The following is a 144,179-nucleotide window of genomic DNA, read 5'->3' as shown; positions in this document are numbered from 1 at the left end:
ATAAAACTATTTTAATATATAGTGAAGGGATTAGGTTGTATTACTGCTTTAGGTGGATACACATCATAATTTTGTTTGTTTGATGAAAGGCTTAAGGATTTGGAAGAAGGGAATCCTTCAATTCCAAGTTGTTAATGATTTGCTTCCTAAAACACCATGACAGTTATTAATCATTCAGATAAAGGTTGGACTTTCTTTATGCATTATTGCATCTTTTGGATTAGATGATCATTAATTTCCATGATTACAAAAATAAACAATTCACTTCTTAAATTGAGTCATCATCCACTTAGGGGTTTCATTTGTCCATCCACGTAGTGCTAGGATTTAGATTCATGAAACTTAAAAAAATTAAAAAAATATTAAAACTCAATTGAATTAAGAAAATATAGAGATCAAAGGTAAATTACAAAATTACATAGGAATTAAATTAATAATTAAGCTAAAAGTCATCTCTCTTTTTATTCTAGATAATTTTTTTTCTAAATTGTCAATTTGTTTATTATCTATAGAATTCTCTCTTAAAGTAATTTTTTATCTTTTATTCTCAAAGTTGATTACATGTTTTTTTTTCAAGTTTCGTCAAATGCTTTTTTTTTCACATTAGAAAATTCAAATCTCAATTTCATCTAATCGAATAGTCAAAAAAAATTATTATTTTCACTCATTTTTTATATTTTATTTATTATTTATTTTTTCACATGAAAAAAATTTAATTTTTAATTTTAAGTATACAAAACCTTTAAAATTCTCATTGGATATATTTATACGGTTTCTTGATAGTTGTTATTGAATGAGAAGAAAATATATAATATTTTATAATATAATATTTTTTTACTATAAATATGTTAATAGAAATTATTTAATTAATTTTTAGAACAATAAGAGAGAGTACATGCACATGTTAAAATATTCAGGTTCAATAAAACTAATATTTTCTTAATATAAAAATAAAATTAATTTTTATTCATCGTCGTCCTTTACCTAAAGAGAAATAAAGTGTCATTTAGTAAAAGAATACTTATTTTGGAGTAGTCTATTCTACCCCTTCCTTCCAAAAAAATTTATGTTAACTTAATAATTTTATTATAAAATAAAGCTAATAATAGAGATAATGAGAGAAAAAATAATAGAGTACAACTTTTATGTTTGTCTTATTACTTATAGGAAAAGTCTTATCTATAAATACACACACATGGTAACTAGAGATGGCAAATAAACCCGTGCCCGTGGGTATCACCCGAACCCGTCCCCGTTTTGACGGAGAATTCCCGCTTTGACTGGGTATGGATATGGGTATGGGTAATACTCGAAATTTTCAACTTGGGATGGGGATATATATATACCCGCCCAAATACTCGTCCCCGCTTAAATTACTAAACTATTTATAATTTATTAAATAATCTAAAAAATATATATAAATAAATAATATATTTACACATAAAATATAATATAATATAATATAATATAATATAATATAGTATATATACATATAAATAAAATATACTTATATATATATATATTTACACATATACATGTAATATAATATAATATAATATAATATAATATAATATAATATAATATACATATAATATATATACATAATAATATAATATAATATATATAATATATACGTATAAAACAAATTAATCATTTAACTAGTGAGATATTTTATAAACAAATTTATAACATGACAAATTTATAAAAATTTAAAAGAAATATATATATATATATATATATATATATAAAAGCATAAAATATCTACGTATATACATATAATATATATACATAATAATATAATATATATTATTATATTTATATTATTATATAATATAATATAATATATACTTAAAATAAATATATATCTATAAAAATATATATATATATATATATATATATATATATATAAACATAAGATATCCACACATATAATATATATACATAGTAATAATAATATAATATATAATATAATATAATATATAAATAATTATATATATATATATATATATATAAACATAAGATATCCACACATATAATATATATACATAGTAATATAATATATAATATAATATATATATATATATATATATATATATATATATAACATATTTCTCATTCTCTTTGTTTTTTGTTATACACTTTGTTTACTCTCTCAATTGTCTGGTTTGTTTTTCAAGATTTAGTTTTGAAGGTAATTTTTCTTCTTCTTATTATATAATTTTTACTCTCTGTACATGGTTATGTTCAAATAGGTGTTCCTCAATTTCATTCTATGAAATAATTTTTAGGTTACATATTTGATTATCTTTATTTATTTATTTATTTTCATGAAAATGTTTCACTCTTATTTTGTAGCTCTTCTTTTTGTTACTTTGGTTATACACTTTTTTACTCTCTTTTAATTGTTTGGCTTGTTCTTTAAGGTTTAAGCAGATCTTCAAGGTACTTTTCCTTTTATCATAATCTTAATTATACATTTTTTTTTCCGTTATGTTATGTTCAAATGGATATTCTCAAATTTGGGTCACACATTTAATTATCTTTACTCCTTTATGATAATTTTATTTATTATTTATTTTTTGTTTCATGATAATGTTTAATTATTTACTATAGAGGCTTTGATATGTACAAGAAGTTGGATATGGAACTCAAACCATCTAGGTAAGTTACTCAAATTTATTAATATTTTTTGTTAGTATTTTTTGTGAATTCTCATCTAATATTCTACATTTGGTGTTTGTAGGTGTTAAAAAATTAAAAGGAAAAGATGTTCTCATGAGTGAAAATGAATCTGATGAAGAAGGTACATTATATTCTAGTAATTAAAATTTTCAATTTCAATTATTATATCATATCTAATTTTTCATTTTTTTTCTATGTGTAGGTGGATCGAATGCAAATGAAACCACTGATCATTTGTAAAATTAATAAATATTTTGGTTATTATAAAATTTTAGTAATGTGTAATTTTTTAGCTTTTATATAATTATTTGAATTTTATTTAGTTGTTATTTGATACTTTAATTTGAGATTTATACTATTATAATATTTTTCTTAATATTTGACATCATGAAAATCAAAAAGAGTATGTTATTTTAATATTGAATATTTTGATAGTATCATGATTCCGTTGGTGTGATTTTTAAATTTTTTTATAAAAAATATTTAATTGATATATGGAACAATAAAAAAATGGGTATGGGTATGGGTATAAGAAAATACCCGTTACCCGGTGGGGATGGGGATGGGTCAAAAGTTGTATACCCGTTGGGTTTGGGGATGGGGATGGGGATGAATTTTTATTATGGGGATGGGGATGGGATCATGATACCCGTACCCGCCCCGCCCCGTTGCCATCCCTAATGGTAACTCATAAAGGATACAAATCAAATAGTTAATAACATATGAGTATTAATCATATCAATCATATGAGTAACTGTATTAAAATAATGGACGACCATTAATTCATAACACACCTCCTTGTGTGTCCGTTGATAAGAGAATGTGACTCGTTAAAACCTTACTAGGAAAATCCTTTAGGATAAAAATCTAGTGAAGGAAAAATATTACATCATTTTATACAATATTGTTCTTTACATCTTTTATTTCTCCCCCTCATGCAAACTTACATCATTAAGATGACAGAGTCCAATCTTGTGAACCAATTGCTCAAAAATTCTCATTGCAAAGACTTTGTAAATAAATCAGCTAGATTTTCACATGAAAGAATATTTTGGATCTCTAAATCATCCTTTCACAGCAAATGCAATATTATGTAAAGTATAATTAGCAAGATACATTAGTGCTCTTATAACACTAAAATATGGTACTTTTGGATAAAAAAGATCTTCATCATTTTCTTGAGGTTTAAGAAGAGTCTTTATCAACATCTAACGACCTCACAACTATTAGAGTACATAATAGATGTGACTTGTCCATTTAGAACATTTTACGCACCTTAATCATATAAGTCTCTTGATGTATAAAAACACTTTTATTTAAATACTCGATTTCTAATCTTAAACAAAACTTTGCTCTTCAAAGATCCTTCTTCTCAAATTCTTTCTTTAAACAATCAATTGCATTTGTGAGCTCATTAGGAGTTCCAACGATGTTTATGTCATCTACATAAACATCAATTATGACAAATTCACTTTTCGAATCTTTTCATATTAATACAAGGACAAATATGATCATTTTTGTACCCTTTCTTTAACAAGTACTCAATAAGACGGTTATACCATACACGTCTTGAATGCTTTAATCAATAAAAGGACTTGTTCAATTTTATTGAATAACCCTCTTTAGAATTTGCCTTGTTGGGCAAATAAAATCCTCTAGGGATTTTCGTATAAATATCATTCTCAAGATAACCGTACAAATAGGTTGTAACATCATCCATTAGATATAAATGCAAACCTTGTTGTACAACTAAGATAATCAAATATTGCAACGTTGTTGCATCCAATACTAATGAATATGTCTTTTCACAAATCAATATCGGATTTTGTGAAAAACCTTGAGTAACCAATTGTGCTTTGTATCTAACAATTTCATCATTCTTAATTTGTTTTTGCGCAAAAATCCATATGTACCCAATAGGTTTCAAACCCTCAGGTATGTGAATTATAGGTCTAAAAACCTTTCGTTTAGCAAGCAAATCTAATTATGTTTATTTGCATATTTTCATTTTGGTCAATCATTTCTTTGTCGAAAATCTTCAATGATCATTGCTTATTGATTCTCATTGTCATTCATCGTTATATTATATGTAAAAGTTTCGTCAATGTTGACTTTATTTTGATTCCATATTATATGATTCATGACATAATTTATTGAGATCTCATCATTTTGAACAATTTTAGGTACCTAAGGTTCTTCTAGAAACAAATCATTAATTATGTCAAATGAATCTGTTGGGATTTCCACCTTTTCGATTAGGTCATCTTGCATTTTAGCTCCCTTTCTCATTCAAGAGTTTTTATCTTGTAAACCAATAGGCCTACCACGCTTAAAAGGTGTCTTTAAAACTAACAGGTCTACCATGCTTCAGCCATGTTATGAATTAATATCAATTATCCTCAGAGCATTAGTACCTGGTATTAGTTACCCTTTTTCTGTCAGTAAAACATAAGGTAATTGATTGACTAATTTTGTAAATGAATTATTTTTTGAACTTCTATTTCACATTTTTTCTGTACGAGGATCAAGTAGAGATAATGATAATTCATTCCAACCACTATCTTTTTCCAATTGTTTTCTTTCTCCCTTAGTGTTGGAAAAACTTATTCATCAAAGTGACAATCGAAAAATCCAACTATAAATAAGTTTCTTGTTGGTAGTTCAAGATATTTTATTATTAAGGGAGAATCATATCCAATATACATTCTCAATTGGCTTTGAAGACCCATCATAGTCCCTTTTGGTAGGGAAATTATATACACAACACCCAAAAGTTCTTACATGAGAATATTAGGTCATTGACCAAAAACCAACTACATAATAGAGTATTTGTGATAACTTGTTGGTTTGATGCGAATCAATAATGCAACATGCAAAATTGTATATCCCCAAGTAGTCATTAGAAGATTAACTCTCATAAGTAATAGTCTTGCAACCAATTTTAGATATTTTAGTAATGATTTCGCAAGTCTATTTTGAGTATGAACATGTGCTACTGAATACTCAACTTCAATTCATATTGATATACAATACTCATGAAAAGCATGACATGTAATTTCACTAGTATTATCAAAACAAATTTTCTTAATCGGATAATTTGGGAAGTGAGCTCTTAATTGTACTAATAACTTTACAAATACATGATTGCAATTTGATAATAAACAAATATGTGATCATCTAGTTGATGCTTCAATTAAAACCATGAAATATATAAATGATCACATGGTGGGTGTATCAGACCACAAATATCACCTTGTATTTATTCTGAAAATGAGATTGACTCATTTCTAATTTATGGTGATGGTCTTATTATCAACTTTTGTGAACGTATAATACATGAGAACTCATTGGTCTGAAGAAGTTTTTTGACTCTTAAGTGGGTGTCCATACGAATTTCTCAACTTTTTTTTCCGCATCATATTAACTGATCATGCCAAACAAGGAATTTATTCTGATTCATAAACTTCTGGTTTACCATGAGATGGATTTTAATTGTACTAATATATGTGTAGTACAAATCATCCAACTGATCATGTCAAACAAGACATTCATTTTGATTCGTAAACTCCTAGTTTACCATGACATGCATCTCAATTGTCCTAATATATGTGTAAACCATAAGAGAAGTTTGATACTTTCTCCAATATACATATTTTTTTTCAACTCAATCATAGAGATATAAAGATATTTTATATCTTTTACATTGTTTGTCTCAATATGATATCCATTTAGACAAATGTCCTTGAAACTTAATAAGTTTCTATTCAACTTCTTAGTAGAAGTATAATAGCTCTTTCAGGCCCTTCAAATATATTTGTACTACTATAAATGATACTAACATTGATATCCCGCATTACCAAACAAGAGAAAAATTTATTACTCTTGAGAATTATAAAAGTTGTTGCACTATAATAAGACACATAGTCCCTTTTGGTAGGGAAATTATATACACAACACCCAAAAGTTCTTACATGAGAATATTAGGTCATTGACCAAAAACCAACTACATAATAGAGTATTTGTGATAACTTGTTGGTTTGATGCGAATCAATAATGCAACATGCAAAATTGTATATCCCCAAGTAGCCATTAGAAGATTAGCTCTCATAAGTAATGGTCTTACAACCAATTTTAGATATTTTAGTAATGATTTCGCAAGTCTATTTTGAGTATGAACATGTGCTACTGAATACTCAACTTCAATTCATATTGATATACAATACTCATGAAAAGCATGACATGTAATTTCACTAGTATTATCAAAACAAATTTTCTTAATCGGATAATTTGGGAAGTGAGCTCTTAATTATACTAATAACTTTACAAATACATGATTGCAATTTGATAATAAACAAATATGTGATCATCTAGTTGATGCTTCAATTAAAACCATGAAATATATAAATGATCACATGGTGGGTGTATCAGACCACAAATATCACCTTGTATTTATTCTGAAAATGAGATTGACTCATTTCTAATTTATGGTGATGGTCTTATTATCAACTTTTGTGAACGTATAATACATGAGAACTCATTGGTCTGAAGAAGTTTTTTGACTCTTAAGTGGGTGTCCATACGAATTTCTCAACTTTTTTTTCTGCATCATATTAACTAATCATGCCAAACAAGGAATTTATTCTGATTCATAAACTTCTAGTTTACCATGAGATGGATTTTAATTGTACTAATATATGTGTAGTACAAATCATCCAACTGATCATGTCAAACAAGACATTCATTTTGATTCGTAAACTCCTAGTTTACCATGAAATGCATATCAATTGTCCTAATATATGTGTAAACCATAAGAGAAGTTTGATACTCTCTCCAATATACATATTTTTTTTCAACTCAATCATAGAGATATAAAGATATTTTATATCTTTTTCATTGTTTGTTTCAATATGATATCCATTTAGACAAATGTCCTTGAAACTTAATAAGTTTCTATTCAACTTCTTAGTAGAAGTATAATAGCTCTTTCAGGCCCTTCAAATATATTTGTAGTACTATAAATGATACTAACATTGATATCTCGCATTACCAAACAAGAGAAAAATTTATTACTCTTGAGAATTGTATAAGTTGTTGCACTATCAATAAGACACATATCCTCATCATTGATGTTAGTGCCAACATTCATTCTTCATATAAACATAAATATCAATAGTAGAAAATATTGATATCAACAACAGAGCTCTTCCTTGCTCACGCATGCAAACCAGAAAAGCAGTACCAAACAACATTTTAACCATTTCCAAGCAACCACAACAATGAGCAAACATCATAAACATGTTTTAAAACTGGAAAAACATGCAATAATCATAAAAAAATTTAAACCCTAGCTTCCCTTACCTCGAAACTGAGAACTAACTCAAGAGATCCTTAAAAGAGAAGCACTAGGACGTGGAATAAATTTAAGAAGCTGTAAAACAAACCATAAGAGACAAGAATGGGACCACGAATGAGACTCACGTGGAACTAAAGCTACCAAATAGATAAGAACGAAGGGATAGAGTTTTAGAGCTCAACTTACGTGATGAAAGATGGTTTACACTAACTAGAAGGGGGACTTTGCAGCTGCCCTAACACAGCTCTTACTTCAGCACTAAGAGGAAGAGTGAGAATTGTTTTTAGTGAATGAGACATAATGGGAAGCATATGGGCAATTGAGGGGATCCTGAAAAATAAGATGGGATGCCCTTAAGCCTTTTTACCAAAGTTGGCCCAACCCTTTAACACAGGAAATGAGATCTATCTTACCTAAAAATACATCTCGTTACTCATCAAGTATATATAAAAAATTACTCACAAGTTTTTTTATCTCACAAATATATATATATATATATATATATATTAGATTTTAAATAAAATTATTAAAAAATTAATCCTTTTAAAAATAATTTTAATTTAATAAGCTTAAATAAGAAATAAAAATATATGAAGTGAAATTTTAAAAAATTATTCAATAATTAATATTTTTTCACTAATAATTTTATTTAATAATTTGAATTTAAAAATATAAAAATAAAATTCATTAGTAATTATTATCCACAAAAATATATTAAAAAAATAATTATTATCTATCCTATCAGCAAATAAGTAATTAAATATGTATACTCATTATCTTGTATTTATTAAAGATATTATTTAGTATTCATCATGGATTTTATTTTAAGATATTCATCACTATGAAGTTTTTTGTTGGTCCTAATTATTATTAAGAGATTACTGATTAACTTACTTTCAACCCAACTTAAATCAATTTAATTTACAAATTAAATAAATTGGATTCAATTTAATCCACATTTAAAAAAAATAAATAAATTACTTTCAACCCAAATCTATTTAAACACGTGAAAAACAAACTAACTTACCAATTTGAACCTGTTTAGACATCTTTATCTCACCTTAAAAATAAGTATAAATTGTTATTTTAAAATAAAAAATAAAAAAATGATGCTTACAGGTGGTGCAAGAAAATTCCAATTTTCAAGAAATTCAGAAGGAAGACATACTGCATCCGTACTTTGAACAGAGGAATTCGAATTTTTGGAAGACCGTTGCAAAAAGCTTCTTTTGTTTATGGGGTCAGAGAGGAGAGGGTCATTACATTATTTTTCTTTTATTATTCATCTTATTATTATTATTATTATTGGAGAGACAAGTTTTGTATTTCCAACAACTATGGTTTCTTTTTATGTGATTGGCGTGATTAAAGGAAATGAAGAGCTATAACCTTTCATTTTTGTTTTGGTTACCAAAAACTATTTGTCATAGTTATTTGGTTCCTATGGACAGTGTCTTCTTTTCACGGCACGGACATGCTTGCTACTTCAAATTATGTGTCTTTTTCGTCTCATTCATTTTCACAACCACCATCACGCAAAGTCAAACATGTCGAGTTTGGTAAGCTAATATTCAACTATTCTTTTGCTTAATTAAAACAAACAAAAAATAAATAAAACAGAAGAGACACCACTTTCTTCACGTGTCTTGAAAAAATGTAGCATTAAAATAAAAGTAATAAAAAAATCTGTCTTTCTTTACATTACACTTGTTTTCAATATATAAATAATTGGTTTAAGAATTTTTGTTTTCGAGTGATGGCAGAATGCAAAGAAATGGTTGATTTCTAGTTTTTCTTTTTTCTTTTCTTTTACTTTCAATATAAATAAAACTTTATAAACCAAATATAAAGGTTAGTTTAATTTGTTTCGAAAGTTTGTAACATTTTTGTTTAAAAGGTATTTTAGGTGATTAAAATACTTAAGTTGAAGATTTTTAGCTCGTTTTTTATAACAAGATTATTCTTATGTGATCTAAATGAGTAAAATATGAAAAATTAATATTTACATTAAACAAATGGCTATGTCTTTATATTCTTTCATGTTGTTTATTATAAAAGAAAGTTTCATTTAAAATAGTAAGCATTAAATGGAAAAATAGATGTAACTCGACAAATTAGGCTATTTTATTTACAATGTTTCATAATAGTTGTTTTTAACTTGCAAACCTTAAAACCTCTTAATTATACTCTTTCGTATTATATCTTATAAAAGAACGTTTTATTTAAAATAGTAAACGCTTAAAGAAAAACAGATAAATTCAACATAGTTAAGTTATTTCGTTTAAAATGTTTCATAATATATGTTTTAACTTTAAACACTTACCATATCTAACTTATACTCTATCCTATAAATTATGTAAATTATAATATATTACAAAAGAAAGTTTCATTTAAAATAGTAAACATTTAACAAAAATCAGATGCAACTTAACAAAATTATGCTATTTCATTTAAAATGTTTTGTAACAAATATTTTAACTTGAAAAACATAAAACGTCTTAGTTTCATAATCTTTTTAATGATGACAAAGTCTAATATGAAAGTCTCATTTTCTTCTTTTAAAATTTACCACATTAAAATATACTTAAACTTTAATCTTGTGTTAGGATAAGAAACTTAAAAATTCTAAAAAATTGAAAGGTACGGTATTTGAATTACTTACAATTGAAATATCTTCATTTCTTAAATAATTTGTTTGCATGGAATAATTGAAATATTTTGAATTTCAATTTTCTTATTCAGATAAAACAAATTAATTTCTCTTTTAATGCAACATGTTATTTTAAAAATATCTAATTCCACCTTTACATCAGACTGATTCAACTCAACTTAAGCCGATTCGTTTTGACTTTCTACCCAAGTCAACTCGTCTAGATCCTCACCCGTGATCGACTTTGTTCATCCTTCGCCTCGAGCTGAATTGACTTGACCTTTGGTGTAAAGGTTGAGTTAAGCCGATATGAGGCAAAGGGTCAAGCTAAGTTAACTAGGATTGAAGGTCGAGTCAAGTCGACTTGACCTGAAGGTCTAACTGAGTCGCTCTAGCCAAAGGTCAATACTAGTCGGTCATGACCAAAGGTCGAGACTAGTCGACCTTAGCTAGAGGTTGAGACTCGTCGACTTTAGTCGAAGGTTGATAAGAGTCAACCATGACTGAAGGTTGAGACAAGTTGGTCTTGACAAAAGATGAAAACGATTCAACCATCAAGATGAGTTGGACTCAGACAAAATTTGACCTAAGTAGGTTCGAGCTAAAGGTTGTACCAAGTCATTCAGACTGGAAGGTCGAGCCATGTCAATCTAGGTTGAAGGTTGAGTCTAGACGGCCAAAGCTGAAGGGTCAAACTGAGTTGACTTGGGTGGAAAGATAAGCTGAGTTAGCCTGACTGAAGGTCAAGACTAGTTAGCGCAGGCCAAAGGTTGAGACAAGTTGGCATTATTCGAAAGTCAAGTTAAGTCGAGACGAGTCAACCCTAGTTGAAGTTTGAGATGATTTGAAATTAGTTGATGGTCGAGTCAAGTAGGCCAAAGATTGAGCTAGTAGAGCCAAGTCACCTAAGGTAAAGGTCTAAGTTAACTAGGCTGAATTGAAGAGTCAAGTTGAGTTGACCAAACAAAAAGTCAAGACGAGTCGTTCCTGACCATAGATAGAAACGAGTCGGCTTTGGCTAAAAGTTAAGTCAAATCAGATCGACTTATAATCGAGCCAAATCAACCCGAACTTGATGTTGAGATGATTTGATCGGAGCTAAAGGTTGACAGTATGAGTCGACTTTGTGGACCTATGAACTTTTTTTCATCCTGACCAATGAAAATTTCACAACTTGTGAAATTTTAATTTCTTTCTTTTTTAAGTAATTTTCAAATTCTATTATTTTAGTTATTTGAGACATCTCCTTAAAATTTTTCAATTTTAATTTCTTTTTAATTTCCTCAAATTATTATACTTAAAAAAAATAAATTTCCTAATGTTTTATTCCAACACAACATTAGAGTACAAATACTCTTTCAATTATTACTTACATGTTCCCTTGAAGCAATATCATCGATCCACATAAAATACTTGATCCATATTTCAATCTCGTGAATAACAACATGACACTTATAAATTCTAAAGAAAAAAAATAGTGATATCGCTAATCAAAAAATTGATCAACTCATCTATTCCGGTCATACTTAATATCTTGTCCTTCAACTTTTGCAATTGCATTTTAATTTTTTTTATGATGGATCTTAAGTATTCAATTTCACAACCCTTTTAAAGATCCACACTTCAAAATAATTGAGAAGCAAAGAACCTCTAATATAATTCTAAAAGAGATTTATATGTTTAATAAGTTGGTTGAAAAGTTAAAAAGAAGCACAGAAATAACTCTTTTATTTAATTTGTTCTTTTTTTAACGAAGTATATTTATCTTTCTATTTTTATTTACACGATTTATCTTTCCCCACCATCACAGAAATAACAAATTATATAGTCTTAAAGTAGTAGTTTACACCATCATAGGCAAAATTATCAGAATTTATTCAAACAAAAATGACATTTAATATAATTCATTTATTTTATTGAAAAAAAAGTAGAAATATTTTACTACAATGTCGAGGTACGGTCACTCTTAAATTATTAATTTGAAAAACACATGTTTATAGAGTGCTAAAATCAGAACTCCACGCTTCAATTTATAGTGACCATAATACCACAACTGAAAATAAACCAAGATCACCAACGAAGTTCAATGAGATTCAATAGATACATGAATATTAAATACAAAAAAAAAAAAAACTGAAAAAGTGGAAATAACAAAATGGGTTGCAGTTTGAAAAATAGAGAATCCAAGGGAAAAAGGGCCAACTGGGCCAGGGCTGTGGAATGGAGACAAGGAGCGGAAGAATTTGAGTGATTGTCGACCCAACATGGATCATTATGGTGGGACCCATAAATCTCATACCTGTATCTTTGCATTACTCAGATTCATTTTCTACCTATATATATATATATAAAAGTTGTTATATAGCCCACTCAGATTCATTTAAGAATCTGAGACACACATTACTCCCTCCCTCCAAAACCCAATATTCAAATTTCAAAAAATAAAATAAAAAATTGTGGGACACTATTTTATTTGTATAAATTAATTATGAATTTCATTGGATATTTTGTTGTGCATCTTCTGCCATCTTCTTCTTGTTTTTCTACTTTCTGTGTCTCTGAGGACACATAGCTATTGCTATTGCTGCTACTAGTGTTTGTGTCATTGTTTGTGGTACCTATATATATATATATATATATATATATATATATATATATATATATATATATATATATATATATATATATATATATATATATATATATATATATATATATATATATTCAAATTTTCATTCTCAATCAACCCTCATAACTTTTTAATTTATCCTTGTTATAAGGGCTTTCTTTGTATTAAAAGAATAGGATATGGAAACGAAAGTGAAAAAGAAGACTGTTTAGGTTTTAAAAAAATAAGAACAAAAAATTAGAATGATCGTAATTCGTGTGATAGAAGATGTAAATTAATAGAAAAATTATAACAGTTATCTAAAAGATGTAAAATTATTTTGAGTGTTCTAACTCATAATAGAAAGTTAATTTCTTAGACTAAATTATGTTTTACCTTTCTTAACATTTTTTTTGTTTATAATAAATAATTTTACTTTTTATGCTTAAAGTGAAAAAAATACATCTAACCTAAGTATTTTAGGAAAATATTTGTATAAATTAAAAGTTTTTTTATAATATTTTTTAAATAAGCATAGTTAGATACACATGTGGATCTAAACCATTAATTTTGGGAGAGTCAAATTAATATTTTAAAATTTAAATATTTTTTCACTATAACAAAAATAAATATATAATATATAATTTAATTATAATTATAAAAGAAATCACATATATCTAATAAAATTTTCTTTGTACTTTTAAATTATTGAACACATCAATGATTAAGCCAAAACATACACTAGTAACAAAACATATGTTTCCTATTAGTTTTATTTTGAAATTTTTTCATAAGAAATACTTACACATTTTGTTATGAAAAATAATTTGAAAAAAAATTGATACCAATTTTTTAGTAAAATATTTAAGGTTTCACAAAAAAAACTTGTAAGAAATACTTGCAAATTTTATAAATGACATAAAAAATATTTTCTTGCAAAATTTTATAAAAAGATTACAAAAAAAAATCTATTGAAATATGAAGAATTCTAATAGTAATAAATTTTCGGTCATACTTTTTTGCAATGTGAATAATTATAATATGTATCTTCTATTTTATTTCACAATCTTGTTTAAAAAAAATCTTTTTTTTAAGTAAAATATTTTTTTATTCTTGTTAAAGATTGTTATAGTTCAAAGATGAATGATAAATTTTTTAAATTTGAATAATTAAGAATAAGCTTAAATGCCTTTTTGGTCCTCATTTTCGTAGTGTTTGTTGCGGATGATTCTCATTTTGACAGAATATTTAAAATGGTCCTCAATTTTACCGAATGTTTTAAATGATCCTCATTTTCGCAATTCGTATTTTATTTGGTCCTTTTCTGTAACGCCGTTTAAATCATTAACGGAGCATTGTACAAGTGGCACGGTTTGTATTAGGATATGTTACGTGTACTGTATAGGTGTGGTAATTAGATATTTGGAGATAAATAAGTGAGCTAGGGTTTTGGTAAGGAATGTTTGGGCAGTTGGTGAATTTTGGCAATCTTGTTCCTCCATTCTCAATTGGTGTTGCTGCAATCTTCTTCTTCTTCCTGCAATCCCATTATATAGGTATGTTACGGTGGTCCCAATCTTTCTTCCTTTACCTCTTGTTGTAATCGTTGGAGGCAACCGTGTTGTATCACTTCGTGCACTGTTGGTGGTTCAACGAGAAATGGATTAACCCCGATTTGTAGCTGCAGAGAGATGGCAACTTTAAGGATGGCAAGAACTCCAAAGAATATTTGTAGAAAATTTTTGGTACAATGTGTTTTTATTTTTGTGTTAATAATAAATTGGTTTTAATTTTTGGTTTATTGATTTACAAAGTGGTGGTTCCAATAATGTGGGTTGCAACTTTTTTCAAATGGTGGTGTTGATGAAAAGGATCTCATCATCATAACACAAATGAGGCAGATTAATGATTTGGAGAAGTCATTGAAGGTTGCTAAGAAGAGGTTGCAATTAGTAATAGGGTTCACTTGTGTTGTTATTGTATTATTCGTACTGTTATTGTGTGTAATCTTTTAAAGTCCAATCTGTTTTGTACGTACTATTGTTAAATGAAGAAATGAATTAGTTTGATTATGTTGATATTAGTCCCAACATGTTCAAAATGACATCTTAATCTGAGCGTTGAAGTAAGTGATATTGATCTAAGCTTGGGAAGAATTAAATTGATCTAAGTCTGGAAGAAGTTAAATTCATAACATTAATTTATCCTCATCAAAATGCACTACATCAATGATTGGTATGAAGTCCTCAGCATTGACATTGATGAAATTCATTGCTGCAATAGCATGGCAGCAAAGGATAGCAGTCAGAAGTCATTTCCTACAACTGCAATATTGAGCATCCACATTCACTGTGCTCCTAACAGCCTTCCACATGAGTATCTTTAATTTTTTTCCAGAGAATCTTTTTCTGAAATTTGCATATAGATGCCTCATGCAAAACCTGTGTTCAACCGTGGGTCATAGGTCCTGAATGGCAGGCACTAATCCCTGTGCAATGATAAGATTATTAGTACTTACAACATTAAACAAAAATTAATAAATTGAACATATATTAAACATATCTTTTGTTGGTTAGACATAAAGGTCATTGTCCCACACACGTCAATACCCCCAAGATCACCATTAAGCAATTTCAAGAACCATGTCCAAGTTTCTTTGTTTTCAACTTCCACAACCAATAACATACGTTAAGGGCAGTAATTGATCATTAGCATCTCTACCCACAACACTCAACAACTCACCTCCGTATTTTACTTTTAAAAAACAACCATCATGTAAGTAATTTAGAAACCATGCAGAACATCACAACAGTCGAAAGACAAACAAACCCCAAACTAGAATTACGAAAACCCTAACCCACGAGCAAACACAATCCAGAAAACCCACAACCCACTTACCTCATTGATGATGATTAACTGGAAAATTGAAATGAAGAGCGCAACTGCAATCCAATGATGAAATGACAAGTATTAGCTGCTTCCTCTGCAAATCCGAGCTCAAGAAAGATGAAGATGAAGAAATTTCCCTAATTGCAAAATTTTCCCTTAATTGAAAAATTAGTACACGTAACACAACTTAATACAAATAGTGCCACCTATACAATGCTCCGTTAATGATTTAAACGGCGTTACAGAAAAGGACCAAATAAAACACGAATTGCGAAAATGAGGACCATTTTAAATATTCGGTAAAAATGAGGACCATTTTAAACATTCTGCCAAAATGAGGATCATCCGCAACAAACACTACAAAAATGAGGACCAAAAAGGTATTTAAGCCATTAAGAATATTAACAATAAAATAGTAAAGTTAAAATTTTAAATTAATTTCCTATTAAACATGATATTAGCAATTTAGTTATGAAATTATTAATTAATAGTAAATGAATAAGTAAAATGATGATAATAAACATTTTAATTCTTTTTAAATTCATTAAATAATTAAATTTTACCTATAATTAAATTAATTTTTTAAAATATTATAAATATATTACAAATTTTAATTACTAACTTATAAAAAAATATTGGAAAGGGGACTATGTCCCTGGGGACCAACTAAGATCTGTCCCTGTTTACATATATACTTTCTATAATTGAAAGTTGAAAATTTAATATATATTTTACTAAAATATTTTTTAAATTTCAATATACTTTTCTATTGGATTTTTTAATTTTTAATATGTTAAATTGTAAAGGAAAGTACAAAATACTAATGAATGTATTTTCTTTTTATTGAAGAAATCCCCACTCTAAATCTAAAATTCACGTTCACAATTTTACTTTATTTTTGTTTTAAATTATACTTATATCTCTTATAAGTTTAATATCCTCTCCAAATCTTTTTTTTAATTACTTTATTTTTCTAGTTTTTAGAAGTTTGATTTTCTATTGCTTAGAACAGTGTTTAATTAAAGAGATTTTGTTTTTATCATTACATAAATTGTTTTAGTTATGCCTAAAAGTAAGTGTTCTATTTGTGTTGGATTCTAACTTTATTTGAAGAGAATATGAATAACAAGCATGCATTTATTTGTTAATTATTTTATGCTCTCACAACAACAAGTACCCGTAAACTCTTCTATGAAACATATGCTTCACATCTGCACAAAACATTTTGTTCTCAAATATATAGATTTATTTTTAGAAACATTTAAACAAAATAAAAAATTTTCAACTGAAGGTATTCCCAACTAATAATTTTTTTTTTAAATAGAAAATGAAGATAAGAAAATATTAAAATCATATTACAGGCCTTAACAACCCATTTTTAGTGCAAGGTTCCTTCCTAAACACATTCTTTTTATGGAACCAAATAGAGGTAACACCGCCAATTTCTGCAAAGTCTGATAATGGAATTAGATATATCATTAACAAAAATAAATAACAAATAACGCTCAAGATATTAAAAAATGTTTATATCACAAACATGCCGTTGATATAAAACCTATAATAATATGAACCTCTGGCAGAACATTGACTTTTATGTGAATATAATTAAGGTCAAACTTGTTGTTTTGTGATTTTTACACTAGTTTACTGCTTATAGTTCAATCGTGCAAGAACGAGATACATAAGTGCTTATAGAGAGAAGTGAAATGAATATACTCTAACCATTTGTGTCTAAAGACAAGACGCAGAGCAACCATGTGCAGAGGTGGCTAGAAGACAAACACGAAAACCATGAACAGATAAGCACTGACTTTGGTTATCGAAATTTCTTTTTCCCCCTTAATTAATCCTTCCTTGTAATGCAAATAATTTGAGTTGTTATCTTCTAACACAAGAAACAACAGAACTATGTCTGCAACTATTTAGCATATATCTACATATTAGATAATATAAAAGACTTTATTTAAAGGGATTGGATGATACGTGTTCATACTTTGATAATTGAACTCAAAAGTGTGAAAATTTCTGATATAATTAATCTGTTTATATATAATGGGAATCAGTCCCGAATTGTTCTTTCTTTGGCAAAATAATGGATGTTAATGCTTCAAAACGACTCAATCTAAATATTAAAACGCATATGTTGTGTTCTAAACTAAAAACTTTAAGATATATTCTGTCTGTATTTGCATTTCACTGTGACTCGTTTGATATATATGTTAAGGAACGTGCATAATTCAGAGAGTTATAACTATACAAGAAACTTAGAAAGGGTTGACCTGAGAAGATTATGACAAAAAGGAATACAATTATACAAGGCTGGCATGTTCTAACCACTACAGAATTGAAATTATTCTTTGGGTTTATATTCTATTAATTTCAAAACCGTGTCGTCACTGTTCATTGGTTGGTGCATGTTTGAATGAAACTATAGCTAATAACTATGCCCTATATGCATGCATATTGCGTCCAATGATTGAAGAGATCCATGCAATTATATTTGCACAAGGACACTGGCCAGTTATAACTAGAACTAATCTCTCCCACACAATTATAAAATATACATAATATATACTTTAGAAGGATAACTTATAAGGCCTATAAAATGGAGCAAGGTCCTTCTACCTAAGCATTCCATTTCTCAAGCTAATTAAAACTATATACTTACTATAAGAAGGGTTGCATTTGAATATGAAGATCGGAATTTTGCTATGTGTTGCACTTTTCATTGGGGTTTGTGAAGGAGGTAGTCTGAGAAAAAATTTCTACCGCGATTCCTGCCCTCAAGCCGAGGAAATCATTAAGAACCAAACACAACAACATGTGTTAGCTAATCCGAATTTGCCAGCCAAGTTGCTTAGATTGCATTTTCATGATTGTTTTGTCAGGGTATACAAACATATATCACTGTCAATTCCATTGTTTTACGTATTGATGTTTTCTTTTGAGGGATATTTGATACACAAATTTTATCGTGGCATATATTACAACATGCAAAAGTGCTAACAATGATCATGATGTGTATATAGCATAACATGGTTTCACTGCAAAACCAACATTTCAGGGTTGTGACGGGTCGGTTTTGTTGAACTCTACTGCGAATAACACGGCAGAGAGGGATGCTATTCCAAATCTTTCTTTGGCTGGCTTTGATGTCATAGATGCCATAAAAAGTGCAGTGGAAGAAAAATGTCCCAAAACTGTATCTTGTGCTGACATATTGGCATTGTCAGCAAGAGACGCTGTTTCTGTCCAAGTAAGCTAACTCTTCTTATGTCCCCTCTAATTCTACTACATACATGTTGAATTTGTTTCAACACACATATATTCTTATTATCAATTAGGTTATTACTTTCTTGCATGTTTTCCTGACATAAGTGGGAAAACCTATGTTTTCCTGACATATCAAAACATGTGTTTTCCTGACACTTTGCAGTTTAATAAACCTATGTGGGAAGTTCTCACTGGTAGAAGAGATGGCACGGTATCGATAAGTAACGAAGCCTTGGCAAATATCCCATCACCTTTCTTCAACCTCACCCAACTCAGACAGAGTTTTTCTAGCAAAGGTCTCACTTTGCACGATCTGGTTGTATTATCAGGTATGGTTCATAGACTTATTTGCCAATAAAAGCCAAAAAGCTTTTTTTTTTTTTTTCTGCATGGAGTTATGTACATAGTACACATTAATTAATTAACATATATATATATATATATATGATTTTCATATAGGGGCACACACAATTGGAGTTGGGCATTGCAACTTGTTCAGTAATAGGCTTTATAATTTCACTGGGAAAGGTGATCAAGACCCTTCTTTGAATGCGAGCTATGCTGCATTCTTGAAGAGCAAGTGCCAGAGTCTGAGTGACAGAACCACAACGGTGGAAATGGACCCTGGAAGCTCTACGACTTTCGATAGTGACTATTATCCTAACCTTCTCCAGAAGAAGGGTCTGTTCCAGTCAGATGCTGCACTTCTAACACTGGATCAGTCAGCAGATAAAGCTGGAGAGTTGGTGAAGGAAGAGAAGTTCTTCACAGAGTTTGCACAATCAATGAAGAGAATGGGAAACATTGAGGTCCTCACTGACTCTGCTGGACAAATACGGAACAAGTGTTCTGTTGTCAACTCATAAACAAGTTCAGCACCAGTTTATAGCTGTTTTGTGCTCTTAATTTCCTACATCTATATCATCTGCCAGTTGTTATTTTGAGTTGTCAAATGCTTTAGATGTGTTTTTAAACATAAAAGAACGTGTTTGAATGCTTTAAAAAATGACACATCATCTAATAATCAAAATATCATTGATCTTTTCTTATTTTCTTGCTGTTATAAATCTATTAGTGCCTTAAAAATATTAGTGCCTTTTAAGATTTAACAAAAACAAACTAACGAAGTAAGGAAATTCATACTAAATAGCTAATTTAAATAGTTATTTTTTTTTAATAAAAACAAATTCTTTACTAAAATATATTTCTTAGAGATTAACATAATAAATATTGAAAGTTTTTACTCAAGTAGTTTATCTTTTGGACAAAAGATAAATATTCTCTGCAGGAAATTAGCAATATATTGCATGATTTTAATAACATGAAATGAGATGTAACATGTGAGGAACACAAAAACTTCCTCTATATTATATATTTTGGTTAAATTATTATAATAAATTAAAGTGTACTTTAGACCAACTTATGTATAATAATGAAAAATTATACTATGTAAATATTAGTTGTCTCGATCTTTGATTAATTGGAAGGATCAAATAAATTCAAATTTTATATATATTTAATCATTATTAATAATATAATTAACAAAAGTACATGAGTTCCTCTCTAACTAAATAATTAAACCACTAATATCATACTCTATCAATAGATGAATAAAATAAATTTGTGTTGTTTTTATCTTCGGTATAATTTTTATTTTATCATTTTTATTCTTAATTAAAATACTTATTAAAAAATTAATAAAATAAACTACCAAAATCAAAAACACTTAATAAAACACACACCAACTATTTTTCCTTTTATATTCATAAAAAATTATTATAAAAAAATTCATACGATACAAAAAATATAATATTATAGAAATAATATTTCATCATCAAGTTAGATAAGAAAAAGTTACATTTTTTTCTTTACTAATGAAAAATAAAATATCAGACACGAAAACAAAAAATAATAATTTTTTGTTTAATTTTTTCTTTTCTTCGAAAACAAAACAAAAAGACAAAATAGAACATATGAGAGAGTGAAAAAAACTAAAACAAACACTAAATCTATAACAATATATAAAAAAGATTTTCTATTTTGTGTTCACATTTTATAATACCAATTTTATTCTTTACAATATAATTCTTTATTAAATTTTTTAAAATTAATGATTATTTTTACTTATTTTCTATAAAAAAATTATTTTTTTCTTTTTTTTATTCATCAACAATTAATTTCTCTATTCATTTCACTTTATTTTTAACAAATATAAATTTATTTTATATATTAATTTAATAACATTACTCTATTATCATCTATTAACATACAATCATTCATATATAAAAAATGTGTACACACAGGCATGATAGCACATGTGTGGACGCTAGTATCAAAAGGTAAAGTGAAAAAAAAAATATCTTAATAATTTTATTTTTTATTATATTTAATTTTATATTTTACTATTTATTAACATCAAATATCATGTTTTATAAAAGAAATATAAATTTATTTAATTTAATTTTTATTATAATATATAAAATTTAAAAAGTTTGGGAGGCCGGACTTTTGACTCCCATGATTTTTTCCGTCCATCAATATAAGATAAATGGATTTTATTTTGTTATAGGTAGTATAAAATTATAAAACTATAAACAATATTAATATAGTTATGCAATATATCGGCGGGAATAACAATAATTTTATAAGAATTATTATTTTTAATTACGGGAAAAATCAATTTCAAATAATAAAAACTCAAATAAAAGATATTTAAAAAAAATCTATTATGTATAATAATTTTAAAGTTTGTATTAGATATAGACTTATTTTTTATAAATATCATTATGAACGAGAAAAAAAATCATAGACTAAAATTAGTTTATATACAAGTTATTTTGTAGAATTTTTTTCATATCGTTTCTCTAAATTATTATTCTTAATATGTACACAAGTTATTAATTATAATTTAGGTTTAATTGTTCTTTTAGTTCTTTATTTTGGTCAAAAGTGTCAAATTAGTCCTATAATTTTTTTAAATTTTAATATGATCTTGATTTTTAAAAATTTGATACAATTTGGTAATTTTGGTAAAAAGCGAATCAATAATTTTTTATCAAAATTGGCACTATGATTATGTTAATTACATTAATAAAACAAATTATCATTATTAACAACTTTAATTTTGATGAAAAATCCATGATCCTTTTAAAAATATTTAACGAAAAGACCAAATTATATCAATTTTTAAAAAATCGAGACTAAATTGAGACTTGAAAAAACTGGAAGACCAATTTGACTTTTAAACAAAATGAGAGACTAAAAGAATAATTAAACCTATAATTTATAAAGAAATTCTTCTTATTTTCTTTCTATAAGAACACTTATAGAAAAACTTGTCCAAGTAGTGTCATACTGTATTTAACATTTTTGTCATTTTAGCCTATATTGTGATTGTACGTAAATATTTTTAATTTTGAATAAAATTAAAAATCTAAATAAGAGAGAAAAAAAATATGAAATTATTGATTAATATAATATTCAGATTGTTATAAATTTCTAGTATTTATACAAATAGTTTCATTTATATTATTACTCAATGGTTATATCAACAAATGTTTATCCAACGCCAAATATGCATATGATTTCGCGGACATGAAGACTAATAGTGTGTTTAGATCGCAGTTAAAAAACAAAAAAGTTTCTTTGAATTATACGAAAAAGTCTCGTTGAACTGAAAAATATTGTAACATTGCTTTAAAATCAACCAACATGATCCCTTAAAATCAACCAACGTGATTATATTGTAATATTGCTTTAAAAGAAAAATATCAAATGTTTGGTGTGACTTTATATGAATAAGTGTTGGGGTTCTGAAACGTGAAAACAAACAACACACCATAAAGCGTCTGTTTTTAATTCAAAAAGTTTGTTCACAAAAGCATTTGCGGACTTGATTTTACTTCGCCATTTCTCTTGCTTGCTAACGTTCAGAGGACATTAAGTGATCTAACATGAAAACTTAAAAACTAAGCCTCAAATAAAACAGGAAGCTGCATAACAAAAATAATTAGATAAACAATACCATAAAAGTCCTTCAAGATTCTTATTTGTTCTACTGAATGGATAGAGATAAAAAACATCAATAGGAACAGCTGGGTAAGAGGGTCACAAAGTTGATTCAGTCGTGTCCATGCCTATATTCACCCTACAATAACATTATAGCATATTTGAATCCAAAAACTGAATCAATTCTATGTTTCAGCATCCACATTCTTTCACTGCACTCGATACAAAATTTGAATGTGTATTTATGCCAATAGCTCGGTCGTTTCCACGTATAAAGTGAGCATTTTCAGGATATTCAAATTACATAGACACAAGAATGTCAGACAAATAATATCAAAATTAAACAGTAGGCTGCCTTAACACTTGAAAGAGCAAGTAGCAAGTAATGATGTCCAAGCTGTGCTGTTTTCCAACATAATCTCCCAAACCAGGATCAGATATACATGAAACATTAAACGCAATACCTAATTCCAAAATGTTCCCGCCTATGAAAGAACATAACACGAGAAAAATGCTTTAGGAAAATATCACTCGGGTTTACTAGAGTAAATGTATTATTTACACAGAACAAGAACAAAACAGACCAAGTGTAAGATGGATCCCCAAAAAAACTGAATAGTGTCCAGTTTTAAAATCTTACATTCATCAATGCTCTAGCTATATATATTAAAACTAGAATTATTAAATATAAAGACTAAGTGAGGGTTGAGACTAATTGGAGAGGATCCTACTCCGTGTAAGATTAACCAGTCTTGTTAAAGAACACACGGGGACATATTAACTCCAACCATCAGTACATTTTGCTTCAAATTGCAACAAAGTTGTAGATAAACATTTCTAGACATGGTTTTTCATGGGAAAACAACAGACAAATTGTAAGGGTAATTAAATACAACAAACCATTCACAAAATGTTAAATCGACAAACAAAGGCAAGCACCCCAAAAGCTTAAGACTCCCAGTTAGTGGCGTCAAGGGAAAATAAATGTAAGCAATCTTACCCCCAGCAAGCAGAGAACTGTCACCAAGATTTAAATCTGTAAACCTCTGGATCACTAAGCAGCAACCTTACCAAGGGTTCATCGGAAAGGTATATTTTTAAGAGCACACTTAGACTGAATTCAAAATAATGAACTATCATTGCCAAGTGCAGAATAATATCCCTCGAGACCTCAACCGTAGCAAACATATGAACTTCATAATGTTATACTAACATATACTCCTAAAAACAAATTTGCTGATCTTCTGGCAAAGGAGAAACTATTATTTAACAGTTTAAGAATATGGATGTTGATATTCCACACCATGTTAGTTCATGATGAGAGAGATGGAACTAAGTTCTAATGACAGCAAAAAATAAAAAGATAGAGGATTATACGATATAAGACATCACATTAAAACGGGGGCAGAGAAGAGTTAATCGATATGCTAAACATAAGCCATTTTGATATATGGGCAATGTTAATCTACAAATGCATACATGTAACAGACTTACGTTATGTCTCCTGCAGAAGAAGGAAATCCATGTACATCAAATCACCACTGACCCAGAAGATCACCAAATACTTTAGACAGGAGCTTTCAGCTGAACAATGGTTGGTTCAAGCGTAAAAATTTGCATGGCAAATACCAACCAAAATCAATATTTCAAAAGATAATATATGAATAGCTATGGGATAACAAATATTCTTTTGCATGGGCTGTATAGTATTACTTTATGTTTAAATGGTTTCAATTTCCTTTGCCTGGCTTGTAATCAGGGTCTGTGGTCATTAAGCCAGTAGCTTTGTTAAAATCAATAACACAAACAGAATAATAAAGTACCAAAATCAACTGTAAGAACTCATTACCTAACTCAGCAAATCTGAAAGCTAGAAAATAATTACTAATTAACGCTAACATTATATAGCAAAAAATAGAACCCAGCTTCAGATATCCCCTCCAATTAGACACAAAAAGATGACCACATAGACTTGAGCTTTCAACCACAAATTCAGGTTTGTATCTACGATATAATGCTGGAGGGCAATAGCTTCCAAAGAAGATAAGACCTAGAGATCAAACAAGAGAAGTAACAGCCAACAGTGTGTAGTTCTATAGCTATTGCAGCATCAGCATTCAAATATTCCTTCAGAAATCCTCCTATCATCACTCAGGCACAGCAGAGAAGTAAATACTAGACACTATTGAAGCCAGAAACTCGTAAGCCCGAAGGCTTAGATTCTCAATGTAAAGCTTTAAAACATCCCTTGCAGTATTTTCCATGCTTTAAAGTTTAATTTGAGTTGACTATGATAATTGCTAAATCATTGGATCAATCCATGTACATTATTTATAGCTAAATCATTGATCCACCTAGCTTGAAAACTTATCTGACTTCTAATTGAATATATAAAATAAATTTGTACTGTCAACTTAATGATTAAATAAAATCACCATGAGTTCATTACCAACTTGCCTTATTAAGTCTATCTAAACATTCATATGCATATGAGCAACCCTTTTAAGAAAGGAGTAATGCTTGCAAACTTAAGGAGCATAGCAAAGAAGCATTTTCACGACTCATTTGGCCAAATTTAGTAAATCGTTAACAAATTCGATGTACTGTAACCACCGCAGTTCAAGGTTCAATGATTTAATACAATAGCATGTTACATATTTATCTAACAGTAGGCTGCTAGAAAATTTGGATACCTGCACAAAAGAGCTCTAATTTAATAGCACTCAATCCAATTCTGGGATCCTATACCTTTTTGCTCAAGGAAGAATAGAAATATGAGAAACACAGCAATATTATGCACAATACACAGCCTACTAGAAGATACGCATGTTCCGAGGACCATCATACCAAACAAAATTATATAAATTAGATGATAGATGGAAATGCATGTTGAATCCCTTCAACACAGCTGGCAACAATTAAAACATTTCCTGATGCTTTCCAAGGATCAAATTTACCAACAAAATTCTAGAGAACCTGACATTGCTTGAACAAAATTTCCGGAATAAAGAATACATTCTTAAATAAAAAAAAGATAGACTAACAAAATCAGCTCATAGATGAGAAACCCAAAATTTCATCTTCCAGCAATCTTCAACAAAGGAGAAATTATACCCTGTATCTCTTGCAATGACTGTTGCACCCGAATCTCCTCATCAACAGACCTCTTGAGATTTCTCACATGACTCTTGAGGGCTTGAGAAGCTATAATATCATCCGCCCTCATTTCAAGAACTTTCTTAGACAATCCCATCAGCAAACTGGAATATCTAGGCATGGTACAATACTTATGCAAGAACACCATGAGGAGTTCCAGCTTCTCCACACCCAAGTTGGAGACACACTTGAGCAACTTCTTTCTAGCCACCAATTCCTCCATCACAGCCAACACATTCTCGGGGTTCTTACTCTCCAACACAGACACCAGAGCCTCAGCGTGCTCAAACTTATTCAACAATTTGTCATGCTCAGCCAACTTCACCTTCTTGGGCTTCATAACCAAGTAATCCCCTGCAGACGGTTTCTCTCCCTGCCCTCTGTGGAAATACCTAAAATGTGAAGGCCTCATCACACTCTTCTCGGTGCGCTCCACCGGCGCAACTCTCCAAAACGAACTGGACTCAATCTCCTTTTCCTGTTCCCTCTCCTTCACTTTCCTCTTGCTAGCATAGATCACCCCATTGGAGGTCCCAATGACTCGCGTAGAACAATCCGGCGAGAAACCAACAGACAAAAGAGGCGCAGGAAACCTCATAGAATGGGTAACCTTGAACGATCCATAATCAAACACCTTCAAGTAGCCATCCAATCCCACACTCATAATCCTAAACTGATTCGATTCCTCTCCAAAATCATTCCCAATTCTACCAACACATAACGAAGTCACCGTCTTGTTGTGACTCTCCATGGAGAACAAAAGCCTCCCACCACCTATCAAGTCCCACAGCTTAACGGAATTCCCACCCGCCGTCGCAACTATCCCTCCGGACGGCAGAAAAACAGCATCCTCCACGGGCGCTCCGTGGTTGACCTGCACCGACGACTTAGAATCCCTAACCCTAACATCCCAGAGCTTGACGACGTGGTCATAGGAACCGGTAATAAAGACATCAGAGTTAACAGGGGAGGAGTCTCCGCACCGGACATAGTCCTTGTGGCCGGTGAATTCTGCAACGGAAGTCTCCTCGGCAACGTCCCAGAACTTGACAAGGGCGTCATCCCCGGCGGAGATGAGGTGGAGCTTGTCGAGGACAGGGAAGTGCACGAAGCGGACGGGGCGGGTGTGGGAGCGGAGGCGGCGGAGGGCGGTGCGGGACTTGACATCAAAGACCTGGACGAGGCCGGAAAGGTCGGAGGCGGCGAGGAGAAGGGCGTCAGAGCGGAAGGAAGCGCAGGAGACGGCGTCGGAGAAGGAGGAGATCTTAGCGGTGGGGGAGAGGGTTTGGGAGCTGAAGAGCGTGAGGGTGGCGGAGTGGGCGGCGGCGAAGGAGTGAGGATGTGTGGGAGAGAAGGTGAGGGAAGGAACGGAGATGAGGTCAGGGATTTGGCGTGTCTTGAAGGAAGACCAATACTTGGATTCAGAGGTTTGCTTTGGATTTCTCGCTTTCGATTTCAGCTTCGGCTTCACTGGGAACCTCCTCTCAACTTTTCCTTCCTCCATTCTTCCACCTCGCAGCCAACTCGGGTTTAGGGTTTAAGACTGAGTCATACACGTCTTTTTGTTTCAAACCACCAAAACCAAAACAATTTTATCATTATATCATATAATATAATATAATATAATATAATACAAACACTAATTATTTATAAACTAAAATTTTAATATAATACATACACACTAATTATTTATAAATCAAACCCTTTGTTACACGAATTTTTAATAAATCCTTTGTCTAATTTTTTTATTCGATTAAACTAGTTTATTATTGTAAACAGTCAAAAGGTTCACCAATTTCTCTCCCTTATCTCCTACTCCATTATGCAAAATAATTTAATAAATTTGATTAACAATTAATAATATATGTATAGTTTATAATGATAAAAGTTATTTTTAACAAAATAGTGGCTATTATTTATAATTGTTAATATTCAATTTGGATTAATGAATATTATTGAAATTAATACAAAATATAGTTGAGTTATAATAATTATTATTATTTATTTTAAAATTACTAGGATAAACACATCACGTATTTTATTATTAAGACTAAATATGTTTTTTTATCTATCAAAATTGAAATTAGTCATTGTACCTTTCAATCATGCTAAGTGATTAAAAGAAAATAATAAAAATTCGTTACATCATGTCAATTATGTTTTTTGCAAATCTCTTGAAGTGAATACTAATTGATGTATGCATTTGTCTCTCTAAATACATCTGTTCAGTGGTATCTTCTCAAGCAAACATAACTTTAATAAAATTAGAATACTTGATGATTCATTAATTGATTAAATAATTTTATTTTTCCGTAACTTATATTGTGTGTAATTTTTGGTGAGTTTTTGGGAGAATGAGAATACTAAATTTTTTACATTTTTTTGTTAATGTTGTTCTTTTCTTTTCTTTTAATCTTAATGAAGTAATATAAAATACAAAATCCTGAAACAAAACTAAAAAACGCATTCTCTCACACTCAAAATTAGTAATGTCTTCAAGAAAAACATAGAAATACATGAATGAAGACAATTGCAATAAAAAAATAAATAAGGGAAAGAAAGAAGAAATTCCTGCAGCCGACAACTATCAGAAGAAAGAGCTTAATACCCAAATGAAGAGATTTGTTAAAGATGATTTCCTAAAAATTTCTAAACAAAAATTCATTGACAATAATCGATATTCAAAAGAAAAAGATAAAATAAAATAAGAGAATCATCCCAAATCAAAGCACACGAAGAAAAGACAATCAACGGCGATTATAAACATTTAAGGTTAAATTATTTTAGACACTCCCATTTTTGTAACGAAATATTAAGTAGGTTTTATTCTTTTTATTTGACTAAATTGGATTTTTATTTTGAAAAATATGTTGTAATTAGGTTCTTTCTGTTAGTAGTATATTAACGGTGTTAATTATGTATCACATGTCAGCACGTGTTTTTTTTATTTTTTTATTTTTATTTTTATAATTTTTAAAAATAAAAATTGTCATGTGTCAATTTGACGTTGTGTCAATTTTTATTTGTTATTTTGTCTCAATTTGGTCTCAACTTTTTTAAAAATTAATCAATTTCAGTCCCTATACCAAATTTAATTTTTATATAAATTTTACAATGGTATTTTTATTATAAGTGATATTTTTAATAAAATTAAGTTTATTTAAATGTGTATTTTGCATTAAATTTTATTTAAATGTCACCATGATATTTTATAACAAGATTAAGTTTTAATTTTACATTGAACTTTATTAAATATTGTTTCAAATATTTATATATCAATAATTTATAGATAAATGTTGGAGTTGGTTTAAAAATAACAACTTTATAAATTAAATTGTAAAATTTAAATAAATATATTTATTTTAAATTGTTATAAAATTGTTTTAAATTTTTACAATTAAATTTATAAATTTTTTATTTTTAAACCAACTCTAACATTTATCTATAAATTATAGATATATAAATATTTAAAACAAAATTTAAATAAAATTCAATGCAAAATATACATTTAAATAAACTTAATTTTGTTAAAAATTTCAATTATAATAAAAATATCATTGTAAAATTTATATAAAAATTAAATTTGGTATAGAGATGAAATTAATTCAGTTTAAAAAAATAATGACCAAATTGAGACACAATAACAAATATAAGCATTACATTGAAACTTTTCACATCCAATAGTGACATATGATATTGTCACTGCTACATTACATTATCGGTGTCACGTGGCACAGCGTCAAATTGACACGTGGCAATTTTTATTTATGTTTTAAAATTATAAAAAAATAAATAATTAAAGAAAATAAAAAAAAAAAACACGTGCTGACATGTGCACATAGTTAACACGGTTAGTGTACTACTAACGAAAGGACCTAATTGCAACGAATTTTCCAAAATAGAAACCCAATTGAGTCAAATAAAAATAAGGAAACCTACTTAAAATTTTGTTACAAAAATGGGAACCTTTGGAATGATTTAACCAATATTTAAACATAAAATTTCAATTCAATCTTAAAATTTTAAACATGAATGTTAAAATGTTTCCTAAATAAGTTCATTTATTAAATTAATCAATTGTTAGAAAAAATTTTGGTAATGAAATTTAGAAATTTAAATTAATGTTATTAGTATGAATTTAATATTGAAAGTAATAGTGTAATAGATGTATGATTTTGATCAATAAAAAATAATTAAAAAGTTGTATTTCGCATAATAATCAATCAAAAGCATCATTTTATGTCTTACCCTTCATTCTCCTTCTTCTCTTCTACTCAAGAATGCGATTTTTGGAATATATTGGTACAATTCTATTTTGATATTATAAAAGTGGTGTAAAATTTGAAAAAAAAATTGATCAAGTGTAAATCGTGGAAAGTTGAGACGATTTCATTGTAAAAAAGTCATATCGGTCAAAGACGACTTAACTTAAAATAAGTTGAAGTCTTACCAAATCAAAGAAATTTTCTTACAAAAATAAAATTTTTTATATAATCAAACGACTTTAATTAAGTTTCCTAAGTAAAGTTGTGCCATTATGACACAACTTCAGAGATGATCGTAAAATTAAAGAAGTCATATCTTTACCTAACGACTTTTATGTGCACATGAAGCAATTATGAAATTATATGAAGAAAACCCAAAAAGGAAAAGTATTAATCTATAACACTTTTTATATTAGAAAAAAAAAAGTAAAATAAAAAGGAACATAAAAATTGGTTAAACAATGATATGGCTTCTTTATTTTTGCAATCTTTACGAAAGTCTTGCCATAATGGTACGACTTTGTTTAGGAAACTTAATTAAAGTCATCTTGTTATATGACAATTTCCATTTTTACATGAACGTTTTTTTGTTTTTGCACGACTTCAACTCATTTTAAATGAAATTACCTTTGACTAATATGACTTTTTTATAATGAAGTTATTCCAATTTCCCACGACTTCTCTTTAATAAAAAAATTTCAAAATTTGCACCACTTTTATAATATCGTAATGGAATTGCACCAATACGATACACTTCTTGAGCAAACTTGCATGAACAGTTAAAGCTCAAGAGATGGAGCAATGATGGAAGAAAAGAGATTTATGAATAACGGCATTTGATAAACTAGAGACGTGGTGGAACTAAAATGCGAAAAGGTTGACAGGAGACTAGAGAAGAAAAAAATGTTATGTAGTGTTATGAATTATATAATCTGTAATATAAATTTTATAATAAATTTGAGATTGCATAAATCAAAAGATAAAATTTTATATTATTCCGAATTGTATAATAAAAGATACAAAGTTTACATTACATTTCGGATTGTAAAATTTAAAATACATTCAAATATAATTTAGAATATAAAAATAATATATATATATATATATATATATATATATATATATATATATTTGTTCCAAAATGCATAATTAGAAAGATTTACACATTTACAATCTGAAACTTAAATTGAAAAAAATGAGAAACATCATTTTTATTTATTTTATTAAATATATAAATGATATTTCTAAAACTAGGGGGTGGTACAAGAAATACAGGAAACAATAGCCCTTCAGGTGAAAACATGCACCTACATGCAAGTCCAAACACATAAGATGAAGAGGACAATCTTGTAGAGGCAGCTTGGTTTTGCACCTCCATATATTCTTCCTACACCCCCATATAAATAAAATTTCAGTTTAACCCTTCCGGTGTGTATAATTTAAAAACTTTTTTTTAAAACAAACTTTCAGATTACACAATCTAAAAATAAAAAATAATTTTTACATTGTACCAAAATTAGTCATGCTTTACTTACTGAAAATAAATTTTGACTTCCAAATTATATAATTCGAAAGTTAATAATTTTCAGAAAAAGTATAAAATGAAAGCAAAAATTACATGAGAATGTTGAAACAAAATGGAGGTGCAAGAAGAAACTTCTCTTTTTGAAAGGAATATTGCCTTTTTATTTTTTGTGGAGGCCTTTCCCTTTTAGTTTTTAGACCGGGGATACTTTTATAAACATCTGAAGCACCCACTTTGAAGCATGTGAAATACTAAAAATTCAGAGACTTGAGAAACGATTGATCCAAAGGTTATGAACATTTATATAAAGAGGAAAAAATATTTCTATATGATACAATATATACTAATCAACGGTATTCCCTCACTAAGTCATACATCCCATGTTGAAGGGGAGCTGACACTAACATCTCTTCCACTTTATCCATGTCCCAAGCCTTATAAACCCAATCTCCACAACACAATCATTCTCTAATTGGCTAACATAAAATAATGCACTCTCTCAAGCTATTTGCATGCTAATGAGAGTTTGCTTTTCTGCAACTACAGAAGAAATACAGTACAAACTATGTATTCAGTCAACAACGGCAAGTATACATATCAGAAAATTTGGTGGCAGGATATCAAGCGATAATGAGAAATCCCCAATGTGCACTATTTATTTCATGTCCTGAACTGTGTCTCATATATATGCTAGTGAACCACGGTCAAGGTCTGGTTGAGGTCTACCCCGAGTAGGAGTTGGTGGCCTCTGAATATTAAGCTCCTGACAAAAGCAATTATAACAAGTCCAGTTCAGTAAATTTTAAATATAATTTTGGAGAGAAAAAAAAAAAAAGATTTTCTACTGGATTTTATGTATTGGTCTTCTGCTGTGTTTGTTTTCAAAATACACTGAAGAACGCCGATTCTGAAATTTTAAAATATATTAAAACATTTTTAAGTATCAACATCAATGTATTTTTAATGTTCAGCAGAGGATAATACCAACAAATTCAGCAGAGAATCTGGACTCAGAAAATTACTGCATAAAGGGGCTCACCTGCATCCATGTCTCATCCATACCACGCTCAGGAGAAGTTTCAGGAGACTGAAGGGGAGGTGGTAAAGGATGAATTAATTTTGGAACCACAACCAAACCCCTGCCAACTACCAGTATAGCTCCCGCATTGTTTGCAGTTCCTAAACAACACACATCATTAGGATAGAAATGCTGTAAGATGCAAACTAGAAAGCACCTGAGAAATTATACTTACCACAATAGTTAGTAGCAGAAAAAAGGGTGATTAGTTGTCCCTGGGCAAATCGTTCAAAACCATCCATGACGCACTCATGGGCCCTTATAATGAGCTGTAATTTATTTTTCTTACAGAAGTCTGTGACGCGATCAGGCTGCATAAAATAAGAAAAGCAATAGGTCAGCTTCCCATTTAAATAGCAAGAACTTTGAGGCATACCCACCATTGCATGATATTCCTTTGTGAAAAAATATGATTTTTGAATTGGGTCCAAAACAATAGCTAATAATTCATAATACTTTTGCATATCAAATGGTGTCTTAATTACTAATATAAATGGAAAGTAATATTATAATTAGTTTCCAGAGATGCAACAAATCAATAGGCCCTAGGGCTAGGTAATCAAATGGTGGAAATTGAAATTCAAAAGAATAACGCTCAAAATACAACAAAGCTTCTGTTTATTGATTTTTGACAGATATAAATGGGGAGGGGGGAAGGGAAGATGAAACAATGGTTCTTCCAACACGGAATGTGGATGACATGCATAATAACAAGATAAATCATCAACTAGGACCACACCATTCATACAGTAGTTTGTAATCTTAGCTGTAAACATGAGGATACATGTTCATATATCATAACCTAAGGGAGGTGAGATTCGAAAATTGACCAATAGAAAGGTCCATTTACAATGAAAGATAACATATATATACTTACACCAAAAGTGACAAGCCCTGGGCCTCTGGCATTTGGTCTCAAACCCTCTACACTGTCATTTTCTGTGGGATCAGACCTACACAAACCCATAGAAATTGTAACAAAAACGGAACAGAAAAAGGTGACCCAAGGCACATCACGCCCAACAAGAGGGGTTGGGGGAGGGTAAACGTTCCCTTACTGGTGCATTAAGGATCACACTCAATGATAAGATTGGGAGGGGAGTTGCATATATAATAACAAGAAGCCAAATGACAAAAATAGATGGATAAACAAAGAGGTACCATAGAAGGTCCATTAAAATAATAGATCCTGCGTCCATTGTTATGGGTCTTTCAAGCTTCTCTATTTGTTCTACTGAATTGATAGACCTTCCAATGCCACCGTGCATACAGATAATTTTCTTTTCAATAAGAGCTGCTAACGGAAGATAATTAAAAAGTTGATTGAATCGTGTCCATGCCCATATACCATCATTTTCACCCTGCAAGAACGTAGTTAGTTGCAGAGTTAAATCAAAAGGTTGAATGAATACAAGTTGTTTATGTCTCTACCATTCTTTCAATGCACTCAATACGAAAACCAAATAATGCATTTATGTCAGCAGCTTCGTGATTTCCTCGTATCAAGTGAACATTCTCTGGATATTCAATCTACATAATAAGAAGAACGTCAGTAGTCAAATACAAACACAAAGAAAGAAAATACAATAATACAAGACAATGTAAAATTAAATGGTAGCCTGCCTTGAGAGCAAGTAGTAAGGTAATGGTTTCCAAGCTGTGTTGTCCTCGATCAACGTAATCCCCCAAAAACAGGTAGTCAATATAACTGAAACCTCGCACTGGTTAGCTAATTCCAAAATATTTGTACGAAAAAGCATAGCATGAGAAAAATGTCTTTGAAAAAATCTAACTTGGGTATTCACTAAAAGAAATGTATTATTAACACAGAACAAAACCAAAACAGAGAAGGTGCCAGATTAACCTATTCTTTTGAGCACATTTTAACTCCCAACCATCAGTTGGCACATTTTACTTCAAATCACAACAAATTGAAAGTATACATGTCTGAACATGGTTTTTGGACTTAAACAGTGCAGAGTAAAAGTAAATACAACAAACTATTAAGAAGAAAAAAAATCCACAAGCAAAGAAAGACAGCCCAAAGTTCAAGGCTCCCACTTAATGAGTGGGGCCACGGGAGAATAAATGTCAACAATCTTATCCCAATAAGCAGATAAATTGTACCAAGATTTGAAACCATGACCTCCACATAACAAAAAGCAACCTTACCAACACACAGGGTATGTTTTTAAGAGTTAATTTGTCTTAAACTGAATTCAAAAGAATTAACCACCGATAAAAGTGCAGAATATTATCCCTCAATACCACAACTGTAACTAACATATAAACTTCAAAAATAATTTACACACAATAACAAATACTCTTAAAAAAGAATGTGGTGATGTGCTTGCCAACCACAATCCATTATTTTAAAACTTAATATGGATGGTTGACCTTCACAATAAGCTAGTTCATTATCAGAATGATGGGGCTAAGTTTCAATGACTGCAAAGTAATAAGATCAGGGATTTCATGATAGATATCACAGGAAGTGGGCCAGAGAGTTGGTTTATACTGTATATATACTTTGCTATTTTGATACATGAGCAATGTCAATCTACCATGTATATTTGTAACAAACTTACGTGATGTCTCCTGCAGTAGAAGGAAATCCATATTCATCAAATAGCCGCATCAAATCACCAAACTGACCATGAAGATCACCAAATACTTTAACAGGAGCTTTAAGCTGAAGAACAGTTGGTTCATGCATAAATATTTGCTCGGCAGCATAGCAAAGTTCACCCACTTCATAAGAATCCAAGAAAAACCGCCTGTTAGCAGGAGCTTTCCAGTTGCGAGGCCTAAGCAGAGTTGAAATTATCTGGCAAGAAGACAGCGGAAATAAGAAATTGTCCTTTTTTTATTTTTTTTATCGGTGATAATAAGAGATTGTCTAATATAGCAATATGGTAATTAAGTGGGTAGACAATAGGCAATTTATGTCAAGCACTGATAATATAAACAAAGCAGAATAAAAAATCAAATAATTCTTACCTTTTTATGTAATCCCTGAGGAGATTTCTGCCTGGTGAACTTCTTTGTAGGATATGGCAAATCATTATTTATGGGAATCATGCGTCTGCTTTCATTTTCAAATTGATCTAGCGATAATTGCCTCACCATTCCACCCAGGTTACCAACAGCCTCCTTGGCAACTACAACCTGTAACAAACGTACATGATTTTGCATGCTTGAGAGGAACATTATCAGATTTAAACAAGGATTCCAAGCACATACAGCTCTAGGATGAAGGCGAACATCTCCCTCTGTGTCACTTCCATCTGAAACAGTTTCGGCAGCTTGTGAGTTCTCATCTGATGCAGATGTTTCTTCAGCAGGACTACTGGATATGGCCTGCACAGCTTGCCATACAGCAGTCGCCGCCTCAGCTTCAGCAGCTGATGCTTCCCTAAGTTTCTCCAAGGAATTCCTGTCCATGCTGATAAAATGAACACATATCAAGTTGTCATAAAACTGAAATAGTCTGGGCATAAAGACAGTGAAGTACAAGTGTCGAGCTTCTAAAGAAGGAAGCAACAAATGATATACCCGGAGCCACTAGATGAAAGAATGTCTGATCCACCATCCAACTTCGCGGTCGTTACATTATAATTTAAGTTAGATTGACTTGGTTTGGAGGTTGTAACAGATGAAGCTCTCTCAGCAGAATTAATGTCAGACTGCAATGGTGAATTTTCAGCAACTAAGAAATCATCTAGTAATATATCTGCACAGGATAACATGTTTCTATTAGTGTTGATAAAAAAGAAACAAAATTTTGATATATATAAGAAACATCAGTTTAAGACAAATAAATTGTAAAATGATCACAACACTTGCAGTCCATAATACAAATTGGAAAATATAGTAACACATTAGCTACTTCAATAGGCATTTTATTTGCTTCTGCCTAACTATTGATAACTGACAATTAATCAAGTCAAGGCATTATAATGCGTAGCCCAAATGTCAACAATGCAATCAGAATATTTCCAGAAAAATGGTATAAAAGAGCAAGTGAGAAACAACGACTAAAACATAATTATGGTGCAATATATTCAAAAGAAAACAATCATTTTTCAGCAAACCAGCACAAATGCATGACATGTGAAAACCTAGAGTTTGATGGCAAAATATAAGACCATAGACAAACTATTTTTCTTGCTATGATAATAATATGGAAATCAAAAATAGTTGTATACTAAAGTCATTGAACATAGACTAGAAACTCGGTTAAACAAATTTGCATCAATTTAATTACAGCCAAACAGGCAGGACTTAAAGTGACAAGAGGGTCCTACATATTTCTTGCTAAGAAAGCATAAAGAGCTAGAGTCCACAAATCAGCCAATAACCCTTAAAGGGATGATTGATGCCATTTAATTTTAAATATAATATATATATATATATATATATATATATATATATAATACGTATATTAGTACAAAATGCTTTGATGATGTTAGATTTCATCTTAAAATCAATGTTGTAAAATAGCCGTCATAATAACAGCACTATTGCGCTACAGAATTCCTTGGATCCACAATCACAACTGTGCTGCAGTTGTCTGGCACCAAAACGATTATTGTGGCCTCTATGGGTTTAATAGTTGCGGCTCATGATATGGTGTCACAATTTTTGAGAGATGGATGTGGGACTGCATAACTTTTTTCCCATACTCAGTCCCATTATATCACTCCCGCACTCCCTTAAAACCTTTTATACTTCTCCCATACATATACCTCTGTTCATGGCTTCATGCAAGGATAAAGGAAGGAGTCATCCACTCCTCTGTCAGCTTTTGTTCACCTCCCCGTGCAACCTCTAGTCATCTTTGGCAAGTCTCTAGCGAATAGAACATGAGTTAATATTATGTCAATATTTCTGTTTTCTATTAGCACACAACTCAATTTTTTATACATATATATATATATATATATATATATATATTTATATGTAACATAGGTGATATTTCCTTTTTAGTCCCTCTGTTTTTTAATTTGTTAAGTTTGGTCCCTCAATTATCAAAAGGTTCAGGTCATCATCTAATTGCCAAAATATATGCAGAGGTCTTTTCTGTCCTTTTTTTCACTATGATGTAAGCTTGGCATTGATTTGCCCTTTTTCCACAAGTATGCTAACATAACTCAGACAGAACAGACCAAAAATGCCACATTCCACATGTTTTGGCAATTGTAAGACCATATTCAAACTTGAACAAATTAAAAATAGAAAAACAAAACAAAATGGAGCAACCTAGAGAGCAATAATATCATATATTATAACCACTATTTGCCTGCAATGCTACACATGGCTTTCCACCATTTGAGCAAGAAGTGAAGTTTCCAAACATGTATATAAACCCCAGCCTAATAACTGAGACAGGAGGTAATGTGGGTTCTCCAACACTACCCCACAACTACCTACTACACCATGCGAAACACAAAAAAAGTTGACAAAGATCCCCTCCACGGACCACAGAAACTGTGGCTACGGATCATGGGCCCCACAAGAAATTGTAGATTCCACATAAATTCAATTGGCAATAAGTCAATTTGAACATGAGTATATGAACCATGCCGTAACAATTGAGGTGGGTGATGTGCGACTTTCCAAAACCCCACCCCCATAGCTGCCTGTTGGACCAAGCAATACATGACAAAAGATGACAAAGATCCCCTCCACAAACCATAGAAAAAATAGAGTTGGGTTGAAGGCTCTACTATTATATTAGATTCCCTCTTAAATCCATTTAGAGTTAAGGTATATAAACGGCTCCATAAGATTGGAGGTTAGCAGTGTGGGAGATCTACAACCCCCACTCCCCTCCATAGAAAATTAGTAGATCAATTGATACAACACACAAAAAATAACAGAGATACAATCAACAAACCATGTAAACAATGGATATAAGCTCCAATTGTCCTATTAAATTTCATTTTAAAATGAATTGGCATTAAGCACAGTTGGTTGCAGGTGTATAAAACACACCCTAATAACAGAGGCAAGTAATATGGGACTTCCAACAATGGCACCTTTGTTGTGTAATTCATAAAGGCTAAATACATTGTAATAAACACAAGAAAGGCCTATCTATCCTTGTGAGCTTCACTGTTTTTGTAATAAAGAAATTGAATACGCCTCATTCAGTTTCTCAAGTCTCAATAAACTCTCAGATCTACAATTACAACAGCATCTCTCATAATGCAAGTACTTAATTCTTACCTCCTCTTAGTCCACCATAGATAAATATATGAGTACTAACAGCTGCTGCTGCATGGCGACAACGACGCATAAGCTCCAAAGAAGGGTCATAATCATGACCTTTGTTTGGGCGTGAGGAGGACACAATGCCATTTCTGTCCAACCAAACCCCAGCAGCAGTGTCCAATACTGTCAAAGCAAGAAAAAGAAAACTTAAGCATGGAATAAAGGGGGGAAATGGCAAAAAAAAAAAAAACCGTGACAAGAAATATACAATAAAATAATTGGTAATAACATAGAAAAGCAAGCTACCTGCAATGGAAGCTTCGCCTTCCACTGACCGTCCACCCCTGAGAACACCTCCCGTAACATGTAATCGTGCACCAACAAAAACCTGATAAAATGTGACGCCACATACAATCAAAGAACAATCTTCGGAGCTGTTAGACTATCCAAATGATATCTCCATATATTACGTGATTCTATCAGAATATTTTGGCCTTCAAAGAAAGATTCTTATATGATTCTTATTAATTCCACATATATTAAAATAGGATTAGGAGTCTTCTACTAGAGCTTAGTACTTTATCTTTGCTATCACATCTTTCAGAACAATATTGATTTAATGTTGGTCAGAATAATCTCTTTTTTCCTCCTTATCTACCCAGATACAGAACATTTCAACCAAAAGAAATAGGTAAGTTGGTGAAGATCAATTGACATCATTTTCGAAGTAGAGGTAAATGGCTTAAAACTTTTATTTTAGGTATTGTGTACGAAAGATAACTTTCAAGTGGTTATGAAATATAAAGCTTAGTTATCAATACTGGGTGGTGACAGAGTAGTTGCCCCCGAAACCCCCATAGCTGGATGGTCACTATTAATTTTTCATATTTAAATTAAATAACTTATATTACATATGCATGAATGCTAACAATAAAAAAGTAACCATAATTGAAGTTAGTTATATTCATAACTAAAAATTAAAAGCCATAATTTTAAGGTAAAAATAAAGAAGTCAATAACAATTGTCTAGTAATAAAAAATGACAACAATAAAGGCCAGCATAAGGTTGCATATCTGAATAAAAGAATGAGAAAAGGAATATAAAACAAAACATAAAATCTTCTTTCATGTGAACAGAACAGAGCCCAAAGGATATGAATAGTGTAGAGACCAGAGAATGGTGCGCAAAAGTCTTGACAACGACAACTTCAGTAGAGCATCAAGCATTTGAACAAAGAAGTTGGAGAAGGAGTTTGGAGAGTTCAGAAATAAAATCTCTAACAAAAATGAGAAGCTATGTTTTAAATTAGGTTGGAAATTCTAAAATTTTCTAGAAGCTTCTAGAATGTTCTAGAACAAGGAGTTTAAATGTCATAAACTAATTCCAACAACTAGTAGTTTGATGTTGGTTCATGCATCTAACTACCTCATTATCACATGAGCCAAGGAAGTTGCAACTTCCTTAGATTCCTTGCATGTTGATTTTTTTGGCCAATTCATTTAATTGTTTGTTTTCGTTTCCCCTTTTACTTCATGAACACACCTTCTCATCCTATGCTACAAACAAAAGGCTCCTCTCATGTATTTGAAATAAATGAGAACTAGAGTTTTTGTGAGATTTTCAAGTGTCTTGAAAGTTTGGTAATCTTAGCTTAGCTTTGTATATTAAGGACTTTCTTCAAGTGGCAAATCAATAATGCACTTATCCTTTCAAGGTGATGTGTTCTTTATCCATCTTCTACCTTGTCCATTGGATCTTTTTTTACCTTTGTTTTTGTCCTTCCAAAGCTTGGCCAAGACACTACATGGCATTTCTTGGTTGAGTTGGTTCAAATCCTTCTTAGATTTAATAGATCTTATGAGTACTACATCAGTCCCATACGGTGTGGATTGGTTGGAAATTCCGCTACAATGCCATGAGCTGGCCGTAAATGCAGCTGGGATCTCTGAGTCAGATGGTTTGCATCAAAGAAAGAAGATACAGTTGTTTTTTAGCCTTCCAAACATGTGAGAGTGGGAAAATAGGGTGTGTTCTAATAAAATAAAGGGGGAGGGGAAAATCCCAAGATATCCCCCCTCTCGCAAACAGCACCAAACAACAATGTTTGAGGATCCTAAAGGGGGAATTTAGTCTCATGCAATAGCAATTGCAAGGCTGCGGTATCAACCATGATTCATGAAGCTCCATGCACAACAGCAAGCTGTAAAGCTCCACAAGGCCGCTATAGCACACCATTACTACTATGGTTTAAAGTGAGACCCCACAATGAAACTTGGAGCTTTTTAATCATTAGATCAAAGTAAGACCAATTCTTACCATCAGGGTATGGGGACATACATGTACACAATAAACTTTACTTCGAGAATAAGAGAAGCTTACCGTACATGAATAGTCAAGAATAAAGATTGACATTAAATCATTCAAAGTAATAATGTGAAAGAAACAAAGGAATCCTAGTGAAGGAAAAACATTATATAAGAAACTCACAGTAGACCAAATAAGAAATTTAAATAGGAATCTCTCACTTACCGCAGCATGTTGATACCTTGGTGAAGGGGAAACTCCAGGGGCAAGGGTCCATTCCCACTGGCCATTCCTATGCATGAGCAGTCCATAGGCATCTGCTAGTGGCTGCAAAAGATAAGTACAATATATACTATTACATTTCACTAAATAGGCGAGAAGAAGATTCAAAAGTCAGAACAAAACAATAACAAAGAAAACTTTTCTGCTTTCATATGACTATTTGTCACAGTACACTACAATTTTGCAATGCAAATGGAGTGTTGATAATTCAGGTATGATTGATTAGCACATTAAGTTTTCTAAAAGCAACAGAATTTGATTATCTGATTAAAACAATATGATCAATCATACAGCTCCAGAAGAGTCTCTTCCACCACAGAGTAAAAACATTCCATCTGAGCGGGCACTAGCAGTTGCATACCTATAAATTGAGGGAGAATAGAGAAAAGATTCAATACATCCATATGTGTAGAAACAATGCAGACAGTTAAGGCTTCTTTAGCAAGGACAACAGAAAGACTTACATTCTTGCAGAAGGTCTGTCACCTTCTGGATTCAATTTCTGCCACACATAAGGTTTTTGAGCAGTATCCAAAACCCAAGCATCAGATACAACTCTTTTCCCTGCCACATGGTATAAAAAATTAAACTATTTATCATGTAGCGCAACACAGCAACACAACAAGCTCATTCTATACTCAGACAGAAATAAGTAGCATATGAGTGCCAAAGGAAAACAACTTAAAGAAATATCCACTAGCAGTTCAGCTGCATTTATTTTCAAAATTTTGAATTAAAATAAGATGAAGTTATTATGTAATAAGAACTGGTAAAAGAGAGTCAAACTTTAAAACACCAATTATTAATAGATTATATTGTGACTTTTCTTAATTCTTTGCATACATTCAACCTATTGAAGTGTAGAAAACCTAGAAAAAGGAAATAATGCACAAGGCATTCACAATTGTGATTGGGTTCCCTTTGGGGAAGTTCCAAAACACAGTCCAGGTAAGCTTGTCTCGGGAAGTTTTCGCCCAAAACACGTTTTGAAGGTCCCAAATATGAAATTCAAATTACAGAAAGTCAAGCTCATCATCCATGTTATGCTCTATAATTTTGCCAATTCGATTGTTCCATCAATAAAGTCTATGCTTCATATCTTGTTTTGTTTTCAACAACTAAATATTCACCACAGTTTTATTAGAAAGATTTGAAAACAGACAACCCAGTATTGAATTTGTCTTACCATCATTTCCACTGACAGTTACTAGGTATCTCTGAGCAACCAAATCCATTACATGGCCATAACGAGGTCCAGGGCCTTGCCCTTGTACCACAACCCTACAATTAAATCAAAATCAATTGCAACATTGACAAATTGCGTGATTTTGTCAAAGTTCTAGAAGTAGGAAAAAATAAAAACGTATCTATTTACAACCAATATCACCTGTGCCATTTGTATTTATCGTTGGTCAAGTCAAGCACGTAGAGATCATCAGTAGAATGCCCAGCTGGTCCTATCCCACCCTACCCAAGTGGAACCAGTCAAACAAATGTTAAGATGGCTAGACTAGTCAAGAAGATGAATCTCAATCCCCTTTATTAATCCCAATTCTGACAATCACCTGAAAAACAACCATGGTACCAACTGCAGCAGCTGCATGAGCAGCTCTAGGAGAAGGCGGCTCCCCGGCTGGTTTAAGACTAAACACTCCCAGCATAAAATCATTACTTTAGTACCAATTCATCAATCATTAATCTAATTTAAAAAAGAAAACTGAAAAACACACAGATGAGCTGAATTCAGAAAAAAATTAAGAATTGTGAAATTGTGGAATCAACCCACCTAGTCCATTTTCTAGTTTGCACGTCATATGAATGAACCGTATTTGTGACTCCAGCTAACCCTGCAAGGGTAAAGCACGGAAATTCAGCCACCAAAATCGGAAAAGAAAGCAAATAGAGTGTTTATAAAGGAACTTACTAATGCCAGGAGCGGAGGAAGATCCTCCTTCAATGGCGGTGGCGCCGCCAAACAGGATCAAGCGGGGACCCTGCGTCTTGGTGGCAGCAACTGCAGTGAGGGTGTGCCCACAACGAGGACCAGGCGCGTCCTCGTCGGTATCCCAGAAAGTTTCCAAAGTTCTATAGGTAGAGGCAGGGTAGAGCCACGGTTTCGACCCCATCAATTTCTCAGAAATTTTAGAATCAGAGAGAAAAAGACAAGAACCCTAAGATTCAACAACTGTGGTGGTGGGCCCGGACTTCCTCCGGACCCCTTAAACCTTATAGTATAGTACAATAGAGTACACCCTCTTCCTCTCTTCTTGACCTGTGTAACTTTTCAGATCAGAAAATTGATTACAGGTAGATACAAGAGATTGTGAATTTGATTAATTGGAAACAGAGAGATTAGAATGAGGGTTTTGGTTTGGGGAGTAAAGGAGTTACAGAGCAGGAAGAGAGGTGATGGTAATTTATGTTATTCCAATTCCACACAAACATAAACACAAACACAAAGAAGGCCTTATGAAGGAATAAGGAGGGGAAGACACATGGCACAAGTCAAAATAAGGTTACAGGCTGTCATTTGTGAAATGGAAAGTGAATGTCAAAATGCTTGACCATGACACCCCAAACTTCCCCAATTGTGGATACATACCCATTTGTGTTTGTATTGTACTAATACTACTACTGACTCATCCTCTGACAAAGGATATGTTTTCTCATGGTTCAGACATGGAAGTTAGTTTCTTTCGGGTTTATCACATGATGCACTTTGCTTTAAGATATTTTTTCCTCATTATTTTAACTCCTTTTCATCTTGAAAAGGACTTGCATTGCAGCTTCAATGTCCTCTCCCTTGTTTCAGGAAAATTAGATTCTCTTTGATTAGTATTATGTTATTATTATTATTTTTCCTTTTTATTTTTTCTCCTTCTTTAGATTCTTCTGAAGTTCTATGACAATGATATATACACATCTTTATTTGATATACATCTGTTAAAATTTATTTTCCTTTTTGTTCTTATCTCTCCTTTTATCATATTATATATATCTTATAAATTAATAAGGTGTTGATAAATATATAGGGTCTACATCAATGATTTTCCGCTAGATGTGTTTTGCCCAAGTCTAGGAAGAATATTATATAATATATTATTAATGTAGAAGTAAAGTAGGATAAGTGTTTTTTTTCATATACGGTACATTATAACAAAAATTATTTTTTCTTAAAAAGTGCATTACTATTTAGTTTTATCAATTTGTTTTCATCGTCATTCCTGAAAATTTAAGTATAAATTTAAGTTTTATACGGGATAAAATTAAAAAAATTAAATATCAAACAATGATATTTATCTTTCAAAAAAATGTTTAGTTAAAATATAATTTGAATAGAAGTGTTTAACTCATGAACGGATTTTAGTACTAGGAGCAATATGATATTAAAGATTTATTACATGTGAAAAGTTTTATATTAACTTTTTTGAAATTTATTGTATGAGAACATTCTCAAATATAAAAATATTTAATAAGTAAAAGTATGGAATCAGAAAAACTTATTTAAAATGACTTTCATATAAAATACAACTACAAAACTATACAAAAAGAAATTAATATTAAATTATATATATTTTTGTTACATTAATAACAATAATTAAATAATAAATTTTAAATATATTATTTTAGTCATCAAAAAATTTTGATCAAAATCCATCACTAATATAAATATAACTTAATGTGATATTAATCGAGAAAATCATAATATCATTTAACATATGATAGTGTATCTATTATTCTACTTTCATCAAAATTTCTTGATATAATAAATAATGTGAGATTTGAAAGACGGTCAAATTACTTTTGTGGTGACATGATAATTTATATTTAAAAAAAGGAAATTATAATTTAATGTTAAAGATTTAAAATTTTACTTCTTTAAAAAGTAATCAAATTAGTTTTTTTTATGAAGTAAAATTTGCTTAGTATGTGTTCCTTGTAAGTGTCAAATTTCAACGACATTTTAAATCATTTATAATTTAAAAAAGTTACTCTAGTATATCCTTCATCCCGCAATTAAAATTGTATTTCTTTAAAAGTGTAATATTATGACTTTATAACATAATAGCCTTGGAACTTTCTACCAAGTATAATATCAATATTACCATTAGATTTGTAATTCCCATTTTTCTGTCTTAAGCTTAATGGGCCTAGCTCTAGTGAGTAAGGGAGGGCCTAAGGTTAGCCCATCAGCCTTTGTCCAAAGGCAGAAAAACCCCTCAGTTATGTTTTTCACTCATCCATTCTCTCTTTTTCCCTCTCTCACTAAAACGTTGTTCTAACTCTTGTTCTCCTGTGAACCAGAAGCTTTGTTTGGGCACAAGAACCTTTTTGGAGCTACTCGAACTCTTCCTCCGTGTAAGTTGAGCTCGAACCTCCTTTTCTCCTTTCTAACTCTGCTGCATTGGTTTTGTCTAGGGTTCATCTTCGTAACTAGAGATGGCAAATAAACCCGTACCCGTGGGTATCATCCGAACCCGTCCCCGTTTTGACGGGGAATCCCCGCTTTGACTGGGTATGGGTATGGGTATGGGTAATACCCGAAATTTTCAACTGGGGATGGGGATGGAGATATATATATATATATATACCCGCCCAAATACCCGTCCCCGCTTAAATTACTAAACTATTTATAATTTATTAAATAATCTAAAAAATATATATAAATAAATAATATATTTACACATATAATATAATATAATATAATATAGTATATATACATATAAATAAAATATACTTATTTATATATATATATATATATATATATATATATATATATATATATATATATATTTACACATATACATGTAATATAATATAATATATATAATATATACGTATAAAACAAATTAATCATTTAACTAGTGAAATCTTTTATAAACATATTTATAACATTACAAATTTACAAAAATTTAAAAGGAATATATATATATATATATATATATATATATATATAAACATAAAATATCTACACATATACATATAATATATATATATATATACATAATAATATAATATATATTATTATATAATATAATATATACTTAAAATAAATATATATCTATATATATATATATATATAAACATAAAATATCCACACATATAATATATATTCATAGTAATATAATATATAATATAATATAATATATATACATAATTATATATATATAAACATAAGATATCCACACATATAATATATATATATATAGTAATATAATATATAATATAATATAATATAATATATATACATAATTATATATATATATATATATAACATATTTCTCATTCTCTTTGTTTTTTGTTATACACTTTGTTTACTCTCTCAATTGTCTGGTTTGCTTTTCAAGATTTAATTTTGAAGGTAATTTTTCTTCTTCTTATTACATAATTTTTACTCTTTATACATGGTTATGTTCAAATAGGTGTTCCTCAATTTCATTTTATGGAATAATTTTTAGGTTACACATTTGATTATCTTTATTTATTTATTTATTTTCATGAAAATGTTTGACTCTTATTTTGTAGCTCTTCTTTTTGTTACTTTGGTTATACACTTTTTTTACTCTCTTTTAATTGTCTGGCTTGTTCTTTAAGGTTTAAGCAGATCTTCAAGGTACTTTTCCTTTTATCATAATCTTAATTATACATTTTTTTTTTCCGTTATGTTATGTTCAAATGGATATTCTCAAATTTGGATCACACATTTAATTATCTTTACTCCTTTATGATAATTTTATTTATTATTTATTTTTTGTTTCATGATAATGTTTGATTCTCAATTTTAAGTGCTCAATTGCATAAATCCTTAATTTAATTCAAGATCAAAAGATGAAGAATCTATGTTTAAATTTGAATTATTATTAATTTAATTTTGTTATTTGTGCTATTTCGTTTAAGTGGTATAATATAAATTTTTAATAGTATAAAAAATATTTGAAATATTTTTAAACTTGATTATTGGTTTTCCTTTTATATTTTGTTAAAAAAGAAATTAACCTTTTTACTTTGTTTATTTTTTTTTTGTTACCTATGTTAGTTTCTAGAGAAAATGAGCACAGGAGATCAAGATTTGCAGGTACCAAGTCCACCACAGTGTTCACAACAACCAACTCCTTTTCAAAGTTCCAATAATGACAGTCAATCTCCATTGAATCCATCTACGCAAACACCTTCAGAAGTTCATGATGAAATACATTCAACAACACAAGTAGAGCCTGAGAAAGGGAAGTTGAAAAGTGTTGTGTGGGAACACTTTGAAAAGATAAAAGTTGATGAAAAATACAAAGCTAAATGTAACTATTGCAAGAAACTGCTTGGAGGAGAAACAAAGAATGGAACAAAGCACTTGCACCATCATACAAACATATGTATTCAAAAGAAGGCTTTAGCAAAAGGAAAAGGGGGACAAAAAACACTTTTTTCTAAGATTTCAAGTGGCAAAAAGGAATTGGCTTGTGGAGCTTATAATGAAGAAAATGCCAAGAGGGAACTTGCTACAATGATTATATTGCATGAATATCCATTGTCAATAGTGGACCATATTGGTTTTATTAGATTCGTGACAACAATTCAACCATTATTTCAACTTCCTTCACGAAATACGATAAAGAAAGAGATACTCGACATCTATGAACATGAAAAACAAGTTGTTATGAAGTTGATAGATACAAATAAAGGAAGAATAGCAATTACATCGGATATGTGGACTGCAAGCGATCAAAAAAAAGGGTATATGTCTATCACAGCTCACTATATTGATGACAATTGGACATTGCAAAATATAATTTTGAGGTACACCTTTTTTAATTTATAAATTTTCCAGTAATTTTTTTTATGCACCTCTAGAAAGATTATATGTCTTACAAAATATTGCTTAATTTATAGGTTCATTTATGTTCCCGCACCTCACACAGCTGATCGACTTTGCAATGTATTAGTTGATTGTTTGTTCGATTGGAATATTGATACAAAATTGTCTACTATCACTTTGGACAACTGTAGCACAAATGATAGCATGATTGAAAAAATTAAGGATAAGTTGAAGTTGGACACACTCATTAAGAAAGGGTCTTTGCTTCATATGCGTTGTTCAGCACATATCCTTAATTTGATTGTGAAAGAAGGGTTAGCCGTCCTAAAAGAAGGGGTGGAAAAAATTCGAGAAAGTGTAGCATATTGGACAACAACTCCTAAAAGAATGGAAAAATTTGAGGAAACAGCTAGACAATTGCGAATTTCTTTCACTAAAAAGTTAAGTTTGGATTGCCCAACTAGATGGAATTCTACTTACAAGATGCTTGATATTGCCATATGTTATAAGGATGTGTTTGTTAGGTTAAAGCAACGTGAAGCTCAATACACTTCTTTGCCAACTGATATGCAGTGGGAATTTGCAAAGGATGTTTGTCGAAGGCTAAAATTGTTTAATGACATCACAGAAATCATTTCTGGCTCCAAATACCCAACTGCCAACATCTTTTTCCCAAAGATTTGTGAGATCAAGATTGCAATAAATGATTGGGTTAAATCTCCTGAGATAACCATTCAAAATATGGCAATACAAATGTTAAAGAAATTTGAAAGTTACTGGAGTGTTATTCATGATATATTGGCAATTGCTTCAGTTTTAGATCCAAGGTACAAGATGGACATGTTAGAATATTATTTTTATAAATTGTATGGTAATGATTTTGATCTGAAACTTAGTAGGATTCGTCAAATGTGCTATGATTTGGTTTTGGAATATCAATCAAAAAAGAATGAAACTTCTTCTTATAGAGCTACATTGTTGGAGTTGGGAAAGGATGTTGATAATGATGCAAATGAATTTTTAGAGTTTATGGCAAAAAAGAAAAAATCTAGAACTACAGTTATGAAAACAGAGTTGGATTATTACTTGGAAGAAGATAATTTGCCGGTTACACAAGAATTTGATATCCTATCATGGTGGAAAACAAATGGGTTAAAGTTTCCAACCATTCAAGCAATTGCAAGGGATGTTTTAGCTATTCCAATAACAACTGTAGCTTCTGAATCTGCTTTTAGTACTGGTGGTCAGATATTAACTTCTCACCGTAGTCGACTTCATCATATTACTATAGAGGCTTTGATGTGTACAAGAAGTTGGATATGGAACTCAAACCATCTAGGTAAGTTACTCAAATTTATTAATATTTTTTGTTAGTATTTTTTGTGAATTCTCATCTAATATTCTACATTTGGTGTTTGTAGGTGTTAAAAAATTAAAAGGAAAAGATGTTCTCATGAGTGAAAATGAATCTGATGAAGAAGGTACATTATATTCTAGTAATTAAAATTTTCAATTTCAATTATTATATCATATCTAATTTTTCATTTTTTTTTCTATGTGTAGGTGGATCGAATGCAAATGAAACCACTGATCATTTGTAAAATTAATAAATATTTTGGTTATTATAAAATTTTAGTAATGTGTAATTTTTTAGCTTTTATATAATTATTTGAATTTTATTTAGTTGTTATTTGATACTTTAATTTGAGATTTATACTATTATAATATTTTTCATAATATTTGACATCATGAAAATAAAAAAGAGTATGTTATTTTAATATTGAATATTTTGATAGTATCATGATTCCGTTGGTGTGATTTTTAAATTTTTTTTATAAAAATTATTTAATTGATATATGGAACAATAAAAAAATGGGTATGGGTATGGGTATAAGAAAATACCCGTTACCCGGTGGGGATGGGGATGGGTCAAAAGTTGTATACCCGTTGGGTTTGGGGATGGGGATGGGGATTAATTTTTATTATGGGGATGGGGATGGGATCATGATACCCGTACCCGCCCCGCCCCGTTGCCATCCCTATTCGTAACCCCTGTTTTCGTTCTAGTGTCCATATTTTCAGCTCATTAATTTGTTCCTAGAGTTGTGGTGCTCATTTGTTGGGTGCCTGTGTTGTTTGCTAGCATTTGTCCAGGTAAGGAAAGTTAGGATTTTCATGTTTTCTTTGTGTCTTCCTGTTTTTAGTTTTGTTTCATGTTTATAATGTTTGTGTGCAATTGTGGTTGCTTGGAAAACATTGAAATGTTGTTTGGTTTTGAATGTTCGGTTATTGCATGCGTGAACAATGGCGAGAACTGGTATTTTCGCCTAAGCGAGCATGTCTCGCCTAGGCGAGAATAGCAAAAGCTCGCCTTGGTTTCTACTCGAACTCTCGCTCAAGCGGCAAGCTTCCGTTTTAAGTGACGAGTCATCTCGCTCAAGCGAGAACACGTAGAAACCTGTGGTTTTCATTTTTGAACCCTCGCCTAGGCAAGATGGGCCCGCTTGAGCGAGAGAATCTTTTTCATATGAGCGAGGACCTCTAGCTTGGGCGACACTCATGTAAGAAACATTGTACTAGCTGAAATTGCCCTATGATTGTTTTATTTACGGTTCAAGCTCGAAGTATGTGACCATGCCTGTTTTGTATGCTTTAATGAGACTGAAATGGATGTGTTGGTATGAAATGAGACATGACTTGGTTGGTTGGTTGTGCATTGGCATGAGAATATAATGCTTGAGATGACATGTGGAATGTTGTTAGTAAAAGAGTTTCATGGGAAACTCTTGGTGATGGTGTGGTTAGTGTATACCTTGATATAGGAGATGTCTAGATAAAGGAAGGTATCCTGAACTCTAATAGTCGTTCACGCTCATATAAAGTATAATGATTTATGTGGTGAGAGTGGTAGGAGGTCCCAATCTTTGGCAGTATAATGGCCTTACATGATCATGGGATTAACCTTGGGGTGTGGTTGGGTGATAACCCCTTGTGTCTAGACTCTGCAGAGTTTAGAAACCAGCACATGTGCATACTTCCTTTAGAACTTTATATCAAGAGTATAATTTGGATAATTGAGTCAGAAGGTCTTGCATTTGTTTCTTATTACATGGTTTGGGTGCCTACTACTTGGTATGTTTATAACCTGATTTAATATTTACTTGCTTAATAACATGATAAAAATATTTTACTCTAGCTTACCCTTTTCGTTTGGTGTATGTTTCCTTATTTGACTTTTCCTTTTTGCAATAATCACCAAATTAATTGGTGTGAGCAAATGTGAAAACCCCTGGTGGTCGACAGGATGATGGGAATGCAGCAGTCTAGTGGTCCATGAGTTGGTTTTGGGCTCACTGATGAGTTCCTTTTGTTGCATTGTTACATTTTAAATTAATTGATCTGTGAGCAAATCTTATTTTGATTGTTGCTCTTTTTATGTTCTATTATTGACATTGTGTGTGCCTTAACTTCTCCTGTCATTATTTTATGGATGACTGTAATGGTTGATACATATACACTTTTGGTTGCGTGCTCTATTTTATTCATAATTATGCGATGTTTTATTTAATAGAATTATTCTATTTAAATAGGATGTCACAAGATTTAAAGTTAAAAGAAAAAAAATGCAAAATTTATACTATTTGTAAGTTAATTGATATTTATCATTTAGAATGTAGATAAACATTGAATATTATATTACTCATTTATAAATCTTTAACTATATCTCATGTATGTCATCGTGATAATATAACGAAGATCCTAAGTTTTAATAACACTCTACTTGTAGAAACATTATTACAAGTGTCACCCTAGAATATTCATCGATGGTAAAGATATAACAATCTGATGAGAAATATAACATAAAAGTAATTGCAACATGAAAGTAACAATGTATTATAGTCTATCTGTTAGATATCATATTTACAAAAAAGTAGTAATTCGTAATTCAAATAAGAGATACAAAAACAAGAGCAGAACTAATCATCGACAACAATAAAATTTTACAAAGTTGAAAGTTTTTTATAATTTATTCCAACGTATTTCAAATAAGAGATAAAAAAACAAACTAATTATTGACAAAAATAAAATTTTACTAGATTTACTATAATTTATTTCAAATTCTACAAGGAAACAATAACATACTCCCGATTAAAGATAAGATAATATAACTCATATGATCTTAATCTCTTATTGGATATGGTGTTATATGTAATTATGAAATGCATAACCATGATAAAGAAATCAAGGCCTTAGAAATTAATAAAACTTAGGACATCACAAATTTTCCTACTAACAAAATACCAATTGGATGCAAGTGGGTATAAGACAAAGTAAATGACTGAAGACAGTATAGAAAGGTACAAGGCAAGACTTGTAGCCAAAGACTACATCTAGTTGGAGAGCATTGATTATCTTGATACATTCTCATCAACAGCTAAACGAAAATTATAAGACTTCTCATTACCCTTGGTGTTGTTAAACAATGACATTCACATCAATTAGATGTTGACAGTGTCTTTCTTCATGGAGATCTTAATGAATAAGTATATATGATACCTCTTTCGAGCTTGAATAATATGAAAAACAATCAAGTTTGTAAGCTTACCAAATCTCTTTATGTTTTAAAACAAGCAAGTTGACAATGGTTTGTTAAACTATCATCTTCTCTTATCTCTAATAATTTTATTCGATCTAAATCTGACTATTATCTTTTACTAAGAAAACCAATACTACTTTTGTTGCTCCTTATGCATGTTCATGACATGTCCTTGTAGGGAGTTCTCTAGAAAAGATCGAGAAAGCTAAGATTTTTAAAAAGTAAACTAATATTTGTAAAATTAACATTTAAATATAAAATGTTTTAGATTTTAATATCTAAAATGCAATACAAATATTAAATATTTTAAATTTAAATGTGAATTTTACAAATGTTAATATATATTTTTAAAATTTTAATAATTATATTTTAATAATATTTAAATAATTATATTCTATTTAACAACTGAATCTAAGAATTATATTTAATTTATAATTAAATATTATAATTTATACTTGAATTTAAAAAATAACTAATAATAATGTCAATTATAAAAATTAAATGGTTCTATTTTAACAAAATTTGAGACTAAATTAAACAAAAATAACGAATATAAGGAATGAATTGAACAAAAATAACGAATATCGAGACTAAATTGAACAAAAAGAAATAATACAACCACAAATTGACATGTGGCATTAGTATTGACACGTGGACAATTTTTTTTTTAAATTAAAAAAATAAAATAAAATTGAAAAAATTGAAAAAAAAAACTAAAAAAAATAAAGGAATTGACACGTGGCATGTACTGTTCAAAAACGTTAATTATTTAAACACCTTTTGTGAAAATGACCAAATTGATCCTAATTTGATGAAAATGAGGACCTAATTGAACACAAAACGAAAATATAGACCAAATTAAATAAAAATAACAAAAATAGGAACCAAATGTATATTTAAGCCTATATATATTAAACATTTGCTAAATTCATATTTGGAAATGAAATATTTTCGGATCAATAATTTTGTAACTTTATTTTCAGAAAAAAAAAATTCATGTAAAGTCATTTAACTTTATATTTTGTTTTATATATATATATATATATATATATAGAGAGAGAGAGAGAGAGAGAGAGAAAGAGAGTGAGAGAGAGAGAGAAAAAGAAATAAAGTATATGAATAAAATAAAATAACATGTTCTTTTTGTAACATATATTTTATATTTATGATATATCTTATATCTCTCATATTTTTACAATTTTTACAAATTTTTAAAACTTAGAATATTCTATATTGTAATTATATGACCTATAATATTTCATATTGTAATATAACTCTTAAAATTTTACAAAGTCTACATCCCAATTAAATCTGTATCAAATTCTCAAGATCAAGATGTGGACGTAAGTGAATGTTTATTTTATATATATATATATATATATATATATATATATATATATATATATATATATAATTACTATAATAACCAATTGATTAACTTTGATATTTATGTTTCATTATTATTGTATTTTTAATGTATATTAAATAACTTATATAATTTTTCTAATATCATTTATATAAGAAAGTAAAATTTAGATTTAGTTTACCATACAAGATGCACACTACCTTATCACAAATGTCAAAATTATTTTCATAAGAACATTTAAAATTTATTTTGGTAAATCTTTTTTTTTTGTAAAAGTTAAACTAATTTTTATGTAATTAATATAGTTTAATTACTTATATAAAATCATTTTTTTATATAAACTAAAAGGTTAAAATACCTTTTTGTCCCCATTTTCGTCAACTTTTTTCAAATAGGTCCCAATTTTCGTGGGGTGCTCAAATAGGTCATAATTTTTGTCAATTTGGTTCAACTAGGTCCTAACTGGGTAACGCCGTTTAAATTGATAACGTTTTACTGTACAGTTGACTATTATTTGCTACGTGTCCAAATACTAATCCTACGTGTCAGTTTTTCTTTATGATCAGGTGATTAATTAGGTGGTTAAACACATTAAGGTTTTAATTAACAATATTTAACGAAAAAAAAGTAAAAGAAAGGAAAATAAAAAAGATATTTGAACGCAGATTAAAAAGTAAAAGGGGTTAAACGTGTCTAGGGGAAAGAAAGAAAAGCAAATTTGGGGATTTAGGTTACCTGTGCTCGAATTTGGGGGAAAGAAAGAAAAGCAATTTTGCTTCGTTTGGGTTGTGCAATTGTTACGGGATCATCATCAATTCATCGCAGATATCGAATCCAGGTTAGATTTTCTATTGCGTTAGAGCTTTCGCTTTCGTTTTTCGGTGATTGGTTGTTTGCGATTTTGGTTTTGCTCGTTTGCGATTGGGTTGGTGTGATTTTCGAAAGCGGTTCTGTTTGTTTTATTATGCGTTTGTGTTGTCATTGTCCTCAGAACTGTAGCTTCCCCACAATCACAAATGGGTCTTAAAGCTTGGGTGCGAGAAGAGGGAACACTACGCTGCACACAGTTATTACAATATGAAGAAGATGATTGGGTTCGAGACATAGCTGCAACAAAGCTTCAACGTTCCAAGCATGACCAAGTTCACACATGAGATGGCTTCTTCGACTTTTTATAAATCCTAACACTTTATTTTTTAAATTTTCATTATTTGCATTTAATTAAAAACTTAATGTGTTTAACCCACTAATTAACCACCTCATTGTAAAGAAACACAGACACGTAGGATTAGTATTTGGACACGTAGCAAAGAATAACCAACTGTACAGTGAAACGTTATCAATTTAAACGGCGTTACCCAATTAGGACCTAATTGAACCAAAGTAACAAAAATTAAGACCTATTTGAGCACCCCGCGAAAATTGGGACTTATTTGAAAAAAGTTGACGAAAATTGGGACCAAAAATGTATTTTAACCAAACTAAAACATATAGTTACTTTTACCAATAAAATAAATAAAATAAAACATGTTATTTTATCAATTTTTATATAAACTAAAACACATAGTTACTTTTACCTAAAAAAGTAAAAAATAAAACATGTTATTTTATCAATTGCTTGATGTAAAGAAATTGTTTAAAACATAAATGGTTAGAATTTTAATTTTACCAACTTGCAGTGGGTGCAAGGCTAATACTATTTTTTAATTAAACATCATCATAATATTATATGATTAAATTTTGTCTCACTGATTTTAAAAAAATAAACATATTTACCATATTTATTAATATTCGAATTAGGTAATTAATAATATTAATTTATATTATTATAAATAAATTTATCATAATTTCTTGTTATTATTCTAAATAAATATCACATAAATTTTATTATTTTTATATATAATAAAATATATTGTTATAAATATTCGATAAATTTTTATTTCAATAAAACTGCCGCACCGGTCAAAAACCAGTAGAAATAAGGGTCTGTTAGTTGTATAATGTTAAAATAAGAAGAGGAATTCGTTTTTGTATTTTTCTGTTTTCTTCTACCTATCTATTTTCTTCCAACAGTAAGTAGTGGTAATAAAATAAGAAAAATGTATATATCTAGAAATTCGTTAAGTAAAAAATAATAATGTTTGACCTACGCAAACCTAGTTATTGCTTTTTCTTGAATAATGTTATAGTATCTACAAATTTTCGTATTAGGTTGATAAACTATTAACAAAAATGTAAATATATTATAACCCCATTTACAATACAATAGCAATACTGGTAAAAATCGACACAACTTCAGAAAAATGTATGTATAGCAATACTGGTAAAAAAAAGCAAGATAATTAATTTACTACGACCTTAACAATAATTTATTTAGAGAACTATCTTACCCAAACTAAGCAAAATATTATATCACATTTTTATAAACTTACTTCACATGTTTAAAAATAAATTAATATTTTATCAAGAATATCCTACAGTTGTTGTCTATAAGTAAGCATTTAATAGATGAGTTCCTTAAATTGTGGATCTTCCTTAATCAGTAACTATTAATAATATCTTAAATTAGTATTTATATCATCATTCAAAATTGATGGCAAAAAGCTTCGATGAAAGTGATTTGTATCCAAAAAGGAAATAGAAAATTATGTAGTGCCTATATTTAGAAAATATCATTGGCTTTCAAATAAACTTTTATAGAAGCAATTTTGATAACTTGCATGGCCTCACATTAATTGAAATTTTTAAGGGAAAGTTCATGAATTACAAAATAAGTTAATATTTTTCAGATTTTTATATTTAAATATTTTGTTGTTGAAAATTTAAATATAAATATAAGTCTTACATCGATTAAAAAAAGATAAAATTGACTATTATATAAAATAAAAATCCTTAAATTTATTGTTTTCAAATTTTGTGTTAAAATCCATGTAATTCCTTTTATACATAAGTCGGAGTCATATCTCATTAATATTATATATCTTCATGATATTTTTTCAAAAAATCTATCATTTTATAAATTATTTTTTCTAGAATTAACATAAATAACAGAGAGATCTAATCCAAATACAAAAATCAACACTACCTTTAACAAAAACTTACAAATTTATAGACAATGATTTATGAATAAATTTATAAATCTTTATCAACTTAAATTTATTACTTTTACTCAATATAAAAGAGTTAAACTCACTTAAATTATCAACAAATACAAGATTCACTATAGTCAAATGAACTCTGTGATTCGGTCAAATTCAATCACAAGGAAAACTAAATAAAGTTGTTGGAAAAAGCAAAACCTAAAGAAAAGTAACATTTATAAGTATTGACTATGTAACAATGAAAAGTTGTTTTACTTGAATAGGTCATATGTTGTTTTAGTATGTCCTTTGAATAGGGACAAAGCAAATTTTAGTTCTTGGCATTTGATCGTTATTTATTCTTTTTTTTTTATTCCCATGACTTGTTTTACAATCTTTGGACTTAAGCATTTCATACTCAACAATGCTATAAAGTTGAATAAAAATATTCTGAAAATATGAATAAATAATTTTAAAAAGTGGTTTTTGGGGATAACTTAATAAGAAGCCCACGTCAAAATGATTAATATGCCCATCTGTCTCTTTCATTAGAGGAGAATAAATGAATTGGTGGCGACATTTATGATCAATAAGAGAACTCTAGAAAATCTGAGTGTCAATTTTTTATTTAAGGTAGAAAACTAATTTGAAAATTATGTGATTTTGTGGAAGTTCTGTGCGCAGTCATGTGTAGAAATTATGAGATACAAGATTAACTTTATACGCAAGTTTTATTTTAGTAGAATCATTATTTTTTTATATTCTGTATTAATTATAGTATTATTTCTCTAACTTTTTGTATTTGAATTTTTTTAATATTTTAATTTTAATGTCTAAAATAACAATTTTATTAATATAGTTTTTGTAAGAATCAATTTTCTGACTATTAAATGAGAAAATTTGAAATGAATAAGAAACGGTATAATAATTTGGTTAAGTTTTGAAAAGTTATAAAGAGAAAAATAAAGAGGTAACTTTATATTTCTTAAAAGTTTTTATTTATCTAAATTTTTATTCTGACATCTAAGTTTTCTGGATTTTTTTTTTCGGATTCTTTTTTTTCTTTCAGAATTCACAAATGGAAACTGAATCAATTTTGGTTAATTTTAACTCATTTATTTTTATCCACAATATTGTTGTTAAAATTATATAAGTGGAGAGTTCAATTTACAACTTCTTCTATCTTCCTTTCTAACCCACTAAGTTAATTTTATAATTTTTAAGTGTCAAGGGGAATTATTTAAATATTTTTAAATTGCACAATTGAAAAAATGTAATGATTTAGAAAAATGAATTTTTGATTTTATTTTATTTTAGTTTGAGTTGTTTATCTTGGTTGAATGTTTGATGATTAAGTTATGTCTTAAAAATTGTTGTTCTTTGTTGCTTGAAGTTGTTTTTAAAAATTTACATATTGAATTTGATATCGGATGTAATAATAACTTATTTTGAAAAAATTAAAATGAATTTTGGTGGTGTTATATATATATATATATATATATATATATATATATATATAGAGAGAGAGAGAGAGAGAGAGAGAGAGAGAGAGAGAGAGAGAGAGAGAGAGAGAGAGAGAGAGAGAGAGAGAGAGAGAGAGAGAGAGAGAGAGAGAGAGAGAGAGAGAGAGAGAGAGAGAGAGAGAGAGAGAGAGAGAGAGAGAGAGAGAGAGAGAAAGAGAGAGAGAGAGAGAGATGTAGAGAGAGGAAAAAAGAATATGTGAATAAAATAAAATAATAAGTTTCTCCTATCACATATCTCTTGTTTTCACAATCCTCGCCGGTCGAGATTAGGTCGAGATGAGGCTGGGATGAGGTTGAGATGAGGCGGGGATGAAGTCGAGATTAGGTCCAGATTCTCTCCAAAGTCTTGGCTAGTTTGAACCATTTCTCCATTTAACAAGGTGATGCTCCCCTCTTTATATTTGACCTTTGTTCGACTTGATTTCAACCTCCTCTAAATTCGTGGAAGAAATGAGTCTTAATAGGTTGACGTGATCTCGATCTTTGTTGTTTCTCATAGTCGTTGCCTAGGAAATGTGAGGTGACTTTCATGATGTAGTAAATAATTAGACCTAGGTCAAATACGTAAGTCATCCAGACTCCGAGTACGCCAAAGAGGTACAATTTAAAATATATATATATATATATATATATATATATATATATATATATATTGTTAAAAATATTTTAATATAATTTTAAAAATAAATAATTAAAATAAAAATTCTATTGTTACTCATGTTTTTATAGACCTTTAATTTATGGGTTAATGTTTTTTATGGCTAACGGCTATATTCTTATTACTATTTACTTATTTGTCTTCCTTTACTACCTATAAATACCACCTAGGTGCATGAGGAAAGACACAACAACAGGGACAACAAACACTAGAGTTTTTCTCCAAAAGTGTTCTTCTTTTCTTATCTATATTATCTTTAAGACAGTGGTGTTCATAAGGTTCGGAGATCCTTCGCTGCACTCGATCGATCTGACGGGTTGTTGTATCTTGAGAGAGAAACGCATATGATTTGAAACACATATGAGTGTGTATTTGTTTAGCCCTGTGCAGTAGGGGAGTTTTCTCTCTAAGGATAGCGCTATGCGTGCCTCAACCTAAGATATTTCTACTCCTTACCTTTTATCTTTTATTTATTATTGTTATTATAATTGTTGATCTTTGATTAATATTAATTGATTTATATTATGTCTTAGTATTATTATTGATTTAATAATTATTATTATTATTATATCATTTTATATTTTTATTATTATTAGTGTTATTTGAGTAATCATTTTCTAACATTCTTAGAGAGAATTTTTTTTTTGTTATTTCTATTTTTGATTACTCATCTGCATTCATTTCTAAAATTAAAAACAATATAGAGTTGAAGATTGAAAACACATTTTGTGAACTAATGTGTTTCTTATGGTTATAATTAAATCAGTTTCAACTAAGCCTAAAAATTGAGGTGTATAATTGTTTCTATTTATATTGGTAACAATAAATGAAATTATGGATAAATGAAATTCCTTCTCATTGAACAATTTTTTGTGATGTCTAAAACTAATGTTTATGTTGTTATATTATTTTATGCTTTAATATTGTCTATTCTTACCATCGATAAAGATGTTATATATCATGTTATATATTGAGAAATTTTGGTTAGATACCATTCAAATTATAAAATTTTGAGGTACAAAATTAATTAAATAGAGAAGTGATGATACATGTCTTTATAAATGAGTGTTTTTATGTGAAATTCATGGTATTATTCATTAAGTAACATTTTCATATAGTGTTAATCTAATGATGCAGCGAAAGAAAGAAACAAAAAAATGTTCTGATATGGTAAATGTTATTCTACAAGTCTAGCTTGTCTTTGCCTATAAAATCATATAGGGTGAAACTTTATATTCAGCTTACCATATTTTGAACACAAAATATTGTGATAAAACTTGTTATGAGTTATGAAAGAAAAAAGAACCACATTAAAAATATTTCAAAGTGTGGAGGTGTCTTGTAAAAGAATATACCTTTTAATGAGAAAAAATCTTTGGTTATTTATTCTGATCAATTTCTTGAGATTATTGAATGATATATATTAATGTAAATTGGATATTGATTCTGGTGGCACAATATCAACTATTGGTTATGGTTATGTTTTAACATTGGATGAAGGTGTCCTATCATGGAAATATGTTTAAAAGTTGTTGTTATGTCATGATCTACTGTGCAAGCATAAATTGTTCTTTTTTCCAATGCATCCTGACAATCAAATTATTATATTTAAAGTTTTTAGTAAAAATGTCAATGAAATTGAAAAATTGACATATGAGAATGAGAGACAAATATATTAGAAACTTAATTACTCATGATATTATCTCTTTTGACTTTGTCAGGTTAGAAAGAAATGTTGCAGATCTGCTTATCAAAAGGTTGATGCATCAACAACAAATATTTGAGTCGTCGAGGGGAATGAGATTATAGCCCATAAATTAGTTGCAACAATGGACACTCATCTCCACATGAATGGCGATCCCATGGAATGGAGTTCAATGGGTAACAACAAAGTTGTTGTTGACTAAAGTACACCAAATAATTTGATTAAATTTTATGTCTCATTTCTATGGCGAGGTGTACTATAAATTGTGGCAATAATAAGGTTGAGGTATGTGCATTAATATGCTTATTTTATAAAATACCTTTTAATAAACCCAATGGTTGAGGTATGTGCATTATTATGCTAGTTTTATAAAATACCTCTTAATAAACCCAATGACAATTATTGTAGGGGTGTGAGTCACAAACCACCCTTTGAGGGTTTACCTAGTGAGTGTGATGGTGGGGCCGCCATTGTGAGACATGGGCAAGTCTCTAAGTGACACTCATGAAACAAGATACATGCACAAGGCTGTAACGTGCACCCACTGATTAGAACCTATAATGAACACTGATATTGTATGTATTATTTACTAAAACCCGGCCATAGGGGATGTAGGTCAAGACAATCAAGTCTCTACATTTTCTCGGGTGAAAGTTTATAAGAACTAGGTGTAAGGGTCAGACCCGGAAGGTTCCTTACACTAAACTACAATATTTTGTTTAAAAAGATAATATATTTTTTATTTTATTTTATTTTTTAAATTATGTGGGGATTGTTAGAAATATTTTAATATAATTTAAAAAATAAATAATTAAAATAAAAATTCTACTGTTACTCATGTTTTTATAGACCTTTAATTTATGGGTTAATGTTTTTTATGGCTAACAACTATATTCTTATTACTATTTACTTCTTTGTCTCCCTTTACTACCTATAAATACCACCTAGGTGCATGAGGAAAGACACAACAACAGGGACAACAAACACTAGAGTTTTTCTCCAAAAGTGTTCTTCTTTTCTTATCTATATTATTTTTAAGGCAGTGGTGTTCATAAGGTTCGGAGATCCTTCGCTGCACTCGATCGATCTGACGAGTTGTTGTATCTTGAAAGAGAAACGCATATGATTTGAAACACATATGAGTGTGTATTTGTTTAGCCCTGTGCAGTAGGAGCATTTTCTCTCTAAAGATAACACTATGCGTGCCTCAACCTAGGATATTTCTACTCCTTACCTTTTATCTTTTATTTATTATTGTTATTATAATTGTTGATCTTTGATTAATATTAATTGATTTATATATATGTCTTAGTATTATTATTGATTTAATAATTATTATTATATCATTTTATATTTTTATTAGTACTAGTGTTATTTGAGTAATATATATATATATATATATATATATATATATATATATATATATATATATATATATATATATATATATATATATATATATATATTTTGTTAAAATACGATTTATAAAACATTACAAAAATATATAAGAGTGAACTAATTATTAAAGATGTAATAATCAATATATTATTAATATATGTATAATAATTTAAGTCTACCCAAAATTATTAATTTTATCAATCATGGATATATAATTATTGACTTTTTATTCATATGACAAAGTAATTTCCTATAAATGTCATTGGATAGTAGTAACTGGTATGATATGATATTGACTTTTACCACCAAATACTTTTGTTCATATGACTTATTATTTATATATAGAATTTAGAAACTCGGTGAAATCCTTAACTTATCACACAATACATGAACAACTTGGTAGTACCTCCCTAGTTACTACATGTTTATTAGTTAGAATGATGTCACTTTTGTCATTATTTACCAACATTACAACATGTTAAATCTACTACATAATGCACATTTAATTTAAAGCAACTAATTTAAAGAAAGAGGAATAACACTTTAGATGTGAGTATGTTGCTTAGGTAACAACTCACATTACTTGAGCGATAAAGTTTTCTCTTAAAGATACAATATATTGTTTGAACTTTATTTGAGTGCTTGAGTGATACATTTATGGAAAACAAAATTGAGTAATCCTCTACCTCACTTAAGGGATTAACCAACATTTGATTACTCAAGTTTCTCATGGAGAGAGAATCAATACTTAATCTATGTGTGCATCAGGTCACTGAGTCCCAAAATCTACACACAAACTCTGTTTTTTCATTATTCGAGTGACCAATCTCATTTCAGTAACGAGAGTTCAAAAGGAAAGAAAATTGTTGTAGTGTATCTTTTGCTAAGATTTGAAGCTTGAGTAGGGAGCTTATTGCTCAGATGAAAGTAAACCCTAATAAAAAGTTGGACCAAATAATATAACTTTCTTAGTTAATGAAGCTTGTAAAACTCTAGTATACTCGCACGCAGTATGAGTAGAAAAAGAATAAAATATTTAAAGTAAAAAAAATATATATAGAAATTAGTGAAGTGTAACGGCAAGCCATTTAAGAACTCGATAACCTTTTACAAGCTTCATACTCGGCTGTGTGGCTAATGTGCCCAATGAAACGAAAATCTTAAGAAGTTGCTCAAACCATAGAAGGCTTATTCGGCAATGTGATATGAAAATGATACGGTGAAATGAAAATGTAATCAACACTTCATTTAACACAAAATCTTCTGGTCTAAATACTCAACCCAAATCTACATTGCTTCTCCAAATACACTTACCAAAATAAACATAAATGAATGATATTAGATTATCAATTTCGTTTATCGTTATTGTTGAATTGGATTTGTACAGTTTTTTTTCTCACATCTCATATATCATTTCATCAAGAAGCAATCACCAAGGACATTCCACACTACACATTATATATACAGAAAACAGAGATTTGGATTCAGTGATACATTAGTGTGTTAGATTTAGAAGGAAGAGAAACCTGATTTTGAAAAGAGTCGAACAAGTTAAGAGGGTGAGCAGCAAGATAGGGAAAGGACTTGAGATGTGATTGAGAAGCACCGTGAGCGATGAAGAAGAGTGCAAGTTGCAAATGCCCTGCCTCTGCAGCACAATGCAAGGGAGTGTAGCCAGCATCATCCACAGTATCAACCTCAGCACCGTGTTCAAGCAGCACCTTCACGCTCTTTATTCGACCCTTGAACGCAGCCCAATGCAGTGGGCTCCACCCGTTCTGGTCCCTCCCGTTCACACTCGCCCCTTCCCCCAAACACCTCTTCACGCCCTGAACATCGTCGACCCTCGCCGCACGCATCAGCGCGTCGCCCAACCCCAGCAAATCCACCAAACGCCGGCGCGCGTGGGACTCTTCACTCTCCGCCGCAACACACAACGCCGTTCTCCCCTCCCTGTCCTTCACGCACTTCACGTTTGAGCATTCTAACAAACACTCCACGGCCTTCACGTGTCCCTTCCACGCCGCGTAATGGAGCGGGGTCCTCCCCTTATAGTCCACGCGATTAGGGTTTCCTCCCATCGAGACGCAGAACTCGATAACCCTCACGTGCCCCTCCCTCGCCGCCACGTGAATCGGAGTCCTCCCCTCCGAGTCCACCGAATCCACCTCCAACTCCTCGTCGCAACGCTCCAACAGAAACTCCATCACGTCGATTCGGTCCGTCGCCGCGGCCTCGTGCAGAACTGACTCCTCGATCTTGCAACCCGAAGCTTCCAGAAGCTTCACCACGTCGAGGCTCCCGGACCTGATTGCCGGTGGCATGAGGGACTCTGTCGTCGCGGTGGCGTCCGCGCCGGCGTCAAGCAAGTAGGCGACGGCGTCTGCGCTGCCGTTTTCGACGGCGGGTTTGAGCAGTCCCGTGAGCTGCGATCTCGTGCACGCGGATATGGCTTTGGTGAAGAGGTTGTGGGATTGGGGTTTATGGGAGATGAGGTATTCGGCGACGTGGGGTCCGACTAGGGAGATGGTTAAGACGGCGTCGCGGAAGACGTGGGGGCCGGGTTTGGAGAAGAGGCGGCGGAGATGGTCGACGGTGGCCTTTCCGGTGGGGAGCATGGTGGCTCGGACGGTGATGGCATCGGGAGGATCGGAAAGAGGGGGTTGGTCGGAGGTGTGGGAGAGGTGAAGGGTGTATGATGCAGAAGAGAGTGGTGGAATTGTGGAAAAGTGTTTGTTGATGGAGAATAGAGATGGGTTTGTGGTGGTTAGAGACACTGCCACTGACATGGTGTGCATGAGATTCGTTAGCTTGAAGGAGGAGCTGCACTTTTGTCCCTTTAAGAACATCACCTCGACTTCCTTTGCTTCTGCTTTCACTAGCCTGTCCATCTTCAATCTGGTTGATTGATGGATTGATTCTGACTTTGAACTTTAAAGGATGCTTGCTTGAACGAAGGTGATTGATTCTTTCGCTGTCTATTTAGTCTATGTTTTTTGGAATTAATTACTAGACACTGATCTGTTAATTAATATATGTGTGGCATGCTTGTTGGTTGGGGTGTGACCGTGACAGGGAAGGAGGGAGACGTTGACCATGACTGCTTGAAACAATGGAGAAGGGTGGAATAGTACTGCGGCGCTTTTGAATGTGTTGAAGCATTTTTAGCCACGACTCGAGACTCAAGAATGCTATTCTTATTCAATTGCATAAGACGCGGACAATAGTTGCCTGATTTGAAGAATTTGCCAGTAAGTTCATCTATTCTGGTTAAAATATTTATTTTTTAATGAAAAATTCAATTTCAATAAAAATTTAGATCGGAAATATTTTTAGGAAAAGCCTCCGATCGAGTTAGTTAGTGATTATGAGTAGGTCTATGAGGATCATCGGTTTGAGTTTGAACGAGTCATTCAATATCATCGTTGCTGTGTTTAAACGGGTAACTTAATATCATTGTCCGCGTACTTTTGCGAACTAGATACACTTTTAATACATTGTTTCTTATCAAACTGGACCACTAAGATAGATAGTGGCCCTCGGATAGATAGGGTGTCAGGCAACCTGCTTTAGAAACCAAGCATATCCAATGTGCGGGATCTACTACCTAAAAACTTTGTTAGAACAATAATGGTCTCATCATCTATAAATGAATATATTAGAATTGATTTGGGTTGTTTGTTACTCAATAATTCAAATGATCGAGTACTAGACAAACAACCAAAAGTCAGTATTCAAGTGTGTTTATTTACTGCCAAGTATATTTTCTATTATTTAACCTTATTATGGAGGCCCTAAAGCCTGTAAATCTTCTGCACGAGGATTTTCTTTTGGTCTTTGTCAACTAATCAAAGCTTATTGTCAAGGAGTCTACGAGTTTGCAAAGGAGACTTCGTCTTTGCATACCTCGATTGCAGTGACGCATTTCCTTCTGAGAAGAACACAACTCATTATGAATGCTATGTTTTGGAGTCCCCCAATAATTTTGAACTTGAACATTTTAGAGCCAATTGTTGGATAGGTAAAACTTTTCCTACTTCTGCAAATTCAAACAATGAGGAATCAAACTAGTGCCACTCCGTTGGAGGATGATGGCGAGACTTCCACCTTGCAGCGAGTCATGTCAGCCATGAATGACCTACGACAATTTAACGAAAAAAAGACAAAAAAAGAGCAGAGGCAACCTGACAAGCAGAAGAAGCACTCCTTAGGGAAGCGTAGGAGTCTCGCCTCCATGTAAAAGAAGCTTTGGAGGCTCATGAGCAACTGATCACATCTTCGTAAGATGCTAAAAAAGGCAAGGCGGGGACATCAGTGTTCTGGTGAAGAAAGAAATCGCATCTAGTCTTTACACTCCTATGACAACCCCACATTAATACTCTGATCCAAATATTTGAGGGAAATATTGGCTTGAAACTATGGACATCAGGTTGTCTAATTCGAGTAATCCAAAATTGTCATTAACTATGACATCTACCATTTTTACTGTTGAGGGAAGAATCAATAAAGTCAACTAAGCTTGCCTTGATTGATTTTCACCTCAGCATAGACTAAGTAACAAACACTACAAACTAAAAGTGACAAATTGACATATATCTCTACCTATATATAAAGAGGATTCTCCTCTTTTGTATACACAATTCATATTCTTATTTTACCTTTTATAATATAATTATTGTTAATCGTCTTTTTAAGAATAATCGCAATTTTAAAATTTGTTGAATAAAATTGTCATTTTTTTTCTTTTTTGTTTCTTCATCATATTTGTCAAGATATATATAACTTTGATGACAAATAAAATTTTACTTTACATATTAACTTAATCAATTTACAAATATTAATAACTTAAGTTATAATACAAATACTTAAAAATTGCTGACACACAGTTGCGACAACACCTGTGTTTCCACTAGTAATAATTAATGAAGACTAAGAAGACCTAGAGTTATATCAGACCTCATGGTCCCTACAACTTTTGCCTTTGCAATTCAATAGATGGTTATCATGAACATTGCGGACTTGATTCACGATTTGAAAGTTGTCCCATGTGTACGACAGACAAGCTACTAACTCAGGCAAATTCATGGTGTGACTCGGAACCCTAACACTTATTAACAAGTTAATTTTGTAGGATTGAGTTAGGTTTAAAGATCACTTTTTAACATGGTATCAAAGCCATGTATGTTTATTCTAGCGAAGTTTGTTGTTTGTTGGAAATATTGTTCTACCGATTGTCGGACCATTATCTGACCACCCATTAATGTTTAGTCCCAACTCAAGATGTATATATATGCCTTGAACATAAGGGAGTGTGTTGGAAGTCTCATATGAACTAGTGATAAGGTTAATTTGCAATATTTAAGTAGGTGCAAACTTGATCTTATAAGCCAGTTTAATAAGGTTGAGTTAGACTTAAAATCTACTTAACAAATCCCTTAAATTTTCAGATTTGGGTATCAAAATGGCTTGTCGTACAAAGTGTAAAGACCAAAAGCTATTTCTTAGTTCACCAAAACACTTACACCTCTGCGTTGGACTTTTGAGATCTGCAATAGCTTTACAACAATTATCAAAGGAAACTTAGACCTAAAGGCAATCTGACAAAGAAAATGATGAAACTTTTTAATTGAGTTGTTACCAAATTTAGATTTCTCTAATGTCTAATTGTTCCTAGAGTATTATGTGAGTATTGAAATTCCAAGAAGGAGGGGAGGTTAGGCTGATTGAATTGGCTAATTAAAAACTTAGGTAACTTTTGAAACCTTAAAACACCTTTAACTTGAATCAGATCAACCACGAAATGAGGATGCAAAAGCTACTGGATTGCACACTTTTAATCGATCAAAAATAGGGACAGTCGGCTAATTTCATTAAACAGTTAACAGTGCTTAGTAAATCAACATATCAAAACATCAAATCAGTCGACTGAAAAACTAGGAAATTTGCAGAAATTTGAATTTGCAGTTTAAACCAAAAAGAGCATGAAAGACTTATCAAGATTGATTCAAATGAGTAATACAAATATGAGTCAAGCTTCAGATCATGCTAGAACACACAAGAACAATTACAAGATGGTTCAATTCAAATTTCTTGAAACTTTAAAGTACAAAGCAAGAGAGAAGAGTTAGAGGCAAGCACAAGAACACAAGATTTTTATACTAGTTCACTCAAATTTGAGCTACATCCAGTTTGTCAAGGCAACCTAAGCCTAACTTGTAGTATTTCAAAAGATTTACAAAATCCACAAGATTACACTTTCAAAATATACAAAAATACAACCTAAGACCCTTGAATCCCACAAGTATCAATACAAGTACAGCAAGACCACCCTTGCATACCTGGAAAACCACCAGGAACTACCCAGAAACTTGAGAAAGACCAAACCTGGATGAAATCTCTCCTTAGCCAACCAAATCTTTTTCTTCAAGTTCCAAAACTAAGCAAAATTGCTCCAAAAAAAGATCCAAGATCAATCTCTAATGGCTGCACTTCTCTATGATCAAAAGAGAGTTTTCCACATAATATCCAATGATTTCACGGTCAAAATGGTAAGTCTTACCCCTCGCTCGAGAAAAACAAAACTTATAGTCAATCTGTTAACAAATTCAACAGGTTGATTTTTCATTCAATTGTTGATTTCACATTACGTGAAATCAGTCGATTAAAAAATAAATCAACTGATAGAATACGTAAGTCATTCAACAGATTAAAAGAAACCATTTAACTAGTTGAAAAACAATTCAAAAGATTAAAAGACACCAATAAGACCCTATACATCTATAGAATGGTAAATGGTCTACACTATGAGCACCAATCTTCAAGCTTGTTTTCTTCATGAGTAATCTAGATATAGCACACACACGAGGCTTGAACAACACGTGAAACATCAAATCTTCACAGCATCATCAATTTAATCATGTCTCCAACATGTTCCAATGCAATGAATTTATGTATCTTCATCAAATCTTCAAACACCAAATCATCAAGATCATTTGTGCTAACTATCCTAATATATTTTAGGAATTTAAAAAAGGAGTACAATGCATATTATATGTCTAATAAAATAGCAACTATGAAGGCATTCTTTCATTTTGATACTAATGTCAAAGTGGACATTACATAAATCAAGCTCAATAATACGATGGATCTTAGGTTTTCAACAAACACTCACTAAGACAACTATAATGTTCGTTTTGCGCAGAAGACAATGTCCTGACCTGAAAACCTTGTGTGAATACGACAGAATCTTGATGTGGTTTTAGATGAACACTCTTGGCTACGTGTTGTTGAGTTAGCTTCTAGTGGGAGTCCACAATACTTTATATATATGAGTGAGAACACAAGAAACATAGACATCCCTACAACACAACGACAACTTCGATGACAAGGAGGAGGTGTTCAAACAAATTGAAAGGATTTGGGTGTTCCTAGGATGGACTTTTAGAGACAAAATATGGAAATGTTTGTCGAAGTAGAAATTGATAAAAGAAACAAGTAGCAACCCTTTGGTAGAAGTGAAGTAATCTCTTTCTCCGCAAAAGTTTGAGCCTCATTATGGTGTTGTTTCTTGTGCCTTAAACCTCTCCAAGCATTACAAAATATTTGCGAATCATAGTTTGTCATATGTACATGTGTAAAACCATCTGCAGTGAACAATGTGACATTTCCTTACCCATCACGCCACAACTAATGACCTTGTGTCCCGTTACAATGAATGTTCTAGAACTAGTCTCCCACCATTTCGCTCCCTTAGACAAGTTTGGACTAGGTTAGTTGGAGCTTATCCAGTCTTCTCGTCACATTTTCTCGAGACTGAGGGTTGTTTACCCTTAGGAAAACTCTTATAGACAAATTCCAACTAGGTAGTCAAATTCAATCACTTTGTTACCTAGGCTCTAGATTGAGGGTTTGTGAACCCTCTGGAAAACCCTCTGGCAAATTGTGACTAGGTTAGTCGACACTTGTCGATTATAAGTCAATCTTTCAGGCTCATTGATTGTCTTTGAGAGAGCACTCAGAACCAGTTTACAAACTACACAAACTCTTGATACCAGTTGCGAACCAAACATATCGAACATGCGAATTCACTACCTAAAAAGTTGCTTAGATACCAACATCTATAAATAAATGGAAAATTAGTATAATAAGTCATTGTGAATGATCTGATCTGATCTGAAGTTGTACTGTAGTTATTTGGTCTTCACGAGGGATATTCACATGAAATTCAAGAATTCCGATAATATCTTTCACGATCAAGCAAATCCTTATTTACCATTAAATGATAATTACGAAGTGAATATGGACTATTAATGAGTTTCTTATTCATGTCATCGTTTTAAGAATATTTTATTAAGACAATAAAATCAATATAATAAAACTATATTTTTAGGGAAATTAGGAGTGACAAATTCCTTATTATTGTGACTTAATTACACACCCAAAAAAGAAAACTTTATTTTAAATATGGGAGATTCCAGACCCAAGAGTTCAAGACTCTAAGATCGAATGTTCTAACTTAAAGGGTCTCCTGAGTTTTTAACTAGAACCAAAAGTTAGCCAGCAAAGTTTGATCTAGAACACGTTCGGTTTTCGAAACGTTGGGCACGGGTGAGGAGAAGAAAAATAAAGCTCTTGATTAGTTGGATTGGATTGTCATACTACTAGTACTGTGCCCTCTGAAAGTGAAAACAGGGCATCCGTGTAAACCGTCAAACAATATTCTCTACAGACAGTTTTTGGCCGCATCTGAAGGCAACTACCAACTTGATTAGTAGTTAATAGAATAATGCAGTGGTTGCAACCTCAAGGATCTTATTTTTTTTCTTTTTAATACAATTATGTCATTCTCAGCAGCCTTGTGTCAATTCTTTTTATTATTTTTAAAGACATAAAAAATCAGTGCACCAATGGAATATGTGAGAATTTCCTCCGACGTGATGCAAGTTTTTGCGACATTCGAAAAATGAATTCCCACGAATATTGTCAGCGTAAAAGGCATCTCTTTTAAACAGTTGACCCGGCAATCCTTTGGATTTATGAAGTCTGTTAACCTTGCTTGGTGAAGCATAATTTGTGGTTCATTTCTATTTTGATGAGCATCTTATTATTAAACCTTTCTTTATGTTGATTAAATATAATATTGAAAATGCACAAAAGCACAGATATTTGTATTTATTCTCACATTGTGAGGCCCTTAAATTTGGACAAACTGCGGCCTGAGTTTATATACTATACTGTCAACACTCAGGAAATCAACTTCTTTACATGTCTGTCGTAACGGTCCTACGGGGTTCATTTTTTTAGCATTATTTTTTTTCTTCTGTTGAAGAAGCTTTTATTTTGGGATTAAATTGAACTTTGTATACTTGGGATCGGAAACTACGTAGTAAATTCAGCCGATACATAGTCGTGTTATCTTTTCGGCTGCATCCCTTCATAACGGGACAATCGTATGCGTGGCATACATCACTCTGATTCATCTACTAGCATGGCACGCAGCATATTCAGCAAATAGTCTATTGAATACAGATATTCACAACACTAACCTTTGTTGTACGGCCATGTTCGAGAGTTTGCCACAAATCTAGCAGGTAATGTCATGTATTGCCATTAAGTGTTTTTAGAATTTGAACTTTTGATCTTGGCTTTCAAGCAAAGGTTGGATAGCAGAGAAAACCTGTAGATACATTATAAAGGCCTCTTGGATATGTTACTTCTCATGAAGCTTCTGAAATAAAGTACCAAGCTTCTCTTGGTATGTGAATGCTGGCTAGACTATTTTCAGACTATGTACTGGATTTATAACAAATTTGGTACTTACATGCCTTTGCTATCTCTTGAAGAAACATATCATGCATCAACATGACTAAGTAACCCATTCATTTACAATTTTTCTCCGATATTTTCGGACACCAGTTAAAATTAGCGCCTTCAGCTGTTTGTCGGGGTAACTGGATTTTGTTTATTTGCAAGTGATCGGTGTGAAATTTTTTTATTCGACAGATAATTTTTATAGTTGTGAAGTGTTAAACCGTTTCTAATGACTGCACTTCATTGTCTCTAGGTTCCAAACCCTTTCACTTTATTGCCTTTTCGACATAATTTGCCTGGCCAAATCAATGTGTCAAGTGCCAATTTGCAGATCCCAATAGCTGCATTGGGATGAATAAATCAGACGTGGTAATTTAAGTAGTTATGTTTTCTTTAATTAGTTATGAACAAATTTGCAGATCCCATATGTTTCATTTAAATGAAATGGAAACTGAATGAATCTGTACGAAGAATACATCCGATGCGGTAATTTTATAATTAGTAAAATATATTTTCTATCCATCAACTTTCATTAAAAATTGAAATTAGTCCTCTTTTAAATCTTTGAATCAATTTGGTTCTTTAATCCTGTAAATTCGTAGACTTAATTATTTTAATCAAATTGTATTAAGTTGACGTTTTAAGCTTATTTCATTATAGTATTTTAAGTTGTTTACACTGTTTGACATTTTTTCGCTTTAATGTTAGTTGAGAAAGGCGTTTGAAAGGTCATATAAACTTAAAATAAGTTAGTTTAAATGATTAAGATCACACATTTATAAAGATAAGAGACTAAATTGATTGAAGATTTTGAAGATGGATTAATTTTAATTTTCACTAAAAGTTGAAGGACAAAAAACATATTTAATTCTTCTACAATTAGTTAGTGTTATATCATCCAATGATGTTATTTTTTCAAATATTGTAATATTTACTTTAAAACATCTATCGAAAATCACTTATTATCAAATTTTATTTTATAAAATTCACATATTTAGAAAGATGAGAAACTAAATTGATTGAAGGTTTTAAAGATGGACTGTTGAAGGACCAAAATCATATTCAACATTTTTATAATTAGTGTTATATTATCCAATGATGTTATTTTTCCAAACCTTTCTATAATTAGTGTTATATTATCCAATGATGTTATTTTTCCAAATATTGTAATATTTACTTTAAAACATCAACCATCTGAGTGAATATCACTTATTGTCAAACGTTTTCTCATTGAAAAATTCGGGAAATTAATGAACTTCGGTTAATAAAGAAATAGTGAGGACGCCAGTAGCTCAGTTTTATTATCATATTAGTCATTAATTATTTTTTCTAGGGCATGTTGTTGTTTAACCTTACGAGGTTTTAATTGAAATGTTATTCCCACACATGAGTCGAAATATGTTTGGTGGTTTCTTTTTATATTTTCGGAATTTTTAGAATTTTGAAAGTAAAAGAAAAATAAAAATATAATGGAAGTTGGAGCGGAGTTAAATAATAATTTTCATGTGAAATAACTTTTTACCACATTAACATGGAATAAAAAGTATTCAAAATAATGGACTACAACTTTTCCAAAAGTAAATATTTAGAAATATTTTTTGTAACATCCTAAGAAACTTGAATATTTACAATTTTCATCCCAAACCGTCATAAATTACAATGAAATATATCTAAAAGTTCCTTTAGAATAATGAATTAAAATATACCTGAGATTAATTCCACTTCTAGCTTAACTTTGTCTATCTTTCAGAAATTGATCAGTGTCTATGGTAATGGATTAAACTAGACTTACTTCTTAATTATATGCTATGAGCATTATAATATATTATCAACATATACATATTAATAATCGTTAATGAATGAATTTTATTTATATATCTTTGAAAATATTAAAGAAATAAAAAAAATATTAGTAAAAGAAATATCACCATTAAAAATTACATACAATTTAATTTTATATTTTATTTAAGCATGTGAAATTAAATTGTTTTAAAATAATTAATTGAAAACTTGTCTTTATAATCCAATTTATTTAAATTTGTGTCTTAGTGTAACACCCTATTTAATTTATAATCATGATTAAAGGAAGTGTCACACGGATAATACAAAAACACAGTCCTGGAGTTTAAACACTACTCCATACAATAACCAAGACACACAACTATGTCACAACTAAACCAGATACAATGTTCATCAGTAATCAAAATAGAAAATTAAAAGACAGACTAGTACATGGGCCCTAGCCCCAAAAAAAGAAAGTCCAAAGCAGTAGAATGTAGTCCAAATGGCTAAGCAGCGGAATCATCTCTTCCTTGTTGACCTCGAGTACCTCTCACATATGCTCCCATCAATAAATTGATGATCATCGCAAAAGTAGAAGAACAACATACAAAGCAATAAAACAAACAAAGGGTAAGCTAGAGTAGAAACAATTTATCAAGTCATTACATGCTATTACACAATCCAAACAATATTCATCAACCAATCATGTTATGACTTCTCAAGCAATACACTAGACTCAGACTCAACTCATCCGGATTACATATAATTTGGTTGGATTCAGCTAATGCTTTGCGGTGGATACCTCTGCTCACCCCCGAGCTATGTGTTACAAGTGTTACAATGAATCAATCCCCCACACACAAGGTTAGCCCTTAATAAGTTTCAGGCCTCCTGCTACTCTTACCGCAGGAGTTAGTCTACTCTAAGTGAGACTAACTGACTCCTTAGAGGGTCAGGATGCAACCTTACCTTGAATACTTACCAAATTATATAGATGGGACACCATCATGAATCCCCACTAATAGGGGTCATGGAATTACGTCCCGACCACTGAAGCACGATCAAGAAGTCTCACCTAGAGACTCGTGGATTTACGTATTGACAACATACCAATCACATTCCAAACAAACAAATAATATTGATCATGCATTTAACATCTCACGCTATCCTTTGTAACCCATCCTCATTCATATTCCATGTTGATTTCATACCATCCCATTCTTCCCAATTTGGGGATATAGAACTTTACCTCATACCAATACCATGCCATCAATGTAACATTATTGTTCATAACGAATTCATGACCATATATATAACCAACCATTTCATTGAAATCACATACCGAGATTTATCCAAGTTCATCATTCACAATCCATGAATCACATCACTCATGTAAATTCATTCATCTCATACTTTATAAATGCATACCAAGACATACATATATCACAAAATAGTATTCATCCCAAATAAATGAGTGCCAACATTTAAGTACCTGTAATTCCATACAATCAAACATAACCCACAACCATAATTCTTACACCAAAAATCCTAAGAAAATTTATTATCACAAAACCAAAATAATTGCAGTAATGCGTGACACATTTCTCAAGTTACAGACATCTAATCGACGATCCAACCGGTCAAACCATAAAATAGCATGTTATGAACCAAATGTCAAAATGTGAGCTCAATCCAACGGTTAATGAGTCGGGAAAGTCAATTTTACTAAAACTGCGCATATCAGAAAAATACACAGTCGTCCAGCGACCAAGTCAACTCGCCCAGCGACTGCACGACGCATCCAGAATACAAAAAATAACGTCAAATATCACAGTTTCATGAATATTTGAACCCCTAACTCAGAAATATACCAAAAACTAGCGTTTTTCCCAATCTTTTCTCATATTTCACAAAACATTACTCGCATAAAATAGAAATAAAAACCCTAGCTTCCTTTACTTGGAAATAAGCTAGCGGGAAGTTCCGACACTTAAGCGAATGAGCACTACAGCTCCAGGAGCAGGTTTAAGAGCTGAAAATCTCAATACAGAGGGAGCACGAGATTATTACGAGGAACCCTACCGACGAAAGAAAGAGGTTAAACTCAGTTTAACTTGGATAGATCCCAAACCCTAGCAGAGCGTTTTGTTGAGAAGGAGAGAGTGTAAGGGAACTGTGTTTGCAAGAATGCAGCAGTGAGAGGGGGTTTGACTGCCTTAGGGACCTTGGACACCTTATGGACGAGCCCTTATGCCCATTAGATTAGGGGTAACCCTTTAAAATTATGGCAGAATAAAAAAAAGAGGGTTTTACACTAAGAAAAATCAACTGTATTTACACTAATTTTTTATTATCAAATTTTATTTTAATTATACTTTAAAATTAATTTTTATCAAAAATTTTATTTTAAAGCATTGCTTTAAAAAAATTATTTTGGATTAAAAAATGAAAAAAAATTGTAAATATCTTTTTGTGATACCTTATAATTAAGAGGTTAAACAATGAGATAGAGAGTGAATATGACTTATATCAAGAGTTGTCAACTTGACTCGATGTTTCATGTGAGTCCTAATCTATCCTTGAAAAACTTTTCGTTTAGGTAGTCCTCAATTTAGGGACCAAAAGTCTTAGCCTCCAAAGTTTACTTGAAAGTGGGTTTAATCCCACTACAAAACTTTAATTATTTTTTAAAGACAATACCTTAGGTTCGAATCAAATATTAAAATAGGCTAATCCGAAATATATATATATATATATATATATATATATATATATTCTTATTCCTTCGGTATTAACAAATATAATACACAACAATGAGTCTTAACTAAAGTAGTAAAATCTGATAAAAATAAAATAAATTTTTACCGCAAATTTGAGAAATTTTTGATTACTTTTAACACTTAATCTTAACCTATAACTGGTGCCTACAACATACAAGTGTTTTTTTTTTCTTTTTCTATAAAATTAAAATAATTGAATATGTTTTCAAATAAATGAGTTTTAAATTTGTTTTAATAATAATAATATATAGGTATGATGAAGAAAAAAAACATGATAACATAATAAAATTAATAATTTATTCATTAAAAAGGAAGATTTACTAAAAACATATATATATATATATATATATATATATATATATATATATATATAAATTATTCGGTATTAAAATGAGTAATAATAATCAAATGATTATGGCTTTAGGAATTTGTTTAAAATAATACTAGGATAAATAAATATTTAAAACGAATAATTCTAGACCCATGCGGGCATACCTTTTTATTTTTCTTTTTTTGTCGTGAAAATTTTTAAAATATTTATTCATTTTTTATTAATTTGCTATATGAATTTTTTAAAATTGTATTAAAAAGTTAAAATTAAGTAATATATTTAATTATAATATTTAAATATGGCTACCAGTATTAATTTGATTATTAAATAATAAATAAGTTTTAATGTATATTATTTAAAAAATAAAATTATAAACAATAACAAATATATTAAAATATAAAATAGAATAGAAGTTAAACATAATATTTATTAAAATATAAAATAATAATAATTGTTGAAATTGAATTTCGTAAAGTTGAATATAATCCAATGATAAAATACAAATAATAAAATATATATTAAAATATAAAAAAGTAAAAAACAGATAAACATTAATTAATATTAAAAAATTTAACAACAATAATGATTGAAATTAAATATACTCATATGAAAAATATTATAGTAATTAATCTTTATTTTAATATTAGAATGGATAAAAATAAACAAAATATATCTATAAATTAAAAAATATATATCAACTATATAAAATTATAATAAAAGTAACGAAACTAAATAAAACGCTAATAGTTAATTAAATTAAAAATATGTCTATAATAAAAAATTGCAGTAAATACATATCTGTATTAAAAAGATTAAAATTAAATAAAGGTATAATAGTTATTAAAATTAAAACAATGTCAATAATATAGAATCTTAAAAAAATTAGTTAATTGTATTTTTAATAATAAAATAAATAAAAAATAAAAAATTTACAAATAAAAAAAGTATATACGTAATAAAAGTATAGAAATTAAATAACATTAATAATTATTAAAATAAAAAATCTAATTATTATATAAAATTGCAATAAAAACATATCCGTAGTATAAACATTGAAATCAAATAAAACCATAATTTTATTAAAATTAAAAATGATAGAAAATATATTATTATCCAATAATTAAGCCAATTAGAAAATACCCTCCTATAATCATGCTGATCAAAATCTATGTAATTAGAATTAACAAATATTCTCTAATTATACATAGCATTTGATAGCATTTTGTACTTGTGTATAAATAACCATCATATTGTCTATGATAGCTTTTGTTTACACTATATTCATATATCCCTAAAGTTAGAAAATTAAATTGAACCAAAACTTTAAAGATTAATTAATTTTAATTTTTACTTAAAATTAATGAAACAAAAACATATTTAAACTTTTTTTTTCTAAGTAGGTAAAATATGGGAGTTGGAATAAGTAAGGGAATGGCTAGTTTAGGTATTATTCAAAGTCATGAAAGAAATTGGAGGTGTAAAAAGTAAAAAAAGGAATCAAATAGAAACTCCCTTGGGATTTGGTGTATAATCGGTAATTTCTTTTTCACCTTAACATTTTTCATGTTCACCTTACAAGGGTGGTTAAAAGACAAAATTGTCCACTTGGCTACCATCGTCACCCCTTTTCTGTCTTTCTTTTCCTCGTCACCGTCACCTTTGTTTATGCGTTATGTCATGAATAAACTCGATGAATTAAGTGTTCTAAATTTATAATCCAAAGGTAACTTTTATGCATAGAAAAAAAACTTTAGGATTGTGTAATATGGAAGGCAACGAGGACTTATATTAAAAAAAGTTTGACTTTGTTAAACTAAGAGAAAGAGTGAAATTGATTTTAAAGCTTTTTTTAAATAGTTTTTTTCTTTAAATAGTTCTCAGTTTTAAAAATAAGAGTGGTATAATCTTAACAATCTTTATTAATAAAAGAGTTAATATAAAGGAAGAGAAAAAGAACAAAAATTTATACCCGTTTCATATCAATCATTGATATTACATTCAATATCAATTTTTTCACTCTTAAAAAATTGGTATTACTAAAAAAAAAAGTTTGTACACTCTATCCTATAACACAAACTTGAAACAATAACAAATAAACTCTTGACTCACTCAAGAGAATATCAAACCAAAAGGATGTCAACCCTTAATTTACTTAGGATATTAAATAAAATATACGCCTTATCCACTCTTGAATCACTTCAAGAAGATAGATGTCCTATATACTCTTGAATCATCTTAAAAGAATATTAATCTGACTCATTCTTTAATCCTAACCTTATCAATACTTGTAAAAAAAAATACAATAAGCACTACAAACACTCTAGAATAACAACAATCCAAAAGCATTACTAGAATCCTCCAACAAATCAACAACACATGTATCAAATCTACAACATACTTTAGAAAACAAAATGAAATATTTTACCACAACAAAAGCAATATTAATCTTGAAAAATCAACACAACTTTTAAATACTTTTAGATCTTTAAAAGCACTTGAAAATTATGTAAAAACAGAAAGAATGTCAATTTGTTTCACTCTTGTATGATTGTAAAAGTTACTTAAAATATTTGAAGTTAATATTTATTTAGAGTTGACCTTTAAAAGCCTTAACGGGTTTCTCCTCTGAAAGACACAAACAAAACAAAGAAAACTAAACTTTTAAACTTGATTCTTCATTGACATCTTTAATTATCCATCAAACACTTAAATCTTCATAACATCTTCGAACATCATCAAAACAGCTTGAGACTTTAAAGGTATTTGTCTATATAAATATATTATACAATTTAAAAGTCAACAAATATTTCCAATGACATTCAGTAGCCACTTCCAAATTACACAATTCACAAAATTATTTTTATGAAAAAATGACTTTCAAATACTATTATCCAAAAGTTATTTTTCATGTGAAATATAACTTTCGACTGTATAATTTGGAATGAAAAAACAGATTGCACTATGTGAAGTAAAAAATGTTTTTAAATTACACAATTTAAAAATAAAAATTAATTTTCAGATTGTACAAATCAAAAATGATTTTTAATTATCTAAAAGTAAATTTTATAAGGTGAAAGTACATATGAAGGTTAGAAAAGTATTTTTTATTTATTTATAAAAACTATCCATTTGAAAAGAAATTATGTATTTATAAAAGTACATATGAAGGTTACAAAAGAAATGCCATGTATAACAATTTGACAAGAAAAACTATTCAAGGCCGTTAATTTTTATTTTTTTTTAAATCGACATTCTCATTTTACACCTACATTTTCTTTGAGCAAAGAACGTCAAAATTGCAAATGAATAATATTGTATTAATTTTTTAATAAATTATTAAAATTCTTCACTAATAAGACTATAATATTGATATGAAAATACATATTGCATGAAATACTTAATAGGTGATTTAATGAAAATCTTCAAAGTAACAAGTGATAGAGATATACATCACAAATCTATCAAAAAGATCTGTCCTGAATGAATATATATATATATAGATATATAGATTTGATAAGAAAATTGATAAAATCTTTAAAAACACGGTTTTAAATTAATTATATAAAATAGGAATTTATTTTAAACAAACAATGCACGAAATAAAATACTAATTATACTAAATTGTAGATCAAAGAACCAAACCTAACAAATATAACTAAAACAACCTTTCGCTTATGCAAGAAATTTCAGTATAAAATTTTAACGAGTAAACTATCAATTTCTTCTCAAAGAATTATTAGTTTTTCTTTAAACCATTTCTAAAATAAAAAAAAAATTCAATTTCTTAGGTATTAGTAATTATACGAAAAATACTTAACACATTGAGAAATCTTTAATCATGAAAACAAGTTATATAAATTAAGGCAAGTCATCTTTAAGAAATAATGCGTGAACATTTAATATCAAAACAATTAAATTAAATTATTTGAGATTACAATAATCTTATTTGTAGTCTATATTAATTAACAAGTAAAACACTTTGAATTTGAGATTTGATATGGTTGATTACCCTCTAATTTAAGTCATATAAGCTTTTCAGTTTTGAAGTTCAAACAAAAGTTATTCTGTTTATTTTATTTCAACATTCATAACTCGGATTTTAAAATGAATTTTACGTGTTCACGTTACTTATTTTTATTCTTTCCAATTTAAACATCTCATACACATTCAATAATTTTAATCAGAATCTCTTAAGATTTTTAGTTATATCCTGACTTTTTATAAATAAATTATTCAATAAACTATAATTATCTTATTAATGAATTAATTTAATTACAAAATTTAAGATATTTTATCCTATTATTTTATAAAATATTTTGAAAATAATGCAACCTGAGATGTCATGTTGTGTGTGAGATTTTTTCACCTCATACCACCTTTACCTATTGAACATTCATACAAGTCCTTAACTTTATTCGGAGAACATAAAACTAAATATTAAAAAAATAAGAATATAGAAATTTGAAAATTGTCTATTCATTTCTCCAATGTCTTGTGCTAGATAAGCAACCACGTTTTACTTTTTCTCGTATATTGTTCCAACAACTCATGTTAGATATGATCTTATCCTAATTAAGATATGTGTTGCATATGCTCTTAACGTAGAACTATGCATCATCAGTAATATTTCAATATTATTTCCAATTTTTAGAAACTTACGACTGTACATGATTTGAAAATTATAATGTTCAATTCAGTTATATAATTCTAAAGCAAAAAATACAAATAAGAGACAGATCATGATAAAAGAGTTTATCGAACATAAATTACTAGTCAATTTAAAATCTTATCATTTAATTGTTTTTATTAAAGACGTGGCTAAAAGCCCACCATAAAAAAGCTATACAGCACACGACAAAAAAGGGAGCAGCTCCGGAAGAGTCCTCCATAAGAAGACGAATTAGAGAAGCTTTTTTTTTTTTTTAATTATCATCATTAAAATTAAAAAAATGCATCTAAAATTGTATTCTAAAACCAAATTGATTTTATTAACATGAAATACAACAATTCAGACTAAAAAAAAATATTTTGAATTTACTGAGTGAAATAAGTTAAAAGAACATCTTACTTTATTTTCATTACCTTTTCTTCCTAAACCAAACACTAAGAATATTGGATAATATTCTCTTTATCTGGTTGTTTATAGCAAATGCTTGGGCTTCTAAAATTGGTAACGTACACGTCCCTTGCATCTGCGAGAAAAAAAGGTATATTTTTCGATATTACAAACGTTGATAAGGTTGCTGTTGTTGTTCTTTTTTTTTAAAATAAAAAGAAAAACTTTAACAGAACAGAACAGAAGACACACGTATGTAAACAAGGCCAAAACGGGGTTGTCAATAGCCATCAAGAAAGGTTGTGTACAGAAGCTTGTACGTCACAAGTCATTTCTCCCTGGCTCTCAATACACCAGCATACAGACAAAACAGGGAAAAGGGATAAAAGAAAAATAGCGACTGAAATGATTTTTCCCAAACGCCACAACCAATTAAAAAACACCCCATTATTATTTTCTTAAGATATATACTCTTATATTTAAATGGTGGGTCCCATTTCAACAGTTTAATTCGGCCGCCAGCTTTGTCGTCTCTTTCGTCTCCGTCCATCCCCGTCGTTCCTTTGCGTTTGACTCTCTTCCTCCTTCTTCATTCTCTCTCTCTCTCTCTCTCTCTCTCTCTCTCTCTCTCTCTCTCCACCACCCTCCTTCTTATCGTTCTTTTCCTCTTCCTCATATTGTGATCTCTTTTCCTTCGTCACTCAGTTTTCTCTGTTTTCACACACTTCAAACTCTCCTTTTCTTTCTTTAACCGACAAATCAATCCAAAGGGACTGATAACCCGTTACTCGTTAACCCCCCACCACCGTTTATTCTTTCTTTTTTTCGCCCAAGGTCAGAGCTTTTTCTCTCTCTTCAACCGTTTTTCATTGTTATGAGGCGGCTTAAGAGGTTGGGCATCGTGACTTGAGGATCACTATTGCTTTTTTGAGTGGATTTGGTTTTTTCGTCTTCGGTGAAGAGGTAAGGGAGGTGAGAACAGAGATGACTGGCACCGATGAAGTCAACCTCAGTGAATCTAAGGTAACATAACATCTATCTGTTTTTTTTTTTTTTTCTACTTTCTATTGTATGTTTGCCTTGTTGTATATGTTTCTGCGACTTCCTTGGTTTGTTTATGTTGATTGCGTGACGAGGGGTGTTGTTGATTTTGGGGGAAAGTTTTAATCTTTGGCTTCAATTGAAAGGCCAATGACTGAAAACGTATCTCAGTTACAGGGGGAAGTCTCTGTCTCTTTTATTACCTTTCTGGGTTTGGTTAATAATCATGGTACTCGTGGGATTAGGAGGATGCTGTTTTTGGGATTGTTTAGGTTTTTTCTTGTACTTAGTATTTCGTCCATGTAGGCCTCTTGTTTCTTTTTCTGGAAAGTTGGGAAATTCGAGTTTGATTTGGTGGCGCAAGGCGAAAATTCCTCTTTTTTCCTGAAGATTTCTAAGGCTCGTACCCTTTTGTAATCGTTGTTTCTGGTCTAATTTGTCAGCTTTTCTCTTGTTGATCTGCTAACAGTGTTATGATATTTTTTTGCCTGGTGCCCGTGTTATCTAATTAGAGGGGAGAAGCTTTCAGCTTAGTGACCTAGTTACCTGAATAGGAGGAATCAATCAAGAGTCTGTTTTTAATTCTCACTACCGTGTTAGTTGATACGGATAAGGTTCTAAGTTCTAATAATATGTTCAATCTTTTTGTAGAGTGTTGTTCCACTCAATACCTGGGTGCTTATCTCCAATTTCAAGCTTGCTTACAATCTACTAAGACGTGCTGATGGAACGTTCAATCGAGAGTTGGCAGAATTCCTGGACCGCAAGGTCCCGGCCAACGCAATTCCTGTGGATGGGGTATTCTCTTTTGATCATGTTGATCGAAACACCGGTCTATTCAATAGGGTGTATCAAGTAGCTCCTCAAAAGGAAACTAGGTGCAACATAATAGAGCTGGAGAAGCCCCTGAGCACAACAGAGATCGTTCCTGTTATAATATTCTTCCATGGTGGAAGCTTCTCTCATTCATCTGCTAACAGTGCTATCTATGACACTTTCTGCCGCCGCCTTGTGAACCTTTGCAAGGCTGTGGTGGTTTCTGTAAACTACAGGCGATCGCCGGAGCACCGTTATCCATGTGCCTATGATGATGGCTGGGCTGCCCTGAAGTGGGTTAAGTCCAGGAAGTGGCTTCAGTGTGGAAAGGATTCGAAGGTTCATGTGTACTTGGCCGGCGATAGTTCTGGTGGTAACATTGCTCATCATGTGGCTGTGAGAGCTGCTGAAGAAGATATTGAAGTGCTAGGCAATATTCTTCTTCACCCACTGTTTGGTGGGGAGAAGCGAACTGAGTCAGAGAAGAAACTTGATGGAAAGTACTTTGTGAGGCTGCAAGATCGTGATTGGTATTGGAGGGCTTTTCTTCCAGAAGGGGCAGATAGAGATCATCCAGCTTGTAACCCATTTGGTCCCAATGGTAAAAATCTTGCAGGCCTCAAGTTGCCTAAGAGTCTTGTTTGTGTGGCTGGTTTGGATCTTCTCCAAGATTGGCAATTGGAATATGTGGAAGGTCTCAAGAATTGTGGCCAAGATGTCAAACTTCTTTACCTTAAGGAGGCAACTATCGGTTTCTACTTCTTGCCTAATAATGATCATTTCTATATCCTCATGGAGGAGATAAAGAACTTCGTCAATCCTAACTGTTAATATACTACTTAACCTTACTTACAGGATCCCATACATAACTAAAAGCCTGACATTTCAACTGGGTAATCTTCTTTTTTTTTTTCTATTTTTGTATCTTATCCTTTTCTCTTTCCCTACTTTATAGTGGTGGTGTGTAGTTATTATATAGTTATGTAGTGTTACTCACTGTCATAACATCCATGGTGGTAAATCTGAGCTTTGTGTGACTGGTAGACTACTGCGTCATGTTATCTGCTCTTGTCGTTTGAAGGGTAGCATAAATCAGTCTCGGGAGATTGAAGTGGCAGAGTTCAGTTCATTAGCAAATGAACCCTATTTGACTTTTTCAACCTCAATAGCAGGAGGAGATATTGCTCGGTGATCACTTTGGTTCAGTGAATGCATTTGATTTATGTTGTATAACATATTATTGAATGGGAACTGGAGCAAATCCCATCCTGTTATGAACTTGTATGTTATATAAATGTCATGCTTGTTTTAAGTTAGATTTTGCTTTGGGAAGAAGCTATATATACTGCATCCTGTTTAATTCAAGTTAAGCAGTTTCATCTCGTTGATACCAATATCACAAGGAATGTGTTTTGGCTGACAGGTTTGCTTAAAATAAAAACTCAGGTTTTCTATTTTCTTTGTCTTTCCTTTCCTGTTCCAAGGACCATCTTCATGACCAAAGAACTATGGTAATGGCTGAATATGGAATTATCAACTAAGGTGAAGTGTAGAAGATACAAAGTGGTTTGAAAGATGAAGAGTGTGAATTATTGTGTGGATTTTATTACAATTATTTTCATTTGTGTTGGGTTGAACGTTAGATTCGCTTCCAAAAGTTGATACCAAAGTCCAAGATGGAAAAGGGAAAGGAGTTTTGTCTGGTGTGTACTTAATCATAATGAATAATGAAACGTGTAATGGAAAGAGTGGGTGGGTGGGAGGAGGACCATCCTCGGTCCTTTGATGCCTTGGCAAATCTCATTTCATCCACAAAAAGAGATGAAAACAAGAACTTTCACAAGAACTGTGGAACAATCATGCCATGAGTATGGAGACCAACAGAAATCATGACCCATGTCTGCATTGGAAAGCATTATAGTCCACGGCTTCCTGCTCCACCTCTCAACTGGTTCAATCTTTAGATGCAATTTTTTTTTATGCAATTCTATGAACTTAAATTTTTAAACTGCGAGTTTTTCATTCCACGATCAAAGAGTGTGTAATTTTTTACTTTGAATTCTACTTAAGATTTTCATTCAGCATCAATGAGGTTAGAATATGATGAATTGATATGCAGTATCACATTTTTGGTGATAATAAGATTTTTGGGTTATCACATCCTTAAGGAGCCAACGCTTAATAGATTTCTGTTTCTACTTAATAAATTAGTATTCATTTTCTCAAATTTGTACAGTAGTCTTGCTTATAAAATTAACATTTGACAAGTAAAGATATATATTTTTGGAGGGTTATGCTGATAATATATCTTCTCTATAAAATTTCCAAAGCGTGTATCAATTGATATTGGTGTTTAGAGGTTCCATAGGTATTCTTAGAAAGGTTTTTTATACCTTAAATTGTTTGGTCTTCTTTGTCAAGACATCAAACATATTTTCAATTGTTGGAGGACTTTATACTTTTGTTTGTTCTTATTTGTCAAAACATTAAATAGATTGTAAGAAGGCTGTGTTTTCTGGCAAACTGAATATATACATATTTTAAAATAAAATTAGAGGTGTAGTGTATACATAACAAATTTTCTACAAATCTAAACAATAAATATGTATTTTATATTTATATTATTAACATATAAATAATTCATATCAATATATACTAAATATAAAAACATATAAAATATTTTTTATTTTGCATATGTTACTTCTCACTTAGTCCATATATCAATTAATGTTGTGTTTGAATTGAGGTGTGGATTTGGGAGAGTGAATTTGTGTTGATTTGGAGGACTTGTTTGAATTAGAAGAAAGATGATATGATTTGGATATGAGTGAAAAGTTTATGAAATTTGATGTATGATGTGATTGATAAAATTTAATAAATTATAATTTTTAATAAAATAAATTATATGATTACCATTTTATCTTCAATGTAAATAGAAGAAATGATACTTAAATAAAAATAAAAATATTATTTAAAATAAAAAAATATAATTTATTCATATTATAATTAATAACTTAAGATAATTATTATTATTCTTAATTATAAATTGAAAGAATTTATAATATAGACGGTTTAATTTTAGCTCCATATTTATTTAAATATATTTTATTTTATAGAATTAATTTATTTATAAAAGATGTTTATTTGAATAATAATAATATTATTATTATTATATAATACTAATTATTATAATAATTAAAATTAAAATTATATATATAATAATAATATACGGTGTTATTAATATTCATATAATTAAATATAAGTAAATTAAATTGTTAAAAAAAGAGACAATAAAATAATTTTAATATAATGATTTGACTTTTTCTGCACATCTCTCTATTTAAGAGAGTGTCAAATTTTGCAACTCACTTGTAATTCCGCACTCTCAAATTAGTGTAAACAAGTAGATCTGAACATACTTTCAAGTCACTTTTCATTTGTATGAAAAGTACTCATGCGAATCCAAACACAGCATAAGTGAATGAAACTTTTCTTGACTGAACTTATTAAAAATATAATTTAGGAAGATTAAAAAAAGAAACTTGAAAGAAAAGTTGTTAATAAATATATCATACATATATACATATAATCACTGCAAGAAACTATTAAAATTATTACATAGTAACTAATTTTATGACGAAAAAAAATGTTTAGAGCCCAAATTAGAAATCAATTTCCTAATTATAAATTAATTTAGAGATCAATTCCTTTAGTAGTAAAAAACATATGTAATTAATGCTAGTGACTAATTTAAGAACCAATTTATAATGTAAACTATTTTAGTTATCACTTTAGATACTAATTATAATTTTTTGAAATTATTCTAATTATCAATGACTTTTAGTTTATAAATTGATATCTAAATTAGTCACTATAGTAACTAATTATTTTTTATACAATTTTGTTACTAAAATTAGTTGTTAATCAAATATTTTCTTATAATATAGCTCATTAAATATTATATTATGAAATTTTAGATTTTTGGATGAAAAGAAATAAATGTGACAATATCAAATTATAACTTTCTTTTTTTCATAATAATTTTTTTTTTTACAATCAAGTTATATTTCAAAAATCTAGTGTCTTAATTTCTGTCAATTCTGCAAATAGTATCACCGTTTCTTATCTTCATTATTATTTTCTTGTTAATTATTAATACTTGTCATTTAAAATGTAACCTACTACAACATACACGCAAGTGGGACTCATTTAAATTATTAGACCAATTCATAAGATTTAGAGGAGTTTAATTGTTTGTTTTCATTTGAAGATATATGAGAGTTTCAATTTCTTTTAGCTTTTGCTCAATCTTAATCATTTACTAGCAGAAATAATTTTTTTTTTCAAAAAAAAAAAAACAGTGCATATATTGTATTTGTATATAATTAGTGCACACTAAAGAAAATCACTCTTATAAATTCATAATAACTCACCTATTTATTATATAAAAAAGAGATATTTAATGGATTATTATTTAGAAAATCAACCCTCCTTTAATACATTTATGGATTGATATTTGAACATTTTTTTGGTATAAATTATTTAATTTAGAATTAAAAATATTTTTAGTCCTTAAAATTTTGACACAAAATTATAATTTATTTGTTCTAAACTTTAATATAATTTGATTTCAAAATTTTTATATAGTTTAGCAAAAATTTAAAAATAAATAAATATAGTTTTTATAACATAATTTTATTATATTTTAATATGAATATTTAAATTGTTTGTACAATTTAAAGATTTAGAATTTAGGATTTGATAACTGAACTATATCAAAATTTAAAATAACAACAAATTTAAATTTTAAGTCAAAATTTATAAATTTTAAATATATTTAACCCTTTAATTTATAATAACAATAAAAATAATAATTTCCAACGTCATATTATAAATTTTTGTTTTTATATAAGTAGACTCCATGTCCTGTATGAGATATTTGCTTATTAAAAGAATAAAACATCTTGATTTAAACTCTATTTAAACAGTGCGAGAAAAGAAAAAATTGTATCTATTTCAATTAAATCTAATATTAAGATCTATGAAGGTAAAGCCTATATTCATAAAATAAAAATCAAAACATTTTCATCTTTTAATTTTCATTATTTTTCATCCACATATTTCTCTCCACGTGCTATCTTTTCCTATCTTAAACAAAAGCTCAAAGTAAATTCACGGGAAGTGCTTTATTTATAAATATTTTTCTCACAAATAAATAATGTCATTCATACATTCTAGACAATAGACAAACTCTACAATTTTGATGTTTGTCTCAATCATTAATCCGAAGATAATCGCACTTAAATCAAAATTATTTTGGAACTTTTGTCTTGATAGCTTTATTTAAAAATTTTGCACACTATTCTCACACTTTTTTACTCCCTTGATTTCAATTTTAACTAATTTGTACCACCCATATTCAATAAAAGATATTTGTTCTCTTGAAATTAGATGACACAAAACTAAAACCCTAGAACAAAATAAAATCCGCAGTAGATTGAAAAATAATAGTTTAATGAACATGTACTTAGCGCAGAAAGGAGTAGTATATTACTCATCTTTTGCAAGTTTCAGAATTTGAAATTTCTCGAAAGCTTTTAGTATAAAAAAAGAAATTTATTTTTACTATAAATACACTTTTAACCTTAATAATATATGTTTTCAATCTTTTTTTAATTTTGTTATAGTTTAACAAATAAATAATTACAAATACATGTGAATGCCTGCAAGTAACATGGATTTAATAACTTTTCTTTTCTCAAATTCATAAGCTACTGTTTACCACTGAGTTTAACTTTTATACAATGTTAGTTAAGGATTTAAAATATTGTCTTTTACCCAAAAGTTATTTATAATACAAATACTATTCCTTTTTAACTAATCATAATTAAATATGTTTGTAATATTTAAATTAAAGCGTATTGATAATAGAAATAAGAAATAAAAAAGAAAGTTGTGGATTTTGAGTTTTGCGGCTTCTTTCTCCCTGCACATGCAAGGTAGAGAATTTTCTAACCCTTCACCCTCACTCACCCACCCACTTTATCCAATATTTAATGGTAACAGTGACATTATGCATATATCTTCGTTTGGAGGATTGATTGGATTTTATTTGTGTGCCCAAAGCAGAAAATCCCTCTAATGTTACCCTTTTGGTTGCATATATTCCTCAGAATCGTCCCTCACAAACCTTAAATCACTCTCAGCCAAAGCTCTTCAGAGGTATCACTTGTCACCATTCACTATACTATTTATTATTATGTCAAAAATCTCCACCGTGAATGCTTTCTCTAATTGATTTTTATTCATATTAATTGGGTCTCTCCATGCCACTCTACACCAATTCATTTGTTTGACGTTTCTGTTGACTTTTACTTGTTCTAATGATGATTTTACCTATTCGTGGTGGAATTTTTGTTGTTAGGGATAAGGGGAATTGGAGGATAAGTCCTAATTGATTCTGTTTTTGATTGTTTTCTCGTTAAATTTTAGTTTCTGAGGATGTCCATGATGTTTCTGGGACATGGAAAAGGGTTTTGAGTCCCGCGAGGTGGTCTTGTTTTAGTTTCGTATATACTCTTCAGAATTAGGAACGTCATGCTGTTTACGAAATTGCCTTGCTCTCTGAACCTTATATGGGTAGTGGAAAGTTTATTGGATTTTTGTCAATTTAGTGCCTCAAAACACGATAAACCCAACCAATCCAATCTATGTTGAAAAAGGTCATGTTTAGGAGAAGAAAATAAGAAAGTAAAACCAATACTTATTTTCTTATCTCATAAATTAAAATTAGTTTAGCAGAAGTTAAAATCAGTTTTTGGATAAGCTAAAGGAGAGCCTTAGCCTGGAGAGCTGTTCCAACCAAATCAATACTAACGTGTAGAAGTTTTTCTCTCAGGGAAAGAGCTTAGCTTGAGTCAACTGTAGTGTTTAACTTTCTACGGGAAAAATGAAACAGATTTATCTTTGTTTCATCTTTTTTCCTTTGCTAATAATGGTTTCTAATTATTTATATATGAAAATTAAATCTAAAAATTTACTCACTTTTTGTGGCTATAGCTTCTTTGTTTGTAGGTCTGATGAACACAGATTTTTTGAAGATTTTGCAAAAATAAGATGCTCCAGCATTACAAAGTTTTGTGTATTTCTGTGAATAGTTATGTATGCCACAGCCAGTGCACTTTACATTGACGAAATGGGTTATGCTATGAGTAGACTAGAGATAGATTCTGATCATTGTGAAGATGGAAATGCCATCCATGAAGAGTCTAGCAGTGGACAATCTAAAAGACCATCGGCATTTCTGGACAATGAAATTGCTCAGATAACAAAGCTGAAGTCAAACCCCCATCAACAATTAGTCCAAGTTGGAACTGGAAGGCCGCAGTTGCCTGTTTCTCCTGTGAAGATGTTGGCAGGTCGGGAATCAAATTATTCAGGACGGGGAAGGTTTTCTTCAGCCGATCGCTGCCATCTTTTGAGCAGATATTTACCTGTAAATGGTCCCTGGCTTATTGACCAAATGTCTAGTCGGGCATATGTATCCCAGTTTTCAGCTGATGGTTCTCTTTTTATTGCTGGGTTCCAGGTAAAATGTTTTCAGCTTCAACCTGAAAATGCATGCTATAGTTTTGATTACATTTAAATCACTTTGCAGGGAAGTCATATAAGAATATACAATGTGGACAGAGGTTGGAAAGTTCAGAAGAACATTTTAGCTAAAAGTTTGAGATGGACAATCACTGATACATGTCTTTCACCTGATCAACGCTACTTGGTAAGTTAATAGGTTCTACGTCCTTTTAGTCCTTTTGTTTTCTGTGAAGGTACTATTATCCGGCTTTTTCTTATGGCATCTGCACTCTTCAATTTCAGGCTTATGCCAGTATGTCACCCATTGTACACATTGTAAATGCCGGATCTTCTGAAACAGAGTCCTTAGCCAATGTTACAGTATTCACATCTAACACTACTCCTTTTTTAGAATTTCATAAATAGTGCAATTCTTTTAGAATGCTATAAAATATTACAGAGTAATAGATAATGAAAAATTGGATTTCAGTGTATCTATTGGTGTATGGATTCTGTTTAGTAATATTCCTTTTCCTATTTGTAATATACTTTCATTTCTTCTAATATGCAGGAGATACACGATGGTTTAGATTTTTCATCAAATGATTATGGAGGGTACTCATTTGGAATTTTCTGTGTGAAATTCTCGAAGGATGGAAGAGAAATAGTTGCTGGAAGTAGTGATAATTCTATATATGTGTATGATCTTGAAGCAAATAAGATCTCACTTCGAATTTTAGCACACACGGTATTGCTACTAGGCACAACTGTATTTATTTAGTTTCATATGGTTTGGGCTATTGTTTGATATCTATTGGTTTATGAAGTTATGTTGCTGAAATAATTAAGTTTCCTGATTCATAATATAATTGCAGTCTCGACAGATAGAATTGATTGTGTATTCTGTACGGTGGATTGCTCTACTGGTTATAAACCATTTTATGTATTGGCAGTGCCTTTACGGTAGTGCCTGTGAAATTCTATTTGAGGTTTTCTGTCAATGATGTATTCGTAAATAGATCATAAAATTTACAAAAAATGTGGAGAATGTGGGTAGACTTTTGTATCCTAAGGTGGAACCTCAATTTCATTCCTAACTTATTTTTGAGCATTCAATTCTACTTGTTTTCTTCGCTGGCTTAAGTTCAGAACTCAAGATCGTTTGAGAGAATAAGCTTGATTATAAAATATGGAATTACCTCTTGTAATGCCTAAGTTCCTGCACTATCGTTTTGGCTGAGGGATTTAAGGTCTAATAATCCTCTATTTAACTTTGAAATATATGGAAGACTAACAAATATGATTCACTATGTTGGTGTAGAAGAAAAGAAATAGATAATCCAGAGATGGTACGGATGATATGGCTGGATAACCACACTTATTCTTAGTATCCCTACCTTCTCCAAGCTATAAAAAACAATAGAAAAAAAATGTCCAAGTCAAAAGAAGAATCGGATTGGACTTATGTGATATGTCTTTCTTCTTTTTTTGGTTTTGGTTTTTGTATCGAAATTATTTTCCTGTTGCTCTGATCTCTGATGGTTCAAAAATATTAACCATCATAGAGGTTCTAACATTTGGTTTTCATTTTATGTTGCAGTCTGATGTGAACACTGTATGTTTTGCTGATGAAACTAGCCATCTTATTTACTCCGGGAGTGATGATAGTTTTTGTAAGGTTTGTTCAACACCATACGATGGTTTTTTCCTGTCAATATATTATGTTCTTTGTCCTTGAATATCCACATCTTTTTATTTTAAATGGAAGTGGTGGCACCTTTTTACACAGGAAGTCATTCTCATAGTCATAGTCATACAAGGTTAAATAAATAATGAACCTGAAAGTTGTTTCTAGTTAAGTGCGGTAGTTCTTCTCTTTGGCCATAGTCACTAATTGCAGAAATTCCATGAATAATCACTAGAGTTGTTTTAGTTTGTCTTCTGATTGTTGGTGAAGAACAAATTGTAATGTACAAATTTGGTTAGGTCTGGGATCGGCGTTGCTTAAATGCTAAAGCCAAGCCAGCAGGGGTACTGATGGGACACCTTGAGGGCATTACATTTATTGATACTCGTGGAGATGGGCGTTATTTCATTTCAAATGGTAAAGATCAAACCATCAAGCTCTGGGATATACGCAAAATGTCATCCAATGTTACCAGGTATGCTCCCCACCCACCAATCCACCTCTAATATTCTGATGTGCACATTTCTTCTTAACACGTGTGTGGAATAAAAAACATGACTTAAGGTCATACTAGGATAATACTAGCTGATGAGTTTTGCAATGCTGGTGATGTTTAACAAGATACAGATTCGGTTATACCAACATTTCCTTAAGGTATCATGTTGGAGTTTGATTTTATTTAATTCTTAAAAGAATATATAAGTTAATTATGATATATTATCTGATTATAAGGCTGATTTTTTTTTTTTTGAATTATCTATGAAGCATTCTCACTACATTTTTTTCAATGCAAAATACTGGAAGTTTTATATAATTTTGTTATAGAATGACGTGTCATGTTGGACTCATGCTTCTGTCTCTATTTGTGTTTGCATACTTGTGTGGGTAATTGGAGCTCTTAGAATGATTTTCAGAATTCAGTCTTGCATGTGATATTTATAGATTTTTAACCTAGCTAACGATATCTGTTCCTCTCCGGGATTATGATGTTTCTTGATGAAATTGTTGTTAATTCATTGACGTACTATAACAGAATTTTCTTTCTATTCCAGCAATCCTGGGTATAGAAGTTATGAATGGGATTACAGGTGGATGGATTATCCACCCCAAGCAAAAGACTTGACTCACCCTTGTGATCAATCAGTAGCTACTTATAGAGGTCATTCAGTCTTGCGCACTCTTATCCGCTGCTATTTCTCACCAGCTTTTAGGTGAGCACTAAGGTGGCCTTGCTCTGTAATTCTTCTTCACTTTCTTGTCATGGTCCTCTTTTGATCTTTTTCTTAAAGCTTCAATTATTTGTCATAGTCAACCAAACTGTTTGTAAAAGTGTGCTTGGTTTTTTGAGGGGGAAGAATAAAACAAGTTCCGTCAGGTTCATATTTGGACCAGCATGCAGCTTTCTTAACATATTAATTATTTTTCTTTTAAACTGGTTTTCTTTAGCAATATCTTTTGGCTTCTATATCGTTAGGGGATTTGATTAAAGTTGTTAGACTGATATTATCCTTAAATTTACAGCACTGGGCAGAAGTACATCTATACTGGATCACACAACGCATGTGTTTACATATATGATTTGGTATGTAATTTAATTTCTTCTGCTCTAGCATTATATCCATGTTGTATGATTGGCACAACATTATTTAGTTACAAGTTAACAAAAAGTATATTTCATAACCAATTTGATGACATTAATATCTATTATATTAAACGGTAATCCACCCATTTTATGTCAATCCTTGTTAATTTTTTGAAGCTAAAAAATTATTATGTATTTGAACATGAGTGATAATACTAAGGTTTGATTCTTCATTGCCCGTAAATGGCTTGCCTAAAACGATACAGATCACGTGAACACCCTTTCGTACTCCACTACATGGCTACTGTTAATGAATTTGATGGGGAAGAGCGGTGTAACGTGATGTATATTTTCTTGGGCACTATGCATGAACAAACTATATCAGATTGAACTGCTGTTTGCTTATTTTACAAAGAAACAACACGGACAAAAAGTTCAAGCTGGTTCTCTTTTGATGGTAATTTTGATAATTTACTACAGGTGAGCGGAGCTCAAGTTGCGACACTGAAGCACCATAAATCACCTGTGAGAGATTGTAGTTGGCACCCCTTCAACACCATGCTTGTCAGCTCCTCTTGGGATGGAGATGTAGTGAAATGGGAATTTGCTGGGAGTGGTGATAGACCAGCCTCTTTGAATAAGAGGGTATGGACACGACACTTCTATGATGAATACATGTGATGTCCGTCGAATTAGTTATGGAATGCTCTGGGGATGCATACCCTGTTGTTAATGAACATGTATAGGACGTTTCGACATAATAAGGCATGACATGAACAGCCAGAAGGTCTTGGTACATAAATAACCATGTAAATTAAGATTGGAATTGATTCATTAGTACGCTATGCCTGGAACAAATTATTAGTATTGTACAATGTGTCATTAATTGGTGCGGTCTTCTTGTGGTGAACCTAGACTCCTGTCCTGCATGGTTCTTTGGCTGAATCATTTACACGTACACTGTACCCCTAATTATTGGGGTTCGCCTTTTGTATATATCAGGAATAAAGCTAATAATGCTTATGGTTTCTTCCAAGTTAGGCCGTTCTCCTTCAGATAGCTGTAAAGCAATAGAAAAACAGTGACAGCATATATTTGCCCAAACGCCACTGCCAAGATGCCAATATCACTGTGGTTGTGCCGTTGTGGATATCATGGGAATCTTAACTTGGTTTCATCCTTTGTTTGTCTTGTCTTGGTGATTTATCTAATTATTTTGTTTGTCATGATAACTTGGTTCCTTGATTTTGATAGAGCTCATAATAATTGTTATAGAGGAGCAGGTTGATTTATTTATGCCTGCCTTTTAAAAGCAAAAGTGTTCCAAAAGTTATGAGTCTTAACCTTTCAAAGAATAGAGAAATTTCTCATGTTATTGGCCTTAGATAGCTTTTTCTTCCAAAGGGCCACACTTCCGAAGGCGCTATCTTAACAAATGGTAAAACTACGGGGGACCCTCTCTCTGCTGTCTGGTTATTGGTAAAGCAAAGATGTTATTCTAAGCCACAAACAAATTATAAAATGATAAAACGTGAGATTCCACAAAGGAAACGAGTGAGATGTCGAGTGAATTAAGTACACCCAGTACGATGAATGCAACAAAACATAGAAGGATTGGGTTGGGGCCTCCAGCACAAAAGGGCTACATGTTTCCATTTGTTTTTGGCGACAACGGTCTGATACAATTTTAACAAATAATTTATTATTTATAGGCAAATTGCAAAAGATTGTTATTTACTATTCCCCAGAAGGTTTTGCATGTGAAGATTAGAGTACCGAGAAAATTCTCGGACGATTGGCTTCAAAAAGTAGAAGTTGAACTTGATAATAGATTTAATCATATATTAGCAGATATAGACATGCATTATGCCAACGTATTTGACGTATTACCCGAACATCCAATCTAATTAGGCAACAACACGAGACAGACAGTTAGATATATATAATTGGCTGTGGGTTAGGTTTTGTTATTAGTGTTAGGTTGTTTTTCTCCTTGTTTTCATTCACATTTATTTAGCTTTTTTATTATGCTTTGACATTAGCTGCTTCAACCCTACCTATTCTCAGTTCTTTTTTCTTGTTTTTTCACATTTGCTTTTTACCGTGATGATTCCTTTGTCGCCACACTCGCACACACAGGGAGGAAAAAGAGAAATAGTGTCAGTCCAGACAGAAGGCTCAAAAGGCTTACAATTGCAATGCAAAAAAGATATCCCCAAAATGGTTGTCGTCCCTACAACCATTTTCCATTGAAGGGAGCAGCGACTCGTGCCCATGGAAAGCTTAAAAAGCTGAAGAAACGGTAATTGCACCGAATGGCCACCACTCCACTTCCCCCAAAAAAGGATAGATACAATCTGAAATTTGTGATCATGAGTCACACAACTCTTCTAAAAATAAACAACAAAAAATGATGGAACAATAACCAATTGGCATTGGTATACATGCATCACACCAAATTTTACATCTCCACTGTGATCAAATATGTACCAAAATTATGAATAGACAGGTGCCAATGCCATACCATTATGTAATCATTAGAAGCTTCCACCACGACACTAGCAAGCAGCATTTTAAATGAGCATAAAAGAATGAAAAAAAAACAAAACCTTTCCCAATGGCAAGATACCAGTGATGACAATAAAACTAAAAAAGATAATGCAAATATTAAGTCACAGTAGATGGCATAATAGAGCTTTAATTGATCGAAATAACCTGATAATAATAATCAATAATTTTTGCTTTGTTTTTCATAATGGACTAATCATATTACATTAGTAATATAGATAATGATCATAACATATATGATTTGAGAAGCTCCTGGAGCAAAAAAGCTAAATTATCTAAATCTAATCCAAAAATATTCACAATATTCTCATTATTCATCCCCGAATAACTACCACAAAATTAAATAATAATGAATCAGAAAGGCAAGAAGAGAAATAAGGAAGAAGAAAAGAGGTAAGAAATTGACTTGATGGGTCGGGTCGGGTCGGATCAGGTTTTCAACTGGTTGCATTGCGCAGTAGGCCTAGTTTTCTGCTTGCCAGCCCTCAAGGGGCAGGGTGTCTCAACGGGCGGGACCATGCAATTATACTGCAGACACAGGGAGCTTCTCTCTGGAATCACCGCCGTTGGGCTTATCTCAATCCCCGTCAGATAGTTATGCTGCAAGTAAAGTATCTGAATGCTCGCGTCCAGCAACCGCTCCACGAAGCTAGCCGGTACCCGACCCGAAAATCGGTTGTTATTCAGGTACAGGTACTGCACGCTCGCCAGCATTGGCGATATCTGACCGGACAACCGGTTGTAACTAAGATCAACGGTCGGGATGGACACCTGCTCAACGGGCTGGACCAGACCCGAGAACTGGTTCCTCTCCAGCTGCAGATTCGTGAGCGGGAAGGAGAAGATCCGGTCCGGGATTGGGCCCGTGAACTGGTTGAGACTGAGGTCCAAATAGTTAAGCTGGTCGAGGCGGCCCAGGAGGCGGTCCATTGGGCCGGTGAGCTGGTTCCAGGCCAGGGAGAGGTACTGCAGAGAGGGAGGGAGCGAGTTGGGAGGGAGCGAACCGGAGAGAGAGTTATGCTTTAGGTCGAGCCGTGTTAAAGTGTGCGACTCGAACCGGGGGAGCGAACCGGAGAGGCGGTTATGGCAGAGGATCAGGTTAGTCAGCTCCGGTAGGGATCCCACGGTTGGAGGAATGCGTCCGGTGAGTTGGTTGTAGCTGAGATCGATGGTTCTGAGGCTGCGTAACCCGCCGAGCTTGGTCGGAATTTCGCCGGAGATGAAGTTGCGGTTGACGCCGAGGAACCTGAGGTTCTTCAAATCGGAGAGGGATTCTGGTAGAGGACCGTAGATTCTGCCGGGGACAACGGTGAACTCCGCGAGCGAGGAGAGCTTGCCGAGGGCGGGGTCGAGGCGGCCGGTGAGTCCGGGAGAGCCCGCCCTGGGATCGCCGAGGTTGAGGGAGATGACCCTGTCGGAGTCGCAGTAAACCCCGGCGAAGTTGCATGGGTCTGCGGTGAAATCCCAGGAGGAGAAGAAATGGGAACCAGGCATGTCTTCGAGGGCTTTACGAATGGATTGCAGAGCGAGGAAATCGGCAGGGTCTAAAATAGCCTCCACGTGTAGAAAAGAGAAGAAAATGAAAAGGAGAACAGCACCAACATTTTTGTAGGTGGCCATTGAAGCCCCGGTGAAGGAAGAAGCAGAAAATAGGGTTTTATAGAGAAAAGAGGAAGCTGACTGAAGAAGAGATTTTTTTGTGGTTGAATGGAACTGGAACTGGAACAACCAACATCTAATAGTCAAAGGCCTTATTTAAAGAGGGCGATTAGGCTTGCAAGAAAAGCAACTCTCACTGCACCACACCACTGTATCAGAATGAATGAAGAAATGAATCTTTTTGTGTTGGCTTCTCAGAGAAGGAGCAATGTGATGGCAATGGTAATCACTACCAAAAGCTCCTGCTTTTTGCTTTCTTGTACTTCCTACACTTTCTCTTCCAACCAACCAAACCTCCGATTAATCAATAATATTTCTTTTTTATTATTTTTTCTTTCTCGGGAACAGTTACATCAAACGGTTGTCCGAGCCTATCTGGCCTCCGAGCCTCAGCCTCGCCTCCCACGTCATCCTCTCCGCGCCTTTGCTTCGGCTCTTGTCTCTTCCGAACCATTAGCTATAGCAGCTGTCAAAATGATTGGATCGCTTCGACACGTGTTTCTCCAACCAAAGATTATGTGAGAAGGGACGCTGCAAGTCTTTTGCTAATATATTAAAAACACACAATTCTTTCATAAAATAGTCATTTATTAAAGATAAAATTAAACATAAGCATTAATATTTTTCTTTAATTTCTTTGAGAGAAACTAGTCGTATATATGAAGAAAATTAATTTTCTTTTTAAACAAGAGCAAACAAAAGACTAATATTTTTTCCTATGTCCTTTTTGGGGTTTCCTTGCCGTCTACTCCATTAATTTTTTTTACACTAAAATAATTACCAATGTAGAAGTGAGCCAAAAAGGCCAAAAGCTGGGGGCAAGGAAAGTGTGGGGCTTTCGAGTGAGTGACAGCTAAGCTATGAAGTTAGGATTATTTAATTTCACCCAATTCTTCTTCAAAGCTTCTTCTATACAGTTTCCTTCACTTTACTTCATCATAAAAATAATAAATGTGTATTCCTTTGTTTTGCTTCCATCTCTGTGTTCATTTCATTTCACGTACCGCAAAATACGATTCTTTCAATACATCAGGATTCAGGAGTTTCATTTCATACACTTGATGCGTAGCAGCATAAATGTCATTAACTAGACACTGAATTTACCCTGATCATTAAGTCTTCCTACCCCAATCTGCATAACATTAAAAATCAAGCTAATTTCACAAAATAGCCATGACTAGAAAGAAACAATTTTTCTACTCTCTTTTCCTTTTTACTTTTTTGTGATATGTGTACAGTGTGGAAATAAACCAACAAACACTTTTTACCCCTTTTTCTCTGTTTCCCTTGGATCAAAGGAGGTGGTTTGAAGGTGAAGTAAGCCAAGTCAAACACATTTTTGGTCAAAGATATGCATGCTCCAAAGCTTGTTTCGCAATTCACCAATTACCGTGCACAACGATGAATTTATTCCCCCTTTTTATTCTTGGGTACAGAATTTAAGTCAACATAACAGAACCAATGCAGCTATTTCATGTGCTAGGGAAAGTTTGTTTCGTTTTCCTAAATTGTTCACCTTTTCTTCCCTCCTTATATTTTCACTATCCTTTCCTTTGCTAAAACTATCTCAGCTCTATTTGCGTGGGTCAAAAGCTATACAGCTGTAAAATCAAGTTACACTTTTAACTCCCCCAAAAAAAATTGAAAGCAACCCCAAATATGGCTATTTGAGGTTGCACTAGAAGTAGATACAAAACATATGGTGAAGTTTGTCAAAAGTCTCGAAATCAGTTTTCATTTTTCACCACCAGATTAACTACTCTGACTCATATAGTAATTATTCTAGCAACAATGTTCCTAACCATCACCCTGTGACTAATGGTTGGAGAGTTAGTTTAATAACTATACCCAACTAAAAACTCTGAATTCTGAATTTTACCCCTGTTTTATCTTTTCTACTACACATTTTTTCGTCAAGAGCAAGTTTTGTCCCAACCCACAAGAAAGTTGAATGAACTTTTTGAAATCGGTGAAAAAATGTTATCTCAAACAAAAAACATAGATGTATGTAGCAAAACACAACCTGTCTAGATATTAATATTGTCGATAAAAATGTGCTCCTCAAACTCAAATCCAGCCAAACAACATAGAGACAAATTAGAAAGCATTTTTATTTTACGAAATGTAAGAGAATAATGTCTGTGATGAATTTGGTCCCAAGAAAATGCCAGAATTCATATATATGCGTGTAGGTGTCCAATTAAAACCACACGACATCAATTATTTAACATATAATATGGTGAGAGGCAGCTCTGAGGAAAAAAGAAAAAATCCACATGACCCCAAATGGTCCTGTTTGAAGTTTCGCACACCAACCACAACAACCAAAACACCTACTTATTCTGGTACATGTAGTGTCTAATTTAAGGACTTTGAGGCTGTGCCTTTTGAGACTTGCGTGGTGATTACTCCACTCTAGTGTGTTCATCCCGCATGCTTATTAATGTAACTTTCTTGTACTGTCTTTTTCTTCCAGCTCTCTCCTTTCATCCCACTAGCTTAGTTTTAACCCTATTAATTCTCAATCATGTTACTTTTCCTACTCAACATTGGTAAGTTTAGTTCGATGTACATCACGAAAAAGTTTGAAGGAATCTTGATGGTATAACTTAAGTGTTGTTATTACATTGGATATGTGTTTGGTTTCACAATTGAAACTTTTAATGTCTAAGTTTCGAGTGTAAAATAGAGAAGTTGTTTAAAATATTTATAGTTTGATTCAACGTAATACATCTTAATTACTGTCCAAGATTTAGATTGCATTATTTCTATACCTAATATAAGCATGACAACTATTATAGATTTGAGAATCTATTTAATATTTTTCTTTTATGTGGATCAGACATCCTTTTGATAATAGTGAGAGACTAATCATTTTATGACAGGGATTAGTCATGAGTTTTGTCCCCTCCCTCAAAATATCTATCATAATCAAGAATTTTATTTCTTTAGATACTTAAAAAGGTTAACTATTTACTAAATGTCTTAGCTTATTTTATTTGACTTTTTTAAAATAACTTTCTTGTGAGTCAACCCTGACACTTCAGGCTTGATGATAAATATTTGTAACCAAATGATTAAAGTTTTTAGATAAATAAGACTAGAAAAGATAAATGGGAAAACAAAAAATAAAGAAAATTTAAATTAAAAATATAAATAACTTTCATAACTTTAATTTTCTTTTATAAGTCACTTTAACTTTTCACTCTCATTTTTTTGTTTATTATTTATTATATTTTTCTTTCTTAAATGTAATATTCCATTTAATATAATAAACAACTAAATAAAATATTATATGTTTTGATAAAACAAAACAAATAGTTACGAGAATATAGAATATTTGTACAATTATCCAAAAGAAATAACTATAAAATATAATATATAGAAACTGAATCAAAACAACTCAGAGTTTACAAAAAAGAGAACTAGCTATATATAAGGACTCCTCGCTACTCGATAGGCTCATTGCTATCTATTAAAGAGGTATCTTCATCTGCTTCCTCTTCTATTCACATCATTTGATGATCAAACAAAGCCAACACTACAACCAGAACACATGATAAGCTAGTGTATTAAGGAAATATTCATATACTTATATTAACTCATGCAAAAAACATACAAACACAATATAAATCACATCAATGTCTAATTTCACACAAGCAGTTGACATTAAACTCAATTATCCAGACACATGTCATATATATAAAATTCACCGGAAGTATGCACCTATGATGGTTCCTACACTCTGCAGAGTCTAGCATCAAGGGATTATCACTCAACCATACACAAGTTCAATCCTATATGTATAGGGCCAAATATGTCCCAAGAATAGGATCCTCTATTACTCTCATCACATATATCGAGTGTAGACATTTAATTTATATTTATATACAAATCTCAAAATTCGTTTATATATGTACTAGCAAGGCATGATAACGCTTGTGTGTTAGCATTTTTTTATTTTCAAAGAAATTGAATCAATAAAGAATATATAATTAATTTTTAAAATAATTGTTAAATGTAAAATTCAAAAAATAAAATATGTACCCAAAAGAAGTTTTTAAAATAATAGTTAAACACGAAAGAGATTTTTAGAATAACGGTTAAAGATAAACTATTTATAAAATAACTCATTTTTAAAATAATAATTAAAGTTTAAAACTAAAAAAATGAAATGTGAACAAGAGGATATCTTTATATATATATATATATATATATATATATATTATTTAAAATAAACGAATTTGCTGCATTTATCAACTAAAGAGTAAACATGACAACTTAAAATTTGTCAATATTTATTTAAATTTTGTTTAATGGATATTGTATATGAATCTTTGATTCCGGAAAGTATACCTCCAAAGTTGTGATCTTGATGTATTTTTCCAATTTGACGATAGATATTTTTAAGAGAGAGGGTATAATGGAAACTCATGTGAGAGGCTGCAGCATGGCCAGTGGTAAGATTCAATCTTGTTGTTGGTTTTGTAAAAAAATAAACAATAGTAAAAATGTGTATAGGTATGATATTTTTTAATTTGTAAATAGTAATTTTAATTGGACTTGTATTTGTAATCTGTTTGGGCTTTCATGGCCCAATTCTCTGTTATGACTTTTCTTTGGACCGATCAGCAGCGTTATTGTTGGGCCAGGTCACCGCAGCAAATGGGGTGCTTCTTCCCGCACCTCTCTAACTTTCATGGGCTATACTATGCAGCCGCAATCGTGTCATCCTCCTTGGACCAGTCTGTAACCGTCAGCAACCCAATGTGCAGTTTTGTTCTTCTTGGGCTATTCTATGCAGCTATACAAACAAGCCATTAACTTGGCCTGTTTGATCTTGTTCTAGGAGGGCCAACATGATTGTGGCAATTTCTTCTAGCACTCCTTTTCTACCTGCACCCCTAACATTTATAATACCCCTTGTGCCCTCATACAAATTAAAAACCCTAATTATTTTCTCTCTATATCTTTTCTTTTTCATTATTGTCAACATTCAATTTCGTCTTACTTAATAAAAATCTTTCAAAAAATTATATAAAATAAAATATATAACAAATAATAATAATAATAACAAATAAGTAATAGTAAAAATAAAATAGAGTTAACAAAAATAATCAAATAAAAGTTGCTTCGAAAATTTTAAATTTCTTTTAAAAAATAAATATAATAATAATAATAATAATACTGTCACATCACACTGTTTCTGCCACGTGACACAATGTCAGATTGACACGTGATAATTTTTAAAAAAAATTATAAAAAAATTAAAAAAAACCACGTGCTGACACGTGACACATAGTTAACACCATCAGTGCTGACACGTGACACATAGTTAACACCATCAGTGTACTACTAATGGAAAAAACCTGATTGTAACGAATTTTCCAAAATAGGGACTTCATTGAGTCAAATAAAAATGAGCAGACCTACTTACAATTTCGCTACAAAAATGGGAACCTCTGAAATGATTTAACCTAATAAATAAATAAGTTTTGGTTTAATTCGACCCAATTCTTCTTCAACATTTTCAATCTCTCATTTTGTATTTTTCTTGTACACTTTGATTCTTATTTTTGCAACCCAATATATTTTATCTACCCACACCACCATTTTTTTTTTTTTGCAATTAATAGTAGTTCAATGTTTTATATTCTCACTCCACTCTTTGCTCTAACACCTTTATTCTAGATAAAGAAAGTAGTGATATGATCCTAATAATTAGGAACGATATATCTCTTATAATAATTATAATCAATTTTTCTGACCACGTTTGATTTTGTGCTATGAGTTTGTGATACCTCAATTCCACATAAAGAAAGTAGTGATATGATTCTAATAATTAGGAGAAATATATGTTCTAATATTTAGAATCAATTTTTATTTGATGTTCTGATTCTACTGCAATTTGATTCCCATAATGTGATAATATCACGACCAATCCTTTCCTTTTAGAGTTTTTTATAATAAGGGCTGACTTTATTGTGAGATTACTTTATATTTATGGTATTCTCTATATAAACACATCAAGCTAAGGAAAGAAAAAGTTTTTTTTATAGACCTCTCTCTTAACCTAAATACATTTGCTTTTTTTCTTTTTCAGTAACCCTCGCATATTGAAACCCACTCACCATTCACACAAACCACGCCTCCTTTTTCATTGCATCGCAACATCGAAACCTTAGATCGTTGCTACCTTCTCTCTTAAAGACTCTTGGAGACGCGACAATCCTTGTCAGTTCCGTTTCGAGTATTTTGAAGCCTCACTTATGCTTTGTTTTGTTTTTGAGATTAAATCGATGTGATTTAAATAGATTTTGTGTTGTTTTGTGGCTGAGTTGAATGTTTTTTTTATTTATCTTCTTGTCCACGTGGTTGGAAGGGTAATGTTGACTTATGCCTACTGTGATTGCAAAGTACATACAAAGTAAGGGCTAGTACATCCATAAAGGTCTCCCACTCTTCCTTACTAGCCAGATGATGTAGATATTGCTCAAAATACCCTTGTGTAAGCCCCTGCACCTGGTTTCTAGTCACCAACCTATTTTCCAACTCTTTAAGATACAACTTCATAATGTTCGCAATACTGGAAACAGACACATGGCGCTCCAAGTGTTGGTAATGGGTCGTGCCCTCTAGTGGTAGGTCCAAGATCTATTCAAACTCCTCTATAGTTGGGTCCAACTGGAAGTCTTGAAATGTAAAGCATCTGAGTGGGGAGTCATAATGCTGTGATGGTAGAAAATTGTACATTCACCTCCATCAAGTTCAACAAATTTCCATAAATCTTCCTGAAAGCTTCCCTCTAATAGTCTTCACTTTCCTTCCCAAATTTACCAAACCTACTAGATTCCCTCATTGAATCATTAAACATGGTTTTTTCCTTAATATGGAAGGATCAAATTGTTGTATACTCTCAGATCCCATATTAATTTCCATCTTTTATTATATTGACCGAATAACCCTATGATTACACCTAAGCTACCAAGCCAACAAATGATGAATGTTTTATAATGGATGAAGATATGGAGACATAACATAGTGTACAAAGTAAAATGATATTATTCACAAGAAAAATAGGTGGAAATAGGTGTGGAAATACTAATGAAGAGAACAGACTTTGGTTGGGGTTCTCACGATAGCCAAACACGAAGTATGTCTCAAGTGGCCCCTCTAATTCTAAGTTACACTCGGACTAAGGTATAAGGTCCCACTTATGATATGCATAATGTATGTGTGTGAATGGAGAATGAAATGCATACCCAAACCTCCACCTGCAAACAATAAGTAAAATCCAGGTAGGTATATATATAACAATGTCGTCTACCATAGGATTCAATATTCAGGCATACAAATAAGTAATATAAACAAATATTTCAATCATAAAAAATGGACAATAAATAAATAAAAATAAATAAAAAATAAAAAAAGCATACAAAAGAACAAAAAAGGGAAAGAAAACTTTTGAAACAACTACATAAATTTTATACATTTAATTAAATGACCTGACTCTCCAAGTTCACCACTGAAGTCGCCATCCATCGCAACCAAAATCGCGAGAGACTATGAACAAAAAGGTTAAATATACATATATACATTATAACTTATAACCACATAATGGGGGCCCACCGTATCATGCTTATTTCTAATTTGATTTTGACGTATGATAAACTACAAGCATATACAATGAAGCTCCAAATTGAAACTTATAAAATCAAACATGACATAATATAAAAGGAAAATAATTTTTTGACAACTAAATTTTGACAACTTTCTCTTACAACCTAAGATAACATCTTTTAAGTGGTTTCCCATTTTTCCATTTTAACGTTTCTCTATATTCCAAAACCAATTAGAAGATGTCACCTCAAGTTGTAAGATAAAGTTATTAAAATTTAATTGTCAAAATATCATTGTCCAATATAAAAAGTAAATAAATTGAACCCCAATCAAAACCACACCCAAAGGACTAAACTACAAAAAAAAAAAAACTAACCACAATGACAATTAAACATTAATATACCATCACTAATCACAATTAAACCTCAATACCTCAATATTTAATCATTCAAACCAAACACAATAACTCCTTTAACAAATCACATATCATGACTCCCAAAGTGCAATCACAATGAACATAAGTCAACATTACCCTTCCAACCACGTGGACAAGAAGCATAATCTAGTAAATAAATAAAAACAAACATTTAACTCAGCCACAAACAACACAAAATCTATTTAAATCTCATTGATCAAATCTCAAAAACAAAACAAGGCATAAGTGAGGTTTCAAAATACCCATGATGAAACTGGTAAGGAACGTCGCGACTAGAAGAGTCTTCAACAGAGAAAGTAGAAACGATCTAAGTAGGGATGTCAACGGGGCGGGTAGGGTACGAGTAGTAGCTCCCTCGTACCCTACCCGCTGGATAAATATTCGCCCCGTACCAATACCCATATCTGTCAGGTATCCGTTATGCAGGTATCCGCCTATTTTTTTCATATCCGTGGATATCCACGGGTACCCGTGGATATTTGCAAAATTATTTAAAAAACAAATATTTAATCATAAATTCAAATAAAATATATCACTGTTATAAATTTTAAATAAAGTTCAAATAAACTCAAGTTTATACAAGCCCAAATAATTGTAAAAGTAAATATAAAATGACGTTCAACACAATAGAAATTTTTTAATTAGTGCTTTGATCAACAAACTCACTTTCTTCAATTGATTCCTGACAAATAAACAAATAATAAACCTCAATTGTCACGTGTCAAGTATTCTTATTTTGATTCCATCATTTGACAACAAGCATACCATAAACGTCATTATCTATATAAGGTTTGATGTATATGTCCAATTTCAAAGAAAGGAAAGAGAATAATGTCAAGGGGTGTAAGTTTAGCATATATGGGTATCCACGGGTACAAATACTATGATACCCGTACCTGCCCCATTAACATGCGGGTAGCGGATATCCATTTTTAATATCCGTTTTCTACCTGTTGCGGGTTTTATCCGCGGATACGGATTTTTTTGACATCCCTATATCTAAGGTTCTGACTAGGGATCTCAACGGGACGGGTAGGGGTAGTAGCTCCCCCGTACCCTATCCGCTGGATAAATATCCGTCCCGTACTCGTACCCATATCCGTCGGGTATCCGTTATGTGAGTAACCACATAATTTTTTAATATCCACCGGTACCCGTAGGTATTTACAAAAAAATAAAAATAAATATTTATCAACATTTTTAATCGTAAATTCAAGTAAAATACAATACATAACATTTATAAATTTTAAACAAAATCTAAATAACTTATTTAAATAATGTTGAATGACAGTTTACAAAGAAATGAAATTTTTTGAAACTAATTAATAAAAAAATAACTCATTCAAAACAAATATGTTAATATTTTAATCATATATTTTTTTTAATTTTTTTAATATAAATTAGAGTATAGCGGGTACGAGTATTCACAGGTACAGATATTATGGTACCCGTACCCGCCCCGTTAACATGCAAATATTAAAAATACCCGTATCCGTTACCCGTGGGTATCCATTTACAATATCCATTTCTTACCCGTTGCAGGTTTTATCCGCGAATACCCGCATATACGGATTTTGTTGACATCCCTAGTTTTGACGCAGCTATACATTGAAAAAGGAGGTGTGGTTTGTGTAAATTATGAGTGAGATTTTAGTATCCGAATGTTATCTAAAAGAGCAACTATATTTGGGTTAAGAGAGGTATCTAAAAAAATCTTTTTTTCTTAGCTTGATGTTTTCATATAGAGAGTATCATAAATCTAATAATCTCATAATAAAGCCATAGATGATTACAAAATACTTTAAAAGATAAGAATTTAACCTAATATTATTATATTATGAGAATCAAATTATAGAAAAATCAAAACATAAAATCAGACGTGATAAAAAAAATTGATTTTAAATATTAGAAGAGATATTTGCGGGTCTATATCAATAGCTCAAATCTCACGAATTCGGTAATTATATCTGAGGTCCAAACTAGACAATCTGAAATGTGCTCAAATCTGGAACATATTCTCAAATCCGGAACATGAATGCATAGTGTTAAAACTACCTCAGATCGCTACCTCTCATCGGCGTCAACGTCAAGGATTTTCCCCCTATGCAAGGACCTTTCCATGGCCGCTTCACCTTTCCATGGCCGCTAGAGGCATTGTCGCCATCGATACCAACCACCACCAAAGGTATCACTGACTTCGTCCTTCAACCATCAACCTCCATGTATTCTTCCATGCTAAAACCCAGAGAGAAGTAGTCACTACCAACCATTGCTGCTCCAGCTACGTAACCAGAGCATCATCACCAACGTCACTTTCGTCACCATCATTGGGTGCCACCAGCACCATCGCCGCCGACAGTTTCTCTTCAGCTAGATTGCTTGCGATCTTTGTCTTCTTTCTTTAAACGTAAATCCCTCCGTTGTCGCACTAGGGTAGTGGCTACCGCACCTCCTCGCCACCGCCATTAGATAAAGTCGTCATCGGTGACAATATCGGATTCAGGATTGTCTTCCGAATTAACCAATTCAAAATTCAAAATTCATCAGTACATATCAGATTAAGCAATCCAAAATAATCTCTAAGATCTGGTACCACATACCATATTGGCCAATCCACAAAGCACATATGCATATCATTAAGTAATCCTGAAAATTATGAACATGATTTAGTTAATGGATTTGTTTTGAGAGTTGTTTGCAGTGGCGAACACCATCACCCCTCCGATTCATCACCATCTTCAAACCATCACCATCTCCCTTTTTATCTTGTATAAGTCTAAACTACTTTACACCATTTATCTCTATGTTGTTTTGCTACAAAGGTGTCTTGTAATTCTTTAACACGAGGGATGACCAAACGACACTGAGAGAAGAGGCAACCAATGCAGCTCTAGCAATCCATGGGGGTATGAAATCTAATGGAGTAAAGAATGTTTGCTACTAATGCATATATAAACCATGGAGAGAGTGTTGTTTTCAACTATGTGGAGCTTCTTTCTCCTCAAATAGGTCCCTACTTTGTAGTTGTCGGCATAATTTTAATATATCACTAGTGCAAAAATGGGATATTAGATCAGGCATATTAGATCGGTTGTGCAGGAACCGATCTAACGATTCACGCGATGACAATTTTGAAAATAACTTCATTTACATTAGATCGGTTGTATGGAGAAACCGATCTAACATGTATACATTAAATCGGTTTAGTGGGGAACCGATCTTACCGTCTTTTTTAAATTAAAAATACAGACGCTTTTTAATATTAGATCGGTTAGCATTATAACCAATATAATATTTTCTGCATAAACCTGCGAAATCCTTTCTTCTCTCTCGTGCCTCACTGTGCATCCGCTTCCACTGTTCATCTTCTCCATTTTTCTCCATTGTGCATCATCGTGCCTCACACACATTTGCTTTGTTCTTCGTTTGTTGCACCACGAAACCCTCTCCATTTTGCTATACTAGCCTCCACACCACGAACTACCACCTCCGCGCCACGAATTGCCACCACCTCCATGCCACGAACCACCGCTGTTGCCGCACCATGAGCCTCCGATGTCGCCGCACCACGGACCATCGTTGTCACCACACCACGAACCATTGTTCGTCGCACCACGAACCATCGTTTGCCGCACCATGACCCGTCGTTGTGGACAAAAATCCTTGTCTCGCGTGGAAGCTGTCGCACCTTGATGTCGTCGATGTCATTGCACCTCCATTGAAGTTGCTTTAGCTCCTGCCGACGCTGCTTGACGTTCTACCTCCATTTTGAAGTTGCTTGAGCTATTGCCACCGTCGCTTTGTTTGTTTCGTTTTTCGCTGCCGCTCTTACCTCCATTAGAATATTACCATCACTTGCATCGATAAAAGTCAGTTCCTCCAAACTTCATTCATTACATTGAAACTGTTGGCTGCCTTTTTAGGATTTGAATCTTGTTCAATGCATTAAATTGGTTCTTCGAATTTTAGTGCACATAAAACTGGTCAGTTCCTTAAAACAATTTACATTGAAATTCAAAGCATAAGAGTGGATTTTTTGCTTGTGGCTAGTTTTATGAACTTGATCTTTTATCAAGTTCATTCATTTATCTATTTGCAAAAGTAGTTAAGAGTACCGGTTGAGTCACTAAATATAATAAAAGTATATCGTAATTAGAGTCACTAATGAGAGCACCTATTTGCAGAAGTAGTTAAGTCTTTATCACATCAATGATATTTATTTAAACCAACTTCTCATGTCGTGTAGTAATGGATCGAAGTTGGATGAATGCAATTCGAATTAGTGATGTCTATGAGAATGGTGTTGAAGAGTTTCTAAAATTTGCTGAATGACACGGGACTGCCTTGATTGAAAAATATTTTTATCCCTGTGTTAATTGTTTGAACGGGAGACGACAAGAAGTTAAGTTGATACGAGAACATCTTTTATGTGATGGTATCCTAAAGAGTTATACAACGTGGATCTGGCATGGCGAAGTTGTACATCTTCCAACCTTATCACAATACAAAGTTAAGGATGATGATGACGATGAAGATAACATGAAGAAGGGTCCTCATGCAAAAGTGTTATGGTATCTTCCAATCATACCTCGATTTAAGTGTTTATTTGCTAATGTTGATGATGCTAAAAACGTTATGTAGCATGCAAATGGAAGAAAAAGTGAGGGATTGTTACACCATGTAGCTGATTCACCCCAATGGAAGAAAATTGATACCCTCTACCCACAGTTTGGGAGTGATCCAAGAAATTTGAGGCTTGGTCTTGCAACTGATGGAATGAATCCTTATGGTAATTTAAGTAGCAAGCATAGTTCATGGTCGGTTTTGTTGATCATTTATAACTTGCCTTATTGGTTGGTTATGAAGAGAAAATACATTATGTTATCTATGATGATATCTGGACCAAAGCAACCTGTAAATGTTTGTATATATAAGTTGTAATTAAGTTTATTTACTAATTTAGTCTCAAATTGGAAAGGACAAAATTGGATCGTTTTAAAAAATATAGGTACTAATTTGAACCAAAAATTTAAAATAGAGGACTAAATTGAAAACAAGTTTTATCACTGTCATGTGTCATGATTGTAAACTGTCATGTGGCACGACAATAACCTGACACGTGGCAGATTATAATTTTTTAGAAAAAAAAATTAAAAAATTCCACAGCTTGACACGTGTCCTGTACTGACACAATGTTAACTCTAACTTAAAGGAGATGACCAAATTGAACCCTTTTAAATAATTGGGGTACTAAATTGAACCAACCAAAAATATGGGGGCCAAATTAAACTAAACCAAAAATTAGGGGACCAAATCAGTAATTATACCATAATTCAATTTGCAAAGCTAATGAAAATTGACTTAAATTCAAATGTATTATAAATATTTCATTATTTTGATTGTTGATTTGTGATGGTAAAACTGTGATTGCATGATCAAATTGATTGATTGATTTTCTATGACTATGAATTCTTGATTGTTTGATCAATTGACATGATTGTTAATTGTGAGTAGTTGAAATTTGAATGTATATATTTCTTGATGTGTCCTGTTAGATTTGGTATGAGAATTTAGTTTGGTGAATTTGGTAATACTGACTTAGGTAAATGGTTAACATGTTTTGGTTAAATTTTGAATTTTGAGAAGCATGGAAACTTTAGTTTTGACTATTTGTGGGGATATGTGAGATCTTCGAATTGCGATAATTTGACACTATTTGAGTTAGGAATGTTAAATGAGGATTAACTCAAGAAGTGTCAAATTACTCAATTAGAACTTAGAGAGGAAGATTTCACTGTTGGTATATCACCGGAAGCCGTTGTAGTCCATTGGGAGCCACTTAGACAATGACCACTGACTTGGGGGCGCTAGGCGCCATTTTTTAACTTTCGGGCATGCTCAAATAAGGGGTTGTAGTGTTAAGCACCACTTTTCCAGTGTCGGCGCCACCCTATTTTTCTGGTTTGCGTCATATTGGAAAAAAATGGGATCCCACTTCGTTAACTGTTTGATCAAGCTGAAATTTTGACAACAAGTCTTAGACACATGAATTGTTGCTTTGACTAATGGGATCTTTGATTAGAGGTATGTAGTTAGAAATGTTACTCTCTTATGTTTGTCCTATTTTAGGTTTTCCTTTTGAGAAAAACACTTCTTATTCATGGTTTTGGTTCGACTTGGAGTAAAAGAAGGTATATGATTGTCTATGGAATTGTTGATGGATTAATTGATGAATATGCATGTGTATAATGATGTATGAAACTGTGATGACGATGATGGGTTTGTTAATGGATATGAGCATGTATCAAAATATATAATATATGATGATTGTAATTAATCACGAACATAATAATACTTAGTATGGATAAATACAAATATGGGTGATTTTTGGTATTTTGAATTTGATGTGAAATCATGTTTGTGGATGAAAGTATGAGTTTGATGTAATTCCAATAACCTTGTAGGGAGATTCTATGGTGGCATTCCTTTAGTGTATGCATTGATGCAACAATGAGTATTAAAGGTTTATCCTAATACTCTAATACTTATTCAAAACTCATGTAAAGTAGAATGAGTTATGTGGTGAGAGAGGCAGAAGGTCTTATCATTAAAGGGACTAACCTTGTGTGTATCAACTTAGGTAGAGCAGGTCAAGTTGAGTAGTATTCTTTTTATTACCATAAGCGCAAAAGCCACTAAGAATCATACATCAGTGCCGAGATCTGAATACTTAAGTCTAGAGAGTCTTAAATTGTATGTTTGATTTTTCTATGAATGTTTGAAATACAATACTTTGTGATGAAATCAATTTAATTGTTATATGCTAATTTCTTTTATAAACTATTTTACTCTCTCTTGTGTTTGTTGTTCTTCTTTTACAATAATCACCTTTACTGGTGTGAGTAGGTGAGGAAATATGTGTGGGTTTATCTTAGGAGGAAGATGTTGATGCAACTATATATACATATAGGATCGTGGAAGCTAGGTTTAGCTCTTATCTTTTGAGAGTTTTGAAAGTGGTTGTAGTTATGTGATTAAGTTTTAGTTCCTCTATGTAGGTTGATGTAAAACCTTTTATATGCTGGTACAAATTTTGGATAATCAGTGATGTAAACTTTTATTTAGTAGTATTGTCCTATTAAATGGAATGCTGCATGAAATGATCTTATCAAAATCATTTTGATATTTGAATGCGCATAATTTTTTTTACATATATAATAAATTTAATTTAATTTTCTAGTTTCATAAAATTAATTTATCCATTTTAAGATAATATTAAAAAATTATATAATATAACTAATATATATTAAAAACTACAACAGTAATAAAAGACAAATATCAATGTCATTTAAAATCAAATGATCCTTCTATTAATATATATATATATATATATATATATATATATATATATATGGTTTTATAAAGAACAAATATCTTTAATTATATAATAAGTTGCATTAAAATAATTTATAAATTTAATTAGACATATTTTGATATGTACAATGAGGAACATAGTTTTTATCTGTGTAATATATTGTGAAAAAAGTTATAAAAAAATTAAATTAAAATTACTATAAAATAATATTTTAAATATAAGAATTTAAGTCAAATATCCATAAATTAAATAATAATATTTTAAATATAAGAATTTAAGCCAAATATCTATAAAATTATAGATTAAATTTTATATGACAGTGAAATAAAATAATATATAAAATTAAAATAATTAAAAATGAATAAAATATATAATTTAATAATATTTTAAAATTTTCTTTCTAAATTCATAAAAAATAAAAGATTATACTACAATAATACTAGAAGATAAATATCAAAGTATTTTAAATTAGTCATTCTCTTAATTCAATAAAAAAATCTTATATTCATATTATTTATCCATATATTTTATTTTATATATAATTTTATAAATATGAATAACTTTAATTATATAATAGGTTGTAGTAAAATATTTTATATTTAATTAAATGTATTTTTTAATATGTATAGAATGGGAAAAAGAATTCATATTTATGCAATATATTGTAAAAAAATTAAATTAAAATTATTATCAAATTATATTTGAATATAGTAATTTAGGTTAAATATTCATATACTAAATGACAATTTTATATATTATAAAAGTAACTTTTAAAGATTTTAGTTTATATGACAGCAGAATAAAATAATATATAAAATTAAAATAGTTAACAAGTAAAATATCCAATTTTATATTTTAAAATTTTCTTTCTAAATTTATAGTGATTAAAAGATAATATTTCTATTATATATATATATATATATATATATATATATATATATATATATATATATATATATATATATATATATTAGCATAAACACATGCGCTGTTGCGTCTGTATGTATGTATTTTTTAAATATGTGTGATATTATATTAGTGATATTATATTAGTAGATGATGATAATGTAATGTTTTTAAGTTAATATATAAAATAAAATTATATTTATTAAAAGTAAAATGAAATATATCAGAAAAATGAAAAAATAATTATTAATAAATAAAAAAAAGGAAAGGAGAAATAGACAAATTTTCTTTAAAAGCTTATAAAATAACGATATATTTTCAAAATTGTAATAAATAATTATATTTTAAAAGATAAAATTAATATTTTGAAATGTGGACATAAAATAGAAAATCTTTTATATATATATATATATATATATATATATATATATTTAAAATAAACAAAGTTTACTGCTGCATTTATTATAACATAAAAATTAAACATGCAAACTTATTTGAGGGATTTTTGTACATACATAAAAATTAATATAAAAAATATTTTTTTTAAAATTTTATTATATAGAGTCTTCTAAAAATTTTATACTTTTATGAATAAAATTTTGACATTCAATGAATATACCAAACTTTAACCATGGCAACTAAAATTTATCTAACATGATTAGAAAAGAATCTTATAGTGTATATATGAGACAAACTAGGCAAGAAATGTTATTCATATCACCACTGTCCCATGGTTCAAACTTTCGACGTAATTGCGAACTAATAGTCCAGAAAATGAAAAAAAAAAAAAAAACTCAATTACTCCATGAAAGACTTCACTTCAATATATCTCTGCATTATGAGAAAGAACCTCCACCAGCTTTAATATCTTTCTGCAGCTACAATAATCAATAAAAAAACTTAATTAAATATATTAGAACTTAAAAAATTCACGAAATTCAGGTTATCTATCTTCAGATAAAATTATAATGAAATATTATCGCAGTTACCCTGAATAAATACTGAAGACCGTTTTTCAGTAGAGAATATTCCTGTTGTAATTGTTGCAGACATCTCATACACCTACACCAACACCATTTTCTTTATAATAAAACACATATCAATTATATTTTAAGATTTTAAGACTCAACGAACAATATATACATTATAAGTCTTCAGCCGTCAACCTATTTTCCCACATAGATTAATTTTATAAAAAGATTAATTCTATGTACAGATATGAAAAACAGCTCACATTCACTATTACGAAACATTATTGTCACATAAATATTGAACTAAGAAATTAAAAGGTCTAGTGAAAATATGAAGCATGTAATAGATTATCCTCCTTCATCAAAACAGAGACAGTTAAAGATCTATGAGCTGTAAGAGTAGCTGCATCTTCTATATGACGCAGTATAATTATGCCAACATAAACTGACGACTCAATCATTTTAAATATGAGTATGAACAAGATTATAGATGAAAATATTCTCAAATCTTTCTGTCTCATTAATTTAATAGAAAATTTTAAATTTCTACAATTATCTAACAGCAAATTTGTTCTTCGGACTACAAGATTTGATGGAGAAAACAAGTCTTCAGTGACAATATGTCCAGCTTAATTTGACTTCAATGATTAAGATGACACCTAGGAATCAAACCACTGTACACGAAATTTTGTTCACTGACTAAAGTGTTTTCGTTTACCTTTACAAATACAAGGGCTTTCAAATAATTTTCGATCAAGTATTTCAGAAAAAGTATATTATTACCATTCTTAAATTAAATAATTTAATATGACAATGTATTAAAAAAAATTAGTTAAAATAATACATTACTCTTTTATTTTCAAAATATTTATATCAATATTTCTAACACTAAACCGATCTAAATCATGTTTAAGAATCACAATTTACTAAAGTCGCGATTAGGTATGAAAGAAAAATTGGTTAATGCCTTTTCTTTCTTGAAAAGCATTTATATATTATTGTATCTATATTTTAAAATCATTTTATATTACTACAAATTTAGACAAACCACAATTAAATTTTCCCATTATTACAAACATTTTCTCTTTATTTACAGATTTAGACAATAATTCTCTGTTCATTTTTGTATGTCTTTAAAAGTTTACTAAGTGTGTTATTATAAATTTTTTAAAATCATCAAACAAGGAAAAGTTAAAATCAAAACAGGTAGATGTTTTCTACTCTTGCAATCAATATCACAGAATTCGGTCATTCAAATTTTTTTAAATTTTTTAAGGAATTTTAAAAGCCACTGTCACACCGATTTAAGAGGATTTCTATCAGTAGATCTCTGAAACTTTTAACAAAATCTCAGAAATCACATGTAAGTTTTTTTATTGATTTCGATCACCGAATAAATCCAAGAACATAGGAATAAATGCCCAAATCAAAGAGATAATTCACATGACATAAGATATGACTTATGGAGGACTGCGTGAGATGCACGGTCAAATATTGAAGAGGAATATGTAAGAACACACTCACCCGTCCAGGTTTTTAGTCTCACAGAAAGGCCTGAAAGTAGCGCAAACATTTTTAACTCTGGCAGCACCAACACTGTTGAAAAACTAAACATTATCACACATGAAAAGAAAAACTTTCACAGTTAATACATAAAAAAATCAGAAATAGCATGACACCTGGCACTGCTTCCCTTATACTGATGGGCATAAGCATCTATTTGTTTGAAATCAGCTGGAACTTGTTCCCTACATAACAAGTCAAACCCAATCATCATTCACAATATTCATATACATAAACAAAATCACTAAATTACTAAATTATACAATTACACAGTACTTACAGACAACGTGCCATATTTTTTAGGATACTCTCAGAATCATCAAAGAACATGGTGACAACCTCAAGCACAAAATCTGGAGTACTCTCATCCTGCAGTTTCTGAAGCTGGCTAAATTGATCGTCCAAAAACCCCTTCTCCACGCCAACAAAAACAAATTCAAAATCACCAATCAAATGATACAAATTGAAAACGGCAGTAATAATCAGGGTTTTGACCAGATTTGTGATTAAAATAATAATCATAATTACAATTTAAATCTTTTTCTTATTATTAAAAAAAAAAAGAGGGTTAAGTTTTGTGGACGGAAAATGACTTGGCAGTGGTATAAGAAACAAAGATGGGACCATATATTTGAGAGAAGAATGAACAGTATCAATGAAAAAGCAAAATCATTAGAGTGAAAGAGAGAGAAGAGATAGGAAACGAACCTGATGAAACATGGCGGATTGGTGTTCGCACAGCTTGGCTTGCAACTGATTAACATCCATGGTCATTCTTTATGGTGTCAGATCTTGCGTTGAAGTTGAAGATTGAAGGAAAATTGTGTGTCTCTGAGAATGAAAATTGGTGAACCCTGTTTTCGGAATTTGACCTGCTCACTACTACACCTTCTTCCTTTGCTTGCAAATGCTTCTCTCTCTTTCAGGGATACCTTTTTTATTCGTGACAGTTATAAATAGCCGTGTCTATTAGTTTTAAATGTAAATAAATGCACTTAAATTTCTTTTTAATTCTTTTCAATTGCTTTTATTATTTTTTCTTTCTTATTCAAAATACTATCTATTGTTCTTTACTACTATTTGTGCTTAACGCATGGAATTTAAACAAAAAAATAACATATGCTTATTTTATAAATTTAAATTCATACAAATATAACTAAAATTTAATATAAATATTTACTTTATAAACTGAATAATGATAGTTTATTATTTTTATTACAGAAATGTATTTAAGCTATGCATATATCTTTTTAATAAAATGTACTTTATTATATAACTATTTGTGATAGTTAAATCAATCAAACTAAAAGTTAAAAAAGTAAAAAATAAAAAAATTAAATATAAATGAAACAATAGTTAATAATTTCACTTGTGTACCTTAACTTAAAAAGATTTACATGTATTCATAATAAATAATAGAACTAACTATATATTAATTATAATAAATAATTCAATATTTATTCATAATAAATAATGTAACATTTTAAATAAATTTAATAGTTGAAAATCATATATAAATATTATTAGTAATTTGAAATATTTTATTTAAATTTATTATTATATAATTAAGACTCTAAACAGTTAAAAATAATTTGTAAAGATTTATAAAGTTCATAAATGTACATTATTATACTCATTTAAGTGCATCCCATTCAATTAATTTTGTTATATAAATTTAAATTTTGTTGTGATTAAAAGGAAAATATTTGTTTTTCTACTTTTATAAGAAAATTGCAATATATTTATTATATAATTTTATGCTTAACATATCAGTATAATATATTTATTATATAAAATTTTAATATATTTACTAAATATGATGTTGATTAAAATTTATTTTTATAAAATAAAATACTAAATAATATGTAAACAAAGAGGAATATAATTATGTGTAAATTATTTTGCAGATCCTGTTGTTACATGGATATGAGTGATGTTATACTATTTAATATTTGTCATCTTGTTATAAATGATAATAAAATTTATTGTTAAAATTAATAAAAAGGCAATAGATTGTATATTTGAAAATCATTAAAATTTCTTTTCAGTCTTTTTCAATTATTTTGTACTTTTCATGATCTAAATGTACTTTTTAATATATATTTTACAAAATCAATGTCATAGTTTAGAAAAGTATTGCAACCACATAAACTCCAAATATAATATATACCTACGGATGGATCAATTATTTTAAAAAAAAAAACTATATATATATATATATATATATTGATAAAGTTATTGAATATTTCTTTAAAAAATATAATATAACAATAAATAAAAATAAAATATAGTTGAATAATAATGGGCATTAAAATGTGTAAGTGTAGATTAACATTATTAATAAAGATCTGATTTTGGTGTTGATGAAAGAAGGGAGAATAATATCTGGAGGACCAATTCTACCACCCACACGTGGTTGTGGGGATTCATATCATTTTTCTGTTTCACTCCTTCAACAACTACCTTCCACATTATACCTGTCATCTCATCCTCCCTCGCCACTTTTTTATCCCAACCCAAATACAATGCTTCTTTGTCGGCTATTTTTGGTCAAATTTATACTACTTCTATTCCATTCTTTCAACATTTTTCAATTTTATTATTTTTTCATTAATAATTTTGTTAATAATAATAATAATAATATTTATATAGATTATTTACAAGCGAAACTGTAACTAATACTATTGAATATACAAAACTATATGTGTACTCGATCCATTCCAAAACATTAATATTTAAGATTATGGTATGTTGATTTCTAGAAAAAAATCATGATAATAAAAGCAAAAGTATATATGTGATGACTATTTAATAAGAATTGTGCGGCCTCAATTCATTTAGAATATATTGATGTCTGTTTGCAATGTGATGCATTTGATTGGTATGCACATTCCAAGAGCTACTAACAATTATTGAAGATTATGCACTTCCACTTATCTGCAACACAAATCAAATTTTTCGATCAAATGCTTCCAAGAGACCCAAATCTTAAAACAGATTTTGTTTACATACGAAAGTCTCTAGTGGCTTTCTTTTTGTGCTTTCCACCTAATGACCTTTTTCCACCTATTTGTAAGAATTATGATGAAAAGGAAGGGAGAGAAAAGGTATTTGTTTCTATTCAATAAATAATTTAGGTAGATCCTATTTGAAAGGGAACGAGAAATTAGATTCAATGAGTTAAGGCTCACAGGTAATACAATATTTCTTTCTTTCATGTAACTATGGCTAATACCATTTTCTATAAAGAATCTATTATGTACAGAGGTTGAAGGGTATAGAAACATGCTGTTTTTTAGAACTAGGCAAAGTGCAAAATTTTGAGTTTGATGAGGCAATTTTTATATGCAGAAACTCCATCAGAAAGAAGGGATGATGATAGTGACCAGCTTCACCCTTGATGATAGTGAGTCTATGTTCAGTTCAACTATTCTGAATCATGAAGTTCTTCTCGGAAGACTCTTCTGAAAAACGGCATTCGGGTTTTCTTCATGCCCTTAAAGCAGCTAAGGTTGCCGTTAAGAAGCTGTACAACCTGCACCAAAGGGTCACATGCTTCATAAAGGGCTTTGTCATAGTCACATGCTTCATAATGGAACTTGTCATACATGTTAAGGTACACAGACACAGAAGAGTTAGTGGGTTGACTTGCAGATGTTCTGCCACTACAAAAGTGGACCACATTACATGTGGAACACATCAGTACTGGATGACATGTCATAAACATAAAACATCATTTCTTATTATCCTCAATCTTAAAGTAATCAGTCAAATTATCCTAATTACAGTTCAAGAATTTGTTTGTATACGAACAATACTTATAAATATGTAAAAAGTAAATGAAGTATTTCAAAGCAAAGTTTGGTTAAGAAAATTAAACAAACAGTTTGGCTGCAAAAAATTCACCGTTGAGATTTGAAAAGATAGAGACAAGGTACCTGTCTTGTAGAGGGCCGACGAATCGATGACTGTTGTATGCACAAAGAAGCAGCTAAGAGCATAAGATTCATTTGCCTGGAGTCGAAGTCACCTAATAGTGAAGGATCAATCAGCTCCATGACATCATTTTTTTTCAGCAATGGTTTTGCCTGAAAATTTGTTAGAATAAAAATAAAATCAAAATTTGGAGAGAAGATGATGAAATTTGTGTGTAAAAAGAGTAAATAGTAAGATACTATACCCACAACACAAGACTTTGCTGTGAATAATCAAGTGCACGACGCCCACTCACTAATTCCAATAGCAACACACCAAAAGCAAATATGTCTGTTTTCTCGTCCACTATGCCATGCAGCAAGTATTCAGGTGCAAGGTAACTGTGGCAGTAAAAATTGGAACCAGAGTTAATAAGAAGCAGAAAAGTTTTTTTTTTTTTACCAGGAACTAATTGAGAAGGTCACAAACCCGAAAGTTCCTTCAAATTTTGAAACTGTGTGATGAGTCCAATTTTCTGGCAGCCATTTTGCTAGTCCGAAATCACAAATCTGTCCAAAAAATTCATAACGTTTCAATTTGTTCCTGAAAGATTTTTAAATGCATTCTAACGTACATAACATGGAAATTGATGTGACAGAAGGGAAGTTTCGTCCATCACGTAATGGAGAATCTTCCAAAAATTGTTTGTCTATAAGGTAAATTCAATAAATTCAAAATCCGAAAGACAAAAGGTATTTGTTGTGATGAGTTATAGAATCAAACACATAGAACTGAATCCTAAGCCTTCATTTGTTCATCGTTATCATACCTGAGGCTCAAAGTCCTCCGTGAGCAAGATATTGGCTGCTTTTATATCCCTGTGGATAATTCTTCTTTGACAACCCTCATGAAGATATAGTATACCCTTAGCTATTCCTAATGCAATTTTGTGCCTTGTACACCATGGTAGTTTCTCCTTGGAACCTAATAACCAACCAAATGATAATTTTGAACAAATATTGACTCTAAAAGATGTAAAGGGAAAAAATGAACTACCATTACCATAAAGAACTGAAGCTAGGCTTCCTTTTTCAGACAACTCAAGAACCAGATACATTCCACCATCCACTCCATAGCCAACCAGCTTAGCAGTATTGGGATGGTTTACATGAGCCATTACACCAAGTTCTGATAAAAAATCCCCTATGATTTCATCGGCTGTTCCTCTTGTTAAACGTTTAATTGCCACTAATTGACGATTTGGCAAACACCCTTTGTAAACTTCAGCATAGCCACCTTTCCCAATCAAATTTTCTGCACCAACCAACATAAATTTAGAATTTAATCCAAGTACACTAATAATATAAAGTGCACCTACCAACATAAATTTTGAATTTAATTCATATACAGTAACAATATAACGTTTTTTTTTTCACATTATCATCTAACAGTCTATTTAGAATCGCGTTAAAAACACATCATGCGCCTAAATAGCATGGAATTGGCAAAGGTTACATGAAGTTGATTCGCCATTAATGTGAAAATTTGAAAACTGATACAAAAGGGAACACACTGCAGTGGAAGACAAATATATATGATATAACTCGGTGATTTCTAATTCCTATTCACAAAAAACGCTGATTTGTATTTACTTGAGAACATTGTAAAATTAGAGTGAAAATTTAAACGAAGCAAAGAAATCCAATCATGTGGTGTTCCTTGATGAGAAATCTAATTCTGTAGCACGATGCATACCTTGGCTAAATGAATTGGTTGCAACCTGAATCTCATGATGAGTAAAGATCTTCCACGGTGACCTGCAAGGGGATGCATTTGCATCCAAGAAGCAACTTGGGAGAATGGTCTCCCTCATGCTAGTGCTCATTCTTTTGGAGAGCTTCAGGGCACTGAGAGGGTGCAACGTGTTCGTATGTTTCTTCGACCCATTTCTAAACAAGTGAAGAAATGCATGCCACCTAGAAGCATGTTTTGAAAGGTCTTGAGATTCAGAATCCACTGCAGGCTCTTTGGAAGAACTTGATTCTGAATCCGAGCTCCTGAAATAGTCTTCCAGAACTGTAACTGGGGAATCCACCTTTTCCTTCATTTTTTTTTTTGTGACCAACGAGCACAGAAACCCTCAAGTAAAAGAAAAGATATCACACACCCACCAGGAAAGTGAGAAATTTCATGATGAGGGCTAACTTATGGAACACAAAAAAATGGATTTTTTTTCTCCCTCTGGTAACAAAATGTTTCTCTACAGAATAAATATAAATTACAACACGATAAATCAAGAACAACCCATCAAATGAAATTAGGAGAGTAAAATATGAAACGGAAGGACATTGCCCAAAACTATTGTATCCCAGAAAAATAAATAATGGAATTTGTATCTTAAATTTTTCTCTCTAGAAAACCAATTAGGTAAAAACAAGGGAAAGACAAGGAAAGCTTCCTGAAGTGTAAGAATCAAAGAAGCCCAAGGGATAAGCCAAAGCGACAGAGAAAACCATATTTTGAAGAGACCAAAACATACGTATCAGAGACAGAAAGATCAGCGACACAGCATCTTGGAAACTCGCTAGGTGAATCGCACAGAAACTTGGATGATACAATACAGTGAAAGGGGAAGAGTAAAATACAAGTTAGGCAGCTGAATAACACAGAGAGAAAAAATTCTAATATTGTTTTCAACTCAAAGAAGAAACAGAGGAAAGCAGAGGAAGGGACAGTGGAGAGAACAGAGACAGAAGCATCAGAGGTTGTTTGGTTTACTTGGCCACCCCGCTTCAACAAACCACTATCATTGCCCTTTTCAATCTTGTCCCGCTACTAGTCACAATGTTTCTTTTGAATTTCGCATATAAAAAAAATAGTATATCTCGCAAATAGACGGTAGTTAAATAATATTTTGGAGTCTAAACTCGTTACGAAGATTTTCGTGCCATAAATAAATAATTATTATTATCATAGGTTGTGGATTTTCATTAGGCACCTTTCGAGATAAAAAACAAAGTTGAGGTGAGGATTATGATTATGCTATTTGGAGTTTGGATTGTAGAAGAAGATAGAAGAGTTGGCAAAGAAAAGATGGCTTTGGCCATGCATGCCAAATGACTTTTACATATTTAATTTTTGTATACTTTTTGTTTGACGAAAATTATTAAAAAGTTGTCTCAATATTTTATTATGTAACAAAATTATAGTAATGATATAAAAAAACGATGATTAAAAAACATCTTCCTTATCATGGTCAGAGTCAGAGACGCCTATGTTGTGTGTACACTTCTTGGTCTCTTCAAGGATACGGCACGTGCAAAATGGTGTTTCTTTATTTTATTCTCAAACATGGATTCGTTGTCCAAGTTGCTATATATAATCAGATAATTGCATTAATATTTAGTAAAAGTTATAAACTCGGAATTTATTTCATACAAATGAAAGAAAGAGCTAGAAAGAAAAATAATAAACATGATATAAAAGGAATAAAGAAAAGTCAAAGGTGGGTTTAATGTATGGAAAATTCTACTTATAATTCTAAAATAATATTTTATACCATTAGAATATACTCACGGAGAATAAATAAAAAGAGAAAAAAAATGAAAGAAAGAAAAGATGTTGTTACATCAACCCTATCAAATACGCCACATTCCGTCACACTTGATTCAAATGCATAGAACTTTGTTTCTTCATTTTTAATTATTAAAGACAAGAAGTTAGTTATAGGTGTGCCCACACCATAATTATCGTCATTATTATTGACATTATATGAACACATCTTCCACTGGTAGGTTTATGCTTGGCATTTATTGTTTATTTAAGAAGCCAAAAACAAATTAATTAAGTGGATCTGGTAATGAAGTGTGAGTTGCTTGGTGATGAATGAAAATGTTGTCTGGAAACAACGTAACGTTGTACCAATTCCGCAAGAGTATAAATATTATACTCGATTCGCTATCATTTCAGCGTAATTAACACAATCACTACGCACAAGCCAAACCCCTCAGCCAAGAAACTCAACCACAACACTCAACTTCTTATTATTATTACTCATCTTTCTTCTCTACCAAATTATCTCCCAGGCTCCACCCTCAATCATTTCACCGTATTAAACTATTTTTTTATCTGTTTCAATGTTCCAAATATCAGTTTTTCTTTTTAAAGAAAAATAATAGCTAGTGATTGTGTTTTTTTTCGAATCTGTAGAAGGATATGAGTGAATCTATTTTCGTACCTTGAATTCGCGATTGATTGAGGTTTAAGGTGTGTCCAAATTGACTTCGTCAAGACAAAAAAAAAAACTGGCTACGTACTTCTCTCATCCAAAATTTCAATTTTTTTTCTCACAAAAAATGTAACCATCGTGTTATTATTATTAATAAAATTAATAGGTTCATCCTAATTTGATTCGGTCTAACATGACAAAAATAGGTTGAGTTGAATTAATCTACTAATGAAAAACAAAAAGACGAATAAATCTTAGCTTTTTCTATCCAAGTGGAGTAGATATAAAGCGCATCCCAAAAAAAAAAATATTTTAATTAAATATGAAATTCTTACAAATTTAGTTAATTTTCGGTATTAAAATTTTTTAATATTAGCCAAATATAATTTATAAACTAAACTAACAATTATAATCATGTATATTATAACTTTTTAAAACAACAAAATCTTAAGAATTATATAATAAAATCATGATAAATATTAGGATCAGATAAAAGATATAAATATATTTTTTTAAAGAAAAAAAAAATTATCGTACCAAATTTTTAGTTAGATTAATTTTGTTTAAATTTTATTCATAATTAAAATGATTAAACACATATTATTATATATATTTATTGGAAAAAAATTAATTCTAAATATATTGAATGAACTTATTAACAAAAATAAATTTCTGTGTTGATATTATAATTCTTTTATTATACTATTTTTTATTTAAAAATAAATAAGAGGACACACATTTGGAAAACACCGGAACAATTGAAGGTGATGTTTTGTAGTGGTCACATCATGGCCTTTCCATATGTTTCTTGCGCACCATTTGGTGAATAACTTTTATATCCATTTATTTCCAAAACTAGAGTCCACAGTGATCACAGTCACACGATCGAGTTCAAACAAAACCGATTAATAAATTATGTCAGTTCAGTACAACATATATATTAAATACGATAATATTGAACTAAATCGAATATCATAACATCTTTACTTTAATGTTTTGTTAGTAAGAAGGAAAAAGATGAAATGAATTAAAAAAATGATGAATAGATCATAAAGTAAGAACGAAAAAAAGGTTTGGTTATAAATCAATAAAGAAAAGACAAGAAATAGTAGATGGGATATAGTAGAATTAATCCTAATAATGTTACAACTTTTCCTTTTTAAATATACTAAAATAAATAATTCATTTATATTAATCTAAACAATTTTTCTTATTCGTTAAATCATATTTTTCTAACCAAAAGGTTTAGAGTCCGATCAGTTAAAGCACTTAAAATAGTCTTTTTCTTCTCTCGAAGTTCTTCATGTCTATTTTTCTGACCCTTTAAACAGTTAAAGATCATATCGACCCTAACACTACATAGCCCTCCAGCCTTAGCTTTTATAAAGCTTAAGGCTAAATGAAAATATTTACCTTAGCCAAAAGCAATTAATTTCTGATATCTTCCTAGTGGCCTTTAAAGGCACTGATCCAAAAAAATTAAGATGATCTTTCAAGACACCTAGTGACCTTTCAAGGCACTTGATGAGCTTTGAAGGCACTGAATCAAAAACTTAAGGTGACCTTTCAAGACGCCTAGTGACTTTCAAGGCACTAAACCCAAAAATTAAGGTGACCTCTCAAGGCACCTAATGATCTATCAAAACACTAAAAAATATTGGTGACTTTTTAAGGCACCCAAGAAATAATGACGACTTTCCAAAGCGTTTGAAGAAAATGAAAGGTGACCTGAAGATACCCGAAAATGACCTTTCAAGGTATCATCCTAAGATGATCAAGTATCATCATATCCATAAAAATATTATCAGGTATGATCGTAAGATGATCAAGTATCATCAGATGTATAAAAAGATTACCAAGTATCATCCTAAGATGATGAAGTATCATCATATGCATAAAAAGATGATCAGGTGTCATCCTAAATGAGAAAGATTCATCTAATCGAACAAAAAAAAGATTATTAGGTATTGTAGTGTTAGACCCAATGTCGATTGGGTTATTAGGCCTAAAGCTGATTTGACATCGGATCCAGTACCAATATCGATGAGTGAGAAAGGCTAGGTCGAAAGTGGAGAAGATGCGAAGAAGACTTCATAATATAAGGAAGAGATCGAAATTGGGAGATCACTATTGATTGCTTATAGCTAATCAATGTTTGTAGTTTTTGGCTAGCACAAGTATAAATAGGGTATAAGCGTGATGGTGAATATTTTTATTTATCCTTAAGCTTTATAGAAGCTAAGGGTTGGGGGCTATGTAGTGTTAGGGCCCATCTAGTCTTTAACTAACCAAAGATTGATATGGTCTTTAACTACGCAGAACACAATCAATCTGGTCTTTAACTGCTAAAAGGTTGATTTGGTCTTTAACTGTCAAAAGGTCGATCTAGTTATTAGTCCTAAGACTGAATTTAGTTGTTAGATCAATACTAGTGGGATTTCTAGGACAAGAGTATGAGGTAGTAAATGAGGAGATTAGTGTTGATAACTCAAGCAACTATTATGAACATTGAATAAGAGGGGAATCCAAGGGTTAGAAAGATAAGCATAAAAGAGAAACTCGAGGGAGAAGAAGAAAGATACTTTGAATGCTCCAGACTCTGAAGCTTTTGGCTAAAACAATTGTCTTTCCCAACATGGAATCTTAGGTGTGTGTCATGTTCACTTGAGGGCAATACTCACAATTTTCTTTCGTAAAATCTTATATTTTTTCATTAGGTATAATTTTTTTTGAGTTAATATGATAATAAACTTGTGTTCAAGTACAAAGGAGTATGGTTATAACAGAGGAATATTTTCACATATTTGTGAATTTTCAGTAGAAGGAAAAACAAAATTTGACATTAAATTTATCGCAGTGATCGTGGAAATATGAAGAGGATTTGAAGAATTTGTAATAGTATGAACAATTTGTCAAATAATAGTAAGCTTACTATTTATAATTATTTGGATTCATTTTATAAGAAAGAAAGAAAAAACAGTATTTAGAAGTAAGAAGTGTGATTGAGATTAAAATACCGAACACACACACATATATCTTTAAATAGTATATATATATATATATATATATATATATATATATATATATATATATATATATATATATATATATATATATATATATATATATATATTTTAAAGTATTTACTTTTAATTTCTTACCCTTTCTCCATTTCTAGTATCTCATGTCTATTATTATTTATCTATTTTAGATTAAGCTATTTTGTTCTTGGGAAATGATTTCATTTTCTTTTCCAATATCAATCGACATATCCAAAACCAATATATTCAAGATGATCTATATAACTATGTATTGCAATTGTTATTATCCTTCTTTGCTTTTAAATCTTTTATAACCCAACACGTGTTTATTACTTTGATGTTTTAACAATTGTTTACTTAAGACAACTTTTCTAATTATCTTACACTTTCCATGAGTTAGAGAAAGTTACGATTCTAATTATTAGAATCAATACCATAGATATCAATAATATTATTCTAATATCCCTAATGTTATGCCCGTGTATTATTTTTCATGTGTGCAGTCATCATTATCAATTATTTCTTGTATTGTTTATTGTATTCAATGATGGCTTTATGATAGAGATTATGATTGTATTGTATTGTGTTTATATAAATACAACATCTGTCTTCTTGGTTTTATCTTTCTTGGTTTTAGAGTTCTTAAGCTTTAAGGCTCTCGATCCAATTATGTCTTCCGCAGCCAACACAAATCACAAAAATGACCTACCCACAACTATTTCTGTCAGGTTGGACAAAGATAACTATCTCCTATGGAAGTTGTAAGACCCACAAAATTTAAATAATTAAATAATTAATTATTTAATAAATGCGAGTATGAGAAGCTTTTATGGCATTAAATGCTAACTTTCATGATATGGAAAAGTACTAGCTTAAGTGGTTGAGAGTACTTGGTTTGTGGGAAAGGACTTGGGTTCGAGTCTTATGTATGCCTATGCCTATGTGTTATTTTATTTTATTATTTTGATCTGATAATGTGATTGGAGCGTGATAATAGGATATAACTTTTGAAGTATGAATTGTATCATGAAATGTGATTGGTTGGATTGGTTATGCATTTGCAATTAAATTGTGTGGTGATGGGTTTGAACCTTGGTTTGGACAAAACCATAGACTTTCTTTTTATCAATTTTATTTTTGGTAAGAATGTGAAGGGGCGAGAGAACCCTAGCTAGAGGAACAGCCAAGGGTGCTGGAGGGAGAGAGAGAGCATCCTTGAGTCTGATATTTTGAGGATAGTGAGGAGAGAGTTGACAGAGGAGTAGCGTGAGACTGAAGAGGAACAAGGGTACTGGTTTGGAGGAGGGTCAAGGGGAGTTCATCAGGGATCCAAGGAAAAGCTTCAGTTTTCAAGTCTAAACGAGGGAACCAGGTTAGGGGAGTTCCTATGATTGTTTGATGTTGTATTTTATTCATTATTGACTGGATCGTGATGTATGAGGGAATGGGGATTGTTATTTTTGTGAAAATCAGAATGAAAATCGGGTTTCTGGGATTTTTTCAGAAATCGCCTGGCGGGTCGTGCGTGACCACTAGGCGACGCACGCACCAGACCCAGTTTCTGGGTATCAACGATGAACCGCCAAGCGGCACGAACCCATTTTCACTATTTTTGGTTATATTTTGATGTTTTGGAATACCTGTGGTGTGGCTGTGATGTCTGTATGTTCTGGTGTGAATTTTGATGTTGATAGACTCTGCGTATGTTGATTTTGCTGCAAGATACTATTTCTGATATGAAATTGGGAGGTTAGGGTTTATGTGGAGGGTTGGAAACAATTGTGCATGATATAAATTCGTGATTTGACATGATGTTACAAAAATCCGATTATTTTATGATTTATAGATGTTTGTTGATGAGTATAAATCTGTGAAATGGTGTATCATGGGTTCAGTTTGATGTTTTGTTGAGTTCTAACTATGATTTCATGCCAAGAGAAGTATGGGAAATAAACAGAGGGAATATCTCAAGTGAGAACAGTATGAAGGGAGGAACTTTTATCACAGATTATAGGGTGGGTATGCATGAGGGGTAATTAAGGGGAAAAAGAAGAGTGAGTTAGCTAAATGAGTATATGTTGGTATATACTGAAAAGTTTAAGAGGTATATGACTATGTGTTAAATGTTGATAAAAGGGTGGGTGTGGAATGTGTGATATTGCATGTTGGTATCATGTGTTAAAAGTCGATAAAGGTGGGAATGATATGAAAGATATTGTATGCGTGGTATATATGTTTCATTAAGGAGTGAAACTGTTTTGTGATAATATGTTGAATTATGTTGGCAAGAAAACTGTTGTGGTATGAATCTTATAGGTAGTAAATGATAGGACCAAAAGACTGTGAGCTTGTATACATGAAGTTGAGCAAATTGGTTGTGTTGTGAATAGTGTGATGTAAATTAGTTAAAGGTTTGTGTTTGGAAAATCATACCGTGATGAAATTCTCTATGTTGAGTGTTTTGGTATCCCTTAGGACCAGTTATAGTGCCATAAAACCAGTAGCATTGTGCTACTGGTATAGTGCCTAGCGGCATGAGCGAGCCACCAGGCGGACGAGAGTTAAATTAGGGACAGTAGTCACAGCGGAAGCGATGCGCCTGGCGACGGACGATGGTTGCGCCAGGCGGCGACGGCGGAACAGGGCGTCTGGCGGCGTGGTGGTGTCCGCCAGGTGATGGCGGTACTGTGAGGGTACTGTGGGCGCGTGGCGCGTGGTGGTGTGTGATGCCCGCCAGGCAGTCTGGAGCTAAGTTCCGCCTAGCGACGTGAGATGCGCGCCAGGAGGTTTTGGTCCAGTGATGGTGCGCGAGGAAAGTTTTCTACACTGCTTTAGGGGATGTTCATGATGCAATGCTTTGGCTGGGGGCCCAATTACGAGTGCATCTTGTATTGGGGTAACACGTGACCACTCTAGGTTGTAGCCTGGTGGTTTACGAAGTCCAGTAAAGTGTGCGGGTTGTGACTCGTATGGTGAGGTTTCAGATGATTGCCCTCTTCAGTGGATTCTGATAAGGTTTTGGTAGTCTGGAAACACTACAAACTTAGGTTTGTTTTGGAGAACTCCACTTAGTGTCACGGTGAGATGTTATGACAAGGTTATTCCCACGTGTGGACTATCAGGTGGTGGCCTATAGTCGGAGGGGTGAGTGGACACTCGTACAGCAAAGATCGATCATAGACCTCGCCTAAAGGTATAGAAATGATAGACGTTTAAAGGCAAGTGTTGGGTATGACGGAGTAAAAGAAAAGGGAAGTGTGCTAACCCGGGTTTAAATTTATTAATGTGGTATTCAATAATATATTGTTTGATTTTATTTAAATGAGCTCACCCTATTTGTATGTGTGTGGCGATGATCATGTAACTTGTTACATGGGAGCAGATGTTGATGCAGGTGGACAGACTGAGATATAGAGACGGAAAGGGGACCCTATGGGAGTTTACTGATTTTTATTTTGTTATGATATGAATTTGATGTAATAAATTTTATAGACACCTACTTTGCATTTTGATTGTGCCGCGCGGTATGATTAATTGATTTGGCGCGTTGGACCTTGAATTTAAATCTATTCCCGCGTCTTTAATGAGAATCACTTTCATCTCCATGATGACTTTCTTGACACAAGAAAATCATTAAAAACACTAACTAGAACAATCCCTATTGTTCTTCCTTATTGTCTTGCAGGTACCATGATGAGTTCAAATTTTTGCCCTCATTTAATATTTAAATTTGGGGATTTAATTGAATTTTCTGTGCTTAAAGATTGATTTAATTAGGATTTGTGATTATTGGATTTATTGAGTAAGTTTGGTAAAAGTGGCGTAAAAATTGATTTTAGTTGCATAAAATATTATTGGATATTTTAACGTTTGTTAATGCAGCTGGAATTTATTTTTGGTCAATTAATAGTGTGATTTTGAAATATTCAAAGTTACAAAATAAGTCCAAAATCAAGAAATTCTGGAAAAGAATAAATCAGGAGCTAAATGCACCCCCAGTTTTTATTTGCACACTCCTTGCTCAAGTGGACCACAAAAACCTGTTCTGCACCCCAGTTTTCACTAAGTTGCACCCCTCCTACCACTTAAACTCCACTCAACCAGATTATGCCATGTGGCAATCCCCACCTCTTAAAATTAGCCAACCAGAACAAGCCACGTGTCATAATCCTACCCTCACCAAATTAACCAATCAGATTCTGCCACGTCATCATCTTCATCTCCCAAAACCCTAACCCTAATTTTCTCCTCTCCTTCCACCCTCCACACAGCCGCCGCCGCCAACCTTTTCCGACCACCATCGCAGCTCCGCGCGAACCTTCTCCGCAGCCACCGCAGCAGCACTCTTCGCCACCACCACGAATCTGCACCAGTTCCGCCACCATCAACAGCAGCTCCGCGCGCCACCACAATCTTCCGTGTCATTTTCTTTGCATATCAAAACCTCCCTATTTTTATAGTTGCTAGTTTTAAATTGCATTTTTGAGAATCAAATATTTGAGATCAATTCCGTATTCGTTGTGAGACGACTCAGGGTTATCTTAACCCTAACTATTTTCTTCACTACAAACTGGCAATACTGAAGTTGCTAAAGTAGTGGTAATTTGATCGCCTAACGACAGCGATATCAAATTTGGCGCCGTTGCCGGGGAATACGGTTAGTATTTCTTTTATTTTGATTCTGTTTTTATTTATTTATTTTATTTTATTTTATTTTATTTTATTTTATTTTTATTTTTTATTTTACGCATATACGTTTGATATAGTTTGTTATTTTGTAGTATCTAGTTTTCTGTTAATATATTTCAAGCAAAGTTCTATTTTTGTTTTGATTAAGAATTTCTTTTAAGAAATTTTTTGAGACTAGTTTGGAAAACTCTGTCTAGGAAAGACTTGGTATTTAAGTTGTCCACTGTGACGCACCTCTCTTTCCTGGGAGTAGACCCAACGACATCTTAATTCATTTCTTTCTTGAAATCTTTCTCCAAAACAAGAATAGGAAAAAAAAAACACACAGGGAAACACTTTCAGGTGGACTGCATAGTGCATGACTCGGGCCAATCCGGGTCAATTTTATCAACTTGATTCAGAACTTGAAAGGAACTTGCGTAAATCACGTAGGAGACTTGAACTCAGGTGTTCTACTGAAGGAGCACCATCAACATCTGAACCTACCACTGAAAGTGTACCACTAGAATCACCTCCGGTGATTAACATATCTTCTGATCCATCACCTGAACCAGAAATTCAAGAAGATAGAATGGAAGAAAGAACAATAAGAGAGTTGGCTTCACCGGATGCAGCAATTACACAAAACATGTGCATCCAATATCCAGATGGAGAATGTGAGCTTAAGTCTGGGTTAATCCATCTTTTACCCAAATTCCATGGATTAGCAGGAGAAGACCCGTACCATCATTTGAAGGAATTTCATGTTGTTTGTTCATCCATGAGACCTACGACAGTAACAGAGGAACATATCAAGCTTAAGGCTTTTCCATTCTCATTGCAAGATGCCGCTAAGAATTGGTTATACTGCCTTCCGCCAGGATCCATCAATACCTGGGAGACTCTGAAAAGATTATTTCTGGAAAAGTTTTTTCCAGCATCTAGAGTTGCTGCTATTCGCAAAGATATTTATGGGATAAGGCAACAAGAAAGAGAAAGTCTTCACGAGTATTGGGAGAGATTCAAAAAGTTGTGTGCTTCCTGTCCTCATCACCAAATAAACGAGCATCTCCTCATTCAATACTTTTATGAGGGATTGAGTATCATGGATAGACAAATGATAGATGCTGCAAGTGGAGGGTCATTGGTGGACAAAACGCCAACAAATGCAAGACAATTGATTGAAACTATGGCATCGAACCATCAACAATTTTCCACAAGGAGTAATTCTATAACTCTATTGAAGGGAACCCATGGAGTAGAAGCTTCATATGTTGCAGATCACAAGAAATTAGAAGGGAAGTTGGATGACTTAGCAGCCATGGTAAGGACCTTGACAGACTTACAGAAAAAGCCTATCTCTTCTACTTTATGTGGAATATGTGCTTCTACTAATCATCCTACAGAGGCTTGTTCTATGTTAAAAGAGACAGGGACGTTAGATAATGAACAACCTCAGGCATATGCTGCAAACATCTATGGCAATAATAGACCACCTCGGCAGCAATACAACCATGATTTGTCCTCCAACAAGTACAACCCAGATTGGAAGGAATATCCCAGCCAGAAATGGGGAAATCAACAGCCTCAACACCAACAAGTCTATGTTCCACCTCAATAGAGGCAACAACCACAACCAGCGGCAACCTCTGGTGATTCAAACATGGAGGCAATGATGAAAATGATGGCTGACATGATGAAGGGACAAATCAATGAGTTGAAACAGACAATGGAAGCAACCAATCAAAACTTGAAGAACCAGATTGGACAAATGGCAAATGAGTTAAATCAGATGAAGTCTCAACAAGGCTCAAGCAATTTGCCTGCACAAACTGTAATCAACCCGCGAAATGTAAGTGTTATTACTTTAAGATCGGGTAAGCAAATACAAGGCCTTGGGGATGCCCAAGAAGATGAAGATAAGGACAATGAAGTTGTACCTAATGATGAAAGAGGAAGATCAGATGAAGCAACATAAGCAACATCTGAGATGCCTACACCCAGTGATAACTCCAGGTTGGTATCCCCTAATACTTCCTCTGAAAATCCTTCTCCTTATTCTCCTCCTCCTCCCTATCCAAACCGTTTGAAACCAAAAACTAAAAAGATGGAGGAGTTAGACAAAGAAATCCTGAATACTTTCAAGAAAGTGGAGATAAACATTCCTTTGTTGGATGCTGTGAAACAAATTCCTAAATATGCCAAGTTTCTCAAAGAATTATGTACACATAAAAGGCGTATTATGGACAAAGAGGTAGTGAACATGGGAAGAAATGTCTCTAGCTTAATTAAGAAGCCTGCAGTCAGAATGCCGCAAAAGTGTAAGGATCCAGGTATGTTTTCTGTTCCCTGCATTATAGGAAGTACTAAGTTTGACAATGCTATGTTAGATTTAGGAGCTTCTATTAATGTAATGCCTTTATCTGTTTTTACTTCACTTCATCTTGGACCTCTTAAGTCTACTGGTGTGGTCATTCAATTGGCCAACCATAGCACAGTTAACCCTGCAGGTGTGCTAGAAGATGTGCTTGTCCGTGTGGACAAGTTAATTTTTCCTGCAGATTTCTATATCTTAGACATGAAGGATGATGAAGGAATGAGTTCAACCACAATCATCTTGGGAAGACCATTCATGATGACAGCACGTACCAAGATAGACGTGCATGCAGGATCCTTGACTATGGAGATAGGAGATGAGAAGGTGCAGTTCAACGTGCTAGAAGCCATGAAGCACCCAATTGAAGACCATTCTTTGTTTTGCATTGATTTATTGAGTAATGTAGTGAACAATTATGCTTTTGGACTTTTGGACGTTTTTTCTGGTTTTTCTTCTTCTTTGGATTTTTCTTTTTCGAATGTTTCGGGCTCAATTTTAGACGAAAGAGACAATTTTAAAACAGGTGATGTTGAGGACGCGGTGTCACTATTTGATACCTCTGTGGCGTCCAAGTGTGATGCTGAGGTGGCTGAAATTACCTTAGGCAGTAAAATGTTGCCATCTGTGGAACAGCCACCCACTTTGGAGTTGAAACCTTTACCATCTCATTTGAAATATGTTTATCTTGAAAGGGATGGGAAACTTCCTTTTATTATATCTGCCTTGCTTACTGACGAGCAGGAACAAAAGCTATTGCAGGTTATCAAAGATCACAAGCGAGCAATAGGCTGGACTTTGGCAGATATTCCTGGTATTAGTCCTTCTTTCTGCATGCACAGAATACTCTTGGAGGAGGATGCTAAGCCAGTAAGGCAACCTCAGAGGAGACTGAATCCTCAGCTGATGGAGGTTGTGAAGAAAGAAGTCACCAAGTTGCTACAAGCAGGTATTATATATCCCATTTCTGACAGCACTTGGGTGAGTCCTGTACATGTGGTCCCCAAGAAATCTGGGATCACCGTGGTCAAGAATGAGAAGAACGAGTTGATTCCTACTCGTATTCAGAATAGCTGGAGGGTCTGTATTGATTATAGAAGACTAAACCAGGCCACTAGGAAGGACCACTTTCCTTTACCATTCATGGACCAGATGTTAGATCGATTGGCAGGTAAGTCTCATTACTGTTTTCTTGATGGATTCTCTGGGTATTTTCAGATTTGTATTGCCCTAGAGGATCAACATAAGACTACTTTTACTTGTCCATTCGGTACATATGCTTATAGGAAAATGCCATTTGGCCTTTGCAATGCTCCTGGAACATTTCAGCGATGTATGATGAGTATTTTTACAGATTTGTTGGAGTATTGTATTGAGGTTTTTATGGATGATTTTAGTGTATATGGTTCATCTTTTGATCATTGCTTGTCTAATCTTGCTAGAGTCTTGGAGAGATGTGAAGAAACTAACCTTGTTCTAAATTTTGAAAAATGTCATTTTATGGTGGAACAAGGTATAGTTTTAGGTCACGTTGTTTCCAAGAATGGTATATCTGTAGATCCTGCTAAAATTGATATTATTTCACAATTGCCTTACCCCTCTTCTGTGAAAGAGGTTCGATCTTTTCTTGGACATGCAGGATTTTACAGGAGGTTTATCAAGGACTTCAGCAAGATAGCCAACCCTCTCTCCAACCTGTTGCAAAAGGATGTAGTATTTGACTTTGGAGAGAGGTGCAAAGATGCATTTGATACATTGAAAAAGGCGCTTACCACCACTCCTATCATCCAGCCACCTGACTGGACATTACCATTCGAGTTGATGTGTGATGCATCAAACTTTGCAGTAGGAGCGGTGCTTGCACAAAAAGATGGGAAGCTATCACATGTGATATATTATGCTTCCAGAACATTGGACACAGCGCAGGCTAACTACACCATGACTGAGAAGGAATTATTAGCTGTTGTGTTTGCCTTGGACAAATTCAGACCGTATATACTTGGTTCCAAGGTAATTGTTTATACTGATCATGCAGCATTAAAATTCCTTCTGAAGAAAGCAGATTCGAAACCAAGGTTGATCAGATGGATGCTACTGCTCCAAGAGTTTGACATTGAGATTCTAGACAGAAGTGGAGCACATAACTTGGTAGCCGATCATCTTAGCAGGATTGAAAATGGAGAAGATAACATTCCTATTAAGGATGACTTTCCTGATGAAGTCCTCCTAGCATTGACTGCTGTGAAAGGTATGTTTCCTGAACCTTGGTTTGCTGACATTGTTAATTATTTGGTTGTTTCTGCTATTCCTCCTTCCTTCTCCAAATATGAAAGAATCAAGCTAAAAAGTGAGGCAAAGTACTATATCTGGGAAGACCCAATCTTATGGCGCATTGGTAGTGACCAAGTCATAAGGAGGTGTGTTCCAGATATCGAGATACCTCATGTGCTTGAGTTCTGTCATTCCTCTCCTTTTGGTGGACATTATGGCACACAAAGAACAGGTAGGAAGGTGTTGGATTGTGGATTATATTGGCCTACTATCTTTAAAGATGCACAGAGGGTATATGAAAATTGTGAGCAGTGCTAAAGGGCAGTCAGATCCATTACAAGAAGGGATGAAATGCCTCAACAACCCATGCTATATTGTGAGGTATTTGATATTTGGGGTATTGATTTTATGGGTCCTTTTCCTCCTTCTTTTGGGTTTTCTTATATTTTGCTTGCTGTAGACTATGTCTCCAAATGGGTGGAAGCCATAGCTACAAGGACTAATGAATCTCGAGTTGTTATGAGTTTTGTCAGGTCTAACATTTTCTGCAGATTTGGGATACCACGAGCCATCATCAGTGACCAGGGGACTCATTTCTGTAATAGGATACTTGAAAACATGTTGAAGAAGTATGGGGTGACACATCGCATTGCTACACCATATCACCCCCAAACCAATGGACAAGCAGAGATCTCTAACAGAGAGATTAAAAAGATACTAGAGAAAGTAGTGAAGCCTAGTCGAAAGGATTGGGCCACAAGATTGGATGAAGCACTTTGGGCACACAGGACAGCCTACAAAACACCTATAGGTATGTCACCTTTCAGGGTGGTTTTTGGAAAGGCTTGTCATCTACCTGTGGAGATTGAACATCGGGCCTATTGGGCCGTGAAAGCATGCAACTTGGATTTGGAAGAAGCAGGAAATGAGCGAAAACTTCAGTTGCAAGAACTAGAGGAGATTAGGCTTGCAGCCTATGAAAATTCAAAGTTCTACAAAGAGAAAACCAAGAAGTTCCATGACCAAAAGCTTGTGGCTAGAAAGGATTTCAAGGTAGGCCAGAAGGTGTTACTATACAAATCCAAGCTTGGTCACATGAGTGGTAAGTTGCGTTCTACTTGGGAAGGACCATACATTGTTACAGAAGTCTTCCCTTATGGAGCAGTGGAGATCAAGGAAGAATCTTCAGCAAGAACTTTTAAAGTTAATGGGCATCGTCTTCGGATATTCAATGAAAATCAAGATATGCTGAATAAGACGATGGATGGGATGAACTTGACTTCTCCCTCATACCTTCCACCTTGAGGAGGTAAGTACACTTCATACTTTTTCTTTGCATTTTATACATATTGAATACATTGAGGACAATGCATGGATAAAGTGCAGTTGAATCAACTCACAAGGAGGTGAATCATCAAGAAGGTAACTTAGTTTCCAATGAAGAGTAACCAACTCTCGATGACTTAGTTGTCAATGATGATCAACCAACATTCAATGATATCTCTATTCATGCAAATGATGCAACCTCACATGTAAATGACACACCAAAAAAGAATAACTAACAGAGTCAATAAGACAACACGCACTGGATGCAAACCAGAAGCAAGACAGGGATCTACAAGCCAAAACTGCCCTATATAGGTCTGTTAGAAACAAACACAGAAGACAAGGAACCAGGAAATGTTAATGAAGCTCTATTCAATCCAAAATGGAAAGCAACCATGGATGCAGAATTTAAAGCTCTAGCAGCTAATCATACTTGGACTTTGGTACCATTTTAGGGGCAAAATAACATCATAGACTCCAAATGGGTCTTTAAAACTAAATACAAGGCAGATGGCTTAATTGAGCTAAGGAAAGCAAGATTGGTTGCCAAAGGTTTTCAACAAACTACAGGGCTCGACTATGATGAAACCTTCAGTCTAGTGGCCAAGTCCAACACGATAAGAATTGTCATATCCATTGCAGTACATTTAAATTGGGAGGTTAGGCAATTAGACATAAATAATGCATTCTAGAATGGCAATCTCAAAGAAAATGTGTTCATGCATCAACATGAAGGATATACAGATTCAACCAAGCCTGGCCACATATGACAAGTTAAAAGACACTTTATTGAGATGAGTTTCAACACACCAAGAGTGGTTCGTCACGACTTGTTCTTAGAAAAAAAAGATCATATCATACTCCTTCTCATATATGTTGATGACATAATAATTATAGGGAGCAACAATAAGTCTTTAGAGACTTTCATTACTCAATTAAAAATTGGTTTCTCTCTCAAAGACCTTGGCCTTCTACACTACTTCTTGGTAATTAAAGTACACAGAGATACTAGTGGAATGTACCTTAAGCAAACAAAGTACATTAGAGATCTACTCAAGAAGTTCAATATGAAAAAGCTTCATCTTGCCCTACATCAATGGTAATAGAAAAACAATTCACTGCTAAAGGAGAACTTATTGCTAACCCTACACTATATAGACAAGCTATAAGAGCCATACAATATATAACCAACACTCGACCAAACATAACATTTTCTATCAACAAACTCAGCTAATATATGAGTTCCCCAATTATAGATCACTGGCAAGGAATCAAAAGAATACTGAGATATCTCCATGGCACAACAAATTTTTCTCTTCATATCAAACCCTCAAATGATCTTGATATAGCTGGATTCTCTTATACAGATTGGGCCACTAGCATAGATGATAGGAAATCCATAGCAAGGTAGTGTTTAAACATGTTGAGATAGATGTTCACTATATTTGTGATCAAGTGCTTCAGAATCAAGTCACAATAACCTATGTGCCCACATTAAATCAAATTGCATATTGTTTAACCAAACCTCTCACACACACAAGGTTCAACATTTTGAGAGACAAACTTTGGATGACTGAGTCACCTCAGTTTCAGAGAGGAAGTTAGAGAAAGTTACGATTCTAATTATTAGAATCAATACCAAAGATATTATGTCAATAGTATGCACGTGTATTATTTCTCATGTGTGTTGTGTGCAACCATCATTATCAATTATTTCCTATATTGTTTATTGTATTCAATGATGACTTTATTATAGAGATTATAATTATATTGTATTGTGTTTATATAAACACAACATCTGGAATACAAAAACCCTACAATATTTCTCCATTTTATCTTTCCATGTGCGGATTTACTATGATCAAGATTTGCAAGAAATAATTGATTTGCGGGATAAACTATTGATACCATCTCACTATTTTGGAAGATTTGTGGGTGACAAAGAGTATTTTACAATATTATCCCTATGTGAAGGTCATGTGTAGTTGATAATTTCACGTGTTCCAGCATAACTTAATTAATTCAAAAGAAATATTGTTATTATTATTGTGTTGTTCATAATTATATTCAATCATTATTGTCTATATTATTTTTTAATTCTATTTTTATTAATAAAAAAATAATCATTTATATCAACTACATAACTTTAACAATTATTATTAAAAAAATAATACAACATGTCTTTGTCAATAAAATAGAAAAACACAATAATATTTAATATCTAATTATTTAACAATTATATTTATACCAAATACATTGTATTTTTCATTTTTTTTTCAATTCATAATTTTTTATTTTCAAAATTATTCATGAACATCTAGTTTAGAAAAAAATTATTTCAACTAATCCAAAATCTATTTTATATTACTTTTAACAATAGGGACAATTTTGTAATTTTTTTAATATATTAAAACATTTTCTTTTATTTATCACATAAGTCAAATCACTTATAAGCTTTCACAAACTTTACTTCTAAATTCATCAATTTTTACTTCTGAATTCCTTAGAAGAAACAACCTACTATACCTCCAAATCCACCCAAGTTCATCCACACATTCATCCTCAAATCCATCGTCTTAGAGGAAAACACCCTTTGACTCAACTTAACCTTATTATTGTGTTTTAAGTGCATGGATTCAAACCAAAACTAATATAGGTCAATTAAAAATTTATGTCAAAGTTCATAAAATACTTTTACTAACTAAATATATTTATTCAAAACATAACATTTCATAAAAATTTAAGATTATGAATTTCAATAACTATTTTACGTCTTATCAAGAAATTTAGTAAACTTTAGAAAATTAATTTTACTTCAAGCTTCATTACTCAGATGGTCCATAAACTTGTAATTAGAAAATTAATTTTACTTCAAGCTTCATTACTCAGATGGTCCAAACTTTCGTGGAAGTGTGTAAACTTGGTCTTTGCTTTTAAAATTTTTTAAATTGCATATCAAATTTTGAAAAAAATATCTAAATTAGGTCTTTTTGTTTGAATTACTAACGACGTTAATGACATGTCACATGTTAATTTGTGGTTTTTTTAATTTTTTTTTTTGCAAAAAAATTTGTTATGTGTTACCTCTGGTGTGACATGTGACATTGTTAGTGTCATGTGGCAGGGTAAGTTTCATTGTTTTGATTTCAATTTAGTCCTTGTATATGTCTCTTTGGTTCAATTTAATCCCTATTTATGTCTTTCTTATTCAATTTAGTCTCAATTTTTTTTCTTCAAAATAGAGCATTATTGTCTCTCCACTTTGAGTCAAAATTATTATTTTATATAAATGTTATAGTGATATTTTTTTGTTAAAAAGGACTTTTTAAAATACTATATTATTGTATCTTATTAACCCATGTTTTGTTAATCA

The 144,179-nt window shown here is 31.5% G+C and overlaps 9 protein-coding genes across 16 annotated transcripts; 3 read left to right on the top strand and 6 right to left on the bottom strand.

Annotated features, from left to right (window-relative positions):
* Window positions 1-18,795: 18,795 nt before the first annotated feature.
* On the top strand, window positions 18,796-20,393 carry LOC114192239 (peroxidase 3-like). The gene is made up of 4 exons (XM_028081892.1): window positions 18,796-19,071; window positions 19,247-19,438; window positions 19,619-19,784; window positions 19,915-20,393. Exons 1-4 carry the CDS (start codon window positions 18,874-18,876, stop codon window positions 20,319-20,321), a joined length of 963 nt encoding a protein of 320 aa, XP_027937693.1. The 5' UTR covers window positions 18,796-18,873; the 3' UTR covers window positions 20,322-20,393.
* A 5,913-nt stretch (window positions 20,394-26,306) lies between these two features.
* LOC114192025 (protein SLOW WALKER 1) lies at window positions 26,307-28,186 on the bottom strand. Its single transcript, XM_028081565.1, has one exon. It carries the CDS (start codon window positions 28,121-28,123, stop codon window positions 26,540-26,542), a length of 1,584 nt encoding a protein of 527 aa, XP_027937366.1. The 5' UTR covers window positions 28,124-28,186; the 3' UTR covers window positions 26,307-26,539.
* A 4,501-nt stretch (window positions 28,187-32,687) lies between these two features.
* Window positions 32,688-44,947, bottom strand: LOC114190969 (serine/threonine-protein phosphatase BSL1). The gene is made up of 21 exons (XM_028080068.1): window positions 44,215-44,947; window positions 44,077-44,137; window positions 43,856-43,934; window positions 43,678-43,757; window positions 43,477-43,571; window positions 42,755-42,854; window positions 42,582-42,651; window positions 42,234-42,335; window positions 40,010-40,091; window positions 39,719-39,886; window positions 37,043-37,220; window positions 36,731-36,932; window positions 36,488-36,655; window positions 36,076-36,314; window positions 35,111-35,195; window positions 34,919-35,017; window positions 34,649-34,848; window positions 34,365-34,440; window positions 33,663-33,798; window positions 33,449-33,588; window positions 32,688-33,172 (listed from the first exon to the last, which is right to left on the bottom strand). Exons 1-21 carry the CDS (start codon window positions 44,414-44,416, stop codon window positions 33,089-33,091), a joined length of 2,646 nt encoding a protein of 881 aa, XP_027935869.1. The 5' UTR covers window positions 44,417-44,947; the 3' UTR covers window positions 32,688-33,088.
* A 19,922-nt stretch (window positions 44,948-64,869) lies between these two features.
* On the bottom strand, window positions 64,870-66,426 carry LOC114191651 (ankyrin-1-like). The gene has a single exon (XM_028080956.1). It carries the CDS (start codon window positions 66,317-66,319, stop codon window positions 64,913-64,915), a length of 1,407 nt encoding a protein of 468 aa, XP_027936757.1. The 5' UTR covers window positions 66,320-66,426; the 3' UTR covers window positions 64,870-64,912.
* A 17,264-nt stretch (window positions 66,427-83,690) lies between these two features.
* On the top strand, window positions 83,691-87,168 carry LOC114191547 (gibberellin receptor GID1B-like). 7 transcript variants are annotated; one of them, XR_003605961.1, is made up of 5 exons: window positions 83,691-84,210; window positions 84,880-85,785; window positions 85,900-85,937; window positions 86,529-86,586; window positions 86,688-87,168. XR_003605961.1 is itself a non-coding variant. In XM_028080776.1 (4 exons), exons 1-3 carry the CDS (start codon window positions 84,172-84,174, stop codon window positions 85,915-85,917), a joined length of 963 nt encoding a protein of 320 aa, XP_027936577.1. In that variant the 5' UTR covers window positions 83,691-84,171; the 3' UTR covers window positions 85,918-85,937; window positions 86,688-87,168. The 7 variants fall into 7 exon arrangements, 4 of the variants coding, with proteins under 4 accessions (XP_027936577.1, XP_027936576.1, XP_027936575.1 ...); XR_003605960.1 differs by having other exon boundaries at window positions 86,468-86,586; XM_028080776.1 differs by lacking the exon at window positions 86,529-86,586.
* A 3,855-nt stretch (window positions 87,169-91,023) lies between these two features.
* Window positions 91,024-97,065, top strand: LOC114190490 (LEC14B protein). Its single transcript, XM_028079396.1, has 10 exons — window positions 91,024-91,266; window positions 92,104-92,632; window positions 92,702-92,821; window positions 92,920-92,997; window positions 93,188-93,364; window positions 94,217-94,294; window positions 94,603-94,778; window positions 95,356-95,514; window positions 95,825-95,885; window positions 96,366-97,065. The coding sequence occupies exons 2-10, from the start codon at window positions 92,204-92,206 to the stop codon at window positions 96,564-96,566; spliced, it is 1,479 nt and encodes a 492-aa protein (XP_027935197.1). The 5' UTR covers window positions 91,024-91,266; window positions 92,104-92,203; the 3' UTR covers window positions 96,567-97,065.
* A 1,521-nt stretch (window positions 97,066-98,586) lies between these two features.
* LOC114190491 (probably inactive leucine-rich repeat receptor-like protein kinase IMK2) lies at window positions 98,587-100,387 on the bottom strand. Its single transcript, XM_028079397.1, has one exon. It carries the CDS (start codon window positions 100,071-100,073, stop codon window positions 98,883-98,885), a length of 1,191 nt encoding a protein of 396 aa, XP_027935198.1. The 5' UTR covers window positions 100,074-100,387; the 3' UTR covers window positions 98,587-98,882.
* A 16,686-nt stretch (window positions 100,388-117,073) lies between these two features.
* Window positions 117,074-119,937, bottom strand: LOC114190595 (histidine-containing phosphotransfer protein 1-like). 2 transcript variants are annotated; one of them, XM_028079545.1, is made up of 6 exons: window positions 119,692-119,931; window positions 119,264-119,394; window positions 119,100-119,168; window positions 118,945-119,016; window positions 117,439-117,511; window positions 117,074-117,321 (listed from the first exon to the last, which is right to left on the bottom strand). In XM_028079545.1, the coding sequence occupies exons 1-6, from the start codon at window positions 119,755-119,757 to the stop codon at window positions 117,286-117,288; spliced, it is 447 nt and encodes a 148-aa protein (XP_027935346.1). In that variant the 5' UTR covers window positions 119,758-119,931; the 3' UTR covers window positions 117,074-117,285. The 2 variants fall into 2 exon arrangements, with proteins under 2 accessions (XP_027935346.1, XP_027935345.1); XM_028079544.1 differs by having other exon boundaries at window positions 117,108-117,327; window positions 119,692-119,937.
* A 1,979-nt stretch (window positions 119,938-121,916) lies between these two features.
* On the bottom strand, window positions 121,917-125,774 carry LOC114189604 (receptor-like cytosolic serine/threonine-protein kinase RBK2). Its single transcript, XM_028078217.1, has 7 exons — window positions 124,654-125,774; window positions 123,961-124,212; window positions 123,728-123,882; window positions 123,388-123,467; window positions 123,164-123,299; window positions 122,922-123,071; window positions 121,917-122,518 (listed from the first exon to the last, which is right to left on the bottom strand). Exons 1-7 carry the CDS (start codon window positions 125,003-125,005, stop codon window positions 122,411-122,413), a joined length of 1,233 nt encoding a protein of 410 aa, XP_027934018.1. The 5' UTR covers window positions 125,006-125,774; the 3' UTR covers window positions 121,917-122,410.
* Between the last annotated feature and the right edge of the window lie 18,405 nt (window positions 125,775-144,179).

This window comes from Vigna unguiculata, chromosome 7, assembly GCF_004118075.2.
Source record: "Vigna unguiculata cultivar IT97K-499-35 chromosome 7, ASM411807v1, whole genome shotgun sequence".
NCBI classification, from domain to species: domain Eukaryota; kingdom Viridiplantae; phylum Streptophyta; class Magnoliopsida; order Fabales; family Fabaceae; genus Vigna; species Vigna unguiculata.
Note: the sequence above shows the minus strand (reverse complement) of the source record. Positions and strands in the feature narration are given on the sequence as shown.

Excerpts from the sequence above, each read along its gene's own strand:
- LOC114192239 (XM_028081892.1), top strand. The coding sequence starts at position 18,874 with ATGAAGATCGGAATTTTGCTATGTGTTGCACTTTTCATTGGGGTTTGT. Across the intron at positions 19,439-19,618 it reads GAGACGCTGTTTCTGTCCAA|TTTAATAAACCTATGTGGGA; the intron begins GTAAGCTAACTC and ends GACACTTTGCAG. Across the intron at positions 19,785-19,914 it reads CGATCTGGTTGTATTATCAG|GGGCACACACAATTGGAGTT; the intron begins GTATGGTTCATA and ends ATTTTCATATAG.
- LOC114192025 (XM_028081565.1), bottom strand. The coding sequence starts at position 28,123 with ATGGAGGAAGGAAAAGTTGAGAGGAGGTTCCCAGTGAAGCCGAAGCTG.
- LOC114190969 (XM_028080068.1), bottom strand. The coding sequence starts at position 44,416 with ATGGGGTCGAAACCGTGGCTCTACCCTGCCTCTACCTATAGAACTTTG. Across the intron at positions 43,758-43,855 it reads GTACCATGGTTGTTTTTCAG|GGTGGGATAGGACCAGCTGG; the intron begins GTGATTGTCAGA and ends CCACTTGGGTAG. Across the intron at positions 35,196-36,075 it reads TCTACTGCAGGAGACATCAC|TTATATTGACTACCTGTTTT; the intron begins GTAAGTTTGTTA and ends GCGAGGTTTCAG.
- LOC114191651 (XM_028080956.1), bottom strand. The coding sequence starts at position 66,319 with ATGGACAGGCTAGTGAAAGCAGAAGCAAAGGAAGTCGAGGTGATGTTC.
- LOC114191547 (XM_028080772.1), top strand. The coding sequence starts at position 84,172 with ATGACTGGCACCGATGAAGTCAACCTCAGTGAATCTAAG. Across the intron at positions 84,211-84,879 it reads TCAACCTCAGTGAATCTAAG|AGTGTTGTTCCACTCAATAC; the intron begins GTAACATAACAT and ends ATCTTTTTGTAG.
- LOC114190490 (XM_028079396.1), top strand. The coding sequence starts at position 92,204 with ATGTATGCCACAGCCAGTGCACTTTACATTGACGAAATGGGTTATGCT. Across the intron at positions 92,633-92,701 it reads TTTTTATTGCTGGGTTCCAG|GGAAGTCATATAAGAATATA; the intron begins GTAAAATGTTTT and ends ATCACTTTGCAG. Across the intron at positions 95,515-95,824 it reads TATTTCTCACCAGCTTTTAG|CACTGGGCAGAAGTACATCT; the intron begins GTGAGCACTAAG and ends TTAAATTTACAG.
- LOC114190491 (XM_028079397.1), bottom strand. The coding sequence starts at position 100,073 with ATGGCCACCTACAAAAATGTTGGTGCTGTTCTCCTTTTCATTTTCTTC.
- LOC114190595 (XM_028079544.1), bottom strand. The coding sequence starts at position 119,757 with ATGACCATGGATGTTAATCAGTTGCAAGCCAAGCTGTGCGAACACCAA. Across the intron at positions 119,395-119,691 it reads AATCCGCCATGTTTCATCAG|GGGTTTTTGGACGATCAATT; the intron begins GTTCGTTTCCTA and ends GGCGTGGAGAAG. Across the intron at positions 119,169-119,263 it reads AAAAATATGGCACGTTGTCT|GGAACAAGTTCCAGCTGATT; the intron begins GTAAGTACTGTG and ends CTTGTTATGTAG.
- LOC114189604 (XM_028078217.1), bottom strand. The coding sequence starts at position 125,005 with ATGAAGGAAAAGGTGGATTCCCCAGTTACAGTTCTGGAAGACTATTTC. Across the intron at positions 124,213-124,653 it reads AACCAATTCATTTAGCCAAG|AAAATTTGATTGGGAAAGGT; the intron begins GTATGCATCGTG and ends TGGTTGGTGCAG. Across the intron at positions 123,468-123,727 it reads CGGAGGACTTTGAGCCTCAG|ATTTGTGATTTCGGACTAGC; the intron begins GTATGATAACGA and ends TTTTTTGGACAG.